Raw genomic sequence first — 121225 nt, forward strand, 5'->3', positions numbered from 1 at the left:
CTGCGAGCCTGCAGCTTGGTGGAGAAAGGCCAGTTGGAGGCTCAGTGTCCCCGACCGGCACAGCCCGAGTTTCAGGGCCCTGGTGGCAGGTGAGGGCTTCTGGCCACCCTGTGGGCAGCTTTCAACATGCCAAGGAGGGCTCTGCCCCTCCCCAGGAGCTCTAGCTCCAATGAGATGAAATAAATAGAGCCCAGATAGTTCAGAGCTAACGGTGAGAATTGTTCCTCCTTTTTATCATAAACATTTTAAGAGTCAGAGAAATGAAAGGGAGATGCTTCCCCTCCTCCTCAGAAGGCTCCGTGTGTGCACAAGCCGTGCAGAGGGACAGTTTCACTTCTTCCCCTTCTGGGGAGATGGTCCAGAGGGAAGCGCACTTCTGCAAATTGAAGGTCACAGGAGGGAGAGAGCAGGAGAGCTGCCCTGGGCTAGACTGAGGTCCCAGCCTCGGTGCCCTGGACGTCCCGGGCAGGAGGGTCCTTCGTGGTGGCGCTGTGCTGGGCGTCCCAGGATGTCCAGCAGCACCCTGGGCCTCTACCTGCTGGACTCCAGAGACCCCTCAGTCTGACCACCATAAATGCCTCTAGAGTGCAATGCAAAATCGCCCTGGTGAGAGCCCCTCAATCCCCGCGCCGTCGGCCCTCAGTCACGCTGGGCTCTCACGTAGGCACAGAGAGCCGCTGAAATACGTCCATGGACGTCAGTGGACTCTGAGGGCAGAGGGACCCGGGGGGACCTCGGCAGTACCCACTCCCTGGCTGTCTCCAGAGGTGGGGCGGGCAGTGCGTGCCGCCCTCCGGACACCGTGCTCTCCTCCCTGCCCTGGGCAGTGGGTAGCAGATCCCTGCTGGAGCTCGGGGTAATGGCTTTCTTTCTGACATGCTCAGCAGGACTCCCGGGTGTATGAGCCGTGCAGAGAGCTGCAGGAAATGGCAGTGGGTTTCGGGGAACCCTGGGGCCAGAGGACACTCCATTAAAAAAAAAAAAAAAAAAGGAAAACAAGACAAATTTGAAACCAGCTTGATTTAGCTTTCTTTCCACAGGGAGCTTTTAGACCATCTTCCGGAACAGCTGGCTCCGGTAGCGGAGGTCCACCTTCAAAATACTTTTGAGGAACCCGAAAGCAACAGGATTGCTCTCCTCGAAAAAGTTTCCCCAAAACATTACCCGCAACAAACAGGAAGGGATAGTGAATCAGGTGTTCACAGTCAAAATCCATAAACGAAAGAACATTTAACTCGTACTTTTCTATCTGAGCCTAGAAAATTGAAAGGATTCCTGACTTGGGTGGAGGGGTGGTGGATTTCTCGGGGTGCCGATCTTTGCCAGCCATCTTGCAGAACACTTCATAGGAAACACTCCACCTCATCTTGCCCAAAGCTTACAGAGGTAATGGGCATCCTCCTCCCCATTTTCTACTTGAACACATCAAGACCTCGCTGGTTTAAGGAGTGTGTTCAAGGTGCCGGGGATCCCGAGGGGCAGGGACTGGAAATGAGGTGTGTCTCCCTTAGATGACTTAGTGCCTAGCCACCCTGTGCCACCTACATGACTCTCCAACTTTAGCATGAGTCAGAATCCCCCCGAGGACAGGTCTAGCTGGGATGGCTGATCTCGTCCCCATGGTGCCTGACTCTGGGGTGGCCCCAATACTTGTGTCCCTAGCAGGTTCCCAGGCAATGCTGGTGCTGCTGGGCCCAGGACCATGTTCTAAGAACCCCTGTTATCCCACACCCCACAACTGGAAAAGTTGTGCAAGGACTGGTGTGGTAACCGTGATGGAAATAGCTGATGGAACTGACCGCTGACATTAGACCTACGCCCAGATCACTGCCTGCCAAGGTGTTTGTAGAGCATCCCAGGGGATAGTGCCATGGGGCACAGGTAATTGACCTGTTGGAGGTGTTATTCTGGTATTCCCAAGGCTGCCTGACATTTCCGAGAACGCAAACTGCATCATTAACAGAAAAAAAAAAAATTACACACACACACACACACACACACACACACACACACACCACTACCAGTCACTCTTACTAATAGGCCCCTTTTGAAATTCAGAAGTTTTCCATCAGCGTGATGATGCTCCTTTTCCAAGCTATACTTCACTTTTTTCTTTGCACTCTGTATAACCTCGTATATTCAGATTCTGTGTAAACACCACCATGTTATCTTGGAAAATACTGTCAGAATGTTAATAGGTATGCACACAGAGATCTACTGCAAAGAAGATCAGCCAATCTTGGAGCAGGACTTGTGTCCTAATAAGTGATCCAACAAAAAAATGAGGTAGTTTTTTCTTTTCTTTTCTTTTCTTTTTTTTTTTTTTTTACTTTGGAAGAGATGGCATTTAAAAGTGTTCTGATTACAGTTCCTTTGGAAACCACAGGCAATGTGAGGACAGATCTTGAGAACAGATTTTGTGTTCCTCGTCTGTGGACTGATTGAGTTTCGCCTGAATGGAGATTCCAACAGCACATTTGAAACCTGAAATGAAGCTGATTTGCTGGTGGGTAGCTGTTCTGCAGCCTCGCCATCTAGCTAGGGAGAAAGGGAGCCTGAGCTGTCTATACTCTAACAAAAATAAGGAAGGGGTGAACCACCAGTAAAGCCAGGCCACTCCCTGTCCCACAGGTGGGTTTAGGAGAAACCCCACCCCTCCATCTGCCGCAGTGCTGTCCCTGTGAGCAATGGCATGGGATTATCCGGGACTGGAGTTTACAAACCTTCTGAGGGAAAACAGAGACTGGTGGTATGTGGGGTTCTTCTGAATCCCCTTTCCAAATGCCTTAGGCGATATCCATTCCTGAGGGAGTGATTAATTACCTGGTGACTTTGTTTTTTGGCTGAGTGGGAAATAAACTACCCATGGAGGTTTGTGAGAGCCGCTGAAGCTACCTGTGTCCAGAGGCTGAGTTTTCTGGACACAAAAAAGAATCCTTCTTAGGAGCAGCTGTTTTTCAGCAAATGACCCTGCAGTTGTTATTGGAAACCCCCTTGTGTCCCTGTGTCCTTCTGTCCTGCCCAGATCTGCTGGGTGTGAGGGAGCCCGCCCTCCGGCTGACACGCAGGTGGGCCTCTTCCTGGAGACCCTCGGGTTGGAGCGGAGGCCGGCCCTGGAGCGGGGGCCAGCTGTTGCTGCCGCCTTCATCTCCAGGCTCCCGCAGAACCAAGGAAACACTCGGCGATCCCCGGGGCCGAGGTCCACAGGGATGCTTCGGAGGATTTTTTTGCCTCCTGCATCTGTGGCCTCCGCGGAGGTGTTTACGGTGTGGACGAGCGAGATGGCGAGCCGAGACCCGGCGGTGCAGGGGGGAGCTGCCCAGCCCTGCAGGGGCCGGCCCGAGGCGGACGGGAGCGCGTGAGCTCCGTCCTGCAGCCCAGCCCGGGCCTCCTGCGGCCGCGCCCCGGGGGCGTGCCGGGGGCCGTCCTCGCGGGTCAGGGCGCCCGAGCCCCGGGGGCGGCCCGCCCGCCTGGCGGAGCTGAGCGCAGCCGGCTCGGCGCTGCGGGCGGGCGGGGCGCACGCGGGCGGCCGGTGCCAGCCGCGGCCGTTGGCTGGCCGGGGCCCAATCCCGGGGCCCCATCCCGGGGCATGCCGCCCGGAGCCGGCCGGGGCGCGCGCTGCAGACCAGCCGGGCGGCAGGCTTGACCCCGCTGCCCGCGGAGGTGGCGTCGGGACCGCGGCGGGGACCCCGCGCCGGAGCCCGGAGGATGGCCTCGGTGTTCATGTGCGGCGTGGAGGACCTGCTGTTCGCCGGCAGCCGCTTCGTGTGGAACCTGACGGTGACCACGCTGCGGAGATGGTCCTCGGAGCGGCTGCGGACTTGCCACCAGGTGCTGCGGACGTGGTGCGGGCTGCGCGACGTGTACCAGGTGAGCCGCGCCCGGGCCCACCTGTGTGACTTCTTCTCAACTCCCAGCCCGTGGCCTGGCCATGGCGTCCAATGCTCAGCGGCTCTGGGTGACCGCGTCTTGCTGGCCGGGCACGGGGGCACCGGCGAGGCCCTCCAGCATTTGCACACGTGGGTTACAGCGGTGGAGTGGCCTCCAGGGAGCGACTTTGGCATTCAGAGGACCCCTTCCTTTGCATGGCAGAGGGGTGCCTGGCCATTTTAGAAGAGATGGCTTCACACTCTGTCCAGGGCCCCTTCCTGGGTTGGCTGGCCTCCTTTTGAGATTTTATTTCAGTTTTCCATCAGGCAACCCCAACTTGCAAGGCAGAGCCAGGAAAAGCTGATTCTGCCCCTTTCCGGCCTTTGGAAGGGAGGACACCAAATGGTGAACAGTTTGTGGGAAGGCTGGCAGGTGGGGACCGAGGGTGGCCTGGCGGGACCTGGGAGTGCTTGGCGGGGATCACTCCCTGTAACAGCACAGCCTCTTTCTCCCTGTGCTGGGTCCCATCCTGCAAACCAAAAAAATGCAGCAACTTTGTTCAACCAGGAGACCCTCCCTCCGCCCTGGAACCGCATCTTGGCTGGGTGGTTTTAAACAGGGATTTGTGGATTCAAAAGTGCTTCGTGTGCGTTGGTTGTCAGGGTGTCTGATGCTAAGAGCCCTGTGTTGTTGAATTAGGAAGGTTGTACCTGGGTTTATGGGAGGGCAATACCCCATCTTCTTTCATGTGAGGTGGAAGGGCTCTGCTGCCCATTCTCGGGTTCCCCCACCCTGACCCCATTCCTGATAGGGCTGGGATCTGTAGCTCGTTATATCGTGTCCCATCTGTGATGGGGCACTTGGTTTAGAGAAGCCACCGTGTTTCGTCCACCAGGCAGAATGAAAAGGCAGCCTCTGAGGTCAGCCAGTAGACATCTAGAGGGTCCCTGACCCCCGGTCATCTTTGCCTAGACGTGAGGAACATTTTATTTTGTGCTTTCATGGCTCCTGCTTTCCGAAACCTGTCTCTGTTGTCGTGCTGCGTTTTCAAGTGGAATCCCAAAGCCATGCTGAGAACCGGGGCACGTGGGGGTTTGAGCGTATTAGGGAACTCTGGATAGATCCCAGCTGGCCGCGTCAGACGCTCCCCTGGCTTTCGGAGCCAGAAGTGTGTGTCTGTCTTTCAGGGTTTTTTTCCACTCTCTCTTGGGAAATCCCTGTTCAGTTTGGTTTTAGAGGATAAGTTGTCCCGCGTGTAGTTTTGCTTTTTCTTTCTGATGTTGGGGAAATTTTCAAAAAGAGGACCCAAATAGTGTGGCCAACCAGACAGCCTCTGTGCCTCTCTCTCTCAGGGGATTCAGGGGATTTATGGCTTATCTCTAATGCTGTTACTGACCAATTCAAAAATGAAGGTTTCAGCAACCCCGGAGCCTGTGAGTTCTTTATCAGTTTGGTCAATAATGATTTTAAGGCACAACTTTAGTTTGAAAGGTTAAGCTACCGAAATACACATTTTTCTCTTCTGTAAAATGAACACCGATAGAGTCAATACCTTCTTTTGATCAGAACATACGTTTACAATAACCAGGAGGGCTGGGGACATAGCTCAGTTGGTAGAGAGCTTGCCTTGCATGCACAAAGCCCCTGGGTTCAATCCCCAGCACTACAATAAATAAACAAACAAACAAGGACTTTTGTAAGTATTAAGTCACAAGTAGAAGAAAATGAGGCTCAGGTTTAAAGTTTCCTGGGTTTTTGGAGAAATAAGATTTTAAACACTTTTGGTTTTTTTTAGCCTTAGAACAATAGTTTTCTTAATGGCACAATATGCTTGAATCATTTGCAAAGAAAGATCCTTTTTTTTTTAAAAAAAAAGAGAGAGTGAGAGAGGAGAGAGAGTGAGAGAGAGAGAATTTTTAATATTTATTTTTTAGTTCTCGGCGGACACAACATCTTTGTTGGTATGTGGTGCTGAGGATCGAACCCGGGCCGCACGCATGCCAGGCGAGCGCGCTACCGCTTGAGCCACATCCCCAGCCCCACAAAGAAAGATCCTTTTAAAGTTGAAATTTTTAAAATTTTCAAGGGGCTGGGGTTGTGGCTCAGTGGTAGAGCACCTGCCTGGCATGTGTGAGGCACTGGATTCAATCCTCAGCATAAAAATAAATAAGTAAGACAAAGGTATAGTGACCATATTCAACTAAAATAAAAAATGTTAATGCTTTTCAAATATCGAGCAAGAAAGTGGTGAACTGAATTGTCTAGAATGAAAAAGAAGTAAAGTGATTTCTCCCCTTGGCCTCTTATCTATTCCACAGTAGGTAGGTGAGGGCCCCCAGTCTCCGCCCGTGTGTGGCCATGGCCAAGTTAATCTCACTGAGGATCCGTTTCCTCATCTCTGCAGTGGGGGATTAGTGCAGGTAATCACAGAGCTGTGTAAGAGAATTTCCTGACGTGCAGCGCATTCAGCACACGGCTTAGATCTTAGGAAGCACGCGATGCATGTTACCTGTTCTGTCGGATGTTCCAAATTATGATAATAGGAAACCCAACAGAACCCACAGAGTGAAAAGAAGTGACTTCACCTGGGCAAACGTTCCAGCGGTGGAACCAAACTCAGGCCTGGTTCTGATTGGGGCACAATGCTGTGTGCAGAATTCATTCTGACCTGGTCCACTTCATGTGTGGGCTTTGTCCCCAGCTGGCTTCTGCCCTGAGGACAGCAGATAGTCACAGCAGCGCCAGTCCTCAGACCACGCACGCACCAGTATACCCAGAAAGATAATTTTTCTCTTTATTCTTTTCTCTTATTTTCAGAGGACCTCACTAAAGTTGCTGAGGCTGGCCTCCAACTTGCAATCCTCCTGCCTCAGCCATCCAAGCAGCTGGGATTACAGGCATGTGCCATGGTGCCTCACTAGAAAGAGAACTTCCTATATCTCCCAACTATCAAAAGTCCTAGTTGATACTCTGGGTGTGCATGTGGGGCCTGTGCCCAGCTCTAATGCCAGGTACTAATTGGCACAGAGTGTCAGGTTGCAAATCTAGAAATTCTTTTTTTTTTTTTTTTTTTGAGGAATTACCAGAGATTGAACTCAGGGGCATTTAACCACTGAGCCACATCCCCAGCCCTGTTTTTACATTTTATTTAGATACAGGGTCTTGCTGAGTCGATTAGGGCCTCACTACTGAGGCTGACTTGGAACCTGCGATCCCCCTGCCTCAGTCCTGAGCCACTGGGATTACAGGTGTGCGCCACCACACCCGGCACAATTTAGGGCTTCTTAATGGGAGGGATGTGGCCCAGAAGGAGCAAATCTGTGAGGGGTGGAGAACTTCCTGCTCAGGTGTAGAGTGCAGACATATGGTGCCTAAACCCAGCACAGTATATCTGTGGCATTCAAACGGGGAAGGGTGATACTGAAGGCAGTGGCTGGGAACAGTGGCTGGCCCTGCCTGGCTTAGGCTGAAAGGAACAGGCCCATTTGGGCCCACCCAGGTCCCATGTCCTCCAATAAGGAAGCAAGATGCCATCTGAAACTCAGCAGCCGCCATGTCCCTGCACTGTTAGAATCTCAAATCTAGCATTCTCTGCAGGGGGAGGAAAAAAAAAGTTGTTTTTCAAGGTAAGTGCAAAGATTAGCCCAGAAATAGCTTTCCTCGTATTCTGCCAGGGTAATCTGAGGGGAAGGCATGGGGGCTCCCCGTTAGGACGCTGGTAACGCTCCCGTCCTTCTCCGGGTAGACCTCAAGGGGAATTTTCCATGGCACTGCCCAGCTTTTTGGCATGTGAACTGGAAACACCAGCGAGTTCCGTGTTTTACAGGAATTGCTTTTTAAAAAAAAAAAAAAATCGTCTTGTTGATTTTTAAAAAGGTGTCATTTTTCTTCCCATCTGAATGGTCTTGTGGAGAGAAGTCAGGGCAGGGAGACGCCCTTCCCTGGCACCCGCGGGCGGCCGAGGGGGGGCTGTGCACACTCGTGCACCCCGAGTGAAAGCGGATCTCCCGCCTGTTCATTAGAGATCTGACCCCAGCATTATTTGCCCGGCCAGCGAAGCCCGGGGAGGTGACACTTCTCTGGAATTGAACGCTTCCTCCACTTCTGGATATTGGAACTGCGAGTGACTTCATTTGCCAACACACCATGAATAATTAAGGTGCCGGCTATACGGCCCTTCTAGAGTGCAGGGCTGGATGGGAAACGGGGTCCCTTTACCAGAAACGCAGCCTCTGGGCCAAGGCTAGAGGTGGGCTCAAGGGGTGGTCGTGAGAACTCAACCTCTGAGCTCAAATCTACAAAGCGACTCGCCCGCCACAGGCCTTCCCAGCTCATCTCCTCCTTGGGTGGGATGCATTCTAGCAATTAATTAGGTTCAACCCACGAGGGACACGGAAATGACAGGAGAATGCTGTTGGAAAAAAAAGTCCGGCACCTCTCGGTTTTCATTAAGTGTGGCGTGTCCTAACAAAGCCCTCTGTTTATTACTTGGCCTGGGTTTTTCCCTCCTTCGCCCGCGTGTCCCAAAGGTAGGATTCCTTGCAAACCCTGAATGGAGTCATTGCTGCCCAAAGGAGGCAACCTGAACAGAATCTGGGGGATTTAGTGACCAGGAGAGGCTGGGCCAGCTCCCCCGAGGCGGGCAGCCGGCAGCCTGGGGCACAGCAGACAGTGTGGGAGGCAGAGTCTGCAGCTCCCTGGGACAAACTTGACCTTGAGCAAGTTGCTTCTCCTCTCCCGGCCTGGGTAACAGGGCCTGGGTAACAGGGTAGGGCCACCCTAGCTGCAGGGTGAGGTGGGGTGACAAATTCAGGAGGTCACACAGATAAAACTTAGCACCGTGCTGGTGCAAGCCAATGCCCTACAAAGGTTACCCCTCCCTGAAGTCCCGAGGGCTGAGCCCAGACCCGGTTCACCAGACCAGGTTCACCAGACCAGGTAGCCAAGCGTACTGTTTTTATGAGCAAGGTCACTTCTCTGGAAACCAAGTTCCCTTTTGACATGACAGATGTTCCTGTAGAGAGTCACTGGGATTTCCCAAGGCAGACTGTTGCAGGGTAGATCTGGGGTACTCGGGTTCCTTCCCCTCCATAGACCCATATCCTGTTCCGGTTCAGCCCATCTGGCCCTGGGGCTTCCGAGGAATCCTCTCTGGGTCCAAGATGACCTGTGACCTTTGAACCTTCCATCTCACCACTCTGCTTGGGAAGGCCAGGTCCCAGAGGTCGACTGTCCACCCAGCATGGAGTGATCTGGGGGCATCTCCAAGCAGGGACCGGCGCTAGCTGCACCCTCCACCGGGAACTGGCCCACTGGCTGCTTTTGTAAATAAAGTTTTATTGGCACCCACCCAGGCCCATTCACTTGCATGGCTGACTGCTTTCCGGCCTGCCAGGCAGTGGGCAGTGCTTGGGACTCAGGTACCTAGAGTTGAGTAGTTGATCCAAAACCGAACATTTTAACTCTGTCTGTCTCGTTACAGTCAATGTGTGCCAGTCCACGGCATAAGAAGAAAAAAAAAATACAATGTGGGTGGAGAAGGTTACAGGAAGAAAAAGTCCCCAGTCCCATCCTAGATAAGCAGAGCTTCAAAGAATCTAGAACTTTCTCATCCAAAGCCCACCCACTAGGAAATCAGGAGATACACTCAAGTGCCCAGTTTGCTTTCACTCAGTCCTCCTAGTACCGGGGGATGATTGGCGTCATGGGTGGGTCCCTTCACTTGGTTGTCCTTAGCCATCACCAGGAGCAGCAGGACTCTGGGGGCGGTGATAGGCGGGTTCTGTAGAAGCTGGGGAGAGACCGAACATGGCGGATGGTGAAGAGCATAAGTCCTCCGTCAGAGCTGGTCACATGGCCTACCCACCAGGCCAGACAGGAGGAGAGCTGGGCAGACAGAGCTTGGGAGCAGCCCGGAAGTGGGTGAGCAAGCAGGAAGCTGAGGAGCAGCACCCGGGCAGGGGTCGGAAGGCATGGGACTGAGCCCAGGGGGCCCTTGGGCTACTGCTCAGGTCAGCCCAGGTCACAGCTGGCCTCCAGGCACTCTGAGGCCAGAGATATCCTAAGTGGGAACAAGAGGGCTGGGCTTCCCCTAGCCCCTCAGCCCATCATTAGAGGTGGGGTGACCTACAGGGGGACCTTGGAGGAGGCTGGGCTTCCCCTAGCCCCTCAGCCCATCATTAGAGGTGGGGTGACCTATAGGGGGACCTTGGAGGAGGCTGGGCTTCCCCTAGCCCCTCAGCCCATCATTAGAGGTGGGGTGACCTATAGGGGGACCTTGGAGGAGGCTGGGCTTCCCCTAGCCCCTCAGCCCATCATTAGAGGTGGGGTGACCTATAGGGGGACCTTGGAGGAGGCTGGGCTTCCCCTAGCCCCTCAGCCCATCATTAGAGGTGGAGTGACCTATAGGGGGACCTTGGAGGAGGCTGGGCTTCCCCTAGCCCCTCAGCCCATTGTCGGATGTGGCCACTCTTGAGAGGGGGTCTTCAGAGGTGGCAGCTGTCTTTAGAGAGGGCAGTGCCCAGGGGGCCTGAGCGCTGTGAGCCCAGAGCTCTCCTGACAGCTGGGCACCACATCACAGCGTCTTCCACAGATGGCAACCCAGGTGCTGGGCTGAGGCCAGAACCAGGTCACGGCCAGCGGACAGGGAGGGGCGAGTGAGAGAGCAGGAGGGAGGGTGCAGAGTTTGGCTGTTAAATTCAGGCAGGTGACCCTGAGAGCCGTCCCCTGGCTGGGTCCTACCCCCTGCTGAGGAGGTCCAGTGGCCTTGCCCTCAACCATGGGTGCTGAGTGACAGAAAGTGGCTGACCCCCGAGGTAAGGATCCAGCTCTCACTGGGGAAATTCCTCTTCCACTCTTCCTGGCCTTTACAGCAGGGAGCCGAGAGGCTGGGTTCCTTTTCAAACCCCCCAAATGGTACCATCTTGGTGTTTAGCCCACCACTTGACATAACTACGGTGTCATTTAGGGACCCCCAGATCCTGCTCAGGGTCTTTGACAAGTGTGCGAATCTTCGTGGTGCAGCTTGGAAAGCGTCAGGTTAGGAATGGGCTCTGCTGCCCTTCCAAACAGCCCTGATTTCTTAATCCGTCTTTTCTCGGTGGAGCTGAGCACAAAATAGCCTCTGTGCTTGCCCAACTTGGGTTTGTGCGGAACATTGTATTCTGGTGTCCCGGTTGGTTGTGGTGGAAAAGTTTGAATGACTCAAATGAGGAATAAGGTCTGTGGCTCTAAATTTCATAAACAACCTGGAGTGAAGGCAAAGGTCAAGCCCTGGCAGAAAAGAATCAGCGTCCCCGGGAAATGACATGCCTGTTATGTGTGTGTGTTCACGCGTAGCCATGTGGTCATCCTTGAAGTGCACTTACATGAGAGAGGCTGGTGAAGACGCTGGGTTGAATAGGCCCATTTTCTCCTAATGTTCTGACTGTTTTCAGCTTGTGAACTTCGTGTTTGGGGGAAGCTTTTTACTTAAACAGTGTCTTGCTTTTGCTTGTGTGGACCCCTGCCGTCTGACCTCGACTGGTGGTTACTGATGGCCAAGCGGCTCTGTGGGCTGGGCCCTGCACCTGGCTGTGCGTGTCCAGGATTAAGAACACCTTGAGGGATCCAGTAAAACATGCAAAACAACGAATGATGAGCTCCCAGGGTTAAGGGTCAAGGCCTTGCTAACATGTTGCCATGTTTGCTGTGAGTAGTTTCTTATAATGACATTGTGTCCAATATTGGAAACCTCCCGGGTACCTCCTCCCTCTCCCTCGAACTCATCCCACCTGGAGGTTCTCCATCCCAGGCATGTTTTATAATCACCTATTTTATAAGCACATCTGCTTTTGTCTGTAAGCAAGGACACCAGTTTGTGCATCTGTAAAATTGTGTGTGTGTGTGTGTGTGTGTGTGTGAGGGTGAGTCAGTCTGCTTCCTGATTTGAGTCTCCAGTTTTGGGGTTCATCTCTAAATTCATTCTAACCCCCGTATTCCACTGCAAGAATGAACCAAGCTCTCACCGATGGGTGTTCAGATTGTCCCAGGTTTTCAATGTCTGTAAGGATGGTAGTGGGTGAAGACTTATATGCTTATCTCCTTATACGTATGAGACAAGAGTTTCTCTGTCGTAGGAATTAAGGAGAGTTGCAGGTTTTTTGACTTTATTACTATTGGATGTTGTGCCTTCTCTTTTCCCTGTAAGATGCTATCTCACACCCCATCCTGTTGGTTAGTGAACGTATCAGCTGATACGCACACACCCCCTCCCCCGCCCTGCCAGGGCTGGAATGTGACTAGCCAAGCCACACTCAGCCAAGCCCACCAACCTGCTTTATTAGTTAAAAGCTAAATAGTATATAAAGTCAAATCCTATCAGTTATCCTCTTATTCATTCACTCAACTGATATTGGGAAAAACAGCCCAGTGCTTCAGAGCGAAATCTAAAGCCCACACTTTGAGAGTTCAGACCTTGACTTTTGTTAGCCAAGTGAGTTCTCTGAAACTAGATTGTTTTCTGTAAAATGTGAACAATCATTGTACCTACCTTGAGAGTTATTTTTCTGAGATTATTATAGAAATTAAATGTACCAAAATTTAGAAGCACTGAAACGGTGTGTTAAATGTATGTATGGATGGATGGATGAATAGATGGACAGATAGACAGAAGAGTGATGGATGGATGGATGGATGCTTGGTTGGATAAATAGTATGTGGGTGGATGGATGGACAGATGGGTGACAGGGTGAATAGATGCTACGTGGGTAGATGGATGGGTGGTAGGGTGGGTGGATGATAGGTGGGGATATAGATGAATGGATGCTTGCTGGGGTAGATAGTAGGTGGGTGAATGGATGGATAGATGGACAGATGGATGGGTGGTAGGTTGAGTAGATGCTAGGTGGGTGGATTGATGTATGGATGGATGGGTGAACCGAGGGATGGATGTTAGTGTGGGTAGGTGCTAGGTGGGTGGATGGATGGATGGATGGATGGATGAATGATAGGGTAGGTGGATGGATGGATGCTTGGTTACATAGATAGGTGGATGGATGATATAGGGTGGGTAGGTGCTAGGTGGGTGGATGGATGGATGAGTGGTGGATGGATGGATTCTTGGTTGGGTAGATGGATGGTAGAGTGGGTAGATGATAGGTGGGTGTGTGGATGGATGGATGGATGAGTGGATGGATGGATGGATGATAGGGTAGGTGGATGGATGGATGCTTGGTTAGATAGATAGATGGATGGATGATATGGGGTGGGTAGATGCTAGGTGGGTGGATGGATGGATGGATGAGTGGTGGATGGGTGGATTCTTGGTTGGGTAGATGGATGGTAGGGTGGGTAGATGATAGGTGGGTGTGTGGATGGATGGATGGATGGATGGACAGATAGATGAATGGATGTTTACACAGATGCCTACCCAACATTATCTTTGTGAATGCATCAATTCTCAACTCCTTATGCACATGAACCTTTAGAGTGTCTAAAGTCTGCAGGAGACTTGGTTCCTCCTCTCTCCCATCACCAGGTGAAGAATCGTGTCCAGTGGTCTTGGTGGACACCAGCCCTTGCGGCTGGTCTGTATGACAGTACAGTGCTTCCTCACATCTAGTTGCTTTATTTCTGACTCCTCCCGCCAGCTCTGGATTCTTGCTCAGGGACCAGATTCCCAGTTCTCTCTTCCGCTGGCCGAGGCACCCTGGTGGCCCCTCTTTCTCCTCTCTGAGCTGTCCCTGTGATGACCCTAGATGGGCAGCTGCTGAGACCTAGTTACCACAGCCCTGGGTCAAGCCTGGGGAGTGAAGCCAGCGAATGTTTTTACAGAAATTGGTCTGCCTCATTATAATGTGGTCATCTGCTTATTGTGTGAGAGAGAGAGGCTCTTGCAGAGCGGGGCGGCTGAACGGGCTCGTCAGCCGGGTTACAACCAGGTCTCACTGCCCGTTGCCTGGGTGCTGTTTGACCACGCTACTTGTCCTGGGAGCCTGTGATTCATTCTGTTTTGTTGCCAACACAAAAGGTAAAATAAAACCTGTGGTTTATGTTTGGCAGAAGGGTTATGCAGAACATGGATGGATAGGAGAATAGTATCTTTTCAAATGTAAAAACTTAGACCCCTTGTGCCAAGTTGATCCTAAGGCCAAAGCTGACCCCACTAATGTGCAAACTCTGAGCACCGTTTAAGCCCAAAGTCTTTTACTTCATAGCTGAGTGACATGGGCCAGTTGCTTGACCTCTCTGTGCCTCATTTTCTTGAGCACGGAATGGAGATTTAACATCACCAGCCTCCTAGGATTGTTGAAGGGACCAACAAGGTCATGTGAATGTAGATCTCAAAAGGGTGCTTGGCTCACCAAAGGCCTTTTAATAAAATGTTAGCTAGATTTATTTTTATTTAATGAACATTTTCCTAGGTGCCAGACACAGTGCTAATAGTTTATGGACCATTACTTAATTCTCTGAACAAGGACATGAAATAGCTATAAATGGGCCCCATTTGAAAGATGCAGAAACTTTTCTGTAGGGAAGGGGGCTGATGAGATGCTGCTCTATTTCTTTAAAAGGTGACGAAGCCTTTGGTAACAAAGTTCATGTCTAATTACAAACACCCAAGCATCCTCCAGCCCCTGGTGGCCAGGTCCGTCCCCTCCTCCTCCACCTGCTGACCCCTGATTTCTTCGCTGGATCGTGGCCGTAGCTGCAAAGTGAGCTGCTAATGCCCCGGAGTCTTTCTCAGGCTGCACGGCACGGTCCTGGGTCAGAGCCTCTGCCCCTGGCCTCTGGGGTGTCCTCTGCCTCCCCCCACCTCCTGCTGGTCTCTTTTCAGATGCCACTCAACCCGAGGCGCCCCCTGCCCATTCTCTTGGCCGCTGTATCTTCAGCTATCGCCTTATCTCCCAGCTTTATGAGCATCTTTGCTGATGTGCGGATTGGTTTCTCCCAGGCCAGAATGCTAGCGGAGGGGTGTGGGGACCCCACTGTGGGTCACCAGGCCTGGTAAGGAGCTCCTGTAGGCTGGTCGCACAAATGACCCAACGCGTCCACTTTCCATTTTAAGAAACACGCTCTGGTCAGTCTAGGGCATGCGTGGGAGGGGTGAGGCAGACGGGAGGCGGATTCTGGTGCCAGCAGAGACCGCGGGGCCTGGGAGAGGGCAGCGCCCAGCTCAGGGCCCGCTGAGCTTTTGAGGGAGCTGGACGGCAGCCTCCGTGGGACTCTGCCCAGAGGGGACACGTTGGCGTCCTGTAAAGTTTTGGAAACTTTGTACAGGAAAAGGCGGAGCCCATCAAAATAGATGTCTGCCTGTGGGTGGATGCTTTTTTCGTGGTAGAAAATAGCCCCAGGTCAGGGTAAGGTGGTTGAGAACCTCTCTGGGCTGCGCTCACCGGGGAAGCAGCATTTTTAGATGGCAGAGTGGAAAAATTCAAGTCTGTAGAAAGGGGCTCACGAGGACCCCAGGTTTTGTGGCCTTCCGGCTGCAGGAACCCTCCGTGCCCAGCCCCGGGAGGGGAGCTTGGCCGTTTCTGCAGCCCTTGTAAGCTGTGAACGTCAAGTGACTGCTATTTCCTGGCCCAGCCCTGCGGCCGGCTCGGGAAGGTGCCCTGGGTTTCCTGACCAGGATCGACGGACATTTGAGAGCGTTTCTTTCTTCTCGTGGCAGGTTGGGACGTCAGATGGGCATCGTGTATCATTTGGACCTCCTCGTCTCAGGTCTTTCCCACCCTCACAGGACAGGAGGACCCCTTGGGATTCGCCGGAGCCAAAGCCAAAACCAACCCTCTTTTCTTCTGGTCTCGAGGAGTGTTTAATGAACAGCTGCTCCCCCGGCTCTCTGGCTGCAGGCACACTTTGTAAATCCTGCAAGCACAGGCAATATCAGGAGCGTTTGACCCCTCAGGTACTGTGTCTCATCTCCAATAATGACAAGAGTCCCCAGAACAAAACGTCGTGCTAGTCCCACGTAGTTCCTGCAGAGGAAAACGATGCACTTTTAACAATCTGGCCCCGGAGGGCAGGAAGCATCCCAACTGTCAGCTCGGGCTTCTCTTCCAGGGGCTCTTTCCTCCCTAGGATTTTTATAAATTAAGCTTTCTAGGTACGGGTGCCAGACAGAGCTCCAGCCCAGCTCATCCAACTTTGCTTTCCACTCCTTATGAAAATGAATTTGTTCTCGGTGAATGTATTTTTCCCTTACTTCACTGCAGAAGCCAACTCTATTAAAAAAAAAAAAAAAAGTGAGCATCAAGTTCCAGAGTCTGAACAGGGCCCTTTGTCCACCAGCCAGTGACGTCTGTTTTCGTGTTTTTTCAAGCTCACACAGGACACTAGGTTACAAATAGAGCCCCCGTCGGCTCCACCTGGGTAAGGACAGAGTGTGTCTCGGATACCAACACACGCAGGGGTGTTTGTCTTCCTGTTCTCTCTTCTCCTGCGGTTTTGGTCCTTTTTTTCTGTGAGCCGAGTCACTCCTGTTCAAATATAAATCCCATGGATGTCACATAGGAACATGGGAGTGAAGCCTGAAGGCATGTATTGGGAATCTGAGGTTTTTCCAGAAAGCAGCGTTCGCTAAGCATGAGGCTCTCTTTCCCGCCTTCTGCACCACTCCTACATTTACAGGGCGACTCTGAAGTCTCGGGTCAGCTTACCCATAACATGAGAAGACTCCACAGTACGTGCAGGCTCTAGAAAAGCGTCGGATTTTGATGAAGCTCGGCAGGTGCAAAAGTGGGTGAATGGCTTCGTCCATGTCCATCAGTTAAAAAGACGGACCAAGAGGAAGAGGGGGAGAGGAGGACCCAGGAGGGAGCAGAGAGCGGCAGGAGCTGGGGCTCCGGCCCTGGTTGGCCTCACACTGTCTGGACCTCAGCAGCCGCTGGTGGCCGAGGCTCGGGGATGTCAGGTGGAAAGCTCTGTAGCCGCTCACTCAAAATGCAGTGGTGTCCAGGGACAAGGCGGTGGCCCTGGGTGGCTTGAGGGGAGAGAGGAAGCCAGAATCCAGGGGCTCTTCTCAGTGCGGGTGTCGAATGCACGGATTCCAGGATCGGCAGCTCTGTTTCCCTTAAGTGATGGGCACACACCCTGCAGCCGCGCAGGACATTGGGGTCTGTGTGCCTCTGTCCCCAAGCCCCATCCCTTACTGCCTACGTGATCAGGCCAGTGCCCCTGCGCCTCAGCTTCTCACCTAGACAAAGCCACGTGATTCTGAAAGCACTGTCATCGGGTTGCAAGGCAGGACACCAGGATTGCTTTACAGTGACTTGGATCGTGACGAGAGCTCAGGAAAGAGTGGATGAGGGAGGGGTCCTGGGCACCAGGGAGGCAAGGGGCAGGATGCACCTGCTGGGCACGAGCCGGGCAGTAAGAAGGAGCCTGCTGCCCTGTCCCTTCCATCCCAGCCACTCGGGAGGCCACAGCAGGAGGCCGCAGGTCCTCGGCCAGCCTGGGCAACAGTGAAGTGCGGTTTATTTGCAAGAAGAGAGAAGCGGAGGAGTGGACGGAAAGGGGCCGTAGGTGACCAGGGACCGCGGAGAACTGGGAACCAGTCGCCAAGCGTGAACTTTCCCTCCCTTTGGATCGCGGTTCCAACAAACTGGAAAGAGAGACATTAGTCTGACAGTTGGAAATGGGAACTCCTGCTGGATACCTGAAGATACTAAGGAATGATGGTCACTTTTCTTCCTTTGGCCTACTTGGGGTCATGTTTCCAACAGGGACCGGATCTGTTCTACGGAGAGATTTACCAGTGACCTTATTGGAAGCCTCACACCTGCTTCAGGACAACCCAGCAGGACAAAAGGCAGGAGGGACAACGGACGGAGCCACAGAATCAGCCCCGTGAAGGTGGCTGGGCCGTGGTCATTGCCCTGGTCACTCACTTGCTGTGCGTGACTCCGATTTTCCATCATAAAATGCTCGATTTCGTGACTAAAGGAATGCCCAGGGAAAGAGAGAGGGGGAATGAAGCAAAACAGAAAACCGGATTCCCAAAAGACAGGAAGGAAATCCTACAGGGCGCCCGCGTGTGGGCCCCGACGCCCTTCCCCTTGTCTGCGAGGACCGCCGCGGGGAGACCGGCGGCTCTGGGTTCCAGTCCTGCCCCGTGGCCCCCCGAAAGGCTCTGGGTCCTGGCTTCTCTGAGCCTCAGCGCCTCGTGTGAAACAGGGAATTCAGAAATGGACCTCAAAGGATGTTTGTCTTTATTCGGCCCAACACAGGGACGAGGTTGGGTCTGAAGTCGGCGTCCACCACCCCAGGGTTCACGCCTGGGAAACAGAGAGCACGCGCCTCCCTCCGCCTGCCCCCCTGGTTCTCCACTTGTGGTTGAGCAGCCCAGAGTGTCCCCGGTCCACCCCGCGCAGGGAACTCCCCGTCCTCCTGTCCGAGGGCAGCATGAGTAACGGGCTTTTCTGTGGGCTGTTTCTCCTGGACGTGGTGTACCCGGCGGCCGCTGAGCCGCGGGGTCTCAGGGAGACCTGGAGTGAACTGGGCGTCCCGATCCTCCGTCCCTCCCATCTCTGGTGGAGGGGAGGGAGCTCTCTGTATTTGGTGACTTTCCTTTGTGAACACAAGTCCCGCTCCTTCCAAACAGCAGCTGTGAGCCTCCCAGGTGCCGTGTAGAGCGGCCCTGGACGGGGCCATGAGGGCTCAGCCGGGCACCTCCTGGAGCTGGCTCCTTCACCTCCAGCCTGTGCCCAGTCCCCACCGGTGGGCACCTGTGCCACCATGACCCACTTGATCTGCTCCCTAGGCCTTACCCTCATCTGAAACTGCCTCGTGGGAAGTTTTATTTTATTTTTTTTATCTCTTGTTCCCCTCTCGGTCTCTCTCCTGCTTACCACTGTGTCCCCACCATGGAGCCCAGTGCCCCGTGGGGCCCGCCACATGGTTCGCAGGGTCCCGTGCAACGTGAAAACGGGGGCTCCCTGTCCTAAACTGGTAAGAACGGTAACGAGAGCAGAGCGTTTAATCAAGCACCCAAGACCCCTCTGAGCCTGGGGTCCTGGGGGACCACAGGGCTGTGCCCCAGGATGCAGACACCCCGAGAGACCGCTGTCGGAGGGAAGGCCAATCTAAGAAAAGGCACCAGGTGTCCACGGAGCTCGGACGTGGACGGATGAAAGACGAGGAGCGGAAGCCAGGGGTGTGAGGAGGGGAAGCCCCGCTCCCAGGGGCAGAGCCCAGATCCTGGTGACAGACACAGTGACCACCGCCCTTAGGGACCCAGGTCCAGGCTGTAAGTGGTTCTGGGTGGAAACTCGATGTTTGCATCTTCGACGTCCCTGCAGGTGGCTGCGTGTGTTGAACTGGACCAGGTGGGCGTTAGGGGCAGGTAGAGTACAGTGGCTGGGGAGGTCCCTGTGCAGACCTCACCAGGCTTAGGGGGTGACCTCGGGTCCTGAGCTCTCCCTGTTAGGGGACAGTGGACAGCTCAGAGCTGGGTAGGGCCCCTGGTTCTGGGGAGCCACAGCTCGGGGACCAGGTTGGACTCCCCAGGGTCTGGCCTCCGTGTGGCAGGGAAGGAACCGTGACGGAAGGGACAATGTTGGGTGACGGATGCAAAGCTCGCCAAGAGCCCTGGGACTGTCCTCCCACACCGCGGGCCCCTGTGTGCAGTTCCCACCCTGGGGTGCAGTTCCCTCATCCCCCGACCAGAGCCCGAGTCCAGCCCACAGGCCGCCGTCTCCCAGTCCGTAGTCCACAGTCACCGTCCACACCCGCTCACGCCCACTGGACCCCTCCAGGAGGGACCCTGCGGGGCTTCAGGGTTTACCCCCAGGGTTCACGTGCCGGAAACCCGATCTGCTCAGCCAGCGGTGTTGGAGGTGAGTGGGATGGGAGGGTCCCCAGGATGGCATTAGTGGCAGGAGACCACACTGGGACAGTCACTCTGCCTCACCACGTGAGGCCTCCGCCCCGTTATGATGCAGCCTCACCAGGTGCAGTGCCAGGCTCTTGGACTTGATTCTCTATGACATAAACCTTTACTCTTTATAAATCACCTGGTCCCTGGTGGTTCGTGATAGCGACACAAAATGGACCCATGTTTCCTTACTCGGCACTTCCTAAGTCTACGTTGCTGGGTGCCGGGTCAAGTCCTGCCTGGTGCCCAACTGCCGGCAGGGACCGTTTGAAAGTGCCATGGGCTCAAGGTGGTGTTCCCGCTCTGCCCTTTGGCCTGCCTTTCTCTAGGACTGCTTCTGCCCAGGCATGTGAGCTGAGTGTACCTCTTCCTGTCCCCTTAATGCATGTGTGAGAGTCCCCGCAGCGGGCCTGTGTGTGGCCTTTCTCAGTGAGGTCTCGGTCACTCCTCCTTCTGACGTCAGCCCCTCCCCTCGCGGGACACACGGCCACACACAGCCACTGAATCTGGGCTGAATTCTTGGCCACCGTTTCTACCCATCTCGCCCCGAGTGCCCCTTCTCTGTGTGCAAACCTGGCACTGAACGAGGCCGTTTCAGGCTGCGTCTTCCCAGACAGCATCCTGTGGTCCCAGGTAGTCACAGCCTGTGGAGGGACTTGCCATCGACCCCCCTGATTTCTGAGGGATGAACTTCTCCTGTAGCGGGGACCACGGCACCTTGCCTGGGGCTGTTTAGGTATCTGACAGGTACGTGCCGCCACCTTCTTCACCCTGCACGCTGCACGTTATCTCACTTAGTTCCTCCCAAGCCCTTCTGTGTGCGATAGGGACCTTTGTCTCCACTTGACAGAGGAGGGGACAGGCTCCCACAAAGATCAAGTAGCTGTCCCAAGGACCTACAGCCTCGCCCGTGGTGGAGCTCACGGTCCTGGCCCCACCCCTCCTTACACTGAGTTCCAGAAGGTTCTTCTTCTCACCAGGTGGTGAAGCAGGACACCGCGTCCCAAGTCCTTACTCAACTGTTCTCGGGCACAAGGGAATGGGTGACCCTCCCTGGACTCTGGGTATCTTGCTCTCAGCTTCACCTGGAAGCGCGCTGTGTTCCGACGATTTCCACGCCTGGAGCAGTTCCAACAGTGGATGATTCTGTGGCCCACGGACGGCGAAGTCCGTGCTCTCTGGGTCCATGATGGTCCAGCCAGGACTTTCTGTCTGTGGCTGACGGTCACTGCTGGGGGTGTCGGTGGAATGCTGAGTTCCTCTCTGCGGGCAGCAGTGGCTGAAGGGCAGTGTCCACGGTGGCACGGGTGAATTGAGTGTCCTGCTTATATCCATGCATCAGGTTCCCAGCCTCCTGCAGGACAGGCCTGGGGAGAGCTGCTGCTGGGCTTGGGCATGGTGCCTGGTGTGGCCCGTGGCCTGCTCCCGAGGAGCTCCCAGCCCCCTGGTGCCCCGTCGGGGGGTTGGGGAACAGGAAACACTTCCCCTGTGTTTCAGGGTGAGATGAAGAGGGCTTTGGGTGGCCAGCAGGGCCGGGAGACGCTGAAGCGGTTGCCCGCCCCCTCCCCTCGTTCCCCTGACTCACGTCGAGAGCCTTTGTTTCTAATCAAAGCGACAAACCGTAAGGTCATTTCCTTGAGATTATGTGGCAGCGGAAGGCGTCGGAGGCCTCTGGGTCCCCACTCCAGCTGCCCGCTGTGGAGCACACCCAGCCCTCCGGGTCCTTCGTGCCGCGCACACCGCAGTCTGTCCATGAGCCTGGACCATGCTTCGGAGGTAAGGACGTTCCCCCGGTCACCGTCCCGCTGCAGGCCAGGTGGGTGCGGGGCCTCTCCAGCCTCTACCAGCACTTGCTGGCCAGACCTGGGGCAGATGTGCACATTACGGGCAGGTTGGCTCGTCTGGGATACTGCAGGAGGCCACTCTGAGAGCCAGACGTTGCAGGGGACCGTTATTCCACTCTGTCCCAGGAGCCCCACGGCTCAGCAGCCTCCGCTGGGCTCCGGTGGGCCCCCTGGGGACGGTCAGCCCCGATGCCCGACTTGGGTTTTCCTGTGATTGAGACGCGTCTTGGCTCCTTGAAAAGTCGGAGAGGGCAGGTTTGTGGATGTGCTTCAGAGTGTGGGTCACTGGCCATGAACTGCGCTGACCCCCCTCGCCCCCCCCCCCGCCCCTTCCCTTGGTCTTTAATCTTAAAGACTGGCGCTTCCTGAGTGGGGGAGGCCGTCGGCAGCCAGCACAGTCCTCGGGCTCTGTGATGGTCCACGTCTCATCAGCAAGACGTCTGGGGCCTGCTCTGTGTGTCAGTGGGCACTTGGCAGGACGGACCCTGGCGCCCTAGGACTCGGGAGTGGCCGCTCTTAAAGGGCCCTGTGATGCACATCCCCGTTTGGCCTGGGGCCAGCAACAGGGGCGCCGAGTCTGGGCCAGATTTGAGGCGGTGCCCCTGTGTGATCAGAATCTAGCAGCCCTAGGTAGAGAGGGCGGCCGTGTCACTTTGAGGGAGGACGATCCGTCAATCAATAGCCCTTTATGATGGGTCCGAGGAGGTCCTACACCCTCGCTCCCTGCTCTTCCTCCTGGCGAGGTGGTCCTGGCAGACTCCCTAAATCCATTTTTCTTCCCTGATGGGTGGGTGTTGGGGGGGTGGGTGGGAATCTGCGTCCACTTCAGAAAGCAGAGGAAATTATCTCATCCAGTGGACGGCAGAGCCCTTGGGGATGGACGGAAGTCTGCAGAGGAAGTGGGCAGGATGGGGCAGAGAGGAAATGTCCAGGAAATACATACCTCACCGCAGGGACCCGGCCGGTGTGCCCTGATGCTAAGGCAGCAGGACGTCTGGTCTCAGCAGCAGCCTGTCCCCGGGTGTCTCGGGCCTGAGGGGTGGAGAGGAGTCTCAGCCAGCTGCCGTTGGTGACCTGGATTCTCAGAGCAGAATCGCAGCCACCCGGGGGGCTCACGTGACGGGATCTACATGGGGGGACCCTCAGAAGCCAGGCCTTCCTGGGGTCAGAGCCCAGGGCTCTTGGCAGAGGGTCTGGAATAGTCCCAGACCCACCGGCTCCACCCCAAAGTGCGTTCTGGGTATCCCTGCGGGCCATTCGTCGGGCCTGCATTTGAGGGACTGGGGAAGTCCTTCTTGCTAGATGGGGGTTCCTGTCCACAGCTGCTGCTCAGGACTGTCCTGATGCAGGGGTTGGAGGCCAACTGTTAAGCGGGAGGAGAACTGTCCGCCACCTCATCCTGGAACCCAGGAGGTCAAAATTCAGAGGTGCAGGGATTCCCTTAAGACCCCGCATCCCGAGGGGACAGGGCGCAGCCTCGGGTCGGGGTCTCCCGAGTCTGCAGGGTTCTCCGCTGCTGTGCTCCGCCGGACCTCCAGGCTCTCTGTGTTTTGGGCATCAAGAGAGCCTTCTCATGGGCGCCTGCACCTTGGGTGGACATTAGGGAGCAGGGTCCCAAGTGAGGTTCCGCTTCCTGTCGGGCACGGATTCCAACCGCTGGTGGAAGACAGTGGGCAGCCACGCAGGACAGAGAACCCGCAGTCCCGGGTCTCGTCACGAGGGGTGGTTCTTTGGGTGAACACCACAGCTCACAGGCTGGGGGTGCTCCCAGGGGCCTGTCCCGAGCCATTCCTCCAGTGGGATTCTCGGACGCCCCTGTTAAGACGCTGTGGCTGAACGTTGGAAAACTCTGAAGATTTCCTAAGTGACGTCCTTCTCTGTGTGGCAAAGCTAAGGCGGAGGACGGTGAGCCGTGTGTTCCTCTTTGTGAGAGCCATCTGGCCGGGCCAGCGGCCACTTCGTCATTCCCTGACCACAAAGAAAGGGGAGCTCTTGGGCGCTTCTGCAGACGCGGCTGAGAACGGGGTGGGGGGGGTGTCTCTCGGCTTCACCTTCTCTCTGCTGCTCCTCTTTGCTCTTGAGTCAGTGAGCCGCCCGGCAGGCTGGGCTGCGCCTTCCCTTGTTTTACTCCCTTCTTTAGAGAATCGGGGCGACACAGAGTGGCTTCAGTATTTACCGGGGGCACCGTCCGCGCTGGGTGCTGAGCCTGGATCCCGACAGGCACCCCTGGTCTAATTCCACAGCACCCTTACGGAGCTCACGCCGACTTCTGTTTCACATTTGGAGCCCCCTGTTTTGTTATTAGCGAGGAAATATAAATATATATATATCGTCATTCCTGATTGCCACCCTAGCTCAGGTGAAGGGGGGAACCCCGCGAGGTCCCACAGCTGTGCTGAAGCCCACCTCTGTGCCCTTGACCTTCGGGCTGTTTAAATGGTGACTTTAAACATAGCAGGAGCTTCTTCAGAGGTAGAGCTTCTGATGCGTCAGGAAAAGTGACCCCTGTGGCCCAGCGGCCACTCAGAGAGGACGCTGACTTCCCTAAAGTCTCCAGCTGGTCTGAGAGAGGCCGGGATCAGACACCACACCGTGGGACTTCCTCAGAGGTCCTGGGCCCACCGCGACCCTGCACAGAGACGGGGCGAGCCCAGCCTGCACTGTCCCCTACCCCAGGTGAATAGCAGGACTCAGAGGCTGCCCAGGGAGCTCCCCCGTCCAGCCTCTGAGACAGAGGCCCGAGGGCTTATTAAGTGACCCAGCCCCACCCTTCCCCCTGCAGAAACCCAGCTGCAGAGGGCCAGGGTGAGAAGGCCCCGGGGAAAACACGGGGTTCCCTGGAGACCGCCCCACGTGGGGGGAGATTTCCTCTCGGGGACCCTCTCTCAGCCAGGAGGAGCGGAACTGAGAGCAGGCCAGAGGGAGCCTTGCCAGCCCGCGGTGAGCGCCACCTGGGAGGCCGAGGCGGGCCGTCATCCCCCACCCCACCCCCACGGGGGACACGCAGGGACGTCCGCTCCCCGACTCGGTGCTCAGGTGTTCTCCAGCACCCCGAGCTGGGCACCCTCTTAGGGGCTGGGGAAGCTGTAGAAAGTGAGACGCACCCTTCTCCTCATGGAGGGTACGTTCCGTGGGGCAAGGGCCTGCCTGGAAGGGCAGCAGACGCAGCAGTGGACATGAGTCAGCAGAGCCCAGGTGCAGCAGCGTCTCCGTGGTGCCCTTCTGCGCTGGCCTGTGGGCAGCTCTGTCCTGCAGCTTGAGCATGGCCCCCTCGCAGGAGGGTTCCGGGATGCCGACTTTGAGGCTGTGAGACATAAGCCCCTCAGAGGCCACCGAGCTGGGCCTTGAACACGGCCATCTCAGCGAGGCCGCTCATCTTCCCTCCTGTTCTCACAGTCCCTCTGGGGCCTCCACACGGAGTTGGCCGCCTCCTGCAGCACATGGGACGGGGTTCACACCCAGCGCCCCAGCACAGGGCCGCTGACCGGCCGTGCAGCTCATCTTTGTGGTGCAAACGCTCACATCCTGAGATTGAGCCGCTGCCACCCAGGTTCAGTGGACGAGGCGGGCGGCTGGACTTGAAGACCTTGGGGCCGCTACCTTTAAGGGCCATGTGTTTCCCGGTGAGCCGTGTGTGAGCCTGGTTTAGAACGTCCGGTGCCTGATGACCACGTGGAGGCGGATGCAGGGCTCCCGTCAGCTGCCGAGAGCTGGCCCCACCACCCCTCTCTCTCCCGAAGGATCCGTTACCCAGTCACGTTGCCTGCTGCTACTCGACAGGCATCCTTCCAATTTCTGTCTGCTCCCTGACCCGGGCCTCGCAGGTTGTGGGTTTTCCCTCCCTGAGTCCCGCGTTGAGTCTGGAAGCCTCTGAAAGCAGACCGTGCATAGCTCGGTGACTCCGGTGACTCCGTATCAAAGGCCCCGGGGGAGAGGGAGCGGTTCCCCTGTAGTGGGGCCACTCCTGGTCAGCAGGAGGGAGGTCTCCTGGCCGGGATGTCACTCAGTGGCCCAGCACTTGCCGGGCCAGCGTGGGCTCTGGGTACTGTCCCTGCAAGGCCAGTGAACACCAGAGGAGTTGGCCTTCTCTGCCTTCTCGTTTTGGTAATGATTTTCTAAATCTCCTCTCCAACCGGGAGACAGGCAGGACCCTGGGCCCGGTGCTGTCCGTTTTCATCAACTATAAACTCCCTGAGGGCTTCTCCACAGGGGTCATGGGGCACGGAGGCCCTGAGAAGCGTCCATCCAAGCTCCCAACACGGGTGATGCAGAACGGAGACTCTGCCGACAGTCAGGCGCTCCCAAGTCAGAGCCGAGCCGACTTCTGGTTTTGTAATTAGGCTTCCTTAACTTGCAGGCTCTCGGGGCAGCCCGAGTGCTCTTGGCTCTGGGTGGCTTTTGTCCAGGGTTTCCCAATGTGTCCTACAGGAGTTAGTACCCGTGCCCGGGACGTCGGTCGGTGACCAGCACCGCAGTCTATTGTTAAAGTTCCTTCCCGAGCCCTGCGCGCGGGTCTTTAGGGTTCTGAAGAACGCAGCCCCCTGCCCGTTCCCAAGGCTGCTTCTCACGGGCGCAGGCGAAGGTGGGCGGGCGAGAGCCTCCAGACCACAGCGTCTGCCGCTCGCATCGACTCCAAAGCCAGAAGCCCCATTTTCCACCCGCTTTCTTTTCCACAGCCTCATTCCGCTTCGCTTAAGCCTGAACTGCCTCAAAAATCAAAAACCCCACCACCGGCCAGGCATCAGCTTTTCTCGGTGACATTTTTGCGAGTTTTCCTGTCTACAATGTCTGGGTCTCTTTTGTTTTTTTGACTCGTTGATACTGTATCATGTTGTCTGAAAACAGAGCCCAACGACTGGTTTCCAGTAAGGAGGATGCTTCCCTCTGGAGAAGAGCAGAAATATCCTGGGGGTTTGCTAAGACAGTGAGCGCTAAGTCTCTCCGTGCCTGCTGTGGCTGCTGGGTGTCAAGGGCAGCTATCTGAACCCCGGTTTGCACTGCTGCCTCCCCAACATCGTCCCCTTGGTTTCACCGCTCACAATGTGTCACCTGGGGAGCCCTTTATGGAGCTGGGATCAGCCCACCTCGAAACCTAGGGTGCAGGCACCGACTTCCCTAACAAGACCCCAAAGCACAAGAAATAAAACCGAGAGTCAGTAAGTGGGATGCCGTCCGACCAGGAAACTTCAGTAAGCCAAGGAAATGATCAGCAGCGTGGAGACAGAGCCTGCAGGAAGAGAGAGAATCTTCACCAGCTGCGTCTCTGATGGGGGATTAGCATCCAAAGACATAAAGAACTCAAAAAGCTCAACTCCAAAAAAAACAAATAACCCAATCAATAAACGGGCAAAAGAACCAAACAGATACTTCTCCAAACAAGAAGCACAAATGGCCGACAAACATGAAAAGATGCTCAGCATCCCCAGCAATCAGGGAAATGCAGATCAAACCACAGCAAGCCTCCATCCTGTGCCAGTCAGAGTGGCCGTCCTCAAGGACACCCCAACCATCCGTGCTGGTGAGGGTGTCGGGGAGAGGCGCGCTGCTGCGTCGTTGGTGGGACTGCAGGCTGGTGTGGCCACTCTGGGCAGCAGCGGGAGACCCCTCCAAGGACTAGGGATGGAACCACCGTGTGATCCAGCTGTCCCCCTTCTCAGGTCTCCTCCAAAAGAACTAAAGTTATCACAGATGACAGAGCTACCTCAGGGTTCCTAGCAGCACCGTCCACAGGAGCCGAACTGTGGAGTCAGCTCAGATGCCCATCAATAGATGGATGGAGCAAGAAGGTGTGTGTGTGTGTGTGTGTGTGTGTGTGTGTGTGTGTGTGTGTGGTTTCACTCCGTCATAAAGGAGGAAAATGACGGCATTTGCAGGTAAATGGATGACATCATGCTAAGTGAAGTAAGCCAAGGGAGAAAACTTCTCTCGTACGTGGGAGCTAGAATAGAACGTGGGGCAGAGGGTCCGATGTCATAGAGAGAGAGGGAGGATCCGTGGAGTCCAAGGAGGAGACAGGACGGAGGTGGGAAAGAGAGGAAAGTAAGGAAATGCAGAGTCAATGTCTAAAAATCACGCTGTGTGCACATATAAACATATATAGAGGGAATGTCACCTTCTGTATAAGTAGACAGAACCAGTCAAAAATAGACAGATGAACCCGGGTGTGGTGACACATGCCCCTAGTCCCAATGACTCTGGAGGCTGAGGCAGGAGGATTGAAAGTTTGAGGCCAGCCTCAACCACCTAATGAGGCTCTAAGAAACTTAGCGAGACCCTGTCTCAAAATAAAAAATAAAAAGGGCTGGGGGTGTGGTTCAGTGGTTAAGTACCTCTGGGTTCAGTCCCCAGTGCCCCAAGATAAATATGTAGATGAGCAAGAGGGACATCAGTAGTGTCTTAGTCCATTGTTTCTGCTGCTGTGACCCAAAGAGCTGAGAAGAACAATTCGAGGAGGAAAAGTGTGTTTAGGGGCTCACAGTTTCAGAGGCCCCAGTCCCTCCAAGGCCAGATCCAGTGCCCTGGGCCCAGGTGAGGCAGTAGGTCATGGCAGAAGGGAGGAGGACAGCAGCTCAGGACAGGGCACCAGGAAGCAGAGACGCCCACTGTCCAGGGACACCCCTAAGGCACACCCCAGCGCCCCACCTCCTCCAGCCACACCCCACCTGCCTATCGTTACCGCCCCCTTAACCCCTATCAGGATGAGTTCACTGACTGGTTAAGGTTCTCATAAAACCCAGAAATGACCAAGTCAGGTCACCGTCGGCCAGCAAGCGAGAGCCTGTGGTGTCCAGTCTCAGTTTGACGCCTGGGCAGCTCCCAGTGGAGGTTGGAGTCCGTGGGTTGGGTAGCACAGGGTGTCAGTGGTATTGATCCCTGGCCCCTGGCTGACTGCTCTTGGCTCTCTGGGAGGTTGCTTTGGGGACTTAATAATCCAGAACAAGCTTTTTCATGGGAGAAGTAACATTTGCCAACGTCACCCTGCACGGCTGATAGAATAGCTTCCAGTGGCCTCCACTGACAGGGGTCCTCCCGATTCCCGTGCCACGGATCGTACAGGCCAAGGTTTCACTGAGCTGTGCTGGTGCCGTGGTACGCGTGGGCCTCTCTGCTGGGTTCCATCGGACCTGCTTTACTACAAGTGGAAGCTACAGGACGGGGCCGGAGGGACGGTCGTTCCGTAGAGCTCATGCCCAGCACGCCCAAGGCCAGGTCAGTGTCAGCCTCAGAGAGCAAACAGAACGTTGGGTGAGGCTGAGTCTGATCATCTCCACTCACGGGGGCAGAGCAGAAGTTTGAGAGATGCCACAATGTTCGGGCCATACTCCCAGACAAAGGGCAGGCCGGGGTCACACACAGGAGCCTGTCACTCTGAATCCCAGGCTCGTCTCTTGGACACCAGGTTGGTGTCTCCCGGTGGCCTTCAGCCCCAGATGTGTATCAGGTGCAGACACTTGGTAGTGGGGTCCTGGACCCAGAGCCACTGGGTCTCCACCTCCTCCTCGCTCGGTGACCCTGGGGTGAGGGTCTCACCGAGCCTTGGCTGATCCATTGAATGCAGCTGGAAAGGGAAGCCCCCTCGGAGGTGTTGTTTTGATGAAGGCCTTGACAGGGCTGGGAACACGCAGCAGCCTCACCTTGGCTACCCCGTTTCTCGAGCCACGTGACTCGGTGGCTCGGCTTTATCTTTGGTAAATGAGGTCTCACCTTCTCCCCCCTCCACCTCCCATTGTTTCCCTCCCTCCTCTCTGCTGGTGTCCTGTTCCTTCTCCACTCCCCGGGGGCAGGACTGTCCTCCTCTGGTTCTGCTGTCCAGCCGGAGATTGCACCCGCTTCCCAGCAGTGTGACCAGAGACAGCTGGGCCTCTGGGCCTCAGCCCTCCGTCTGTAAGGCCTCCGTAGCCGGTTCCTCCTGGCAGGGCTGCTGGCCGCCAGGAAGAGGAGGCATCTGTGAAGGACACAGCTCCCACGTGACATGAAGCACGTGCCGGTGGCCCGCTGGGGGCAGCAGGCTGCACCGAGCTGGACGGGGAGTCACAGCTGACTGTTGGAGACCCGGGTGTCAGCCCAGGCCATCCTCAGAACGGTGTCACCACCCAGAGCTGGCACAAAAGGGGGTCTGTGCAGCCGGGGCTGACGTCACCGGGGAGAAACATAGCACTGTCCACTCAATAGGCCCCAGAGTGACAGCGTCCTGGGTACAGCGCTCTCCGTCTCCAGGTCCTGCAGGACATCTGGTCCGATGAGGACTTAGTGGCTCACCTTGTCCTGGGGCAGAGGGCTTGTTGGAACGCGTCCCCTTTTCTGGGCCGAGGCAGGGGAGTCGTCTGGGACAGCGGCCCCCTGGACCATGCTCGGCCACCTTGAATCATCTGGGAGTGTGTTTCAGGGTGGAAGTGGCTCAGTGCTGAGCAGTGAAGGCGTTCCTCCCCGTGGAAGGTACCTGCTGCAGACTCTGTCCCTTTCACGAAGCCCAGGATGCCACAGGGAACAGGACAGGAAGGTCCCCGTCCTACAGCAGGGAGCCGGGTCAGGAACACCAGCTGTTAAGGAGACAGGCTGCGTGCCCTGGTGGGCAGTGGCCGCTCCCCACAGATGAGGACAGGAAGGCCCTGGAGGGAGTAACCGCTCCCCAAGGATGTGGACGGGAACAGTCCTTGTTAGGAGGCCACCCCTCTGCTGAGCCTTCAGAAAAGGCCAAAGGGGGGCCCTCGTGGGGAGCTAGCTGCTGCTTCACCAGCCTTTTGCGTTTCCAGCCAGGGACTTGGGTCTTTCTCGCAGTTGTCATTTCCTGTGGCTTCTCGGCTGACTGGTGGCCGTCAGTGGCCCTGCACTGCCCCGTCCTCCACCCTGCCTCAAATTCCCCTTTGGCATCCCACCACCCACTCTGCTCCCTGGCCTCCTAGGGGTGGCGCCCAGGGCCTGCTGGGCCGGCTGCTCCCCGGCCCGGCCACTCTGTCCACCAGAGGTCAGGCCCGGGGCACACTCTCACTTCCCCCTGGGTCTTCTGCACGTGACGCTGGCCAGCTGGACGGTCTCTCCACTGCCCAACAGCACTTGCCCTCAGAGGACCCATCCTACCAGCCGGGGAGCAAGCAGGGCACCACGGAGCCAGGTGGGAGCTGCAGCCCAGCGTGCGGAGTCGAGCCTCCGAGGTCCCGGCGCTGGGTGGGAGGAGGTGGGGAAGCAGCTTGGAGCGTGGCTGGGTGGGAGGAGGTGGGGAAGCAGCTTGGAGCGTGGGTGAGGGGCTCTCCTGGGGCGGGAGGCGGGGGGAGTGCGATATCAAGGCTGGTCTGACGTAGAGGTCAGTTCTGAAATGCCCCCCTGGTCCCTGTGGGGTTCACAAGTGATTCTGTAGCCAGGCGCGGTGTCACACCCCAAAATCCCAGTGACTCGGGAAGCTGGGGAAGAAGGATCACACCTTCAAGGCCAGCCTCTGCAACTGGGCGAGACCCTGTCTCAAAATGAAAAACAAAAAGGGGCGGGAGCGGACTTCGTGCTCGCCCAGCATGTGCAAGGCCCTGGGTTCAATTCCCAGCACCACAAGAAGACAAGCGTGATTCTGTACTCAGAGGTAGGACCACGGTGCTTCACGTACGGGTCCCTGTGGTTGAAATTAGAAGATGGGACTCGGCAAGAGTCATGTTTTAAAATCAATAAGAAATGCCTAGTTGGGTGTTTGTTTTGTCTTCTTGTTTGTTTGTTTGTTTCCATTATTTTTTTTAAGTTTTAAAACAAAAAAGAAAAAACTGACCGGTTGGAAAAAAAGTTTATTTGATTGAGATGGTGATTATAAGCCAGGTGGCCTGTGGACATCACTGGCAGCGTGGCCTGGGGACAGAGTTCTGAGTCTCAGTCCAGCTCTTACATTCTCAGGAGCCCTGCAGCGTCCCTCCACTTCCCCGTGTCTGAAGGCAGCGGCTCCTAACCGATGCTCTCTGACAATGACATGAGTCGACTTCTCCCGCAGTTAGCTTTCTCTGGAAACCGCGTGAGCTTCAGGCTGCCTGAGAGACGGTCGTCCCTCCCCAGCCACGTGGGTAGCCCCTGGGCAGCGGGCCCTGGGTCAGCTGCCGGGTGGCCGAGGTAGTGCCCCGTGTGGCGCTGTGTGCCTAGAGCCTGGCCTCTGCTCTCCATGGAGGTACCTGCTGTTTACACTCCACCTTCAGAGCCACCTGGAACACAGGCCTGGTAACAGACGGTCCTCCGGGAAGATGGTCAGTAAAACGCCTGGCACAGGGCTCGGGGGACCTTATAGACCCAGGGCAGGCCCGCGGGTCCCAGCAGTCCCTTCTGCATTGACTCCTGCCACTTCACCTCTGGGAGGTTTTTCTGCCCCGTGCTGGTTAACTGGCTGAAGTGGACCTGCCACTTGTCCTCTTTATCATGGGTCAGTAATGTTCTTCCCGTTAATAAGCTTTTTATAAAAAAGTAACATGTATCGATTACAAAAAAAGTCTTCCTGTTTGTCAGTTTTCAAACAAATAGGGGCTGTGGTATTACGGACCTCAGATGGGGTTCCGTTCACGCCTACGGTACCGGACCGAAGGCTGCGAGGACATGTCTTACAAGGCAAAGGAAGGCTGAGGCACTTCTAGTAACAGCCCTCGTGATGGACGCTGACCAGTCTGTGTGGCTGGGGGCTCCTGGGCAAGTTACAGCCCCCAGGACCCGGGCTTCCTGGTGCCTGCGAGGACCAGGCGCCCCCCGGGAGCTCCTGCAGAGGCTGGGCATCTATTCAGAACGGTGTTAGGTGGCAGGCACGTGGCTGTCCATCAAGGCCCCTGTTATCACCCTGTCTCTCTCCCCTGGGGCCACGTGAACTTGCTGGCTCAGAGGCAGGACTCCATGGATCCTGGCAGGTGACACACGTGGTGACCAGAGACCACAAACCCAGCCAGGGGGTAGCCGCGGTGCCTGGCCAAATCAGGCCCCTGTTCCAGGCCCTACCATGTGAGGAAGCAGCTCTCCACGGAACTTTTACCAGGGGCATCGCCTGGTTTCTAACGGCATTGACTAAGATTTACTCACCAGCTTGGTTTTGAAGAGCAAAATGCGTGCGTCTACTTTCCCACATCCCCCTTAACAAGCCAGTGAGGCTCAGCTTGTCCCCAGCCTCCCGGGGCCACCAGCCTCCTGCAGAGGAGAGGGCCTGGTGTGGCAGGCTCACCTCTGTGGCTCTCTGCTCTCCTGGTGTGGCCCGACCTGGGGTCTGGGTTCAGCCTACGGTGGCGAGTAGCATGAGGAGGTCATCTGCCGTCCATCCTTAGAGAGCGGAAGCCACGGGTCTGAGGAAGGGACTCCTGCTGGGGGAAGCAGAAGCCAGTAGCTCCAGAGGCAGGGACAGGTGTTTCCTGGCTCAAAGGTGACCCAGCAACTCCCCAGCCGTGGGCAGAGCTACACCTGCACAGCTCATCCTGACCTTGCTCCCGTCAGTCAGCCAGACACCGGAGCAGCCCCGGGGGCTTCTCTGGAGGAGACCCCCTGCATTGCTGAGTGTGCACTTGAGGGTCTGGAAGGCAGAACCTCAAAAAGAGCCAAGTTCCCCTGTGCACACAGCGGGAGGCCAAGAAATGCCGGATTGAAGATACAAGTAGCAGAGCCCCCACTGAACTGAAAAGGGAGATTTTCTTAATGTGCGTGTGTGTACGCATGGATCTGTTCTATGTGCACGTACGACACAGACACACACACTGCATATTGTGAGACACAGAAAGTCTGGTGGCCATTTCCAGGATATCGTATTTAGCCTTAATTGGTTCCTTCCCTTTTTCCCACTCCAATTTTAAAATTAGCCCATCGCATAGGTGGTACCCCTGAGTCCTCCAGCTGGGGCTGAGGGCAGCGCTGCGGTTGCATGTATCAACAGGTGGTCTTTGCCCAGGAGCTTGCTAGCCAGGCCCAGCAGCAGAGTTAAGAGTTGCTTGCCACCCGCTGTCGAGCCCGTGGTTGATTGCTTGGGGGCACCTGGGTATTTCTAGCGGTTTGTATGTATTGCTTTCTGGGTGGTCACACTCATCAGGAAGGTATGGAGGACTTCATTTGCAGAACAGTGTGTGCAGTATGATAATGCTAAAGCACAGCCCTTATATGAACACTCTTAAAATCTGTATCTGTACGTATCTGAAAATATACACAAAAGCAGTCCGTGAGGAGGTGTGATTCCCAAAGACACGGCGGTTCAGAGCAAGAGCTAGTCAAGGACGTGGCTTTCATTCTCTGTGTTATTGAAACATTTTCTGAACACTATCTCCCAGTACTGAAATTTTACAAGATGAAAAATCACATATCGTTGGAAATTTATATGTCACACTGCTTTTAACTATGTATCTTAGCTATAAGTGGAGATATATTAAAAAATATAATAAAAGGGGGGGGGCAAAAAAATTTTTTTTTGATACCAGGGATTGAACCCAAGGTGTTTAATCACTGAGCCACATCCCCATCTTTTTTTTTTTTTTTTTTTTTTTACTTTGAAACAGGGTCTTGCTAAATTGCTGAGGCTGGCTTTGAAATTTTGATCCTCCTGCCTCGGCCTCCTGAGTCACTGAAATGACAGGTGGATGCCACCCTGCCCAGCCAAAGGGGCATGATTTTAAAAATGGAGACTTTCCATTTTATCCTGAGTTTTAAAAATGGAGACTTTCCATTTTATCACGTGTTTCTCCTACTTATGCACATGCTGTATTTATGGGAAATGCCTTCAAATCGGAAGCATGCTCTATCTGAGAAACAAACCATGGATTCAGGGAGTCCGGCACCTTCACCTGGGAAGGACCTGTGCCTTCCGCAGTGTGACCTTGTGGGCATTGTTTGGGCTCCCCATACACTAATGCCATTTATTTTGACATTTTGAGTAGTCTTTGCTTTCCGTACTCTAATTTAAATCCAAGGTCAGGCTGGTGATAGATCTATTTCTGGCCCCGCCCACTGAGGGACAGAACACAGCCCCTCTCAGGCTGAGCACATCTCCTAAGCAGGAAGTGAGCAGCCAGTTTGAGGGTTTGCTGGCCAGCCCCACCTAACGCCACGCTGCCGTCTTGTCCCCACAGATGACCGAGGGCAGGCACTGCCAGGTGCACCTCCTGGATGACAGAAGGCTGGAGCTGCTGGTTCAGGTAGGCGCCTCCCCGCCCGGCGGTCCATCCCGACTCTGTCCTGAGCCTTGTTGTCTGCGTCCAGGTGGCTGGCTTATGTGTGCGGCCGAGCCAGGGACTGTGGGCTGACAGAGGGGCGGGGGGACGTGGCCTATAAAGCCATGGCCACCAGGGACAGAGGCTTGGAGACTCCTGGGCTCCAACGAGGTCTCTGGCACTCGGTGGCTGTGTGCCCTGAGCCAGTGTCTCGGCCTCTCTCAACTTCGGGCTGGTAAGTGGGAGCCACCGCACTCCCCTGAGGGCTGTCACGTGGTAAGGCCACGTCCTGCTGCTTGGCTTGGCACACCTTCCACGCGCAGCTGGGAACCAGGGTGAGGATGGCCCGGGCTGGCTCATGGACTCACAGCCAAACCAAGATAGACAACGTCAGCACTCCGTCAGTGACAGTGCTGTGACCATGCTGTCACAGCCCATGCCTGACTTCCTAGTCACCTGAGGCCCTGTCCACTTTCCTTCTCCAATAGCAATCGTCCAACCTCCACACCACGCTAGTGGCTCCACCCAGAATCTATCAAGTGCCACCTGTCCTGCCCCTTTCCTGTCCCACGCCCTTCGAGTCCAGCACCAGTCATGATGTGGACGTGGGTGGAGTCCACACCGCGCTGCCCTCCAGCAGAGCTAGAGCTACCCCCCAAGCCCATGGATCAGATCCGGCTTCTGGCGGGGTCTCCCTCTGTACACTCTGGTGATGATACTGAGTAGGAAGGGAGCGGTCACTCCATCCTCAAAAATAACAGCTCAGGCTTCAGGAACAGGCAGAACTGGATCAAATCCCCGTCCTTCCCAAGAGAGCGACACTCTGCCTCCGCTCGCTCACCTAAGGGGTGAAAATACAAAGCCCACCTCCTAGGCTGATGGTAAGGGTTGAAAGAGAAAAGGGATATTGTCAGAAATACCCAGGTGCTGCAAGAAATCAAACGCATGCTGGGAAGTGGGTCGGCCAGGGCAGGATATACTTCTGCAGAAGGGGGCGCCCCCAGAGGGGATCCAGCCAGCAAGCACATCTGGGAAGGCAGTCAGTCCATCAGCAGTTATCTCTAACAAAGCACTGCCCCTGCTCCTCGTGGGTGGAGTTCAGGAGATACAGTCTACTCGATTAGCTAATATAAAATTGGGGCGGGCACAGGAAAGAGCGACAGTTGTGATTGGATACCCGTTAGGGAATTTAAAAAGGGCTCCATTCTGACCTCATGGTTCCCTAAGTTAAGATGGCTCCATTCTGGCCTCATGGTTCCCTGACTTAAGATGGCTCCATTATAGATGTGGAACTCAAGTTCCAGTAAACGTGTTTAGCTTTGATAGAAAAGACAACGCAAATCTTACAACGGATGTGAGCTCAGCATAATGAGTGGTAATTGGCATTGTTGTTATTATTTGTTATTAGCCAATGCCAGCAGATATTTAAGAACCCAGAGGCTGAAGCTGCCCAGGACTATCCAGGGCTGAAGAGGATGGTACCAATGAGAGGGAGAAACTAACCAAACAGCTTCTGATCCGCTTTTTTTCTCGACAGCCCAAACTTCTGTCCAGAGAGCTGCTGGACCTGGTGGCTTCCCACTTCAACCTGAAGGAGAAGGAGTACTTTGGAATAACGTTCACAGACGACACGTAAGCCTCTCCGGGTTTTGTTTCTGACCTTTGCCCGGGCTGCCTGCTCGCGGTCAGTCGGGATGAAGGGCAGGGGAGAGAACCCAAGCCTTTGAGCATGTCCTACTTGGTTGAAGGACTCCTCGTGCAGGATTTCTTCCTAGACAAGGAATCATGGCCATTTCAAGAATTCAAAGCATCCTTCTGAGGGATTTGGGAATTCGTAGTCAAGTGTTGGTGGATTTTAATTGCTGTCTGCCTCTTCCCATCTCTGAGTACAGATGTACTTGTTCATGGAGGGAGAGAGAGGCACTAGATTGTCTTCCCTTGTATCATGGAAGTGAATTGGTTTTCTGGTATTGGTGGCAAGGAAGTTAAAAGGCGAAATAACAGTCACCTCAAAACTAGGTATATAGGCTGGGTGAGGTGGTGCGTGCCTGTGACCCCACGGCTGGGGAGGCTGAGGCAGGAGGACCGCAGGTTCACAACCAGCCTCCGAAACTGAGGAGACAGAAGAGGCTGTCTCAAAAGGAAATTAAAGGGGCCAGGGGTGTAGCTTAGTGGGCTCAATGGAACCCAAGTACCCCTGGGCTCAATCCCCGGTACCAGACGGCAGGCAGGCAGGCAGACGTGGGTCAATGTGGAACAGACTTTAACTGCAGCCTAGGTCCATTTTATGTTCCCTTTTCACTTTCGATCTTCTTTTTCCCTTGACTTCCCATTTTTTATACTAAGTTATCACATTACGGTGTGTGTGGGGGGGGACACTTTAAATCCCCTCTGAAATGAGGCAGGCACTGTAGGTAGAGTACACTGGTGGGAATCCCAGACTGTGTAAGCAAATGAACTTGGAATTACCAGTCCCTCTGTGTGTGTGTGTGTGTGTGTGTGTGTGTGTGTGCGCGTGTGTGCATGCACTGGGGCAACCTAGTTTGGCCCCGTCAGTGCTTCAGTGTTTTATTCACAAGGGAACGGTCTCAAAGAGCTACTTTGAACACCTTGAGGCCTCCACGGACTTCCTGCAGGGTCGGCTGGTGGCCTGGGACCTCCCACTCGGGGTTCAGCCAAGTCTAGGGAGAGCTGCTGGGCCTCCCCACCTCCGGGAGCCCGGGAAGAACTTGTTCAGCCTGTGTGCTCCCTCTGCTGGGCAAAGTAGGAAGTGCAGAGGTCCCTGGGCCTCGCACCCACTGGAAACCCAGAGCCGCTCACGGGAAGCAGAGGTGACAGATGGATGCAGGCACATAGGTGGCATCTGGATGTGACAGAGCAGCCGGCAGCCCCAGACCGAGCCACAGTACATAATGATGGAGTTACGCGGCACAGGCTGTGGTTGCCCCACGCACTGCCATTTAGGTGGGGGTCACGTAGAGGCGAGGCCGAAGGGCTGGAGGGCTTCATTGGCTTTGAGTGCCCCCCAGCCCCCAGCTGACCCCTTCTGGATCCCAAGGGGTCAGCTGCGAGCCACAGGACAAGGCCCTGTCCTGGGGAGTTCCTGTTGCCGTGGTGCTGTCTGGCAGGACCAGCACCCAGGTGGATGATGAGGAAGCTCCAGCAACTTCAAGCGCCGAGGAACATAGTGTGAGAGGTGGTGGCAGGAGAGGCAGGGGGCAGGGGGCCTGGATGGCTTCTAGGAGGGGACGGGGGCTGGAAAGTCAGAACCAGCTCTGCAAAGGCATTCCCAAAACAGCCAGTGCATAGGTCCTGGGGCAGCTCATTTTGTGGCTTATTTACTTATTTTTCTGGTTAGCTTTTTGAGAAAGAAAAAAGGTAGTATGGCAGGAGCAGAGATCTCAATGAGATGAGGCGTGTGAGGGCAGCTGTTTGGCTTTGGGGCCAAGGTCTCTCGTCTGTACCAGGAACCTCATCATCCTCTCTGTAGGGGGAGCGCCACAGGAGGCCCCGTGATAGGCTGCCGGCATGGGATCCTGTAGCACATCAAGGAGGCTGTGCACAGCCCGAGGCTCAGGCTCTGAAGGGCTACCGTCCTACCCTCAGCCATCACAGAGGGACTCTGCGCAGAGGCTGCAGGACGTCCTGGCCTCTCCAGGGAGGCACGCTGGGCGGTGCACTGTGTTTTTTTTCCTTCCTTCTTTTTATTCACCAGGCTGTGGACTGGACCTAGGGACACTCTGCTGCCAGGCTACATCCCTACTTTTTTAATTTTTTAAATTTTGAGACAGGGTCTCGCCCAGGCTGGCCTCCAACTTGCGATCCCCCCGAGTGCTGAGTTGCTGGGATTGCAGACCCCTCCCACAGCACCTGGGGCAGGTTGATGAGATGGAGGGGGAGGCCGGACCATCCCAGGCAAGAGTCGTCTGGGGGTGAACGCAGGGACATGGTCCCGAGCAGGGTGCACTTGCCCAGCGTGCAGACAGGGAGAGGAGCAGCCCGCAGCTGCACCCAGGGAGCACCCCAGGGTGCTGAGGATGCCTCACAGGGCGGGAACAGGATCTGTGACTGCAGTGTGGGGTTCCTCGGGCCCCAGGCTCACAGGGTGCTGGAGAAGAGGGACCCGGCCACTTGGAAGCTCAGCTGAACACCAGCCGGACAGAGACCAAGCAGCCTTCACACGTTAGAGCTTCCTAGACAGAAAAGCAGGCCCCAGGGCCGGCCCCGGCCTCGCCCTCTGTCCCCGCGTCCTATCTGCAGCCACTCCTGGGGAAGCATGGTCTGCGGGCCCCCTTCCTGTGCGGCCTGGGCTCCGGCAGTGGAGGCTCAGGCCTCTCAGGCCCTGGCTCCAGCGTGTCCTCCGGGTCCCGCTGCAGCACCGTGGGCTGGTGAATCACGCTGGGCAGGGGCCTGCCGGCTCTGGGGCTGCTTGTTTTCAGAGCTGGGCTTTGTGGTGGGCAGGGAAGAGCTGGCCACTTCCACCTTCCGGGGGAACACGCCCAGAAACCCGCTTCTGTCTGAGGGTGTCTCCTGGAGCGTCCTGGTCACAGGCCTGGCCCTGCAGCTTTGGTAAATATTTTTGGAAAGCGTTTTCTTTCTGCCCTCCCTGTCGCCCCCATAAACCGCTGCGTGGGGCCCCTCCCAGGACCGTCTGAGCCCATTTGCCAGCCCAGATGCCACATCAGCGGTGCCTTTGGTGAACGTCTTTAAATAGAATCGAAGGAGCATTTTGTCAGTAAACTGGCTGCTGTGTGCACCCAGTGCTCTGGCTCAGGGGAGATGGGCAGGCCGACTGCCCTGCGTGGTGGAAGGGTCCTGAGCCCAGACAGGCAAACACAGACCCTCAGAGGGAGGCCCCGTCCCCAGAGCCGGCCATGCAGGGCCGACTCCGCCACTAGAGGGCAGCCTGGCCCTCCGCACCCAGGGCAGTCCTTCCTCACCCTGGGAAAGGCTGAGTGAAGAGATGGCAGATGGACACAACCATGGCTTCTGGTCACTGTCCCTCAGCCATGCCTGAGACTGAAGGGATTCGGGTCAGAAGGACAGCACTGGGCTAGGGTTGCCCACCCACGAGGACTGGACGCACCTGTCTTTTTAAGTTGACTCGATTTCTTCTATTTGCTGATGGAAACTCTTGAAAAGGCAGGTTAGAAGCTGCACGTGACCCTACTGATAACCTCGGGGGGTGGAACTGGGGGTGCTCTTCATCTGTTCATTCTTCAAGATGTTTTCCAGTTGTTAGGATTACAAGGACACCTTAAAAATCTGATTTCTGACGTGCACTTTTAATTTTTTATTTTACATGACGTACACGTGACTTTTCATGGGAAAATGCCCGATGCCCTGGTGCTGGCCAGGCCCTGCGGACCCCCCACCGCAGCCCTCCCGCAGGGCGACAGCACCAGCCGTGGGCTCTGTCTCCCGGGCTGTGGCTTCCTCTGGACGTTGCGTGGCCTTCCACCTGTGCCTCCGTGGCTGGCCGGCTGGCCGTGTGTTGGTGGCACTATCCACCTGCGTCCCGCCCCCTGGCACGTAACTCCTGCAGGTTTGTGAGAACAGCGCTGCGTGTGAGCTGCTGCCCACAGGGAGGGGACCCAGGGCAACCCAGAGCCTGCTGCATCTGCCCTGAGAAAGGCGTTCAGACGTGATCTCACACGGCGTCGCGTGGGTTTTAGGAGGACACGAGATCAGCTCTGAAATTCGAGCGGGTCTTCCAATCACGGCATCCTCAACATGACAGGAGACAGTGTCAGAATCCCTGAGCCTCGGGCCTCTGTTTTGTTTTATTTCATTTCCTTACTCACAAAAGCTGTGGCTTACATTCTGCCTCTCACCTTATTTACCCACGGAAGGTTCTTCCAAGGAGATCTCGGACAGCTGTCGGCAGCCTTGGGGGTTGATCAAGGAAACAGTCACACTTTTGAAATGATGGTGTTTGCAGATGAATGGATGGAGCGGGAGAATGTCATGCTAAGCAACATGAGCCCGTCTCACAGAACCAAAGTCCGAGTGTTCTGTCTGACGCGCGCACACAGATGCGGATTCGCAGTCGGGGTGGGGTAGGGAAGAACAGAGGTGCTTTGCATTAGACAGGGAGGACTGGAGGGAGGGGAGGGGAGGGGAAGAAGGATGGGGGAATGAAGGGGACATCACTACGCTGTGTGCACATGACTACACGACAGGCGAGATTCTGCATCACGTACCACCAGAGGAATGAGAAGTTCTACTCCGTCTGTGTGGGAGGCGTCCAAGTGCATTCTGCTGTCGTGTGTAATTTTCCTACCTACTTAAAATGAACACAGCTTAGAAGTTTCTGGTTTTGTATTTTAGTTAGTTGCGATGCCCCCCAAGAAGGCCCATTATAGATTTTGCGGCAGTTCGACACCCTCCTGCACCATCAGCGTGTTCTTAAAAATTGGGTTTTGTGGGAACAACTGGAAAGGTCCCCAAATGGGAGGACTTAAACAGGCAATCCTCAGCCCCGGGCTCCCTGCGAGGTCACAATAGAGACCACTGTTATACCCTCTTGCTCTCTGTTTAGTATCGTGTCTTGCGGTTTCTTCTCAGTGCGTGAGTAACCGGGCTCCGCACCCCACCCGGCTCCTTTGTGCTGGGTTGTATTTCACTACGGTTCTAGATGCCCACTGTAGCCATCCCCTGTATGATATTTGAGCTATTTCTGGTCTTTTGCTATTAGCAATAACGCTACAGGGAGCGACTTTACACCTGGTCCACTTTTCAAATGCACAAGTTGACCCTGATCAGCTCCCTGGGCCAGAGCAGAGGGGTCCATGGTTTTCCAGCGCCGGCCCTTCACAGGGTGCCAGGGCTGCCCTCTGCCTTCAGTGCCCGCAGCTCCCCGTCAGCTTCCCAGCGCCCCATGTTGCCGAGACTTCCACTGACCCTTCTCCTCACTCTGCCCTCACAGGGGTCAGCAGAACTGGCTGCAGTTGGACCACCGAGTCCTGGACCATGATCTGCCCAAGAAGCCGGGCCCAGCCGCCTTGCAGTTTGCCGTCAGGTACGTACATGCCGCTGTGGCCAGCGGTTCCTGTCTTCTCTGCGTCTGTGTTTTGCTTTTGAACACTTCTGGTGGCCAGAGATGGTGAATAAAAAGAGGAGAGACCTATCAAGACACCTTCCAGAGGGGGTGTCCAAGGTGGAGGTCTCTCGGAGCTAGCAGGGCTACTTCCTTTGAAGAGACGGGGAGGCTCGCCTTCCTTCCTTCCCAAAGCTTCTCTGACACTGAGCCTCAGAGACATGAGTGGTGTGTCTGACAGCAGAAGCCTGTCTTCTCTTCAAGATCCTTTAGGATGCTTATCACTTGAAACACGGCAAACATTTGTTGTCACATTGCATGGTGGAGGGATGTGTTCTGAAGACCTGGAGACCACTGGATTTTTTAGTTTCTTGCCTTAATTGGAACAGAAGGTCCAGTGCAGACAAGTGCTCAGGGGAGGAACTGTCCGCAGAGCTCAGAGGTCTGAATTCTGTTTGCAAGCGAGACCTGGGGCTGACTCCCTGAGCTCTGCTCAGACACCGCCCTGGACTGGGCTGGAAATGGATGCACTTAACGAGTCGCGGTTCCTCACAGCCGGTCAGCCTGCAGGTGCTTTACCCTGAATCATTAACAACCCAAGATAAACAGAGTGGGGTAGGAAGTCACCCCCGAGTTCTTCTGTTCAGCTTAGGAAACAGAACGTCATGGTGGTGCCGCTCCCCCAAACCACGTTGGATGATTTGTTTTCCTGGTCTGAAGCCAAGTCTGATAAAATAAGTAAGTGAGTAGTTAGTCAGCGAAGGTGGTCATTTTCTCATCAGTCTAACCTGCTTCAGCTGCATCAACCTGGAGAACGGTCCTCTATCCTGACAGGGTGTTAATTTGGGGGTGGAACAAACGCACTCCATTTCATAATGGTGGAAGCGCTTTTTCCTTATCGTACTTATTTATTTATTCTACTAAATGATTTCACTCTAATGACCTGGGAAAATCACGCTGAACTTTTACAAAGACCTTTTTGTGTTTATTCAGTCTTTTTCCATGAGATCAACAAGTGTGAGAATAATCTATCCTCCCCGCCTTTTTAAAGAATATCTTTTTAAATATGATTTGCTGGTGATTGTCGGGGAGTTGTGGCTCCTCCAGCAGCGGATGCCATTGACAATCCCTAGTTGCTGGGTTTTTTGTTTTTTTTTTTTTCTTTTTCTTCCAAAGTCCAGTTGGGATTTTTCTCCTTACGGGAAGTTCTGTTGTGCTTTGTCTTTTCTTTCCTGTGTTGTGTGTGTGTGTGTGTGTGTGTGTGTGTGTGTGTGTGTGTGGTGCTGGGCAGAACCCAGGGCCTGGTGTGTGTGTGCCGGGCACAGGCTTTACCCCTGAGCCTCACCCAGCCCCTCGGAAGTCATATTTAAAACCCAGGAAGGAGGTGGTGGCATAGCATTGACCTTTGCAGGAACAAATCATCAGAGCAGCGTGAGTTTCCCGGAGAGGGCGTGGGGCGCATGCTCGCTGCCTGGAGGTGGAGGAGAGGGAAGGCCAGCAGCCAGCCAGAGATGACCGCTGCCCCTGGTCATGAAGCAGAGCCAGAGAACAGCCAACTCTCACTCCCGCACTGCGGGGCGAGCACCGTCCAGCACAAGAGGAATACGCTGTTTCGTAAAGAATCCCATGACTGCGCTCAACTTTTGGAACTCTGTGCGTACGCACAGCAGAGGGTCCAAGTTGTCCTTCCCTGGCCCCTCCACTTGGCCCCGCCATGGAGACAAACAGGACGAGTGGTTGGGGACTGTTTTCCTGCAGGAGACCTCTCCCTTGGCTCCCAGACCCCTGGTGTTTGCCCTCCTGTGATTCTGCTCTCCTGTCGCCTACCAGCACAGGGGCTGGTGCCGGTCACAGGTGTCAGGCAGCAGCGGGCACACGGGTGCTGCTTCTGGAGCGTGACATGGGGCGAAGGAAAGCACTATGTCTTTGGAGGACCTCGCGAGCTCCCTGGTTTTGTAGCCGTATTTCTCCCCGAGTTCTCGACAGCCGCTGTCCGGTCCACCTCAGGTCTGACCATCATCCGTGGGGCCGCTGAGTCTCTTCACCGGGGCCCTGGGATTCCAGAGGGGCCTGCGTCTTGTTCCAGAGCTCAGCACGTCCTCGAGTGCTATCTCAGGGGCTCCCACCATCGCCCCGCATGACTTCCCCCTTAATTGCCTGCATGTGGGGACACTGATCTAGATCTTCCCTTTTCACGGAGTGCATCCTCCCAACGAGATAATGAGATCATCATGGTCTGTGTTATTATTCCCATTAAATCGTGGTCGTCACTCCCCATTAAATTCATGATAAAGCAAAAGCCCACACCACAGACGTAGGCAGACCGACCGCAGGCACCGAGGGTCACGGGGTTCTGGGGCTCGCCAAGGTGGCTGTCACACAACCCCGGGAAGCAGGGTCCCCGTGAGGTTCTCCGTCCTCCCAAGCAGAGGAGACAGAAGAGACACCAACGGCCCCCGCAGGCTGCTTGTGGCCCCTGAAGCTAGAGCTGCAGCTGCCACTTGGTTCTGCTTTGAGGACCCTGTGTGAGATGGGTCACCCCGACACACTCTTGCATCAGGAGAGCGCTGTCACCTGCCCAGGAACAGGGAGCACGGAGCCCTCCGACCCAGGCCCAAGTGCCCGGCCACTGGGAAGCTAAGGCACACGAAGGGCTCCCCTCGGTGCCCGCCATCGCAAGGACGCGTGTCACTGCTGCTGTTAGTGCGGACGGTTAGAAATACCCAGGTGTCCACCGTGGAGGTGGACAGTGAGTTAGGGCACGTTCACAGCAAACGAGTCACTCAACCAAAGAGACGGGATGGAGAACGACCTGGTGTTTCAGAGTTCTTCAGAGGGACCGCCAGGGCATATGGAGTCATCGTGGGAAATTCTTCAAGCTGCAGTTACCCCCTCTCAGCCCCAGCCCCCCAGTCACCCAGGACCCTGGCCCACGTTCTGACACAGTGCCTGCTGGGGGGGGGGGCTTGTCCCCGGGACCCTCTCCCCACCCCTCCCCGTGTGAATCGACGACTGATAACATCCTTCACCTCTCTGGGACAACGACGTCTGGAAGACGCAGTCCCAGGCTGGGGGCTTCCCTTCTTCCTGACCCCTTTTGTCACGGGCTCCTGCGAGGCGCCCTGCCCGTGGGCAGGTGGACAGTGAGCCAGGCAGAGGCCCCCGCCTCGTAGTCAGCTCCTGGACACGGCCTTCCTTGGGTCTCTCGCATGAGGGGCTCCTCTGCCGTGTAGCTGCTGAGTTCCTACCACGGAGCTGGCCCTGTGCTTGACGCTGGGGACACAGGCGTGGTGACAAAGAGTGACCAAGCCCTGCTCTCCCTGTAGTCTCCAGGGAAGAGGCCGGCACTCACCCAGGTGTATGTGCAGGCTGTCTGAGGGAAGGGATTCCGGAAAACATACCTCGGGGAGGGGCCAGGGAGCCTCAGGGACGCCCAGGCTGCCACTGGGTCTCCGTGCTCCGACAGGCTTCTCAGAGAAGTTGGCGTTGGACAGAGACTCCGGGGGAGAAGAGGCCGGAGCTGTGCAGATCTCTGGGAGGGTTATTCCAGGCGGGGACGAGCCGGTGTGCAGGCTGCGTGGTAGGAACGTGTCTGCGTGTACAGCCCCTGGGCGTCCAGCGCCTGGAGAGATCCCTAAGAAGGAGGCATGTGCTGCCTGGCATCAGGCCTGTGAGTTGTGACCTGTGGTCAGCAATTCCCATTTCGCACAGCCTCCCGCTGGCTGCAGCCTTAGGGCAGAGTGGAGGGGTCCGGGACACCGTGAGATGAGCTGAGAAGCTTTTGCGACAGTCCAGGCCTGAGATGAGTCTAGAAGGAGTTGGTGCAAGGCCTTCTAGAAACGTAAGAAAACCCTGAGTCGTAGGGTGCACGCACAGAAACCCACCCTACAGCTGGCCCCCGAGACGCGGCCTCTCCCCTGACATGTGGCAGAAGCCCTGTGACAGGCACCGGCTGAGCACTTGACCTAACCGTCTCGTTTACTCCTGACCTGAACACTGAGCTCCTACAGATGCGAGGGGCAAGTCAGTCTCTGGCTCATGTCCCCTTGATGCTGGACACAGCTCTGACAGGGGCAGCTTCTGCAGGGAGAAAAGAAGCCAAGGCAGGATTCAGCCTCCCTCTCTGACTCAGCGCTAGGCCTTTGCCGTTCCTCCAGTTACAGAATCTCAAAGATCCATGCTCCGTGTGTGTGCAAGGGATATGTGCATAGACACCCCGTAATTTATTTATGGGCCTGAATTTATTTAGCCACCTCTCCATTTCCACGTGAGCCCAGACTCCCCCGGGTTCCTGGGGACTTCTCTGGGTGTTGTTATCTTCAGCGGAGAGTTATCTTTGGCAAACACATGGCCTCTTGGGTAATGCAGCCCAGATGTGAGCGTTTAAAAGCTTGATAGTGAATGACAAGCAGGCTTGAAATAGGAGTGCAAGGACTTGGCCTGACCTCATCGGAAACCTCCCGCTGCCCCGGAGCAGGGCAGCCAGGGGCCGCTGGGCTGGTACCACCCAGCTCCATCCCCGCAGGATCTGGGTTAACTCTTCTGAATGCCTCTTGCCTGTTTTCTTTTTGGTCTTCCTTCTCCCGAACTTTCCTCCTCCCCTTTCTAAGTCACCTTTGCTGTGTCCTAGGATGGTAGTGACTTGCCACTTGTCCTCGGTGGCTCAGAGCAGAGAACTCTCCACCGTGGAGGGGAATTTGAGGAGAAAATGTGAGGCAAGAAGTGCTCCTGCCTTGTCAAAAGAAGATTTTTTTTTTCAACTGCCATGTATCTATAACAGGTAGAGACTAGGGTGACAAGAAAAATTCAGTGACGTAGGCAGTCATGCTCCTGATAGGAGCGTGTGCACAGCGACACACACCTGTAGTCTCAGCAGCTCCAGAGGCTGAGGCAGGAGGATCACAAGTTCAAGGCCAGCCTCGCAGCAGCAACTTAGCCAGACCCTGTCTCAAAATTAAAAATAAAAAGGGCTGGGAGTGTAGCTCAGTGGTTAAGTAACCCCTGGGTTCAATCCCAGTGCCAAAAAAAAAAAAATTCTTGGTAGATTCCAGGTGAAGGAAGTGGACCACTGGGTAGTGCTACACGGCTCGATGGCACTTTTGCAAACTCTCTGCACATGTAGAAAGAAGTTTGAGATGTTAGCAAGAATCACTTTTGTTTTTTCTTCTTTGGCTTAATTTTTTTTTCTGCTAGAATAAAACAATTACTCGAGTAAATATTTCTGATTCAGCGTGAAAAGTAATAAAAGAAGAATGAGATGCCACGTTTGTGGCTGGGTAGTCACGAGTTATTCAGAGCTCTCAGGGAGTAGGAAATTTACAGGCACACTCAGACAGGGGAGTTCACCTTTTCAGGGGGAATGTGATTTAAAAGCCCAGAGAAATCCTGGATTCCTCCTGCAGGGGCCCTGGGAACCAGCCGGAGCTCCCCCGCGCTCCATCTGGGGGCTCCATCTGGGGATGCAGTCAGAGCCCCCCCGAATGTCCGTGAGAATGTCCAGGCTGCTGGCGAGCAGCCCCCGCCTGTGAGCGTCCACTCCTGGGGAGCTGGAGAGACACAGAGCCCCCGATCCTGACTCCAATTTCTCCTCACTGTGCTCCTTGGTCAGAAGGCAGAAACCGAGTGTGGAAAGGCGCGTGTGTGTGCCTGGGTGTGTCTCGGGCCATGAGGCAGGAAGCCTCAGGTGACCTAAGGATTCGTAATGGGGGGCAGGAGCAGGTAGAGGACAGGTTCTCCGGCGAGGCCTTCGGGCGGAGTGTCCGTGGCAGCAGGCCCTCCTTTGTGGTGGAGAGCCCTGCTGGGCTGCAGGGATTCCGCAGCACCCTCAGTGCCACCCACCGAGGCCAGGAACGGGCCGCAGCCTGACAGTCAAAGCCACCTTCACGGTGCTAGCCCCAGCCGGCCCCTGAGCCGTGCCTCGGTGCCCTTCTTGGTTGCAAGCCCAGCTCTTCTCAGCCACGTGGCTTTGGGCACCTCTGTACTGGGGCTGTTGGAGGAGCCCATGTGAGCGATGGAGCATTCATCATGAGCCACCAGGCTTGGGTCGGACCCATTCTCCTTTGTCCGGGGGGGAGGCCCTCAGCTCGGACCCCCATTATTCTCCATGCCCAACTGTCCCCTCCCTGAAGGACGGACCCCCCACGCCCATCCCCAGCCCTGCTCTGCTCTGGTGGCTCTGAAGAGGTGGGCCTTGGGATTCCCATGGCCTTGGCACCTCTGGCATGGACACTCCCACTCCTGGCCCTCACACCTGGGCCTGCCCCCTTCTACGGGGCTCAGAAAGCCTCCCAGGGGGAGAGGAGCCAGAGGGAAGGAGAGGTGGGCTTCTACAGGCTACCTGCAGGTGGCCCTTGGCTCTGAAGCCCAGGCAGGGAGAAGGGCTTTGCCGGCAGGGGACACGGAGCAGCAGGTAGTGCAGCTATTAGGAGTTCTCCAGGACTGCTGTCCACCCAGGGATGACAGGAACCGCTGGACTCCCAATGCTGGGGAGGGTGGACCGACCTGAATTGGCCTTCAGCCCCCGGTGTGCATCTGGAGACCCAGGATGGCTCTGGGGTGGAGCCCGATGAGTGATCAGCAGGTCTCCCTGCCCGGAGTGGGGATCAGGCCTGAGGCTGCAGGAGGTCCTGAGATGACCTGCAGGCTGGGGAACCCCAAGGAGGACTTTGTCAGGCCCCACAGACCTAGCAATGCCCCCAGGGCAGAGCATGGGCAGTTCTGCTGGGCTCAAAGGCCCAGAAGACCAAGAAATCCGCTCAGCCGGGGACCAGAGAAGTCCTACCTGGTGAGGAGAGTCCTGTTCTGTGTTGAGACAGATACTTTTGTAGCCTTTGCTTCCTTCAGACAAAGAGCCTAGGAAAGACACTTAGTTTCCATTCTGGATTTTACTGTTCACCTTTTAAAGAGGTTCCCAGCTGGGTCCATGCATTTTATCATAGTCCCACTGGTAGAGGGAGAAGGGTACACTGTCCGTCTCCACCAAGCGCGGGCTGCTCAACCGTGTGCCCCTCTAGGTTCCGCACATCGGAGACCCCGCTCGTTCCTCTGGGGCGTGGACCAGAGTAAGAGGAAGACAGAGCAGAGCAGCTGGCCCCAGCGCGGAGCCTGGGATCCACATGACTCTTCCCAGCTCGGTGGTAGTGACTTTGGCCTCCCGTAGGTACCAGGTGAACCTGTGGGCCACCTAAATCCAAGGACAGCCCGCCACATCAACTCCAGGGCCTGCTCTCTGACCGCCGTGTCCGGTCCTCTGGCTGACAGCCTGTCACCATCATGTCCCACTGATGGGCCGTCAGGTGAGCCATCAGGAAAGAGAGAAGATGCTCACGGGAGGAGCCGGAAAGGTGGCAGCAGAGCTTCTCGGAGCAGCTGCTCTTCCCCAGAAAGCATCCTTTGTGACGCTGTTTGAAGTTCAACTCCAAAACCTACGCCAGTCCAACACCTCTGGGTTCATTCCAAAGCTGAAAATTTAGCCCTGGGCATCAACGGAACGAAATCCTGGAGAAATCCCCTCTCCCCCTCCAGTGCATGTGAAGAAAGCAAACAGTGTGTTTTCAAAAAGGGCTGGAACAGACAGCCTTTATCCTGTGAGTCTGGGATGGTCCGTTGGCTTCCGTGAAGGAGCCCTGGGCACTGATGGGCCGCCGTCCTCGGCCCAGGCAGCCACGGTCCAGGTAGAGCAACCTGCACGGAAGGAGGAGACCCTGGTGACAGCCAGCTCTGCCTGGTGACAGCCACCTTGTGACAGTGCAGCACGTAGGATTGGGACTGTGGCTCAGGGGTAGAGCCCTCGCCTGGCACGTGTGAGGCCCTGGGTTCAGTCCTCAGCACCACATGTAAAGGCACAAAGTGAAAAATCCACTGGCAACTAAAATCTTTTAAAAAGAAAGAAAGTCCAGCACATTGTCCAGAAAAGATACCACTCCTGGCCTCATCCCCCCAGCCTGGACCTGTCTGTGTTCAGCAGACGCTGTGTCCTCCTGGCCTTCAGAGAGGCCAATCCCAGCACCTCCTCTGGTCTTTCTGACAGAAGCAACATCACAGGGTCTCCGTGGTGAGAACCAGCTCAGTTCCTACCTGTCCCAGGTGTCTCGTGGGGCCCCCCAGGTAGGCGTCACTGTCCTCCACCTTACAAGCCAGGGGACTCACTACCCTTCCTCAGTGACACCCAGTTCTAGATCCAGGGGAGAAAAGGCTTTGTGTGCGATTGCTGTTAAGATCCTTGAGCATTTGACACACGTTGTCAAAGCTGATCTTTCCAGAGTCCTATGAGGTCAGTAGGATCCTGACACCTATCTTAGACCAGACCTGGAAGGTGAGTCCTGTGTGCCCCAGGCCACACGCCTGGTAACCGCAGAGGTGGGGTGGGGTGCTCAAGGTCGCCTCGGGGCTTCCCCACCCACTCACCTCATGGGGTGAACCCCGTAAGTAAAGGCAGAGGCTTTATTCTCCTCCCTGTGGAATTTTCCTAATGATTCCACGTCACAGGGTGGCGTTTTCGAATAATTTTACCATCTCGGTGATAAGATCGCCACAGCCCTTCGGCTGGCTGCGTTCCATTACTGCTGAGAGGCGCCCGGAGCCAATCCTCACGCCCCTCCAGCCTGGCGTTATCTGCACTTTCTCCAGCTCCAGAGCAAGCGCCCTTCCAGGCCCCAAGCTGCCCGCTGGCTGGGCACCTGTTTCCCCACGTGGAAAACCTGTGGCCTCAGCTCACGCCCAGGGGTCCCTACCCACAGACTCAGCTGCTCCCCTCCCTCTGAGGAGGGACAGAGCCTGTGACACCGAATGAACAGGCAAGATCCTAGAAACGGGGCTGGAGAGGCCCTCCGTACCCTGATCTGCATGAGAAAAGAGCAGGATTGGCGGCTGCAGAGAGCTGGGCTCCCAGCCAGGGCAAGCCCAGGCCTAGGAGGAGCCTGAGGAGGGGGGGTCTCCGGGTGTCCTGAAGCTCTCTGAGCATGGGTTGAGCAGTGGGGGCCCGGGCCCACCCCAGCCTGACACCTCTGAGCCTCGATGGTCCCCTGTGCAGAGTGTGCTCGGCCTCCTGCCTTCAGCGCTGCACCCCAACCTCCACCCCGGGCTTGGCGTGAAGCTCTCTGGGGTGTTCCAAGCTCCCCGAGGTGTTCCCAGCTCCCCAGAGCACTTGTCAGAGACTCCGCGACACACGCGGGTGTGTGGCAGCTGGGTGCATGTTGAGCCTCCCTTGGTCTCGCCGTCCAGCCCACAGAAGCATGGCCGGGGAGCTTCTATCTGCAGGTACCTGTTGACAGATGGACGGGAAGCACACAGGTTGCCTGGTTCCTCCGAGTTCTGTCTTGCTGCAGGGGCACGATCCATGAGGCCACGCAGTCGTGCCGTGATGACAAGGGAATAAATCTAAGAAACAATCCCTGTGCTGTCTTTCAGGTTTTACATCGAGAGCATATCGTTTCTAAGGGAGAAAACCACCGTGGAGCTGTTTTTCCTGAACGCCAAGGCCTGCGTGCACAAGGTAAGGGCCCTCTGCCTGTTGGCCTCGCTCACCGAATGCCACCGGGGCCAGGTCACATTGAAAGTAAGAAGAGTCCACTGTCCTGTTGTCGGTATTTCCTACCGGCCTCAATCCCCAACCCCGAGTGGCGGCTGGTCCTTCCCAAGTGCCCAGGGGTAGGGACAACCACCCAGAGCCATCACGCTGACACCCAACCTCTGTTCTCCAGAGTGGCCAATGCCACACACAGAATGCCCAGGGAGGCTCTGGTGATTGAACCCTCCCAGGCCAGAACCTCCCTGGACAAGCTGTGCCCTTTGTGTGAGTTTGTGGACAATGGCCTGGAATACATTCGGTCATGGTAGATGGCCCCTGTGCACCGGGAAGATGGGCTTGCTGCTGTCCTTGATGGGATGTCCCATGAAGGTCATCCGGGCCCCTCGGCGGGTTCCAATGCATCGTCTTGATGGTCCCCTGACAGGCTGGTGCATCCATTATGGACAGAGGACTGTCTAACCTCTGCCTGTTCTTGTGAGCTTCCTGTTTCTTTCTCACGTTCTCAGGGCAATGTTCTTGACACTGAAAACTGCTTTGTTGATATCAATGTAGCCACTTTGAGTTTCTTTGGGTTGATTGGTATTAGCAGATATCTTCTCCTCCCCACCCCCAGTACCGGGGATTGAACCCACTGAGCCACATCCCCAGCCTTTCTAATTTTGTACTTTGAGACAGGGTCTCGTTAAGTTGCCCAGACTGGCCTCAAACTTGCAATCCTCCTGCTTCGGCCTCCCAAGTCCCTGGGATGGCAGGTGTGCACCACCACGCCCGGTGTTTCTGTCGTGACCTGTGAGTTTCTGTGTATCGACAGTCTGCTTGTCGGAAGCACACAGCAGTCTGCTTGTCGGAGGCACACAGCGTAGGAGTTGCATCTTGATTTCCTGGGTCCTGTTTAACCATCTGCCTTTCAGCTGGGCTCTGCCCTCTATTGACCCCCAAGTTGATCATTGCACAACCAGGCTCACCTCGCCCACCTTTCTGTTTTGTCTGTTATTCTTTGCCCCCTTTGGGTTGTGTTTTCTTGTCCCCTTGATGGGTCATGGGCTGCAGCTGTCCTGTGACTTCCGTGGTTGCTTTGGGGTCAAATCTGCACATGTCCTGCTCACCAAGTCTGCCTCCACTTGACATCGCACCACCTCCCGTGGAGAGCAGCACCCTGCATGCGTGGGGTAATTTCCCCTCTCTGCTGTTTTACATTGTACATTTCACCCTGGGATGTGTTACAGATGCACGAGACGTTGTTATTTTTGCATAAACTTTTGATCCCCTTTAAAGATTTTTAAAACCCTCGATTTGCCCTGTGGGTACTGTTCCTGGTCTCCACCTTCTGTGTGGTTGGTGCTCCTGGGTTGCAATTCTGCTTCTCCCTGAAGGACTCTGTGGGCACTTCTCCCCTGAACACTTGCTGAGACCCCTCCTCTAGCTTGTGTCTGGGACCATCTCCATTCACCTCTGCTGGGACAGCTGCTTCACAGGGCAGAGACCCCTGCATCCAGACTTCTTCCTGCAGCTCTGTGGAGGTCCTGGCTCACGTCTTTTGCTTGCTAACGAGAAGTCCCTGCTGTCCCTGACCCAGTGTGTCTCGTGACCCAGTGTGTCTCATGATCGGCATTTACTGTCTCAGAATTTGGGGTTTACCCTTTACATCAAACGGGGAAATGTTTCAGACACGGTGACTTTAAATGTCTTTTCCACACCTGCCCTGCTTGTGGGGCCTCGGGGCACCTGTTCTTGGCCTCTGGAGTTGCTGCCAGGCAGGGCTCGGATTTTATTGAGTTGCTCTTGTTGGGGTTTCTGTTTGCTTTTGGTTTTCTGCGTGTGTGTTGTAGAGTTTCTCTGCGGTGACTGATTTCACTCATTTTTCTTTTGCGTTCTGATCTGCATTCATCTCAGCGGGTCCCCTGGAGTCCCTGACCGTAGAGGTGCTACCTGAATGCTCTTTACCCCTCAGGTGTCTACTGTTGAACATAGGAAACCTAGTTACGGTGACCTTCTCCATGTCCCTGCCTGCCTGTTGTAATGTTTGTGCCCTGGGTGGGGACGATCACCCACAGAGGTGCATCTGCTGGGCAGGGGTGCAGTTGCCCCCAGAGGTGCGTCTCATGGGTGGGGCAGATTCATCCCCAGTGCTGCGTGATCACCCCCAGTGATGCAGCCCCCAGGGACAGTGCTCATCGCATAGTGAGCGCTTGGTGTGGTCCCGTAAAAACCCTCCTTGATGGCGATTGCTCCCTTGCTGATGCGAGGTTGGCTCGCAGGTCTTAGCTGGCGTTATTTCTCTGATCATTGGCCCAGTAAGTTCCGCTCGTCTTGAGAGAGAAATGAAAAGCTGAGCTCTCTTACGTCCCGCCCCCTCTTAGGAATGCCGGTGGCAGGGAGCTCTTTCTAAATGGGTGTTTCTGTGGCTTGTGGAAGAATTTAGAACTCTTAGGAAACATCACAGGTCGTTTGGACTGACATTGATAAGATTTTTTGGAATTCAGCCGCAGGGATTCAGAGTGGGATATTTTGTGTCTAATTACTATTTAGGCAGCCAGTAACAATCCCAAGAGATGTCACAGAATCAGGTAAATGTAACAAATTCACGCTCACCCGGCAACGGGGGCTCTCAAGTCACTTCTTAATGATTTCTTAAGAGCATCCCGCACAGATCTATCATCCAGACCATCGCCGGACAAGTCAGTAAGTTCTATGAGATCACAGCCGCCGCTGTAGGACACGCGTAGGTGGATTCGAGGATTGGTAAAGTGAGTCACCAGGCTGGTAGCAGCTGTTAACTCAGGGCTCACTGCTGGATCCGACGGTGCACAGAGCAGACACCTGCAGCACCTCCAGCAGACCCGACCCACTCTTCCTCCTGCCCACAGAACCGCTCCCCCTACTTCTAGTTCCCTGAAGGCAAATACGCAGGGGAAGAGAGCTCTTACCTGCAAATATTGACAAAGCCACGAGTCCCTTTACACACCTGTTAGGAGGGAATGTGACTTGCCAAGAGGTCTGATACACCTGCAGGAGCTCTGCACAGCTATTTGGTGAATTTGGTTTTTATTCACCAAATTCAGCATCACGTACATGTCTCTGCCCCCCAGGGTGATTCCCCATGGTTTTGTCCATGTCCTCGCTGCTCTACACGGAGAGCACACCACTGGAGACCCTTGTGCAAAGAACTGTCCCTCCTGGTTCTGAGTGTGGGTGTCCAGGAGGGTGTGAAAGGGGAAGGAGGAAGTTTCCCTTTTGTTTTCTCCAAAGCCAACTCCTGTGTGCACCGGGACACACTGGGGCACCCAGGGCATCGCTGGCCGTCCCAGTACATGCGTGGCTGTGGCCCATGAGGAGACGTCCTCGAGGATCAGGCAATAGTCAACAGTCGTATTCCTTAACCAAGGGAAACCCGGCAGTGTGTACACCTAGGGTCAAAGTGGCCACCTGCAGTGGTCAAAAATCCACTTTGTAGTGTTAGTGCTCATCCAAAAACAAGTGAACGGTTCTGTAAAAAGAGAACCTCGCGACCAGTCGAATGCTCCAAAAGAAAGATCAAACACCCCTTTGGTTTTTCTCCAGTCTTTGAGGGGTCAGTTCAAGGTCAGTAGTTGCTGTGTAGAGAGCTAATTCCTAAGGCACCCGCTGTGAGGCTCTGTGTCGGGCATGTTCAGCCACAACTCGGAGAAGCACACACGGAGCCCCGGCCCTGCAGTCATCCTGGGTGCCACCCGCCAGTCTAGAAATACACAGAGCATTTCTGGATTGTCGTCTGGTATTTTTAAGTCACAAATTGAACATCAGTGTGTATTAAATTCATTCTGTAGGGGAAAAAAAAACAACCTACCTTAGTAGTAATTTTTTGCATGTGGTAAATCATGCTAAAGTCATTTATTTCTTCTGAACTTCAAAGAAGTACTCAATAGGCTACATATTTAACGAAAATATTCCGTGCACCTCTGTCCTGGAAGCCTTGTCATAGGTAAGAATGTTCACTGTATTAAGGTTTGTATTAATGAAAGATCTGAAGGACCCGAATGCCGGTCGATAACCGGAGCCCGGCTTGGTGACACCTGTCCGTGTAGAACCGTGCAGATGATGGCTGCTCTGTTTCTGTCCCCCGTGCCCTGCTGTAGTCTGCAAGGAGAAAGTGTTGTCACAGATCATATCAGCTGTTGATCTTGATGAAGAAAAAGTAATTCTAAGGAAGGTCTCAGGGCTGGGGCTACAACCGGCTGAGCTAGCTGTGTGACCTTGGGGAAGGTTTTTGACCTCCCTGAGCCTGTTTCTCCTGTTTCAGAAAGACAGACACGTGAGATGGGGCCTCGTTTCTCACCTGTGACTTGTGGCTGATTTTATCACATTTACAGAAAATGCTCGTCTTCCTTCCTACGCCGCAGCCAGAGTCGTGGAGACAGTGAAAACCAGCCAGTCCTCTGGCAGGAGTCACAGAGATTCTTCAGCACACTGAAGCTGGAGGGATGCTGGGCTTTGGGTATTTAAACCCACAGAATGTTTAGAACATACTAAAACGTGGTTTAAAAAAAACATGAATCATGGACCAGAGACAGGACTCTAGAAAGAAATCTTTTCAATTCTCGTTTTCACTACCAGCTTAAAAGGGGGTAGGGTAGATCTTTTTCCCTGAAGAAGGTGAGCAATCACTCCCAGCTCTGAGCGCCTCCCGTGCACCCGCTGTGGCCGGCCCTGCAGAGAGCAGACCCCGAGGAGGCAGACCCTTCTTACAAGAGAGCAGCCACAGGGGTCCAGAAGTGGCTTGGTACTCAGAAGGAGTGTGTGGACAGTGACCTCGGCCAGGTAAACCAGCAGGAGACTCTGCCCTGAGCGGCGTTCCACGTTGGACCTAGCTTCCAGTCGGCCCTGGCCCTCCGGAGACGGAGTGAGATGAGATCTCAGTACAGTTCTGGTTTGCGTTTCCCTGAGGCCTAGAGGTGTGGAGCATTCTTTCACGTATTGGTTGGCCATTTGTGATGCTCCTTTTGAGAAGTGTCTGTTGAGTTCTTTTGCCCTTTTGTTGATTGGGTGATTTGGATTTGGGGTGTTCCGTGGTTTGAGTTCTTTATCTTCTGGATATTAATCCCCTGCAGAGCTGCCGCTGGCAAAGATTCCCCTCTCCCGTTCCGTGGATCCTCTCCTCACTTCCTTTGCTGCGCACCAGCTTTGTATTTTGATGGCATCTTGCTTAATGAGGCTTGGCTTTATTTCTTGTGCACCTCTGCGATGGATGTTGACCCCAGTTTTCTTCCAGCCGTCGCAAGACTCCAGGTCTGATTCCCTGCGTGTGGAACTCTTCTCTCTAGCTGTACCGATGAGCGTACTTCTGTCCACCGTGTTAGATCCGGGCCCAGGACAAAACCTAGGTCCCTTCTGATCTTGAAATAAAACATCTTGGGGTCATCAGCAGATGTCCACCTGCGTTGACCAGGTCAGGACCCCGGCCGTGGCTCAGCAGGAGATGTTGGCAGGACAAGGTCCAAGCAGCCAGGCCCACCGGGTCTCACTGAGCACCCTGTTCGGCTGTCAGCTGTCTCTGGTACTTGGAATCGACGTGGAAAGGCAAGGGAGCCAAACATTACGACCGTGTGGGAAACAGAGTCACCGCGAGGCTGAGCAGCCCTGTTGGTTCTCACAGCCCTCTCACCCCGTTCTTGACCGGGACTTGCCAGGTCTGCCCTTCATCAGCAGGCTCCGTGACAGTCATCCTGAAACACGGGGGCAGCAGGCGGGCTGCACAAGGTCCTACAGACCTTCTGTCATCTGCATCTGAGCGTGTGGATCTGGAGGCAGGTTGGGGGGCAGTTTGGCCATTCCCCTCTTCTGCTCCCCCTGAAGGAATCCCGCTACGGAAGATTTTATGGACGTAGGAAAAGATGTGCACAAAATACTCTGCAAAAGAGAAAAAAAAAAAAAGAACCTTCACATCATCGTTTCTAATAGTGGGAAACTGGAAGCTGCTTCAATAGTCTTGAACACGGATTCAATAAATGGCGGACCACTCCCAGGAGAGGATATGAAAAAGCATAGGCTGTCCTCCTTGGCCGATGCGCAGCCGTGTCTAAATGATTATGTCGTTGCACTGGAAAAGAGCCGAGTTACAGAACGGCGAACCTGGTATGGTGGGTTCCGTGTCTTTATTTATTTACGTATTTCCAACGTACTCATAGGAAAAACTAGAAAATGCACGGCGGAGTAGAAATGATCTCAGAGAGGGAGATGTGGAGGAGCTTTTGCTGTCTGCGTCATGCTTTTCCGACTGTCTTCCACCTGCAGGGCTGGGGAGGCCACCCAGGGTTGTCACATGCTGGGCAAGCGCTGTACCGCTGAGACGCACCCCCGCCCACTTTTCAGTGTCTTCAACGGGAAGCCTGAGTTAGTTTTAAATCAGAAAGATAAAGACAAAAATAATCAGGGTGTTCATTAAACGTCACCTTTCCAAGTGTGTGTCAAGACAATGCGGACGGACTTGGGTGGAGTGTAGTAGCTCAGGGGTAGGGTGCTTGCCTAGCATGGGGGGGGGGCGGGAAGGGGCCCTGTCTACTATGAAGGAAAAATGCAGAAAAGCACAGCGAATCCAGGATGGGTGGACGAGTGCCCGCATCACACTACGGGAACACGCTTCTCTCTGTTGAGCCTGTTTCCTGGCTGAGTTGGGGTGGTTTGGCTTTTAACTTCTGACCATTTCAGCTGCCCCGACCCGACCTCGGCCTCTCTTCCTCCTACACCCTGTGTGCCCTTGTGGTGTGGAGCAGGGGACGGAGCACAGGATGCCTTGGAAATTCACGTCCTCGTGTCCCTGGATGGTCACCAGCCCCACGAGGGCAGGCCCCAGGTTTCCTGAGGCTGGACTCCTTGGCCTCTGGTGTTAGGCGAAGGGTTGCTGAGTGGGTGACCGACCCCATGAGTGGCGAGGAGTGGACGCACAGATGGAGGGCAGCGTGGAGCCAGCAGACCTGGGGCTGGGGAGGGGCTCCCCGGGAGAGCGCTGGCCTCGCATGCTCGGGGCCCCGGGCTCCGTCCCCAGCACCACACACTCACACACACACAAAACCCAACAAGACAGATTCAGAGAAACTCAGCGCCTCGGCCTCCCTTGCTCTCCATCGTAGGCAGCCCCCAAAACTGCAGGAGGCTGTGTGATGTGGGGAGTCTGCACTCTGCACCCGGGGAGCCTGGGTCCAACCAGTCACCTGTCCCCAACCTGGATGTCATCGTGTTAAGCCTGTTTCATCACCATGAGGAGGGGACGGTGGCACTGCCTGCCTCCAGGGATGAGTTAACACATGTGCCAAGGTGTAGAACAGTGTCTGGCACCGTTATTGTGCTGTTGTTACTACTGGGGTCCCCTTTATGCACAGGGGAGGTTTCAGCATCTCCAGTAGATGCCTGAAGCCAGGGACAGATCCAGCCCTATATACCCCATGTTTTCTCCTGTACGTACAAAACTGTGATCAAGTTCAGTTTATCAGTTAGGCCCAGTAAGAGATGAACAACAGTAACAAATAATGAAACAGTACAATTGTGAAATGTGCCGTAATGAAAGTCATGTGACCGCGATACGCATGTGTGTCTATCTCTTTCTCTTCCGATCCGATACCAGGAACCTCTACTAAGTACACACTGGTGGGTAGCCTATACAGCATGGATACACTGGACAGGAATGACTCGTGTCCAGAATCTACATGAGATTTCACCATGCTGCTCAGAACGGCCCACCGTTTAAAACATGTGAACTATCTCTGGGATCTTCCATTTAACATTTTTGGACTCTGATTGATCCCAGGTGCCTGAAACCATGGATGGGGAGCCCTCAGATGAGAGGAAATGACCCTGAACAGGACGTGTCCACCCGGCTCACCTCTGCAGCGTCTCCCCACACTCGCCCTATGCTCCCTCCAAAATGGCCTGGTGTGCCAGGCTGGCTCCGCATCTTGAACCTGCTTGTCCCTTGCTGAGAGTCCGGCTCTGCTCTCTGTCCTTGTCCCCTGCTGAGGGTCTCCCAGCCCCTTCTTTTCCTTCTCGCACTCCTCCACTCATCCCACCCCTTACGCAATTCTGTCCTTTCTCTGCCTCCCACCACCCTTTCCTGCAGGGGCCAGACCTCCCAGCACCCAGAGCACACCCTTTGAATACGTCCAGCTGTGTTGAATCATTCCTTCAAGCGCCGGCATTGGCCTTGTGTTTTGTTTCAATACATTTTAATTGACACATGGTAATTGTTCATATTCACGGGTACAGTGTGACATTTCAGTACCTGCATGCCGTGTGTGAGGACCAGACCAGGTTAAGTGCTCAGCTGTCACCAAAGTCTCTTCTGTGTGCTGGGGACACTTGACATCCTCCCTACTAGTCATTTTCAAATAGTCCATGAATTGTCCTCAGCTGTGGTCATGGTACTGTGTGAGGGCAGTTGAGGTCATTCCCGATGCCCACCTGCCCTCCTGGACCGACTCACATCTCTCTCCCTGCCCACCCCGCCACTCTTCTGGGCTCTGGTGACCGCCGTTCTGCTCTCGACTTCATTAATTTTTGACACTAGGGTTCGTCTTTATCTCCCTGTGCTGGCCCAGAGCCTGGCACACACGATAGGCCCTCGGTGAATACCGGTCAAGAGATGCGTGGTTTCCACTAGCAACGAAACGGATCGGAGTTTGCAAGATGGGCTTGCGAAAAGATCAAGCCAAACTGAAAACCCACTTTGAGTAACCACCATCGAAATTAGTCATTTTCAGCTTTCGGTCTTATTTTATTTTCACTGCCTAAGACGGAACGGCCGTTTCTAAACTCAATTTTCCAGAATTGAGGTTGTACTTGTCACCTTGAAATTTAATACACTGAACCTATCAGAATACCTTGTGAGCGCTGCGTGATCCAATGGCAGAGTGCAGGAGGGTCGGCTCGGCAGCCCCGCCTCCCTCTGCACTTCTTTTAGGCACGTTTTGGAGACATTTAGGAGAATCCCTGAAAACTCAGCTGCAAGGATAGGCTGACACCCTTCTCAGCGCTAAGATGGAAACTTTTCTTTTCTTAGAATTCCAAGGAAATAAGCCATCGACTTTTGATTGCCTCTGGGGTGGGGGGCACTGGGCATGTGCCCGGGGGATCCTGTTAATCTTGAAGTCTCATTTTAGACAGGTCTTCTCAAAGGCTCTCCCACTCCAGCCATCCAGCCAAATGTGACCGACTGGCTTTTCCCCTTCTTTTAAGAGCTAAAATGAGCACGCAGATAGCCATGGGCAGGGAGGGGCAGGGGAGATGGAGAAATGAATCAACCAAAAGTCAGTAGCCAGCTCCTGACAAATCAAAATGTGCTGCTTCACAAACTAGAGAGACATCGGGATACAGTTCCAGATACCTGTTCATGGCAAAGGGACTTTCTTTTATTTTTTTAAAGAGAGAGAGAGAGAGAATTTTTTAATATTTATTTTTTTTAGTTTTCGGCAGACACAACATCTTTGTTTGTATGTGGCACTGAGGATCGAACCCGGGCCGCACGCATGCCAGGCGAGCGCGCTACCACTTGAGCCATATCCCCAGCCCGCAAAGGGACTTTCTTTTATTTTTGTTTTTCTTCTTCTTTCTTGGTACTAGGGATTGAACCCCGGACGATTCACCCCTGAGCCCCATCCCCAGCCCATTTTCTATTTTATTTAGAGACAGGGTCTCACTGAGTTGCTTAGGGCCTCACTGTTGCTGAGGCTGGCTGTGAGCTTGCCATCCTCCTCTCTCAGCCTCCCGAGCTGCTGGGATGGCAGCAGGCACCACCGAGCCCGGCACTAAGAGGCTTTCTTAAAGTTCACACTCATGGCGAGTGCTGTGACCGTCCCTTTTTATAGTGCTTGAAGACAGAGGACTTAGCTCAACACAACCTAAAAGAACATGAAGCTAACAGCACAATGGTGCATGCCAGTGAGTCCATCGACCCTGGAGGCTGAGGCAGGAGGATCCCAGATTCAAGGTGAACTTCAGCAACTTGGCAAGACCCTGTCTCAAAATAATAGAAAGAGCTGGGGATATAACTCCCAGATAAAATGCCCCGGGTTCAATCACTAGAACTGAAACACACACACACACACACACACACACACAGAGAACATGAAGGAAATTCCTCTGTCTTGGAGCCATTCCATGTATCTCAGCAAACATAGCTGCACTAAAATATGCTCAGCCCATCTCATAACCTGGCTGAGCCCTAGCGTGTGAGATTTGAGAGTGTTTGCACGTGTGAGCTTGTATGTATACGTGTGTGATCATGTGTGTGTATGTTAATCCTCAGCTTATTTCAAGATTCCGAAATAATTTTAAGAATCAGTAGCAGAAGTAGAATTCTGCAGGCTTGAGTTTGTGTGCAGATGTGTGAACCGGCCTTCTCGTAATACGCCATCGTCCCAAGACCGGTGTTTGTGAGACCAAGTCACTGCACTAAAGCTCAGAGCGGATTTGGAGGCCAGCCAGGCCACCAGGAACAAAGCATCTCACTCTGTATTTCAGAGGGCTGCTGAAAGTTTTGCAGTGAGTGTTTCACCTGCCCTGGGTCGTGTGGTCTTCCCTGTGTACTTTCCTGACATTGAGCTGGTATGTTTGAATGGCAGACACCAGCTAGATGCCACCGCGTGCCCTCGTGGGAACTGAAGCTTGCACCGTGGTGGCTTTTAAGATCTGCTGTCCTCAGTCCCATGTCCTTAGAGCCTGGGCAGCTCTGCTGTGGCCTGGCCTCTGCCCAGAGGGTGCAGGGAAACAGAATTGTTCCCCTTTTCACTGATTAAAGACTGAAGCCCAGCAGCAAAAAAAAACCCACAGTGACCTGAAGGAGGACAAGGAGACTGCCCTCCAGCTGTCGCCAGCCAGAGCAGATTTGCCAGGAATGAATTCTTTGTTCACTGGTCTGTCCCCAGCACCAGGAGACGCGTAAATATTTGCTGAACGCATTGAGAAGGGCTTCTGCATCTCCAGACCTGAATTTCTAAGCAGCGTGGTTGAACATGGAGTATCCTGAGATACTGCAGCCGGTGCTCATATTACGGGGACACCACTATCTCAGGAGTGAGCTCTAAGAATTGTGTCAGAGCCTTAATTGGGGCCAGAAATACAGTCATATAAAAATACTAGGATGCATCCTGGAGAGAGGAGGAGGCAGATGGCCCATTCAGATGAAAATATGAAATCTTTCAGTCTTGGAACTTGGATTATCGACAGATGAAAGAGTCTCTAGGATATTCTATAATTATTTTAGAAGTCAAGTTCTTTTGTACCTTTTCTGCTTTTGAAACTAGGAGGCCAATATCTCTGAGGACATATTTTGTATTTTGAAAGAAACATGGCCAAGAAACTTCCAAAACCAGACTTACCGTCACCCGCTCTGTCCCTGTCCATCCATCTGTCTGTTCCCTGCCCATCTGTCACCCGTTTTTCTAAGCCCGACTGGAAGCAGACGTCCTTTGCCTTTCCACGGTGCTCCCCCATGGAAGACATTTGAAGGGTTGTCTTTCTGTTTTTCAGAAAGAAGAAATTAAATTCCAGGCTTCCGTGTCATAATTAACGAGGCCTAAGAGATACAGGGGATCCTGAGAAATGGGAATTGGTCAGAAAGGAGCTAAGGGGTCGTTCAGGTGCACCCGTTGAATAGGCCAAAATGGTACCCGTCAGGTCTACCAAGGACACTCTGGGCTAGGAAGAAGTCAGCAGTTCTGGGTAGTGGCCACTAGCCAAGACTGTGCCCTCACTGGGGAGACAGACAACAGAGGAGGGGACGGGAGCCCCAGCTGCCCGTTCACAGGGGGAGGACTTGCCTGCCCTAAGCTCGGCCTCCATGCCCACGTGGCAGAACAAGAACATCACTTCCTCACGGGCTGCCCCTGGGGTTCAGTGAGTGATACGTGTCATGCTCTCAGGACAGATCTAAGCGCTGATGAAGGGTCTCTTGCTTTTGTAGCTATTGATGCTTTACCCCAAGTCCCCAGAGGACGGTTATAAATGGGCTCTTGTGTTAGAAGTACTTGAGCCAACCCCACCACGAGGGTGACGTAAAGATCGCTGCAGAAACAAGAAGTGATGAAAGGAAGCCCCAATCAGAGGTGCGCGTCAGTCCTGAAGTAAAGGACCCTGTGTGTCTACACGCAGGACACGGGCATGGACGCCCTGCGGGCCCTGAGGCCAAAGCCTGATGCCAGCACTCTGACGGCATCTGGCTTTGCCCAGATTTGTCCTTTCTCCCTCTCATGGCACCTGATTACCTCGTCAGCACCTTGCACTTTGTCTTTTATGACTGGTTCTCCAGCAGAACCCTCTGATCCCCGTGAATAGTGCAGGGAGGGTTGGCAATGGGGCCTGCACAGGGGTTTATCACAAGGGTCCAGACGCTGGCAGGGTGGCGGAGCCTGTCTCTGACATTTGACCGTGTGAGGTTCCTTCTGCCTGGGTTGACGGGGAAGGAGGGAGCTTCCTGGCAGGAATGGAGGAAAAGAGGACTGGCCAGCTCCCCGGAGGACCTGCAGCACCTCCTGGTAGGATGTCATCATCAAAGGCTTAGCTAACTGGGCCCGGTGGCCACGACCGTGCCTCGGGAGGCTGAGGCAGGAGGATCACAAGTTTGAGGCCAGCCTGGGCAACTTAGAGAGAACTGTCTCCAAATAAAATAGAAACAGGGCTGAGGGTGGAGCTCGGTGGTAGAGCAGCCCTGGGTTCCGTTCCCAGTACTGCAAGGAAAAAGAGAAAAAAAGGCTTAAGTTTCTTTAAAAAGTATATATAGATCAAGTCATTTAAAAATAAGCAGCCTCTGAGGTGTCAGGCGCTCCGTAGGCACAGGGCGAGTAAGTGGCCCTGGGTGAGGCGAGTGGTTCCGAGCTCCCGAGGCTGGGCGGTGGTCGACGACGACTGTGCCTGTGTGGTGTGCACCCTTATCTGCATGCTGATAGCTCCTGCTTTAATAGCTTCTGTGGCTTTCCCCTTCCCTGACCTGGGGTCCAGTCCAGGGTCTCGGTTTGCGTTTAGCCGTCACGACTTTCAACACCGTAGCACACGCCACAGACTGGCAGCCCCTCTCTCCTTTGGCCCAGACTCTTCCATACACTGGCGCGTCTCGGGACCACCTGGGACCCTGGTGGAGAACAAAGCCCCACCCCATCCCACCCTGTCCCCCTCCTGTGAGCTCAGCCTCTGTCCCCTCCACGAGCTTCTGCACCAGGTTTGAGAACCATGGGTCAAACCATGTCCTGGCCCCAGGGCTGCCTCTGTGCCTGGGTGTCCTCAGGGGGCCAGGAGGCATGTGTGGGGTCAGCTGGGCAGCAGGACTTCCCTCCACAGCAAACCCTGGTTCCTTTCCTCCCACCCCCCAGTCATTCTTTTGGTTGAAAAACTTAAAGCCAACTTCTTTGGTAATAGATTTAAGAGCATCATGATTCTACGTGGGGATCCAGAGACAAGGACTGTCTGGATGACTGTGGAATCCCCGCATTCGCCCATATCTACCGCTCATGACCCCGATGTTTCTTTCTAAAGAATTGACCATTGGTTTCCAAAGTTCTGAAATGGGCAACCGGCCACGGAGAGACGTTTCTGCAGGCTTTTGCTTAAAACCAACAGCTTCAGCTTTGATCTGGGCCAATCTGTTCCCTCTTATGGAGCAGGTGCGTGGAGTGGACACGGAGGCCATCCCACCATCCCCTTTCCCGGCCGTCTTGGGCCTGACCATCTTGGCCCCTGAAGGTGACCTGGCCAAGCATGGTACTTGCCTGATTCCATCACCTTCAACATTTTTTTTTAAGGAAATAAATAACTTTCCTTTCTCCTCCATCCCTGGCCTTTAAAAATATTGTTCAGTGATCAGCATGAACTCGTGGGTTCATTTTTACCTGACGTTGTATAATCGATTCCTGTCGTTCAATTCTTTTCTCCTTCCCCATTTCCTGGGGGGTGCATGACAGTCGTCTATACTGATGGGACCTGTTGTTCCATTTTGGTGCACGCACGCGGTACAGCCATACAGCCCTCCCCCTCTCGTCCCCCTCCCCCACCCCACCCCACTCCTTTCCTCTACTGGTTTTGATGCTCAGATTGCGCCCACCCAGGCCAGTGGGGGCCCCTTTAAGTGGATGCCGTGCCAGTGGCTCGTCCCTGTCACTTTTGAGCACCTCCTTATTTTGTGACCAACTGGTCAAGTCCCGGCTCTCCTTTGGTGCCTTAGATTCCTTTAGGGAAGGATGGTCTCTGGAGACGAACATGCAATTTCTTTTTAAATTAGTTGGCACTGCATCCCAGGAACAAAGCTCTGGGCCATCTATCCACCCCAAAAATAAAAGTACCTTGCACACCCGGAGCCCGAGCTGGACCTGGGCCAGGGTGGCCGCTCGCCCCTCGCTCTCGTTCCCATGCTGGTGTGTTCCTCGGTGCTGTTCTCCCACAGCCAAGCCCTGATGCCGATGCCCGTGCTCCCAATTCCCTCTCCCTCTCCCTCTCCCTCTCGGGTCAAGTGTCTGAGAAGCGGTCAGGCCGGATGGTTTGGTATGTGGGACTCCTCCTTTGGAACACACCCACCAAAACACAGGCACTTCTTAAAACACAGGCACTTGTTTGTTTTTCTTGTAATACTGTTTGCTCTTCCACAGAATCTTTTTTCTTTTTGTTCTCAAAAGTCCGTGAGGTGTGCGGTAGATGGTATCAATTCTGTGTTACATTTGTATCCAGTGCAGCCCGAGTCCCTGGCTTTCTGACACCTGACACCTTTTTGTGCACCATGTTTCAAGTTGGCATTCCCAGAGTTGCATTGTATGCTCTCCATCCCTGTATCCTCAGGGCTCAAAAGACTGCAGGGTTTTTGTTTTACTTAGTGTTGAAAATCAAGGCAAACCAACTGTACGGGGAATCAAAACCACCAGGAGCATCCCTGTAAGAAAAGAAAGCTGTCAGCATCCACCAGCTGTATACTTCATTCCTCCTTCACTCGATATTCTACATGTGATCAAGCACCTCTGTGTTTTGCCAGGCAGTGTCTCCGCTCTGGAGACCCAGCTGTGGCCAAAATGCCTCCAGATTCACACCCTCATGACTGTTACGAGTGGGCAGGTAACAGCAGGTGGAGCAGCAGACAATAAAGGAAAGACATAAGTTGTATAAGGTGTTGGACATAAATAGAGGCACCAAACAGTGGTGCAGGTTGCTTACTGCCCAACTCCAAGCCCAGCGGTGCTAAGGATGGAGTTATCATGAACTAAAAGGGAAGAAGGGCCCCGGTGCCATCAGGAGTCTGTTTCTTAACCTCATATTGAAGTGAAATGTACATAGTGAGGATTGCCGAGCATGCAGCTCAGGGGCTTTCAGAACAGAACAGCACATCAGTGTACCCAGCGTGGATCTCGAGGGAAAGACATCGTTGGTGCCTGGAAGCCCCTCGCATGTTCTCCTGCAGCCGTTGACCCCCACTACCATCCCCTCACCAGCAGTTACCAGCGCTGGCAGACTCAGCCCCCCTGTGCCGGGAGTCACACCATCTGCGTCTTTTCATGCCTGGCGTCTGGCTCAGGCTGCTGTGAGACTCTCCCTTCTGCTGTGCGAGGTTGCTGGGGAACGTTCACTTCCCTGCTGCGTCCTGGCCCACGGTGCCCCGTGCCCGTCTGTTCACCCAGCCACGGGCATGTGGGTTGCTTGCAGCGATTGCCTGCTTTAGTGGCACTGCCACACAGGTCCTCGTGGGCACAGGCACACCTGTCTGGGAGGTCGACACCTAGGAGCAGGATTGCTGAGCCGTAGGCACAGTTATGTTAAGTTTTGGTAGAGCCTGCCAAAAAGGTGGCCCCAAACCAATGTACAGTCCCCAACAGTGTCCCCAGCAGGGAGCACGGTTGACATGTGTTAAGGAAAATATCTCTGCCGAGCCGCGCCGTCAGACCCACCTCGTGCATTGCAAAGAACTGCACCAGAATATTATTTGGAGATGATTTTACCTTGTCCACAGAAAGTGGAAATGAACTAGCTGGGCATGGGGGTGCACTCCTGGTGTGGCAGTGACTGTGGAGGCTGAGGCAGGAGGATCACAAGTTCAAGGCCAACCTCAGCAACTTGGCTCAAAATAGAAAAAAAAAAAAAAAATATATATATATATATATATATATATATATATATATATATATATATGACTGGGGATATGGCTCCGTGGAGGAATGCCCCTGGGTTCAATCCAAGTACAAGAAAGAAAAAGAAAACGGAAACAACTTGTCTAACACTTATTCCACTGTTATCCTTAGTGAAGAAATTAAATGCAACGTCATATGCTACAAATAATAATAATCCCACAGAATGATAACAACAGAAAAATAATAGAATAAAAAAGAGGCCCTTCATCAAGGGCGATATTGTAAAGTCCTGAGTGTTGGTGCTGATGTAGGTGTCTGCTCTCTCCAGGTCTCTTTATGGTCCTGGTTAAGCAGGTTCAACACGGGCGTGCTGTGGTCCCAATCACCCTATCTGGTTGGAAAACTTGACAAGATCATTCTAAAATTCATTTGACAATAACTGAAAGGAGTGTCAGATATTCGTATGGAAGATTAAAGGACTTGTCCTATTAGACATCAAGATGAACAGTGGACAAATGTTAGGGAATCACATGACACTTGAGCCGAGTCGTCAGTCTGGAGAGAGGTTGACAGTTCTTCGTCAGAGTTCAGAGCGACCTCGCCAGCAGGACTGCAGAAAATAGCGCACGAGACTTTGCCAGGCCCGTGGTGAGTGCCCTGCATCTGTCACCGTGCAGTCCACTTTATCGCCTCCCATTCTGCACATGAGGGATGGCCTTTAGAAAGACGGCCTGTCCCCAGGCCCCACAGCGTCCTCCGGTGGAGAGGACACATCTGTGTCCTTCGTGGATTTTACTTCTGATGACTGGCATGGATGGGAAGGGGCAGCGCTGGCCCTTGTAGCTGACGGGTGTGGCCGCAGGGCTGCAGGTGTGAGGGCCATGGCCCAGCCTTCCCAGGGCTTAGTGGTCCCAGGGAACAGGAGGCCGTGAGGGAGGAGGCTTCCGTTGCCCAGGAAGGCCACATGCTCCTGCAGCAGAGTGACCTCGGGAAGGCTCAGTGCATGTCAGGCAGCTAGCTGTGTCCACTCACTCAGTGCACCCTGACCGTGTCTGTGCCTCGCCTGGGTGCTGGGTCTTGGAAACTCACGGGGGGATCCTAGACAGCACCCGGCCTCCATCCTTGTCCAGTTTGACATTTCAACCAGACTCTTCACTGTCCCCATCCAGCCGTGGTAGAGCAGCCCTGGGCTCAAGCCCTAGTACTGGGGACAAAGAAAGACATGCTCAGAGAGCTGTCCCCAGCGCTGGTGGCTGAATCCGTGGTGCAGCTGGGCTGGCCGAGCAGCCAGAGCGGGTCTTGACGCGGTCTCCGAGGTCTCCGCTCACCGTGGTGCATTCACCTGGCCACGTGACTCACCTCTCTGGGTCCTTTGTCAACCCTGACCGTCATGGAAACCCACTGAAGGATCTGGTTTCCCTTCGCTCCGAGGAGACGCTGCTCTCGGTGTTAGCTTGCCCGGGACCTATAAGGTTACCTCCGTCACCACGGCTGGAGGTGAAAGATCTCTCCCGTCCTGGCAGGTCTGCAGTCCCAAGTGCTGTCACCCTCAGGCAGGGGCTTCCTGAGCGCTTTAAAGTCTTAGTTAAATTGCTCCCAACCAGGGCTGCCCAGGTCCACCCAAATTGCCTTCTTCTTGATGGTCACCAAGGACCAGTCAAGTGACGCTGGCGATGGGTGTTAGGACTTGGAATGTGTGGCCTGGACGTCCAGGCAGGGTTGGAACAGAGGGTGAGGCCAGGCTGAGGACCACGGAGACTGGGGGGTTGACCAAACCACGCTTTCTCTTCTCTTCCCGGAACAAGGACTGGAGAGGCCACAGCCCTGCCCACCCTCCTCCCCTGCCCACCCTCACCCCCTGCCCACCCTCCTCCCCCTGCACCAGGCTGCCCGGGCCTCCTGAGTAGGTGGGGAAGCCGCCCACCAGCTGGGTATTCGCCTCCTGCGCCTCTGGAGCTGTCTGAGCCTGGTACCTTCCACGTTTGGCTCTCTGTTTCAGCTTTAAATAGTTAACAACCCTTCCAAGGTGGACAGAGGTTTGGCAGCCTCCAAGGAGTATCTGCCTCAGAACTTTTTATCTGTCTGATGAGCTAGATGGTGTCCAGACGGCTCCTCTAAGGCTCGGAGAGGGCCCAGGGGTCCCAGGTGCAAAGCAGTGGTCAGTCCTTTTCAATTTATTAGATTCCTCTTCAGTTTTTTTTAACACCCCAACGATGCACTTTTTCTTGTCTCTCAGACATTCGGGCTGATGAGACCTGAGCTTTGGGTTCCAGCCTCGTTTTGAGTCCCCTCCTTAGCCGCCTCCTTCTTCAGTCCTTGAACGGAAGGAATCTGACCTCTGTCCACTTTCATCTCATCAGCACCCACCTCACCTGTTGGATCAGCCACTCCTTGTCTTTCACAGACTAGAAAACCCGCTGTCTCTGGCTTGAAAGGTAGAGAGCCATCAGTCCTAGGATCGATCAATCGGTCGATCGATCGTCTGGCTTCTCTTTGATTTTATGGTCTGTTTCTAGAGATTATAGGTGCGCTTTGAATTCCAAGGCTGAGGCTCTGTCAGCTTTTGAAGAACTTTGAAACACCTCTCCTGCCTCCTGGCTTGGGAAGGCAGGCCCCCAGGTGGAGGGGAAGTTCATTTGTTCTCATTTTGTAAACGGAGGGAAACTCAGGTGATGGCCACTCTGGTCGCTGTGGTGCCTGGGGGTTCTTGTCTGATCCAGTGGTTCTTATAGGAAGTTTCACTGGTTTGCTGGGTGGACATCCTCAGCACATCACTTGGAGCCCTGAGCATGGATCGCCCGACCTCTGCTCCCCCACCGCCTGGTTATTCCCAGGGGTGACCTGGGATAACTAGCGGCAATTCCCACTCAGATCCAACAGGTAGGGGGAAGGGAGCAAGAGAGCAAGGCCACACGGGTCCCGGTTCCACGTTGCTGAGCACTACACATTTCCAATACCAAGTATGCCCGACTTAGGCAAAGAGGGGCTTGGGGTGTGTGTGCATGAGTTACATGTGTTTTTGTGCTTAAAAGCCCACATACCACCCCAAACTGGGGATGGAACCCAGGGACCCCCTACCACTGAACTACCTTTCTTACTTCTGGTCTTGAGACAGGATCTCACTAAGTTGCCCAGACTGACCTTGAATTTGTGATCCTCCTGCCTCAGCTTCCTGAGTAGCTGGGATCACAGGGGTGCACCAGCACACCTGGCCAGAAAAGACCTTTAAAACAGAAGCTCCTCTCTGCCAGTTCATTGCTGCAATCTTACCGGATGCGGTAATCGTCTGTACACATGTTGCAACATTTAAAGATACAGATAAAGGTAAATCTGTTATTCCTAGAGAAAACATTCTTTCAGACACACTGAGATACTCCCAAGCTCCTGGGGTTGGGGGGGACACTTTTTACCCATGGCCCAGAATTTCATTCATCTTGGGGTTCATGAGGTATGAAAAAATAAAAAAGATGGAGCCCGGCAGAGTGGCCACCCCGTCGTCCCTGGAGCTGGGTGCGGTAGCCACACTTGTGATCCCAGTGACTCGGGAGGCCCAGGCAGATGGATCCCAGGTTCAAGGCCAATCTGAGCAGTTTAGCAAGACCCTGTTTCAAAATTAAAAATAAATAAATAAGAAAGATCTCGGGACATAGCTCAGTGGTAAAGCGACCCCTGGATGAAATCCTCAGTACCCTCAAAAATAAATAGAATAAAATGATGGGAAAAATGACAGAGTTCATCAGACTTCAATATAATGCAACCGAGTTTTAGTCTCCCCTGCATTTGCTGTAGGTGATCTTTAAGCATTTCCCTTTTACCCAGGATGGATCAGATATCAACTGGCTAACGTGCCCCTTGACGCAGAACTGAGTCCATGCTTTAGTAATTTTGTGTTGTGTGTATCTATACTGAAATAATCATGCTGTGAGAGAAAGGGAGAAAACACACCTCAGGAGAACCCACCACAAACAACCTGGGAAAATCTGCAGAGCTTAAAAGTAACTCTGCAGAGGTTAAAAAAAAAAAAAAAAAAGAAAGAAAAGAAAAGAAAAAACTATTCATTTACAAGTGGAGTGGATTTCCATCCTCAAAACCATTGTTTCTTCCCAATTACTGCTGTTAACTAAATTCCCTGCAGCTAGTAAAAACACAGGGAGCCTCCCCCTTCCCGCCAGTGTCCTTGCACCCCCGCCTCCCCCGCCTGCTGGCGATGGTAGGCTCCGTCTGGGGTCCCAGGCTGGAGGTGCTGAGCTGTGACAGCCTCCCCAGCCGCACAGCACTTCCTCCCACCCGGGGTGGCCTCTGCTCACTGATGCTCCCTCTTGGACCCACAGGGGCAGATCGAAGTGGACAGCGAGACCCTCTTCAAGTTAGCAGCCCTGGTTTTGCAGGTAAGAATGACGGCCGCCCCCTGCCAGCTGCGTGAACTGTCTGCAGCTCTGGAACTTTTGCACGGGGCCAGGGTCCAGTGGCTTTTTCATCCGGTTAGTTTTTTGCTAATGAAAACTGTGAGCCGGGGCCTCGTGCATTACAAGAGTTTGCATGAGCTGTGGTGCGTGCGGTTCTGTGCATCTCAAGGAAAAATGAAGAGGAAGCCTCTCTGCTGGAAGAGAGTTCTGAGCTGCTTGGACCTGGGAGGCAGCAGCTGTGGGAACAGCTGCGATCTCCATCTAAATTTGGTAACTTTGGCACATTTTCTTGTGGCCCTGTAAAAGAGCCCTTTAATTCTTAAAGGCACTCGCCGAAAAGCAAAGGCCTGTTTACGGCTGGCTTAAAAAGTTCAGAGAAAACAAAGAGCACCCGTGGATTTACCTGTGCGAGAGGCTTGCACGTCTCATGCCTGGATGTGTGCCTTGGCCACGAGGAGACCTTAGGAAGGAGAAATAACTGTGGGCTTCCTCCTAGGGACTTGTCCCTTCTGCTCTGAACCAGGGATCTCCTGGACGCTGGTGCCCTTCTCAGTGCCGCCTTCTTTCTGGGGCCATGAGGAAAGGGTTCCGTGTGTTCGTTCTTCTACACGGAACTCGGGGGCTTTACGGGAAAATGACCTGTAGCTTAAAATACACACTGATGGGGGCTGGGGTTGAGGCTCAGCGGTAGAGCGCTTGCCTGGCAGGCGCAAGACCCTGGGTTCGATCCTCAGCAATAAAGGTATTGTGTCCAACTAAAAAATAAATATTAAAAAAAATACACATTTAAGGCCTCTGTTTTTTTTCTTTTTTCCAGGAAGCCAAGGGAGACTACACCAGGTAAGGACCTCTCCTGCTCTTTCCCTGTGAACCACGTGTTATTTTAAATAACAATGGATGCCAAATCAAAAGCAGCCCTGAGGCCAGACGGGGCCCTCAGTCCCTCCTCCGCCGGCCGAGAGCCTTTCTTTTTGTGAATGAGTCTGACAGTGGAGGGTGAGTTTTAATGAGAAGGTCTCCAGATCTGTTTCCTGTCAACCCTTAAGAGACGAAGAAGTCCGTAAAAACCTCCCGTAGCTTGTGCTGTGCTTTTCTTTTTTTTTTTTTAATTTATAACGATCCTGTGTAATGAACGTACCCGAAGATCAAGTGCGTCAGCTGCGTGGTGAGGGGATTAATGGGGGCTTTCTTCTGCAGCTGCTCCGGGCCTCTGCAGTCCGCTGACCTGACAGCTGTATTGTGCTCTGGTTGTAACCGCCTAACGGGCCAGACTTCCCAGGGTTTGTGTGTGAGGCCCCTCCCTACCTGCCCTGCTCTGTTGCTCCTCCTGCACTGTTGGAGGCGGGGTAGGAAGGGTGAAAGTGGAGGCAGGCCTCTGGTCCGAAGAAGCAGCACCCGGACCAGTGACCACTGAAAGCCTGGCCTCCCGGGGAGGTTAGTGTTCCACTCTGGTAAACTTTACCCAAGGATTATTTACAAATCACCTCCTACTCCTTCCCAGCTGAGCCTTGAATAATGTGCTCCTGAAGTCACTGAGCAGCACCACTGGCAGGCACCTTCCCTGTGCACTCAGTAGTGGAGTCACGTTCCCCTAACACACCGTGTGTGTGTGTGTGTGTGTGTGTGTGTGTGTGTGTAACTTTTTTACTTTAAGAAATGCTTTGAGCCGGGCACCGTGTCACATAATCCCAGCGACTCCAGGCAGGAGGATCCCAAGTCGCGGACTCCAGCCTACAGCAACGTCGTCGTGAGACCCTGCCACAAAATAAAATCCTAAAAGGGCCAGGTGTGTAGCCCAGTGGTAAAGTCCCTGGTATCACCAGAGAAAGGAAAAAGAAAAGAAAGAAATTCTTTCAAAATAACCATGAAAACCAGACCCCAATTTTCTTTAAAAGGGAAACCCAGCGGCTACTCTGTGTCAGGGAAGTGTTGCCTGAGGCTAGAGTTGGAAGTAAAGTCCCTGAAGATCTGCCAGAGGAAAAAGAGGAAGGAGCAGTCCCAGGTGGGCTGCCTGTCCCCACTGGCTCCTCCCTGGGGGCAGCTTTCCCAGGAGTGTGTGGCCAGCCCTCTCAGGACACTTTGGAGACTGGAGAGTCTGAAGGAGCCTTGGTAGGAGGGAGGGAGGGAGAAGGTGAGCTTCACACACTGCCTTGGGAAGATCCTTGCCAGGGGCAGAGGAGGCAGAGGAGGCCGGGGACCCTCCCTGACTGATCCAGGAGGCCGGGGACCCTCCCTGACTAATCTTAGAGGCCGGGGACCCTCCCTGACTGATCCAGGAGGCTGAGGACCCTCCCTGACTGATCCAGGAGGCTGGGGACCCTCCCTGACTAATCTTAGAGGCTAGGTTCCCACTTCCAACTCGGCCAGTTAATTGTGGCCAAGCCCAGTCCATCTTCAGCCGGTTCTGGTCATTTGCTGAGGCCCTGAGGCTCAAGGAGTCTCAGACTCCTCTGAAGCCGTCCACAGAGCGTGGAGCTGGGTCTTAGCAAATGAGCACATCACCCTGTCGGAGCCAGGCATCCTTCCTGCGCCTCAGTCTCCTCTCTGCAAATTGGGGTCAATCCACATGGTGACTTCAGCCAGGCACGGTGGCACACTCCTGAAATCCCAGTGACTCTGGAGGCCCAGGCAGGAGGATAGTAAATTTGAGGCCAGCCCGGGCAATTTAGTGAGGCCCTGTCTCAAAATAAAAATTAAAAAGACTGGGGATGCGTCTCGGGGGACGAGGGCCCTGGGTTTCATCCCCAGTGCTGGGAAACAAACCCAGATACCGACTTCTTCTTCGCAGGGTGTTTAGGGAGATGAGTGAGGTGGAAGAACTTTGTAAGTCACGGATTGTTTCACAAACATGAAACACGCTGCCAATCAGGGCGAGAGACGTGGTTCTGAAGTGTGACCGTTTGTCCTCGGTCTTGCAGTGGATCAGAACTTGGGCTCATTGCCGACACCTCCTGCCTCCCCCACCCCCCATCTCCTCCTGGATTGAAGGGAGAAGTCGTATTTTTCCTCCCAATTTCTGTTATAAAAGTAATTTAAGAAAATGAGCCATTTTTTCCTTAAATCAGAGAATTGGGCAAAATAGAATACGTTGGTCAGTGTGACACTGGTCAGAGCAGGGACTTGAGGGGCCAGCCTCCTGCGGACCCCAGGCCTGCCACTCACCCCTACCGGAACAAGCTGCCTGCCCCTCCAGGCCTCGGCTTCCTCTCTGTGAGGGGCACTTAGGGTACCCGCCCCGCAGCCTTGCTCTCAGGACTGTCAAGAGCTTAGAACAGTCCCCACAGCGTCCCCAGAGTGTCCCTTGGGCTTGGTGGGCGGGATTTGCACTCACCCGGGGTGTGAGTTGCTGCCCACCTTTTGCTCATACAAAGGAGGCCTGGGGAACGGGTTTGGGGAAGGGGGAGCCCCCACCCCACCCCACCCCCCGCCATGTGCAGGGCCTCCCTCCTGAGCTGCTCCATCCAGGTGCACCTCCTGTTGGCCTGCATGCTGAGAGCTGTGCTCTTAGTTTACAGCCACTGTGTCATCTCGTGGAGGTGTAAACGCACCAGAATATGTCCCCAAACGCCTTCATAGGCAGGGGCAATGTGGTTTTTTTGATTCAACCAACGTTAGAAGCCAGGTACCATGGTGGCCCATGCCTGTCACCCTAGTGACCTGGGAGGCTGAACCAGGAGGATCACAAGTTTGAGGCCGGCCTCAGCAACGTAGCAAGGACATAAGCCACCTAGCGAGGCCCTGTGTTTAGATAAGATATAGAAAGGGCTGGGGAAGTGGCTCCGTGGTTAAGCGCCCCCGGTTCAATCCCCAGTGCCCAAAATAAATTAAAAGTGAACTGAGACGGTGAATAGACCCCTCGTTCCCGAGGCAGCGCTGGTCTGCTCCTTGTGAACGTTCCTCCTCCTCAGGTCTGGCGTTTCCCTGCCGTCTCCCCTGGACTGTGTCCCCTGCTCTGAGTTCTAAGGGTCCCCCCGCCCGCCTGAGCTCACCCCTGTCCTCTGCCTCCCTCCGAGCCTGGCTCTCAGCCTGCCTTCTCTGGACCTGTGTGAACCTCTGTGTGTGCACCCGAGAGCCTCCTTGCCCTGTGCTACTTTGTCCTCGTGACCTTGCTCTGAGCATGTCTACTGTCTTACTGAGCCTTGAACCAGGGGTGCGCTTCCACGGAGCTACGTCCCCGGCCCCTTTGATTGGATTCTGAGACCTTCTCACTAAGTGGACCTCTACTTCGGGACCCTCCTGCCTCAGCCTCCCGAGTCCCTGGGATGACAGGCCTGCACCACGCAGCGGCCTAGCTGCCCTTCAGGGCCACAACCCTCTGCTCCTGTTTTGCTTCCTGGATGTTTCCTTCGAGTATCTTAAGTCGACTTCACCATAACTAGGAGCCGTGGCCTCTCTGAGTCAGTTAACAGAGCCCAGCGAGGACTCTTCCATCTTCTTTAAATAACTGACAGCTGGGTCTCCCAGTCAGCCCCGGGCCCTCCAGAGATAACACGGTCCTCCGCTGACAGGTCGCAGGCAAACACAGAATTCCTGAACGCTGACCGGGCAAGGAGGCCAGCCGTGGAGAGTGGCCAAAGCCCGGGGTTCTGTCTCCCCCTTTAAGATCCTGGGAGTCCTCAATAACTGCCTCCTTGGGGTGCTTCTGTTTATAGGAGAAAGCGGTGGCCACGGATGCATGACCATCACCCTCGCAAGGGGAAGGGGACATCCCCAGTTTACAGCTGGGTCATAAAAAGGAGCAGGTCCCCTGGGACAGGACCCCTTGAGATGCTCTGAGAAGAGTTGAGGAAAACCAGTCAAAGCCTGCGAGGAGTCTGCCCCTGAGTCCTTCCCCTCTGGAGCACGCACAGCTATAAAATGTCCTTATTCCCTTCGGGCTGCAGCTCCAGGGCAGAGGTGCTGGGCTCAGTCCTCACGGGAATGGGGAGGTGCTAGGGGGTGGGAGCTCTGGGGTCAGACCCAGGCCCAGCCACAGTGGATGACAGGGAGGGTTAGCTGTCCTCCCCGGGGCACAGTTACTGTGGTGACAGTTATCATTGTGGCCCTGGCAACAGCCCAGGAAGAAAGGTGCCACCACCTACCGTGTTTTTACAGGTAGGAAACGTGAGCTTTGGGGGCCTCAGAAGCCTGCCGTCCTGGCCACGTGGCCGGAGAGTGGCCACTGGCTGGAGGGTGGCCCCTTGGGTGGAACAAGCATCATGCACTTTGCCACTGATTTGTAAAAATCACTACCTTCCTGACCAGCAAAATCACAAAAGCTGAAACCAGGCGTTGCCTGGCCGCCCAGGAACTGAGACAGGAGGGTCACAAGTTCAAGGTCAGCCTGGACAACGGAGGGAGACCCTGTCTCCAAAGAAAAACTAGAAAGGGCTGGGGATTTGGCTCAGTGTCAAAGGAGGCACATCCCCAGAACAATCAATCATTCATAGCTTCAATCCCCGGAACAAAAAAAAAAAAAACAGGTCAGTGGTCTACAGCACATTCACCTTGTGGTGCACCCAACCTCTAAAACTTACTTATTTTGCAAAATTGAAACTCTGAACGTATTCAATGGTTCCTTATTCCCAGCTCGCAGTCCTCCTGCCTCAGCCTCCCAAGTGGCTGGGATCACGGGTGCCCAGCTGAATTTTTCTTTGTCGTGTCTTCGTACATGTACTTGGGATAGGATGATCAGAGATTTTCCTACATCATCCTACAGGTTCTGCTTCTTCTAGCAGACAGTAGAAGGACTGCAGGTTCCCGGGAGGCTGATCAGAGTCGTCAGCAACTTGGCTGACGGGTGGCAGAGTCTCTCATCGCCTCTCCATTCTGAGCTGAATTCCTGAACAGCGTGACCGTTGATCCCCATCCAGGTGCAGAGGGGCCGTAGGTTGTCCTCAGTCACGAGGGACACCAGGCAAAGGGATTTCAGGGGACAGGACACTGAACTTTCCAGAAGGCTGGCAGGTCCCCTGCTTCAGACAGAGCAGCGTGCTGAGACCAGGTGTGACGTACGCTCGGAGGCTGCCCGGCAGCTGGGGAGAAGGTTTCCACTGAGACCCCTCCAGCCCGTCCTGAAGCGGCTGACCACTTGGAACCTGGCCGGCGCCTCCCCAGGCCCTCTCCCCTGTGGTTCACTCTGAGCCCTTAGGGTCGCCAGGTTTAGCAAAGGAAAAGACACAATGCCAAGCTAAACCAGGATTTTAGATAAAGGACGACAATTCTGTGTAAGCACACCCTGAATGTTGACTGGCACGTCTCACCTCCATCACCCACAGGTGGTCCTTCTGGGGGTCATAACCCACCGCCCCCTGGCAAAGGGGGTGACTGGGGGGAAGAGCTGTTTGGTAAGACCCTTGGTGTCCTGCGCTGTGATGGGAAAGGGACCCGGCTCCCTGAACCCAGCAGGTGTCTTCTCGGTGGTGCATCATAATGTGCCCACCAGCCTAGGAGATGGGCCACCAGCCTGCTGCCATGAGGAACCCCGGGTGGTAAAGGTCTGTCCATCTAAGACCCCAGAAGTGACAGCCAGGGACGGGGACTGAACCCACGTGAGCCTTGTTACTGCAGACTAGTGGCTGCCCATGTCCTGGGCTGCAGGGCAGGTGGGGGCCTCCTTACACCTCGGGCTCCTTATCTGCACCTTAGGAATAGTTAGAAGTAGCTCCTGGCTCTGTGGGGTGCAGCTGAGGACCCTGAGAGTTCACCGAGTGCAGGACAGGGCCTTCGCCTCACCTGGCGGGTGCCCAGGACGGTCTCCTGAGAAGCCCAAAGGTTTTCGTTTATTTATTTATTTTTAAATTTTCTGTGAGGATGGAGCTGAAGGTCTGGGTCTGGGGAGGGGGCGGGGAACCCCAGTCTGGCAGGATGCACACACCTGAGCCTAGACCTGAACTTCTGTTGTGGGGATGAAAGGGACCCCCCCTTCCCCACTTTGCAGGAAGTAGCCGTGGGGAGGGGGCTGCATCCCTCCCTGCTCACCCTGCCAGGAGAATGGCTGACGCTCTGGAAACAGCTTCGAGCTGAGTGGATTTAAGGTGTGATCCAGAAATGTTTAGGTGGGGCGGGGAGGGTTCCAGGAATGGGAAGACCCTGCGGCCAGGGGAGGTGTGGTCAGGGGCGGTGCGGCCCCAGGCTGTGCTTGGGCTCCTCCCCACCGCTCCACTATCTCCCCTTCCCCCTCCTGCGGGGTCCGGAGACATCTCCAGGTCTAACGTCTGCTGGATCTACCCGCAGCTCCCAGCCGGCTTCGGTGAGTCTCGGGACCCCCAGGGCCGGGTTCCCGTCTGTGAACGCGGCAGGGTGCATTCCGTAAGCTCTCCTCACTACCCCACCGACCGGCTGGAGCTGCTGTCTTTGAAATTTGGTCTGGATGGGCGGAGGATGAGGAGGGTGCTCTGTTTTAGCTATTTTGAAGTTAGCTCTGTTTGTAGTTTTTCTAAATTTTCTAAATTAGCTGAGATAATCAGGAGTGGCCTTGGCTGTCGGAGGACTGTGACTGGTGGTCCCCGGGTGACTGTGACTGGTGGTCCCCGCTCCTCGGGGCTGCTCTCCCCGAGCAGGGAGCGCTCACAGGGTGGAGCTCCTACCCTGAGCTTTTGGTCAGTGTGGAAGGCTGCCCCATGGACCCCTGTGTGGGTTGGAGAGTTTTGTGCAGTGCTGGGCTTCAGAAGAGTTTGGACTCCCCATTTTCAGATGCTGCTGCCAATAACTGCAGTCTGCTCTGGTTGTAGAGTACATTTTAAAAGCCCCTCAGTGCTGGCGGTGAAACCCAGGGGGGGCTCTACCACAGAGGAGCCACGTCCCCAGCTCTGTTTTTGTTCTGAGACGGGGTCTGATTGCTGAGGCTGGCTTAGATCCTCCTGCCGCAGCCTCCTGGGTCTCTGGGAATCTCGGGCCTGGCCACTGAGCCTGGTTAAAACTGTCGTTTTAAAGGTGAACTAGAGCTTTGCTCCTAGAGCCCAGCTACGTGCCGCTGGATGCGGACTTGGTCAGGGAAGATACCGCTTGAAGCCTTGTTAGCGCTCCAAGTCTTTGGGCAGTTAATCCAGTTGGAGTTAATCCCTTTTGATCTGGTTGAAAGGCAGCCTGTCCTCACCCAAGTCACACACATTCTCCTGGAGTTAGTCAGAGGCCAGCAGAACAGGACCCTCTGAGTCCTCCAGCAAGACCCGAGGGTCTTGCTGCCTCTTCCTCACTGCGGAGTCTGAGTGACTTTGTCTCTGGAAGCTGTAGTTACTTCCCAGGAAGAGGAATTCCGACAGTGAGAAGCCCAAGGCCCTGTGCCGAGAGGTGTGGCCAGTCTCTGCCACCTCGTAACCCCGTGAGCTCTGGTCCACACAATCCTCCTGGGGGTGGGTGACAGCCTCAGGTCACCTAGAGTGTCCTAAACCCACATCTGGCTCCCCACCCACCCAGAGAGCCGGGCTTAGCCTCCCTGACCGACTCTCCATCTTCAGTGATGGGTTTGATGGTGGCTTCCCGGCTCCGTCTTGGAATTCTGTTTGTGTCACGTGCACCCCGATGGCATGGCGGTGGCTCCCAGACCTTTGTTAGTACGTGCTGCTGGGCTCCACCCTCGGCGCCCTGACTCAGTGGGTCTGGGGGTTCTGGTGCGTTCTCCCCGGTGCTAGCTGGAGGAGGGTGGGCACGTCCTGATGAACCCTTGTCGGTTCATAGTGTAAGTCAAACTGCGTGAATCCAGCTCTCCTGCCCAACCTGCCGCTCAGCAGCTGGCCCACTGCCAGGGGCTCAGGTGACATGTCCCCATCCCCACCCCCAGCCCCGGAAAAGAGCACAACCCACAGCGGGGTTTCTGCTGAATGGGTCTCACTTTTACGCCACATCACCCTGAAAAACTGTTAAGTCGCCAGGTGCGGTGGGGGTTACACCTGTGACCTCAGCGACCGACTTGGGAGGCTGAGGCAGGAGGATCTCAAGGTCATTGCCAGCCTCTGCGAGACTTTCTCCAAGTAAAACATAAAAAGGGCTGGGGATATAGCTCAGTGGCACAGCACCCCTGGGTTAGACCCCCGGTGCCAAAGATTTTTTAAAAATGCAAGTTGAGCCAACAAAAGGTGAACCATCGGCGGTCAGATGTTGGTGCTTCTAGTAGTAACTGAGATCCTTTTAGTAATTGCACGTTTAGGCCAGTTGTCACCCTTAAATACGGGGTCCGGCTCAGACGGCTTAGAAGGCGGCACTTCTCGCCCCTGTTCAGGGGACATTAAATATGCTTCCCTGGCTGTCGGAATCCTCAGCCCTGTCCACTCCTTCATGGTGGTGGGAATCCTGGGCAGGTCAGCACGGTCCTTGGAGGTGGAGCTGCCTCCTGCAGCCTGCACGGGGCAAGGGGACGCTGGCTGTGTGGGGTCAGCTCTGCTCTCTAAGAAGAGTAACTCTGTGGTCTGCGAGTCCCCCGAGGGCTGACCTGCCCAGGGGCAGGTTTGGGGGGTGTGGCTGAGGTCTCTGTAGGGGAGAGGTTCCTGCAGAGGTCTCCACGCGGTCAGCGGAGTGGACGTGGCTCCTTGTGCACCTTCGCTGGGGCTTCGGGGAGGAAGAGCGAGGGTGTTGGTAAGGGAGGTGGAGTGCGGGGCCTGGTCTTTCTGCTGTGCTGTGTTTTCGTCCACGGTTCTACCAATGGAGAGATGCCCCAGCCCAGGCGTGGACAGCAGCGTCTGCTCTCCCTGGGAAGCCTCAGCAGGCTCGGCTTGCTAATGGCCCTCCGCCCTGGTGGCAGGTGGCCGGCGGCTGCTGTGGGGGAGCCCAGCAGGCGCACACATGTGCCGCGGGCGGCTCTTTCCACACGTGCCCCCCACACAAGGGTGGCCTTGGCTTCTCCAGCCGTGAGTGGGGTGGGTACATTCCAGCAGGGCTTTTGAGGTCAGTCAAGAAAAACAGCAGCCCGTGGGAGGGTGGGCTCGGAAGGCCCACAGGATCCACCCCCTGAGAACAGTCGCTGGCCGTGCCAGCAGAGGGTCCAGGTGGCGTCCTTCTGGAAGGCCTTGGAAGCAGGAGTCCGGCGTGCCTCGGGATGGCCAGCCTGGGTGATCAGATCAGGTCTCTCCGGGGGCCTCGGGTTCTTGCCGCGATGACAGGGAAAGCGGTGGCTGGTTTGGTCCCTGAGGAGTGGCAAGTGGTGTCGATTTATGGGCACTCTCTCCAGCGAGGACCCGGAGAGACCAGTCCCTCAAGACCCCTGGGGTCAAGCGCGTCTTTAAAACAACCTGAGCATTGCCGTGAAGGTCGGGAACGTCCGGACGGGCGCGGGTTTACTGCCCGTGCAAGGCAGAGACGTCCCCGCGGGGCCGACGCGCCTCCCCAGCTGCTCGGGGGTGATCCTGGTTTATAGGAGCCATGTTGCCCAGCCAGCCAGCCAGGGGGGCGGCCTCCTGCTGCTGCAGCCAGACCCAGCTGCCCCCGCAGGCCGGGACGCAGGGGCTCAGACGCCCAGGCAGGCTCCCAGGAGGGTGGACAAATAAGCCCTCAGCTCCCGTCTGTCCACTCAGACGTGAAATCCCAGTGGGTCCTAAATTCCAAAGGTCAGTCGACCCTCCCTAGCAGCAGGCCCAGCCATCCCAGCACCCCGTGGTTCCTGTCCCGGGCAGTAAGTTCTCTCCCCTGGATAGCGGCATGGTCCTCCTCTGAGGGTCATCGGCCGCTCTTCGGCCCCCACGTCCCCTCATGGGCTGTGTTTGATTTGGATTCGTTGTGCGTTATCACACACAGGAAGGCACAAAACACACTGGGGTGAGGGGGCACTGCCCACAGCCCCACGCCTGAGGCGCGACCGTGTGGGGACTCACAGCCTGCTGAGCACCTCCCCCCAGCACCCCCACCCAGGTCAACAAAGCTCCCCGCAGAGGGGCTCTGGCTACAGCACCCATTGTCTTCTCCTGCTTTGTGGACACCCAAGAAAGATTGTCTCTATTCCATTTGGCCCTCCATGTCCATGAAGTCATACATTTCCTACGCAGGGTCTCTCGGGTCTTCGGGTGTGTGTGAGATTGACCCAGGTTGTGTGTGGCTGCGGTCTTTTTCTTTGCTGCATGCTATTCCACTGTAGGAGTGCACTGTGGTTAGATCATTACTGTCTTCTTTTTTCTTGGGATACAAAGGATTGAACCCAGGGGTGTTCTAACACTGAGCCATATCTGCCCAATCCTCCCCATTTTTTTTTTGTTTTTAATTTTTATTTTGGACAGAATCTCACTAAATTGCACAGGCTGGCCTCCGACTGGCAATCCTCCTGCCTCCACCTCCTGAGTAGCTAGGATTACATGGGCATGCCACCATTCCTGGTGCCAAGTGGGACTGAGGATGTGGCTCTGTCCAGCAGGCACAGGGCCCTGGGTTCAATCTCTAGCACTTCAAAACAGAGAGAGAGGGAGAATGGTCTTCAAGCTCAGAACACAAAAGATATTATTAAGAAAAATAAATATTAATCCTGGGAGTTGACAGCTGACCTTTAATATGAATCAATTGGATTGTGGTATATTTTGACTTTCCGGAAGCCCAAACCAGTTTCCCAAGGTTGTCAGTGTGATTAAGCCGAGCTGCTCGGATTTCAAAAGGACAGGAGACTTGTTCTTATGTAAGAGCGGGGCCCAGCGACTCTCCGCTTCCTGTAGTAACTCAGAAAGCCGACTTGGCCTCCAGGAAGGGCCCGGACCCTGGTTTGGAAGCTCAGCGTTGACGGGTGTGGAGCACAGTGTCTCGCAGTGAGGTGGCGGGTGCTCTGCTCTGTCCTCACGGGAGGCGGGCAGCGAAGGGGTCTGCCCAGAGGGTCCACTCTGCTGCCTGCGGAGCCCTCCTGAGGCTTTGGAGGAGGAGCACGTGACCCAGCCCATCGCGCCCCAGAGGGGCTGCCGGTGCCCAGCCTGGCAGCCTGCTGCCTGGACAGAGCCCACCTGGGTGTTTGATCCCAGGCCGCCGTGGGTCTGGGTGCTGCGCGGACGCAGGTGCTGGAAGCTCCTTTGCCCGGGTTCAGGGTTTGGTCCTCCATGTGGGGTTCACCCCGCTGGGCACCCGGGGAGCGCGGGTAAAACCCCCTCACAGTGATGCAGTGCACCTGTCCTGGGGTGTAGGTGGTGAGGGGCTGCGCCTTCCCAGAGTCGAATGTCCACCGTCCGTCCAGGGTCTGTCTGTCTGGGGGTCCAGCTGCAGCATGCCGCTGGAGCCAACCAGACCGGCCCCTCCTGGTCCCGCACAGTGAGACCCAGGGAGACGCTGGGTGCGGTCCCAGAAAGGCACGGGGGCCAGCGGTGCCCTCTGCCTGGGAAAGCTCGCCACCCGCCCTCCTCAGGACAATGAGGGTGTGCCGGTTGGCGCCTGGCCCTTGGACCCGCTCACCCACTCTGTCCTTGGAGAGTCGCCTGCTCCCGTGTGGACGCCCCTGAAATGCTCGGCCTGTCGGAGGGTCTCCTCTCCCGTCCAGAGTCGCTCTCTTGGCCAACCTCCACAGAGACCATCCCTGTCTAGACAGCTCACGTTCTCCCTCCTGTGAATGCAGCACCTGGCACGGGGGACATTTGTAGTTCACTCGATGCCACTCGAGGGACACCGTGGGTTTCCCTCCCAGAGATCTCCACAGAGACGAAGTTTCCAGAGATGGCTGAGCCGTCCGTTGTAGCTCGAGGGTGGTAGGGAGCCAACAGAGGTGTATCGGAAAGGTCTGCGTAAACCGTCTCCTGGCAACGTCGAGGGTGGAAAGCGGTTCTGTCACGGGTGTTCCCGCGCGGTGAATATGACGTAGCCCTGAAGAGGAGTAGGAGGAGGCCGAGGGACAGGGGGAGGTGTGAAGGGCGGGTGGACAGCGCTGCGTACCGTACAGCACGGGACCGCACAACTCTCTTCGCCTCACACGATGATGTCGACGCACATGAGCCTCAACGTCCCGTCCTGTGACGTGGTGTCAGGTCCAAGGCTGATTCTGCTTGAGCATGAAGCCCGTCTCTGGACGTCCCCGCAGACCCAACGTGTGCCTAGTGGTCACTTCTCGGGTCTGGTTCCTCGGGCGACCACGTGGACGACCTCTTAGGTACGGTGTCTGATGTCACCCCACTGTGTTTCTTTCTAGTGACGAAAGTGCCCGGAAGGACCTGAAGGCCCTGGCGGCCTTTCCCACCCGGACTCTGCAGGAGCACCCGTCTCTCGCTTACTGGTGAGCCAGAGCGGCGGACGCCCGCCCGCTACCCACCCCGCCAGCACTCGGGTGAGAGAAGGAGCAAACTGTGCGTCCAACGCGTCCGACCGAAGGCAGAGCCGGGTCCTGGAGGGGAGGAGCCCTGGCCCAGGACCCTGAGGTCACTGTGCCAAGACGTGGGGGCAGCCGTGGGCAGCCGCGGGTAGAGGGGGGCTGTGCGCCTGTGCTCAAGGTGAGTGGGGTGCTGAGCACGTGCAGGGGAGCGCACACCCTGCATGTGTGGCCTCCGCATGGCCCAGCCTCCGCCTGGCAGGGCGCAGTGTCAGTTAGGGATTCCAGAACTCGGGTGGCCCTGCCCAGCGGCCTCCCTGGCGGCCAGTGGTCTTCTCTCCAGCTGGACAGCATCCGACGGTTTTAGCCATCTTGGTAGTTAGTTTGTAATTTAAATGAATCCCTAGAACTCATTTTCCATCCCACAGTTTTCCTGGAAAATTATTTTTCTCTTCCAAACCACAGAGTCCATTAAACAGAGTGTCCACAGCTTCTGCCTAGAAATGCTGAAGACAGATTTGCTTTCCTCTAAATCTTGAGAAAGCAAAGATGATAAAATCTTCAACCTCACCCGGTGCAGTGGTGCACACCTGTCATCTGAGCAGCTCTGGAGGCTGAGGCAGGAGGATCACGAGTTCAAAGCCAGCCTCAGCAACAGCCAGGCCCTGTCTCTAAATAAAATACAGAACAGGGCTGGGGATGGGGCTCAGTGGCCAAGTGCCAAATAAAATAAAATAAAATAAAATATTCAACCTCTACAGCCTCAATTTGAAAGTTGGAATATTTCTCAAATTCATACCAAGGTTGAGGCTGCACTGCATGTTGACTCTGGAACCTTCTGAACAAACCATCATGCAATGATATCTTCTTTAAAAAAAAAATCAATAACTAAAGGCTGATTGTTGGTCATCCAGGGCTGGAGGAGGGGCATGGTGGCTGGTGCTGCTGCAGCCTCCTGGGCCGCCCGGCTGCTGGCCAGGAGGGCCGTGCAGGCCTTTATCCTGCCGTAGCGGGTGCACGGCACTGGCTGTGAGTGGCTGGTGGCTAGACCACACGCGGACTCTGCGCAGTTTTGTTCCTGTTGCTGGTCTCCCGTTTTAAACCAAGAAGAGGCAGGGAGGCCTTGGGCTCTGAGTCTCGGGCAGGATTCTCCACCTGCCCTGGGGCCTCCCTGTGCCCTGTGCACCCTGACTTCCCACTGGGGGAACGGGCTGTGTCCTTCCCCAGCAGTGGTGTTTTAAGAATCACCCTTCATGCCGCGTGCGCATATTCAATGGCCGAGGGCGCGACGGTGCTCGTCAGTTGGACGGTCAGGGATCCGTGTCCTCTGGCCAGGGCCTTCCCGCCAGCGTCCAGAGGCCGTGCACCTGGGGGTGGGGGGTGGGCCCGCGAGGCCGCGTGTCGAGCCGCTTCCTTCCTGTTTTGCAGTGAGGACCGGGCCATCGAGCACTATCTGAAGTTCAGAGGACTGACCCGGGGCCAGGCTGTGGTCCAGTAAGTGCTGCTTCTGCTCAGACTCGCTGTCACGTCGCCCCGCCCGGTCGTCACCGGGCACGGTTTCTGAGGTCTCGTGTGGGGTGAGCAGGCGTCCTAGCGTGTCACCAGCTCAGGCGCCCACCAGTGTCCAGCAGGGGACAAAAGGGACAAGCGTGGCCAGGTAGAGGGTGACGGGCAGAGGGGGACCTCGTGAAGGGAGGGCACAGCGAGGTCACTGCGCGGCCGGCCGCGCTCAACGCTGCCAGACCCTGTGACGCTGGAGACGGGGTTGGGGCCGCTGCTTCCGGGGGAGCTCAGAGCGTGTTGGTGCTGGGCGGTCCAGAGTGGTCACTCCTGCGATTCAGGACCCACAGGACCATCATGGACCATCAGCCCTGTTCTCCTGACGCGACACTCTCACGAGACTGTCCCACCCGGTGACTTTTAAGTGCGCTTCTGCCGTGAGACTCGGAGGAGGACTTTGAAGGCCGTAGGACTGTGAATCAAGGCAGCCGCTGCCCAGTGGGCAGTGTGGAGCAGGGGCATCTCCCGGGGGGCCCGGGTCCCTCCTCACCTCCCGCTCCTTGGCCCTGATCTGGGTCTGATCCTGGAGGCAGAAATGAGAACCCACAGTCCTGACCCTGAGTCCTTGACCTCTGACCTCTGACCTGCTTTCTGACCTGGGGAGCCAGCGGGAAGAGGAAGGAGGGAGTCAGACAGGACCCCTGATGGGTTTTAGTCCAGTCCAACGTGGGCTCCCATGGCCTGAATCATCGGGTGCTTACCTTAAAGCAGACTTGCCCTCTGAGTCTGCGGTGCAGCCTTTCCACGGGTCTCAAAGTCCGTGGAACACCGTCTGGTGTGGTTCTGCCATTCCGTCAGACGCTCTGGAACCGTGGGTAAGGGGTGAGCTGTGTCCCCCCCGTGATGGTCTGATGTGCCTCTACCGCAGCAGAAGACCCTGGTCGCGGTTACAATGACGAACACCAAGACCCACGTGTTTCTGAAATCGCTCGTCCCTGCGGGGCCGGGTGACGGTCTCAGGGACTGCTTCATGACGCGGGTTCATCTTCCACAGGTACATGAAGATCGTGGAGGCCCTGCCCACCTACGGGGTCCATTACTACGCAGTAAAGGTGAGCCCTTCCCCCGGGAGAAGGCCCTCTGGGCGCCTGGGATGTCTAGGAGTTACAGAATGACACCCTCTTTCCAAAACCACGTCCGGCTTGCGCCTGTGTGAATCCGTCTCTGGGACAATCATGGCGTTTCAGAGAGGGTGGATCCTCTTCTTTTTTTCTAGATTTTTTTATTTGTCCTTTTCAGTTACACGGGACACTAGAGTGCAAGGAGTCTGACTTCCCGTTCTCGGGGTGCTCCATGACGTGGAGTCCCACCGGGCGTGTGTTCATACATGGACCTAGGGAAGCCACGTCGGATCATGCCACAGTCTTTCCTATTCCCATCCCTATCCCTTCCCGTCAGCATCCACGTAGCACAGAGAACATTCAGCCTGTGGTTTTGGGGGGGACTGGCTTATTGCACTTAGCAGGACAGTCTCCAGGTCCATCCATTTACTGACACATGCCACAATTTCATTCTTCTTTATAGCTGAGTAATATTCCGTTGTGTCTCTGTACCGCAGGATGGATTTTCTTAACGTTCCAAAGCCTGATTCTATCTTGCCATCTTTACAAAGCACATTATTGGCAAGATATTTGCCACATCCAGATGCTTCCCTGTGGCCTCTTTTAGTCTGAAAATATTCAGGTCTTCCTATTCTCTCTCTTTCCCTTCCTCTCTCATTTTGGGGATTGAAGCCGGGGCCATTTTGGGCATACCATCAGCGTGTTTTGTATGTACATAGTATTTTCAATGTCTATAAGCAGGGAGGGGTGGAATAAGAAATGTTTTTTAAGGCCGGGCATGGTGACACAGCCGATTAATCCCAGCTGCAGGAGAGGCTGAGGCAGGGGGATGGCAGGTTTGAAGCCAGCCTGACCGCTGAGTGATACCAAGCCTCAGAATAAAAATAAAAAGTGCTGGGGGCGTGGCTCGGCGTCCAGTGCCTGCCTGGTGGGCGGGAGCCCCGGTCCTCCCCTCCCAGCACCACAAAGAGATAAAACAAAGTGAAAATCAAGATGATAAGGGCCCGAGGGTGCCCAAGAAGGGGGGCTGGGCAGAACGAGGAGTCTCCGGTTGATTATAGGTTTGTATTTTGTGGTTCTGGAACCCAGGGCCTCAGGCCACTGGGCGAGTGCTCCCCCACTATACCCCACCCCAGGGACAGGCTTGGAGTGACTTGATGTCGGGACACGTTGTCACCTCTGCCCCTCAAGGTGTCGGGGAACTAGGTGACGGACACTTGCACACTTAGCTGAGAGCCAGCCTCTGCCTCCGAGTTCTGCTGAGACTGAGCCGCTGGCCAGCATGAGGGAGCCTGGACCTCTGTCCCTGTGTCCGCACGCCTGTCCCTCTGAGGCAACGAGAGCACACGTTTGTGAACAAAGCTCGTGTCCCCTCCTCCCTGTGTGGCTGCACGTGAGGGTGTGTGGACAAATGTCCCAAACGCCGGGTCCGCAGCCTCGTGCCTGTGGTCTGCGGGCTCCCGGCCCTCGCAGCTGCCCGCTCGCTGGGAACAGAGGCCTCTTGTTCTAGTTCAGGGCCGAGCAGGGGACCCGCTCCCGGTGGAGTGGCCTCACCTCCCATCTGCTGTCCGGCCCTCGGACAGGAGGTCACTGTGTATTCACAGCTCACTCAGGGCCTCATGGATGTACACGTCTCGCTGGAGAGACCCTCAGAGCATCTGAGTCACGCGTTCCCCGCAGGGGGGCTGTTGTGACGCGTGGACACTTGCTGAGGGCGGGAGAGGGTGGCCCGCCTCTCCCCGACCTAATGAGGCCTCTTCTCCTCCGTCCCCAGGATAAACAGGGACTTCCTTGGTGGCTTGGCATCAGCTACAAGGGCATCGGGCAGTATGACTTACAGGACAAGGTGAAGCCGCGGAAGGTGAGTGTGGGTCCCCCGGGCGCCTACGGGGACCTGGAGCCCTTGAGCTGGCAGTGTCCCCGCGAGGGGCACCTGCAGCGTCTCAGGCCAGGATTCTGCGTAGTGGAGTCCCTGGTTGGGAGGAGGCTGAAGCTAAGTGTGAAATCCGTTTCGTAACTCGCTGATGCACCCTTTACACCATTGCACACCATCGCACGCCGGTCACCCACCTGAGCTATGCACCAGGATTGAGCCGTGAGGATGTGGGCCATGGTCAGTCCACGGCAGCCGTATGGAGGTTTCTGCTGGGGTTAGTGTGAGCAGGAGGCCGCCCTGTGTTACTCTGTGTGTGTATGAGTGTACACATACCTGCACGCACACGTATCGGCATTGGATTGTCCCAGGATCATGAAGACAGAAGCCAAAATCCTGGGTTCTCGCTGTTTCCCACTGGTACGGTCCACATGATCCTCTTCCTAAGGTGCCGCTGTTTCTAACTGACCTTCACTTAGAGTTCTCTGCAGGAAACACTTTTGCTTTTTGTAAAGAAACATAGGTCGCGGGCGGTTTCTTAGGCTCATCGCCGGTCGGCTCTGGGGCTTCTGAGGCCAAGTCGGTGACGCTCTGTTCCACGTCAGGCTTTAGGGAGCAGCTGCTTCTCTTGACTGGAGCAGACGCCTGCCGTCCACTCTGGCCTGTGTAAGGGTGGACGAGTCCGCGTGGTTCACCCTTCAGCCACCCTTGGCCTCCTAAGACCCACCCTGCTGACCTCCTGGGTTTGCCACCTCCCGGGGCCCTGCTGCCATCCCTGGAGGCTGCAGGAGTGACACGGTGACATCTAATAACAGACCGTGGTCACCCTGCCTGTTATCGCCACCCGACATCGCGGCCTCCGGTGACTCCCATCACACCTGTCTGTGTCTCGCGGGAGTGTTCCTCAAGCAGCCCTGTAATCAGGCCCAGCCCTCAGCTCCCAAGTGGCCACGGCCCATGGTCACCGTCTCCTCGTGTTATGCAAATCGAGCTCCTGCCTTGTCCCCATTTATGTTGTGACACTCACATGGATTGCACAGAAGAGTGTCCTGAGGCTGCCATGGCCCTTCCCATGCCACCCAGCCTTCCCGGACCAGACCATCTGGCCATGGAGGCCGCTCACCAGAAGTTTCCCAGGAAAGCAAGACGGCCTCATTCCCCAGCCACCCCACCCGTGTCAGGGACGGGGGACAGCTGCAGGCTGCCGCGCCCTCGGCACTGTGTCCGCAGCCCCGTGAGCGCGATCTGTTTGACGTAAGGAATGAGCCCGTAGTTTCCGGGGGACATCGCGTGACATCGTCCCTGTCTGCGTTTGAAGATTTACTTCTAGTTCCAAATTCCTAAGTAATAGCCTTAGAAATGAAGGGCACCCACCCTCCAGAAGCCACTTCCTGTCACCCCAGCGCCTCGGGAGGATGAGGCAGGAGGATCACGAGTTCAAAGCCAGCCTCAGCAGCAACGTAGTGAGGCACTAAGCAACTCAGCGAGACCCTGTCTCTAGATAAATACAAACTAGGGCTGGGGAGGGGGCTCAGGGGTTAAGCACCCCTGGGTTCCATCCCTGGTAGCAAAAAAGGAGAAGAAATGAAGGGCACCCAATTTTCTCAAAGATTCCCATATCACTCTCATTGATTGTTGCCTATTTACAACAAGTCGTACGTCTTTAATGTTTTTTTAAAAAGTAGCAAACACCCCCAAGTTGGGGCAGGAAGCCTCTCTGCAGTCTCCCTCCTGCCTCCGTGGAAATGGCTGCTGAGAACACGACACGGCTTCCCTCAGACCTGGTTGGTGAATATTCCGAGTCTTTACCAAGAGAGAAATCCCGCTGCCCCTCCTCCCGGCCTGGCCGTCTTCCCCAGCTCCCTGGGAAACCACTTTCTTCCTGGTCTCTGGAAGGCCACCTGGTGTCCCCTTACGGGGACATACATGATTTATGAGACCACTCCCCTTTGGATGAGCAGCACGGTGTGCACCCTGGGGTGGGCGGCAGGAGGGCGTGCAGAGCCTGATCAGCCCTGCCAAGGCCAACGGTCAGTGTCTTGGATTCACAAATCACTGCCTGTCGAGATTTCTTTGGGCACAACTCGCCATGTTAACTCCTTTTTTTTTTTTTTTTTTTTTTTGGCTAATTTTCTCCTGAATTGTGCTTTACGAAGGACCCTTCAGAGGTCTTGCGGGGTTTTCTGATCTTGTGCATTGACGGTGACTTAACTCCTAAGTGATTTCTCAGCCCCCGTGCCCGGATAATACCAGATCCCCACCGAACGCGATAGTGCGTCCCCAACAGCGGTCAGGCTCTCTCCTGGGGTCATGGAGCAGAGTCTGCCCAGTGTCTCTCGGGCTGTCCACTCCCGTGCCGGTGACTCAGGACACTCTCCACGGTGGAGAACGCTGGGCACCCCCCGGTCAGGTTGGCTGTTTAGTCCCGCCCAGGTCAGGGTTGGAGGTCACTTCCCTTTTCCATTTGCAGTTGTCCACGTGGGCCACTCACTTCAGGTGGGGCCCTGCGCCAGGCGGCTTGTCTTTTCCCGTGTTTCAGAAGCTGCCCCTCCACCTTCTCCTTTCTTCTCCCGTGAAAATCCGACTCTGGGTCTTGGCTCTGTGCACTTAGGGTCTTCTGTGCCCAAACAGCTCAGGGTTCAGCAGGACGGAGCAGGTTCTGCAGGTCCCTCTCCCAGCCCAGTTTGCACAAGGCCGGAATGCATGCAGGGCTGTGAGCGTGGACAGAAAGGAAGGACGGGGCCGCAGCTGTTGGCCCGGCCGGCCGGGCAGCCAGTGGCTGGGCAGGAATCAAGGTCAAATTGGCACACTACGGTGGGAGGCCCAGAGGCTCAGCCTCTGGAGCCACACGCTGCCCTGTTATGACAGTGGCTTAAATCAGGAGGTGGACCAAGAACAGAGACAGGGAGGGCAGGGCCTGGTCTGAAAAGGGCCCATCCAAGACCCTCCAGCAGGGCCCACAAGCCTTCCTGGGCAGTGTCACCTTCTCGTCACCCTGCACGCTGGGGACGCTTCTGTTCCCCTTACCAGAGCACCCGGCCAGGGCTCTGCATGCATTTTAGATTTAACCGTATTCTGCAGCCTGGGGAGGCCCCGGAGGGGACAGTTCATCTGTGCAGGGCAGGAGCTCGGGACACCCACGCACTGTCTCTGGCGTGGCTTTGCCCCATGGCCTGGGGCGTGTTGTTGTTTGGTCTCTCTCTGTCACTGACTCCTTCCTCTGCCTGTGGAGATGCCACCAGCTCTGGAGAGTGTGTGTGTAAGAGCTAAAGGAGGTCATTTACCACCAGGACTGGTACCCAGTCCTCACTAGGCGATGGGTTCCTTGGCAGGGAGGGGTCAGACAGTAAGGAGGCTTTGAGAGACGGGATGGATCACTGGCTACAGAGGCACCCAGCATCACCCCGAGTCCACAGTCCTAGTGAGGGAGGGAGCCCATATTTTGAGGGCCCTACAAGCCCTTCTTCTCCCAACTCTCTCACCATAATGCCTAAAGGTATGCGGCCCACGAAGAGAAAGACTTTTCTCTGGTACTAGGGATGGATTTTAGGGGTGCCCCACCACCGTGCCGCACCCCTAGCCCTTGCTATCTTTTATTTGGAGACAGGGTCTGGCTAAGTCGCTGAGGCTGCCCTAGAACCTGCAGTCCTCCCGCCTCGGCCTCCCGAGTCACCGGGATGACAGGTGTGAGCCTCCACTCCCTCAGCAGGTGGAGAGAAGACCTCAATCCTGAGTCTTAAAGATCCAGATCAGACACAGTTTACTTTCTAACCCTCTCTCTGTGCGTGAAATGAGCACCACAAACTCTTGTAGGAGGTGGAGATACACTAGAACTCGGGTCGGAACAGATGCGAGTCCGTGTTCCTTGCGGGTGTTCATTATTTATTTGGAGTCCAGGGAAGAATGTCTCGTCTCTTACCAAGCAGCAGACCATCGGCAGGTCGTGGCTGAGAGCCAGGACTGACTTCTACCCCTGTGGCAAGCAGTCACGGGGCCCACCAGAGCCTGTCGGAGACGGGCAGGGAATGAGGTGGCACGTAGGAGTGCCCCGGGCCGACCACGCTGGCATGCATGTCCTTCCAGATCAACGTCCCCTGGCCTGGTAACAGGCGAAGGACGGCTGTCAGGAGCCCCAGCGCCCAGGGCCTTTGCGGTGGGAAAGGTTCTTGGCCTTCAATAAACTGATCTTTTTTATAAACTGCTGGAATTCCCTGCCACCTGGAGCCAGGTGAGTTCAGGAGCACGCACAAAAGCCTTCCTGTTCCCTTGGCTTGGAGGGACGGGCTCCTGTGACTGAAAGGCAGGGACGTGCCTCGTTTTTTCAAGCAGCGCCACCTTGACCTACCACCTTGACCGTCCGTCTGACCCTCTCCTCGCTCCTTCCACCACCGACCGACGACCATGGGCCTCCACCAGAAACCTCTTCACACTTCCCACATCAATGAACAATAAAATACGATACAGGGGGGGAAAAAATTGGATTACAAAATGCCACCGGGAGACCAGTCCGTCCTGTTTGCGGGCGTATAATTAAGCTTGAGCCACCCCGACAATCAATGTGACGGTTCAGCCCTGCGCAGTCCGTGGGAGGAGATCTGCAGCCCTGAGTGGATCTAAGAGAGAACCTGTTCTGCACTCCTGCTGGCCACCTGACTGACCCGGGCTGCCCCTCTGTCTCTCTGGGAGGACCCCGTGGTCCGGGGGGGCTTTCGCTCTGCAGATCCCCCTCCATGGGAGTGTCCAGGGAAGGACCTCTGAGAAAGGTGCATGTGAGCTGAGACCCGAGGGACGCCCTGCTGGAGCTCCAGGGGCAAGAGGCTGTCCCTCAGTGTGGGCTTGTCTCCGGGTCCTCCTGCTGAGATCCAGGAGGGGTTGGGTTTGGTTTTGAAACTAGGGATTGGACCCAGGGTGCTCCACCACTGAGCTACACCCCCCAACTCTTTTTATTTTTTTATTTCAAGACAAGGTCTCGCTCAGTTGCCGAGTTTGGCCTCTAACTCTGGATCCTCCTGCTTCAGCCTCCCAAGCCCCTGGGGTTGCCGGGCATGTGCCGTCATGCCCCAGTGGTTGGGGACTTGGTGTGGTTTGACAGCAGGGTTTCCTGTGATCAGCTAAAGATAGCCAGTTCATCTACTAGTACAAACCGCTTTCTAACAATAGAGCTGAAGAGACTCGATTTTGTGTTTTTCCAAGAAAAGCATTGACGAAGCCGGTTGATTGCTTTTCCACGGGCCCCTCCACTAGCACTTTCCTTTCCTTATCTCATCTAACAAAAAAGTCACAGCCCTTGCGGTCAAGGACCTGGCAGTTCATCTGGGAAGAAAGAATACATCCGAAACAGAGATCTCACTGAAGATACTTAATAAACAGGCTGCACAGCAAGGCGTGGGCAGGGACGTGGGTGGTGGAGCGCCACCACGGCAGCCACCAGCCCTAACCCCAGCAGCTCACACCTGCAGGGAGCGGCCCGCTGCCCTGCAGGGGGCCACAGGAAGTGGGAGATTTGGCCGCAGAGGAAACGTGGGTGAGAAGCTTCCTTTCAGAAGTCAGATCTTAGGCTGCACATTTCCTATCGCCCAGAACCTCTCGTCGGCATGCAGCTGGGGCCGAGGCGCTGCTTCGGGGACCCTGCCTGGACGGGATGAGGCGGGGGTCAGGGTGGTGGTGGCCCCTGCTCGCTAGGTGCATGTCAGACGCACCACGGGTGTGAGCCCTGCGTGTCTGACTCCCTGCCGAGCCCGCCACCCTGTACCCTCCTGGAGGGCGGGGGCCTGGACGGTCACCGTCACATCCGATGGACAGGGCAGAGGGTTGGAAGGAAGCTAGGTCCACGGGGCTCTGACAGCCAGAGTCCTGCCAGAGTCCTCCTTTGTCACACTGAGAAGGTCCTCAGGGGGCACTTTTTTCCATGACTTTGTTTTGCTTCAGGTCATAGCAGGGGTTGGCCCCGGGTGACTCATTGTTTGATGTACTGTGGCTGCTGCTCTGTGCCACGTCCCAAATCTCCATTTCCAGGTGAATTTGCAGGTAAATGATTAACCTGGAATGTTGGCTGCCATTCAGAAGCCCAGCCTCTGTGACACCTTCCCTGTCCCTGCCCAGGGCATTAAAGAGTCAGCCCGTCCCTCTGCCCTGGCGCAGATTTCCTACCTCCTGGGTGGGTCAGGAAGCCTCCCATGAAACCCGCCAGGGTCGCGGCCTGAGTGACACAGCTCTGTCAACAGAGCCACTCAGCTGTTCCTGGTGGAGACACAGATGTGGGGGCCAGATAGCTGCTGCCGGTCTGATAAGGGGAGAGAGCCGGGGACCGAGAGTCACTGTCAACACCCCACCAGCCCAGCTGCCCGCTGTGGGTGCTGAGCAGGCTCCGGCCTCCCGGGTCTCGGGTGCCACCGGGTCTCAGGTGCCACCGGCTCCATCACACAGGAAGCTGAGGCTCCGGAGAGTTTAGCGCCACTGACTACAAGTAGTGGAGCCAGAGGTCACCTGGGCCACCTGCAGGGTCCTCCTCACCAGGGAAGGGACTCTTCAGAGGGGGCTCAGAAAATACCGGTGGATGGGAAAGGAGGGTCCCACAGGCTGCGGAAGTTCACGCTCCCATCTCCCGCTCCCCAGCCCGGGTTGGATGGTGGCCTCTGATATTTAGGAACCAAGACATTTCAGAGGAAAAACAAACAGAACCAGCGTCTACGCAGCAGCCCAGAGAGATTAAAAAGCGGATCAGGATCACGGTGGTCAAGTCCAGGGGGACTCCCCACGGTCCGGGAGCCGGGCTCACTCCTGTGTGATATACTCTCGTTCGTCCGACATGACGTCCATCGTTTGAATTTGGAGAAATAAGTACAGAGGAAGGCCAAGAAGACCTCAGGACCTGCCGAACCGCTCGAGTGGACAATCAGAAACCATCAGAGATACCATGTCACTTTCCCTCCCTCTTATCTTTATTCACAAAAGACAAGGACTAGAGATGATGCGATAGAGGTGGCCCTACCCTCCTGCCCAGAGGCAGCCACTGTTAGCAATCTGGTCTGGGTCCTTCCGGTCCTCTGGTGCCACTGCAGGAACCGGGCACCCATCTGAAGTCACACTGCATAAACTTTATAAAGGTTCCCGCTGCGGAGGTGCCTGGCGGTCTCAGGGACTCGCCACCGGTCTCCTCCCGGCTGCTTCCTCTGCAGACCCGGCTGCCGGCTAATTATTTCATCTCTCTAAGCCCGGCCCCTCACCCCTGGCCCCTCCGCGGGCTGGGCGGAGGGAGTGCAAAGCTGCCAGCCTTTCCCTTTTGTAAGCGATAAGAGGGGGGAGGTTTCGGCTTCCCGAGATCGGGTTTCAAGTGCAGCCCGGGCTTTCCTGTGTGTGGGAATGGAGGCCGGGGAAAACACAGCTGGGCCGCTCTGCCCCTTCCTGTCCAACCTGTTCCTGCCCCGGTGAGCGACGGCCGAAGCTGCTGCCCGAGGCCTCCCGGTCCACTTCCCACCCGATCCAAAGCAACGCGCTTCCCCAGCCGGCGTCCTCCGAGTCCAAGGTGCCCAGATTTAGGAAAGTCTGTCTTCTGGGAGAATCTGCAGCCAGCACTCTGCCTGCCGTCCACCCTGTGGGAGGAAGGAGGGGACTGCAGGCCGGGGAGTGTCCCGGGCAGAGCTGCTGATGTCACGTCAGAGCCGTGGGAGGCCCGGCTTGTGAAACCCAGTTACACCTTGGGTCTTAGGGAACTGGCTTCAGAATCGCGAGCGGCCGGCGGGAGGGGACCAGGGGAGGACGCTGGCCCTCCCTCACGCTTCTCTCCCACTTTCTGGACTTCTGGATCGAAAGAAAGGAAAGCCTGGCCCGGGGGGTGTTGTCGAAGCTGGTAGGTAGCTCTGCACGAGTGCTGGAGGGAGTGGGCATGCTCCCCGGGTCCAGCTGGCCTTCCCGCCCCAGGCTGCCCCTGCGGGGCGCTTGCGGCTCCTTCTGCCCCTTTGCTGAAAGGTTGGCGTGTTTGTGCAAAGTCTCGGTTTCTGTGCTTCAGGAAATGGTTTCGCTGCCAGTGCACGACAACGGGGGAGTGCTTATCAAGGAGCCAGTTGGAATGCTCTTTAAAGAGTCTTGAGCACAATGTCCAAGTGCTGCCCTTGCCCTCCTCCTGGACAGCCGGCCGGGTGGGGGGGTGGCGGGGGGGGGGCAGGGGGAGGAGGAATTACACACTGGAGTCCCAGCTGGGAGGCTGGGGAAGTGCAGGCTGGTACGGGACCTCGATGGAAGGGCTGGGGAACGGCCCAGAAAACCCAGCGAGACAGGCTCTTCTGCCCTGACCTGCCCTGGCCAGGTTACTTGGTCTTCCTGTGCGAATTTCTGTGAGAGTTTTCTTTGCCCTGCCGAGTGGCAAATCCGGGAGCCCAGCCCCAGAGCGCCAGGAGTGGGAGAGCAGAGGTGGGAGGCCGATCCCACCACCCGAGGCTCAGCCAGCACCGGGGGCAGCCTTTGGCAACCCCACCCCACCCTGCCCTGCGCCCCACGCACCTGGTGGCCTTGGGGGGACTGGCCAGGTGAGAGGCTGGCCGTGGGGACTTCTTTTTTACTTTCACTTTGCTCGAGCTGGTCATCTCACCTCAGAAACCGCCTGTGAGCGTCTTTCCATTGAAACACAAATGAGCGCTGGAGGGGCTTAGCACTTACTGGAAGCTGCGCAGGCCTCCTGCGCAGGAAGCTGAGTCAGAGGAAGGACACCAGGCGCTTCCCATGGCCGGCCGCCAGCCGCCTGGTTTTATGGTTCAGGGCACCCTTACCCACCCGTGAGGTGAGGCTGAACGGGCGACCTTTACCACCACCAGGGTTTCAGGTGCTTTGTGAGAAGGTGAATCACCCGCCCAGCCTTGCCCGCGAGTCTTCATAGGAATGTGAGATCGGTCGCTTGCCAAGCGACGTCGTAGGGAAAGATGACTGCAGCCGCGTGGCTCTTTTCTTAACTGTTTCAGCTGTTCCAGTGGAAGCAGCTGGAGAACTTGTATTTCCGTGAGAAGAAGTTTGCCGTGGAGGTCCACGATCCACGAAGGTGAGCCCACGAGATAGTTCCGTGGCCCTAGTCACCCAGCAAAATGGGGGCCTGGGGCCCTCTGGGCGCAGGTGTGTGCATGCGTGAGTCCAGCCTTCACGGACTGTTGGAGGTGGGCCTTGGAGGGGGCTCTCCCAGAGCTGCGGGCCACCCAGCATCCCCACCGCAGTGTGGGTCCGGTCTCCGTGGGTCCCCACTAGCCCCCCGTGAGGTCTCCTTGTGTGTGTGCACGTGGGCATGGGTGTGCCGCACGTCCTGTCTCCTCCTGATGACGGCCGCCCGGGTCTCCGTGGGCTTACTGGTGGTCTGTGTAACTGCTTGAGAGATGGAGCCCTTGGCTCATTTTTAATTCTGTGATTTATGGTCATTTAAAAAAGAAAACCACTGTGCAGTTATGAAGGTGAGTGGAGGTCAGGATGCAGGTCCTCCACGCTTCAAGAGAACTTCTTCGTCAGTCCTCAGTGGTGGATGTTTTGGGTCAGAGGGATAGGAGGAAATGGCTGTGACCACATTCCTACAAAGAGCATTAGCCCCCCCCCCCCCCACCCAGCCTCCGCCCGCCTCCTTCCGTCCTTCTCCCTCCTCGAAGCCCCCTGCGCCCTGCTGGCCAGCCCTCCTCCCCCACCTACTTTCCTCTTTTCCTCCGCTGTGCCAACAGCACTCTGGACCAGCCTCAGGCTTGCCGATCCTCAGTGGACGGTGTCCACCCTCAGGTTACATCAGTCCACCTCCTCCTCCTCCTCCGAGGCTTTCTCTCCACCTGGAGACAGGTGCTGACCCCACACGGGTGGGTTGCTATGTCCTTAATGAAACACCACCTTTAATACCAGACAAGGTGCTTCTACACCTGCAATCCCAGCTGTTCCTGAGGCCGAAGGAGGAGGAGGATCGCAAGTTCAAGGCCAGCCTCGGCAACTTAGTGAGACACTATTTAAAAAAAAAAAAAAATCATTTTTACCCTGTACCAGTTGAGATGGCCACACATCTTTATGGTTTCTGGTCTGCTAATTCCTTATGCACTTCTGAGTGTGTGCACCAAGATGTCGCCCAGGTCTGGGTAGTTTAGCCGTAGGAGAAAGTCAGAAGCTTGGCCCCGTCGCCCGGGTGTGCATCAGGGCTACTCAGGGGAGGGCGTTGGTTCCGGGAGCCCTTGGTGTGGTGCTGCCCAGAGGCAAATAGCTCGAGTGCTTTCTTTAATCCTCCAGGATTTCGGTGTCTAGAAGGACCTTTGGGCAGAGCGGCCTCTTTGTGCAAACCTGGTATGCGAGCTCTTCTCTCATCAAGTCCATCTGGGTCATGGCCATCAGTCAGCACCAGTTCTACCTGGACCGCAAGCAGAGCAAAGTAAGTGGTGAGCGCGGGTCTCGGGGGGCATGTCCACCCGTCTTGCTGGGTTTCAGAAAGGAAGCTGTCCCGGGAAACGTGCACGCACACGCGTCCGTGTTCTTCTGGCTGGCTCTTAACCTCGCTCCTGTTTTAGCTCTCCACGCGTTTCCTAAAGGGTGGGAGATACGGACACCCCTAGATATGTGGAGATGTGCTTTGGAAGTCACGAGGTCACGGGCCCCCATGCCTGTGTGTGTGTGTGTGCGCGCGCGCATTGGTGAGGTTGCTCACGACGTCTTTCAGTCGGCACTAAACGGTGCCTTGAGCGTCATGTATATTCATGAAAACATTGTTATCGTATGGTTGCTTAATCATTTTATTAATTCAAGATACGCTTGATTGCATTAATTCTGTGTTTGTGTGGTTTACCTCGTAGGCAAAAATTCCTACAGCCAGGAGTTTAGACGACATCGCCATGGATCTGACAGACACTGGAACACAAAGGGTGTCCAAACTGGTGACCCTGGAGGCGAAGGGTCAGTTCATCATGGCCAGCAATGGCAGCCTAATATCCTCAGGTAAGATTTGGGATCAGAAAACACACAGCGCCATCTTTTGTTTTTTGAAACTGTTATAAGCCATTTTTAAATGTATGTTTCCATCCATTGTTTTGGAAACAAAGTATATCAGAACCTTCAATGTGTAACAGTTTTGAATGTGACTCCACAACTGATATTTAGGAGAGTATAATGAAAACTAAATTAAAAATAGGCTGTGTAAGTAATATCAGATGCAAAGAAAGGGATTATCCAGGGGTGGCTTGAAAGGAGATTTCTTCCCATCAATTCCATCATCACCTTCTCCCATTGTTTAGTTTTCGTTGGAGATCATTGACTGATTCTTCTTTAATAATAAAATGCAAGGCAAACATGATCCCAGGCAGAACGTAATGGCTGCCCCTCGGCCCTCCCTGGGTGGACAGTCTGGGATCTCGTAGCACTGAGGGCGCGTGATGATTTCCCCACAGAAATCCCATTGGGGCTTTGAGCCCAAAGTCAGCCTTCCTCTGCAAAGAGCGTTTCCAAAGGAGCTTCAGAAGTGCCCCTCGGCGGGAAGGCCCTCCCTTAGCGCCTCTTAGGAAAGGGTTCTGGGTGGGTCTGAAACACAAGCCTTTTTATCGTTGCTTCCGAAATGACTGAGCCTATGCGCGAGGCTCTGACACCCAGAGGACTGGTCTCACGTCCTACAGTTTGCCTTTTCGATGTTGTGAACTAGGAGAAAAGACCCAAGCCCCCCACTTGCTGGCCAGCCGGGCTCCCCGCCCTTTGCCCTTCAGCCTGGGGAGGTCAGTGCCTGAGGCCAACCTCCCTGCCTCCTCCGCCAGGTTCTCAAGACTCGGAAGCCAGCGAGGAGCAGAAGCGAGAGAAGATCCTGGAGCTCAGGAGGAAGGAGAAGCAGCTGCAGGAGAAGCTCCTGAAGAAGGTGGAGGAGCTGAGGAAGATCTGCCTGCGCGAGGCCGTGAGTGCGCCTGCTCCAGGGCCTGTGGCTAGGGCGGGCGGGCGCGCGCTCGGGGGCCTGTGCCCGCGGCCAGCTCTGGACCCTGTCCCGTTTTGCAGGAGCTCACGGGCAAAGTGCCCAAGGAGTATCCCCTGAACGCAGGTGAGAAGCCTCCCCAGGTCCGGAGGCGTGTGGGGACCGCCTTCAAGCTGGAGGACAGCCTGCTGCCCAGCGAGGAGGTAGGCACAGCCAGGAGTGAGGGGCGGGGGTGGCTCCTGCGGTTCCGGGGCCCGTGCTCCCCGCCTTCTGTTTTGTTTCTCTGGGGTTCTGGGGTGAACCCTGGGCAGCGGGTCCACCGCCGAGCCAGGTCCCAGCCGTCCTGTGGTTTCTGAGCCACTGCTGCGCGTTTTCATCTCCGCTGTGGAAGTGGGCAGCGCACTTCCGCGTCCTCCCGTTAAAACTGGGCTGTTTCTCAGTGTCTCCCTCCCGCGTCGCACCCCACGGACGCCAAATGTTTATAAGTTGACAAATCGTTTTATAAGAATTAAGATTCATTCTTTGGCTTAAAACGAAGCTTGGGCACACAGTCTGATCTCTCTGAAGTCTCACTTCTCGGGACTCTGTCTCTTCCTCTGAAAAACGGAAGTAACAGTGGCTCTTCCCTCCGAGGGATGCAGTGAGCATTATAAATGAGGTGACCCATGCACGGCACTCGGTGCAATTAAAAGATGCTGTGAGTTAATTCAGAGTGCAGGTCATCAACCAATGTGTCCCCACCCGTGTTTCTTATAGAAATTCAACCATCTTCGCCTTAGAAACCAGTCGCTGTTTCTGTCAATCGCAGGGAGAGCTTTGCTATTGAATGAGTGCTCACCTGTGTACCCAGCCCTGAGCTAAGCAGTACACATACATTACGTCATTGACTCTTGAGTACATTAAGGTATTCAAGCTGAGCACGGTGGCGCACACCTGTAATCCCAGCAGCTCGGGAGGCTGAGGCAGGAGGATCGTGAGCTCAAAGCCAGCCTCAGCAACAGTGAGGCCCTAAGCAACTCCTTGAGACCCTGTCTCTAAATAAAATACAAAACAGGGCTGGGGATGGGGCTCAGTGCTTGTGTACCCCTGGTACCAAAAAAATAAACAATGAAGTATTCAAGTCATACCACCAGGAATCAAACCCAAATTTGTTGTCTCTTCGGCTTTGCATATTCAAAGTTCGCCTCCCTCCTGACAACAGGAAGAGGTTGGACTAATGGGAAGTTCAAGTTAAGATGTGTGTGTGTGGTGAGGCGTCTCTTGTCTTCTCGGAAGGTATCCGAGGGTGTCAATGAATTAAAACTTCAAAAGATCCTGCTCCCAGAAAGCACGTGATTCAGGAAGGCACGTGATTCAGGAAGGCACAAGAAGTCTTCTTTATTATCCAGCTTGAGAGAGCGAGGAGGGTGTGTGTGTGCAAAGATAAAAGTGCTGTTGTGTGTCTACAGGACCCGGCGCTGCAAGGCCTGGAGAGCAACTTCCTGATACAGCAAAAGCTGGTCGAAGCCGCGAAGAAGCTTGCCAACGAGCCCGACCTGTGCAAGACGGTGAGGAAAAGACGGAAGCAGGACTACACCGAGGCGGTGAGGAAGCTGCAGGAGATCGAAAACGCCATCAACGAGTACCGCATCCGAGGCGGGAAGAAGGCGAGTCCGAGAGCCTCGGGCGCTGTGGCCGGTGAGTGAGGCGCGAGGTTTCCTGAGCCCCGCAGGCAGTGAGCGAGCGCCCTGGTATGTGGAACTCGTTTCCACACCTGCTCCTTTGGTAAGAGAGTGAAGAAAGAAAAAAGGGTCAAAAGCAAGTTTCTCAGGAGTCTCGGTGCTGGAGTCTGCCGACTTGATGTGCCATGGCTCTCTGGCTGGGTAACACGAGACCATGGTGTGACTCTCGTTTTCAGGATGAAAGGGCTTTTGCGGCATGATCGGTTCATTATAAGACACGGTCGTCCCCTTTAACTGGGCTAAGGTCATTGCCAGAAATACTTTGGCAACAGGGTCTCAAGAGAGCAGGGGCCTCACCCACCCCAGAGTTTCTGAGAGGTTTTCGGTGCCGCAGACCCCATCTCCTGAGGGACCGTCCCCTCCCTATGTGTGGCTGGAGAAGAGGGCTCGGTGACTGCCCTTGGTGGAGGCTGTTTAATGAGGGGGACCAACGGGGACGGTGTAAATGGAGTGCAGAAAGGACAGAGGCAGGGGCGTGACCGCCGGGCACACGGAACCCACTTGGGGTAATAGCCGTGGAATTTCAATTACAATCCGCTTGTACAGTCCAGCTTCTCAGCATCACGCATCTGTGACTTTTCTATTCACAAAAAAAAAGCCGACCAAGAAATCCCACGCAGGTAGACTTCAAGTCTAACTGGCCTTGCCTGTATATGCCGGGGTTTTTAGTCTTGATAACTCTTTGTATCTCTTTGATTCCAAGAATTCTTTTTTCCCTTCACGTTTGGATGTCTGAAAGTGAGAAAATGGCTCGGGATCTAGCCGGTGTGCTCCCATCATGATTGGCAGGATTTTCTTTTTCACGGAGACACAACAGGTTGAGTGAACTGTGGTGACTGGGTGGAGAATGTGCTGGGGTTTAGGGCCTGTGACTGACGCCGCAGAGACACCACGGCGTTTGGAGAGCACACGTGCAGGCGTCCACGCAAGTGTCGGCCGACTACAGCTGGGAATTCCGGGCGGCTTGGCTGGGAATGTGCAGGCGGGTCGGCCGTGGCAGTTGGCACAGGCTGGCTCACAGAGATGGTGCTTGAGAGGCCCTTAGCTGCCGTGCCATTTGTCACCGCCCATTCATCCTCAGACCACAGGGTGCAAGCGCTCTCCTCCATCAGGACTGGTGTTGAGGGCAGATGGTGCCAATGGTGAAGCTTCCATTAGACAGAAACTTTTGTTAAATGTGCCCACCAGCTGACAGTCCTGGCACCACACCCTCAAGTTCCACGGCTGGCCAATGAAGAGGCTCTGCCTTAGAAATCGGCTTCCGTGGCCGGATGGAACGATCCCTCCATGATGGCTTTGAAGCTGTGTTGAGGTGTAGCATCTGCCTTGAACCATTTTTGCCAAAGCATTCGAGACTGACGGCAGTAGGATTCGCAGGAGTACATGAACACGTGTGCGCTGTCCCTCTTCACCCAACACAGTCTTTAACATTCGAGCCAGACACGGTGGCACACGCCTGTCATCCCAGTGACTCGGGAGGCCGAGGCAGGAGGATTGCAAGTTGGAGATTGGCCTCAGCAACTTAGCGAGACCCTGTCTCGAAGTAGAAATGGCTGGGGATGTGGCTTAGTGGTAAAGTGCCCCTGGATTAAATCCCCAGTACCAAAAAAAACCCAAAAATATCAGATGCTAATGTTACCAGTGATGCTCGGAGCATTTGGGTTGTCATTTCTAACCAGCTCGGAGCAGTAGGTGACAAAAACGGAGCATCGCTGATACTTTTTGAGGATTTGCTACATGCCAGGAGCTGGGCTTAGCTCTTTATGTCAGCATGTCATTCAGGGTGCCACTTGGGCACTGTGTCATGGACAGTGTCCTCGTCCCCAGTTTAGGTGTGAGCCGGATGATGCCCAGAGGGACTGGGTGATCTGCCTCAGGTCTTCCTGCAGAGAGTGGCAGAAACCAGGATTTAACCAGGTCTGTCTGACTCAGGGCTGTGAACCAGGGGCGGGTTCCTCCAGAAGTTAGCAGTGCTTGCAGACACTCTCAGTTATCAAAATTGAGGCTGGGGTTCTTTTGACACCCGGCCGGAGGCTGGAGCCTGCTGCCTGCAGGGCGCCCAAGTAGTGTGTCCAGCCTGGAGCCAGCAGCACGGCCCGGGGGACCCCTCTCGACTCAGAGAGCTCCCCACACCACGTGAGCAAAAGGCCCCTTTCTCTGTCCAGGGCCCCAGACCGAGTTCCCCTGGCAGAGCGTCCTGAAGTGAGGTCCACGCGGCTCACGGATGGCGCACACCTATGACAAGAAGGTCCAGCTCTTCTTTCTGGTTGTCACGCACTAACGTAGGGATGGAGAGGAAACAGTGAAAACGAGGAAAACCCCAACCCCCTGGACCTCTGTCCCCAATTTAGAATCCGGCCTGCGGCTCCCCCCAGCCCCAGGGGGAAGACCCTTGGGGAGGACCCTGGCCTCTGTGCTGAGCGCGGGCAGGCTCTCCTCCCGCCACTGCTCCCTACCAGTGTCACAACTGCTCCCAAAGCAAGCTCCCGGGCGGCGTGACGGGTACTGGAAAGTGCAAACCCTGGGCCACTTCATCGTGGGAACGTGAGCATCCCTGGGTTTGGGTGCCCTTGGGGTCCTGGGACCAATCTCCCGCCAGTCCGTTGTGCCGTCTGTAGGATACGCAGATGTTTCTACCTCCAGTGGTGCAGGGACCAAGTCATACAGCCGTTCAGTGTCCCTAATGCGCTTTACCCAGTCCTATTGATCCTAATGAAAATCAAACGCACGCCGTTGGAAACTCCTTTTCGGAACTTCCCCCTGCTGTGATGCCCAGGATCCTAAAGACCGGTGTCTCTGTTCACAGATGACATCATCCCCTCGGAGAGCAGCTCCTTGTCGGACACCACCACCTATGACGATCGTAAGTGGCTCTTCCTGCTTGTTTTTAAGATATGGCCTATTCTAAAATATCAAGGTGACTTTTTTTTTTAATTTAAGAAAGCCTACTTGGTTTTTATTTGGGGAAAATTATAATACACTAACTCATTTAAGCGAAACGGTGGGGAAAGGAGGCACAGGGTTACTGATCTACTTGGGTTGATTCCACATTTAACACAGAGCCCTCCAGATCCCAGGCCCTCAGGGAAACAGGAAACCACCGCAGGAAGGCGTTGGTGCTCGATAAGGATTTGAGGGCCCAGGGAATGTTTTTTTAACTTCTCATTTTAGTGTAGACCGGCAGAGAACTGTCATGCAGAGTTCCTTACCAGGTTTCCTCACTGCGGACATTTGATTTCTTTTTTTTCTGGAACCAGGGATTGAACCCAGGGGTGCTTAGCCCCTGAGCCACGTCCCCAGCCCTTTCTATGTTTTATTTGGAGACAGGGTCTCCTGTTGAACTGTTCTCAGCAGCCCCGAGAAGGTGACGATACCGTGTGGCAGCATGAGCTCCGGCCACAGAGTCCTAAGGGCTTTGAAGCTGATCACAGTGAGCAGCCAGATCCTCCCTGGCCTTTGGCACATGGGGATTGTCTTCAGAAGACTTTTTAGAAGATATAATATGACGATATTATGCAAAAGTTGCTGCAGGCCTAAGGGGAGTGCTCAGTAATTCCTTTTTTCTAGCGTATAAGATTTGGGGGGAAAAAATCACCTTCTGAACGGTCCTGTATGCCTAGAAACCCCATCTTGGCAGAGCGCCTAATGAATCGGGCCTTCGGTTCTTGTCTCACGGTTCGGGCAGGGTGCTAATGCACTGGTCTGTCTCCCTCCGGGTTATTGATTCTTTCATGCATTTATTTTAGCCAATGATGCCTTCACGCTTTCTGGGCAGCGACCAAGTTCAGTACCTCACTCTCCAAGGATCCATCCCCCCAAGTCTCTGGGCATTGAGCGAGCCCACTTCAGAAAGTCATCCTTGGGCGAGCAGTTTGTGGACACCAGGCAGTCCAGGTGAGAGGCCCTTGACCCTGGGCTCCAGAATGGGGCCCCCTTTGCTGGTTTTTATTGATCCTTCCGAAAGGTGTTCTCTCGTAAAACCGAGGCACAGAAACTAACCCAGAGATTCCCTGCTGGTAACAAGTGCAAGTGTTTTTAAGAGATCTTTTCAAAAAAGCATTGAACTATTCACTTACAGTCTGTTTGATTTATATTAAGTTATGGGGACATTGATCATCATCTGGATCTGGGTTCGGTATTGTTGACTTTTGTGTTACTGTGGCAAAATGCCTCAATTCGGCAACTTATCAAGAGGAAAGGTTTGTTTGGGCCCACGGTTTCAGAGTTTTAGTCCATGGTCTGTTGGCTCCGCAGCTGGGGTGATAGAACATCAGGTGGCAGCATGTGGCAGAACAAGTCCGCTGCCCTCACAGGGACCAGAAAGCCAAGAGAAAGAGGGGTGAGGAGAGTCCAGGATCCCTCCAAGGGCACATGCCCGGGCCCCACCTCCTTTCATCTCCAGGCTTCCCAGGGGTACCCATTGGGACCAGCGCAAGCCTTCAAGACCCAAGGTAGAGCAGGGACTGTGTCCAGCTCCACGACCCATGCTCAGAGAGAGTGGTCATTCAGTACTGCTCTGCCAAGCCCAGTGACCAGACCAGCTTGTGGCCCTGCAAGGAAACCTGGCACTTAAACTCAGTGTTCAGTCTGTGAGGCAGAGTGTAGCTTTGTTCCCAAAGGTCTCCGTAAATGTTACAGGGCAATGAGGCCAGGATTGTAAAAAGTGACCCGTCAGGGTGGTTCCCAGAATCTGGTTACCTGGATCAATGCTCTTTCTTTCTTTTTTTTTTTTTTTCTAATTAAGACCAGGGCTGGGGGGGCTGGGTAGTGGCTCAGTGGCAGAGGACTTGCCTAGCGTGGGTGAGGCCCCGGGTTCGATCCTCAGCACCACATAAGAAAATACATAAAATAAAGGCGTTCTGTACATTTACAATTATTTAAAAAAAAAAAAAGAATTAAAAGAAAAAGAGACCAGGGTTGGGGGCATCCCTCGGTGGTAGGGCCACCCCTAGGTTCCATCTCCTATGGCAGGAGGAAGGAAAAGAGGGGGGGGGGGAGAAGGAAAGAAGAAAGAGAAGAAGGAAGCTTAGTAAGATGTCATTTTTGTTGTTGAAAACTGCAGATGCTTCTTTGTGTATATCGTTACGAAAAAACACGAAATCATCGACTGCCGTATTTCCTGCTGTGCTCGGGTGTCCGATTATGGGCATCTAAAATTCTCTTTTTTTATTCGTACGCTTGAACTTTCCTATAATGAATGTAACCTACCTTCATAATAAGAAAGATTTGACTCAGAAAGTGTTTTGGGGCGAGGGGTCCCCAGGTGCTGGAGGAGATCAAACCCAGAGCCTCCCTCAACCCCTGAGCTACCCTCCACCCCTTTGAGAGCTTGTTGGTTGGTTTGCCATCTTAGGAGTTGAACGCAGGGTCCTGTACAGACCAGGCCAGTGCTCTGCCCCTGGGCTGTGTCTCCAGCCCCTTTTATTTGATTTTGAGACAGGGTCTCTCTAAATCGCCCCGGCTGACCTTGAACTTGCCATCCTCCTGCCTCAGCCTCCTGGGTTGCTCAGTCATGTGCCACTGTGCCCAGCTTGAAAGCTATTTTTAATTTCAGGAAATTAACCTCAAAGTGTGTCCTTGCAGTGCTGGAAAGCGGACATAGTGATTCAAGGTTGTGCCCGTCTCCTCCAAGGGCCAGTGTACAACAGCCTATGGGCCATCCGTCCTGCAGCCCAGGAGCTAAGCCTGGGTTTCATATTTCTAAGTAACTGGGGGAAGAGAATCACGCGTTCATGTTGGTGAGATGAGGAAATTACATGAAATTGATATCTCCGTGTCCGTGAATAAAATGTTGGTTGGAATAAAGTTTTATTCGAACACACACGTGGTTCTTTTTGTACCGGGGAGCTGGCCTGGCCCGTTCTCTGGTTGCTCTTGGTCTGCAGGTGGTCCCAGGGAGGCTCGGCCACTGAGCCACACCCCTGCCCTTTAACTTTGGGACAGGGTGTTGTGAAGTTGGCCAGGCTGGCTGGAACTTGCCATCTCGGTATCCCTGACCCAGAGAGTCAGGCTGTGTGTGCTCCCCCCGCAGCTCACCGGGGAGTCCCCCAGGGTGCTGGCTGTAGACACCCCTCCCTTCCCGCCAGCTTCCAGGAAGTGTCCCTTCAGTTCGGGATGAGTTGGTGGTGGGGGTTGCAAGGCTCATGGTTTCTTCAATTCTCTTTCAATCATCACAGAGAAATGCTGTCCACACAGAGCAGCCCCTACAAGACCCTGGAGAGGCGGCCCCCGGGAGGACGCAGCATGCCCACCACACCCGTGCTCACCCGCAATGCCTACAGCAGCACCCACTTGGAGTAAGTGCCTTGCTCGCTGGCTCTGCCGGTGACGGCCGCCTTGCTGTGTTTGGGGTTTTCTGATCACTCCGAGGACTTTCTGCCGTCGGGCCTCGTCCGTTCCTCCGCGTTTTCTGCTGATGTGCGGTCTCTACTGGGTCCGCCGAGAGCATGCACATCATTTCCCCAGCAGACAAGGCCCTTCATTTTTCAAGGGTGAGGAGACGGATCACAATAGGGGCCGCGTGTTGAAGCGTCTGCTGGGTGCATACGGAGTGTCTCACGTGGGCTATTTGATCAGCTACACTCCACCACGAGCCTGTTGTGCAGTGGTGTTAGGTTCGGCTTTCATCTCCTTTTACAGACAGAAGCAGGACGGGGGGCCAAGTGTCATGCCCCAGCTCATGTGGCTTGGAGGCAGCAGCTCCGATGTCTCTGCCTTCGGGGACCCTGCTGCCCGGCCTGTGTGTCCCCGGCTGGTCTAACCCACCCCCGATGTCCTGTTGGAAGGGAGCCCCCTTTGACTGTGGACACGCGCCGGGGTGTGGCCCCGTGGACTAGGCACCCGGGGAGACTCTGTTGTGCGGTCAGCCAGGGCCTCAGAGCCCCTTTTCTCTGACCCATTCTCCTGCTTCTCTTCCAGACCGGAATCTTCCTCTCAGCACTGCCGCCTGCGAAGTGGGAGCCTCGAGTCGCGATCCCACCTGCTGTCCGAGACGGACGACGACAAGCCGTTTCTCTCCCTCTCCAAATCCCAAAGAAGCAGCAGCACCGAGGTGCTGGACGACGGGTCCTCGCACACCAGCCAGTCCAGCACCGAGTATTACTGCGTGACGCCCACGGCGGGCCCCTACTACACCACCCAGACCCTGGACACGCGCACGCGGGGCCGGAGAAGGTCCAAGAAGCAGCACGTGTGCACCTCGAGTTCGGGAAGCATGCCCAACCTGGCCCAAAAGGACAACTCGCGGACCGGCCTCTACGGCAGGAGCCAGGAGCTGCCCTCGGGCTACTACGTGGCCGGGTCCGCGCCCTACGCCGAGTGTGACCTCTATTACACGGGCTGTGTCTACGAGAACGACACGGAGGGACACTACAGCGTCAACCCTTCCTACCGCTCCTCGGCGCACTATGGCTACGACCGCCAGAGGGACTACTGCAGGTCCTTCCACGAGGACGAGGTGGACCGCGCGCCCCACAACCCCTACGCCACCCTGCGGCTGCCCAGGAAGGCTGCCGTGAAGTCCGAGCACATCACCAAGAACATCCACAAGGCCCTGGTCGCCGAGCACCTGCGCGGCTGGTACCAGCGGGCCTCGGGGCAGAAGGATCCGGGGCACAGCCCGCAGACCAACTTCGACTCGGACAGGGGCTCGCAGCGATGCCTGGGCTTCGCCGGGCTGCAGGTGCCCTGCTCCCCGAGCAGCCGAGCGTCGTCCTACACCTCAGGTAAGAGCCCGCGGGAGCTCGGGCCACCTGGGTCAAGGCCGCCAGGCTCCCCACCACCCTGACCCACTCCTTTCCAGGAAACCCACCATCCCGGGGGTCACACCATGGTGACCACTCCGAGCAACCACTGTTAGAAGTGCCCCCTTGGAATGTCCCCCCCTGAGCCTTGCACCTGCGTCCCTCCTGGGTCTTTTGTTGATACCCATATCTCTAAATGTGTTGGGTTGTTGACGTTGGACACTTTTAAAGGAACAGAGGGAACCTTTTAGGTGAGCAGAAAACACTAGGAGTTCAGATCCGTCCCCGTTCACCACTAAGACTGGGTCAGGACTATCTCAGGGCTAGCTCTGCCAGAGGACAAGTTCCCTTCAGACCCCAGAGCTGTGGGACCTAGCTGCTTCTTATGCTAATGTTGCTGAAGGACCCACCGCATGGACCTCCTGGGTGCAGGGCTCCCTCAGCAATGAGCAGGCACCTGCCGTGTGCTCAGGGCTCCTGGCCTTGGGGTGCTCGGAGCCTACTCAGCAGAGTGTGGGAGAATCAAGCATGTTTTAAACTTAAGGGATGAATGCATTCTCAAACTACACGAAAAACCAAGGTCGTGAGTTCTGCCTTTTCCCCTAAGTTGACACCTACCTGCGAGCGTCACGGTGTGGGGATTCTCGAGCCGATGACTAGTCAGTCTGAACTGCACCTTTGAAAGTTTCCCAGGTGTGTTGACAAGAGGTGTTGCCATGGAGATGTCTGCAGGAGTTTGGACTTCTGCTAAGGCTGTCCCATCCTGACTGCACCTCACACATCAAAGGGCTCCTCTCCTGTCTCTTGGTATTTATGGCTCGGCCTGAGAAAACCGTTCAGGGTGTTACATGGGTTCCCAGACCAAACCTAGGCAGAGTCCCACAGGCCGAAAGCCAGCAAGGAAGGAGAGATACTTGGGACGGGTCACGGGGCTGCCCGGGGAGACGCAGGTGTACCTCCAGGCCCCTCGAAGTTCCCTGGGCACTTCACATACTCTCGCCTCCGTGGGTGCAGCAGAGGTAGGCTTGGTCTGATTTTGCAGGGTCGGCAGCTCCGTCTAGAGAGTTTCAATGACCTGCCCAAGACTCAAAGCTGGTGCGTGGCAGACCAGGGGTTCTCCCCAGCCTGACAGCGTAAACACCAACCTCAGAGCCTCCACTCAGAGTTTGGAATCCTCTTTGCAAGTTCAAACCGAGAGTCTTCCATCTGTCGGTCAAAACCACGTGGCCCCAAGGGCCACAGAGGAGGTCCCAGAGGTGCCTCTCTCAGGTGCTTCATGGGTGTGAAAGAAGAGGGTAGGTCAGTTGCAGGAACCAAAGCAAAAGCAAGCAGGCTGTGCTGGACTTCTGAGTCTTGGGCGACCACAGGCACTGTGGCCAGGGCATACGTCCCAGGGAGGGAGCAGGACTGGTTTCTTGGGGCCCCATCGCCCAGTGACAAGGCTTCCAAATTGCATCCTGTCCTATTCCAGCTCCGCCCTCTGAGAAGCCAACCCTCCTCTTTCTGAGTGCCAGGCCTCCACTTTTTAAGACAAAGAAAGTACCTTGATGTTGCTGGCATCCAGCGTCACCTCAGGCTAAGGAACAGTCAGGTTCCAACAGGTCAACTGGCAGAAGGCTGTTCCCCAAAGGCCTCCCGCAGATTCAAACTCGCCCTCCTACTTACACCCGAAGCCTGTGTTGAACCAGCGCAGGCTGCCAACGGAAGATTCTCTCCATATCTGAGAGGCCTTTATCCCTTACTTTTGGGTTAATTTTTTTTAAATATTTTAATTGAAAATCTTTTCCATGTTTTTTATGGGTGCGCTGTAGCTGTATGAGATGGTGGGACTTGTGGTCTCACGTGCCCACGGCGTATCCATGTGATTTGCTCGGTATCAGTCCCCTGCCCTCCCCTCGTCCCTCCACTGACCCACCTTTGGTTTTCATGGACTCTCCGCTTTCTTTTCCTTGCCTTGATACAGTGTCCACACACGGGAGGAAAACATCTGAGCCTCACTTTTCGAGTTCAGCTTATTTCACTTAACATGATGTTCTCAAGATCCATTTTCCTGAAAAACGACATGATTCCATTTTTCTTTATGGCTGAACAAAACTCCGTTGGTTATCTGTACCACATTTTCTTTATCCATTCATCCATTGGTGGACACCTCGGCTGGTTCTGTGGTTTGGCTCTTATGAATGGTGCTGCTGTGAACGTGGGTGTGCGTATATGTGTATCACTGTGGTGAGATGCCCTTAATTCTTCAGGGTAAATACTCAGGAGTGGTACAGCTGGGTCATCTGGTGGGTTCCACGACTAGCCTTTTGAGGAGCCTCCATACCGACATCCATAGTGGTTGTACTACCTTATAATTCCACCAACAGTGTAAATGTGTTCCTTTTTCTCCACATCCTCTCCAGCACTTACTATGATCTGTACTCTTGATGAAAGACATTCTGACTGGTGTGAGATGAAATCTCAGTGTGGTTTTGATTTGCATGTCTCTAATTATAATGATGTGGAGGTTTTTTAAATATATTTGTTGGCCGTCAGTATTTCTTCTTTTGGGAAGCATCTGTTTAGCTCATTTGCCCATTTGCCTGAGAAAACCTACCTGTTGTTCACAGACATGTATTGAAATCATCTAATATTAATTTAACTTTTTTTATTTTCCTATTTTTTTCCTTTTTATTTCCTTCTCTTGTTTAATTGCTTTGGCTACAGTTTCTAGTTCTATATCAAGTAGGAGTAGTGAGAGTGGACATCTTTGTCTTGTTCCCGATTTTAAAGAAAACGATTTCCGTTTTTCTCCATTCACTATGATGTTGGCTTTGGGTTTGTTGTGTATAGTCTTTATGCTGTTGAGGTAGGTTCCTTCTATCCCTAGTTTCTTCCATGTTTTTATCATGAATGAATGGGTGCTAAGTTTTGTCAAGGGCTTTCTCGCATCTATTGAGATAACTGTGGTTTTTGTCCTTGATCCTACTTATGTGGTGAGTTACATTTATCAATGTGTGAATGCTACCATACTCGCACCCTTACATCCCTGAGATAAAACCAACTTGGTCATGATGTACAATCCTCTTAATATGTTGTTGAATGTGACTTGCTAGTATTTTATTAAAGATGTTTGCTTCTAAGTTCACCAGGGATATTGGTCTGTAGTTTTCCTCGATATGTCCCTTATCTGGTTTTGGTATGAATTCATACCATTTTCTACTCTTTCCTATTTCATGCAGTGATTTGAAGAACATTAGATCTTCTTTAAAGGTCAGGTCGAATCCAGCTGAGAATCTACCTGGCTGTGGACTTTCCTTTCTTGACAGGCCTTTTGTTATTGATTTTATCTCATTGCTGGTTATTGCTCTGTTTAGGATTTTATTGACAGCTATCATTTGTGCATGTGTGTGAGTATGGGTGTATGTGTAGGGATGGCACCTGGGATAAGCAAGTACTATACCACTGAGCTCCATTCCTAGCCCTTTTTATTTTTTTATTTTGAGATAGGGTCTTGCTAAGTTGCCCAAGCTGACCTTGAACTTGTGACCCTCCTGCCTCAGCCTCCTAAATTGCTGGGATTATAGGCATGCACTACTGTGCCTCAAAATAGTTATCATTTCTTGAGTGCTTACCCTGCAGCAATCAGCGCATTAAAGATGTTCATAATTATCTTATTTAATCATGTTGTTATAGGTATACTGAATATATGTTATTAACCTCACTCCACAGATGAGAAAACTAAGGCTTAAAGAGGGTAGGCTATTTGCCCAGTGTCACTTGGTCATTTCATCCTCAAATTAGAAAAGGAGCTCTCTGGATTCCAAGTTCTGGCTTGGCTGCAACTGTGGCTCAGTGGTAGAGCACGTGCTCAGCCCAGGCAAAGTCCTGGGGTCAGTCCCCTCGTGGACAATGTCTACTCTCCACCCAGCTGGTTATCACAAGCTTCTAAGTGACCCAAACAGTTTTCACTGTGAATGTTTCAATTAATTTTATCCCCTTTCCATTCTGATTTCCAGTGTCTTCTACAAACACTTCTGGGAACTGGAGGACCCAGTTAACTATAGGGCTATCGGAATATGAGACTCCCGCCCATCCGTACACCAGCTGCTACGGCACGGTGTACCATCCTTTGCCCTCGCCCAGCAGGTAAGGAGAAGCTGTGCTTAAAAGCCTGGTCCCGTTCAAAAGAAGCCAGGGATCCTACCCCACTTCGTGAATGTTAAACCACCTAACTCAGGGGTGGCTAAACTGCAGCCTGCCGGCCAAACCCAGTTTTGGTAAGAGGGCATTTTTATTGGAAAGTATCCTTGCTCACTCATTTCTATGTTAGCTATGGCCATTCTTGCATTGCAAGGACAGAGCTGAAAAGCCCGGAAAGACAGCATATGACCAGCAAAGCCAAGATATCTGGCCCCTTCAAGGAAAAGTATCTTGAGCACCAAATGGTTGATTCAGACGCTGCCCTGGTCTTAGAGTCTGTATGCAAAATGCTGAGGCTGAGGGGGTTTTGCGGTGGTGGTTTTTGGTTTGGTTTGGTTTGGTTTTGTTAAGGCAGTACCTGAAACTGTATTAGTGACAACGTCCACCTGTCTCTTCTATAACTCTGCCGGAATTGTAAGTCCACTCCAGAAGGCTGCTTATCCCAAGGTCCCCACAGATAGTCAGCCGGATGTCAGCCATTCACTCCTGTGTGTGTCTGACCCGATGTTCCACGAAGCCACGGACCCTGTCCTCTTGGTCTTCCAAAGCAGTTCTTGGTAAATGTTAGAGGAAGCACCCAAGAACCATGGGTTTCAAGAACTGCACACTCTGAATCCCATGGTTTTCCATTCTTACTATGTGCAAGGGACGAATTCCATTGGGAGAGGTCATTTCTCCTTCTTTGTCACAAATTATAACCCACACCCAGGTGCCAAGAAGTGCTGAGCCCCTTGGGGGTTTTTCAGAAACTTTGGTTCATCTTCTTTCAGACTGCTTCAGGCAGAAGAGACTCGCACGGACCCTTAACATCTGCAGGGCTCTGTCCTGGGGAATTGGAGAGGTTACTTCTTATTAAGGCCCGTAGGGTGGCAAGCGAACGGCAGATATTCAACCCCCAAACCTTGTTTGTGTTCTCCGCATTCAGGGAGAGTTTTTCTTGGCTTGAGATGTTGAGCCAATTGTCTCAGCTTAAACAAAGGGTGCGCTCAAAATAGACTGCTAATGAAAATATACTTCAGAGGACAGTCTCGTGGCTCGGGCTTGTCTGAACATTACTTGATCAGGAGTTAGGAGCAAGAACCCCGATACCTGGCCCATGTTGGGGCTGGACCTTCCCAGGGCAGGTCTAAGCACTGTTGCGGCACAGTTGCAGACAGTCTCCTCGTTTCTCTAATTTCACTATCTTCTCTCTTGACCCAGTGTGTAAGACAGCCCCACGGTCTTTCATGTCTCTTTTACTGGACTCAGGAAGTGCTCAGCATTTTTAGAGAAAAGCCTGTTTTTCCCAAGTCTGCCTGTGTGTCTCAGGCAGCTGTGTGGAGGAGTCCCTGTTTTCAGAGTTCATAATGTACAGGAAGCTCGGAGCTATTTAAAGTTTCTATTGTATGTGTGTATGCATACATGAGCTCAGGGTGGGAGCTCGGCACATAATAAAGGGATTGATAATCGTCCATCCATCATTCCGACACCCAGAGACAGCAGCTGTTTGGCATATTTTTCCCATTTTTCTGTACCAGTTCTAACAGGGTATTAAATGATTTTGTAGGTGCATTTTTCACATGTCCTAGGAAACTCCATATCCCATTTTTTTAAACTTAACATCATAACATAACTTTTTTTTTTAAATTCTTTAAATCTTCTTTTATATACTGATATGATGTTCTGCTTAATGAATATAGCCTTCTTTCTTTAAAAGCTCCCAAATTTTTGAACAGTGGGATATTGCTTAGTTCTTTCTTCCCTTTTCAATCATCAGTAATGCTGCTATTAACGTCTCTGTGCAAAATATTTGTATGAATTCCAGATTATTTCCTTAGCATTTCAAATGCAGAGCTAATGGGTTAAACTGGAAAGTGTATTTTTTTTTTCTTTACTTGTCATTGGGCCTTTATTTCATTTATTTATATGTGGTGCTGAGAATTGGACCCAGTGCCTCACACATGCTAGGCAAGTGCTCCACCACTGAGCTACAGCCCCAGCCCTGGAAAGTATATTTTGTAAGCTCCAGATTCACAGAAAGTTTGGCCCACTTCCCCTCCCACCTGCAGAGAGGTAGAAGTCCCTACGTCAACCTGCAAGTTTATGGAGGATTTTTAATCAGGATGCAATCCAATCAGTTTAATTGACTAACAAAGCAGGTGTGATTGTATGTGTTGTTTTTATGAAAATGTGATTTTTAAAATAAGAGACGTAATAAGTTCCAAGAGCCTGATGAGAGACTTTAGATTTTCCTTTTAGCTAACGATGTGAAATACTTTGCAAATATCAGTTTTGTTTTTTTAAAATAAATCAGGAGTGCATTATTTAGAGAATCTTCCCCCAAAGTATCCACGTCTTAGTCCTATGGAAAGCTATGAAGCTTTACCAATACACCCTTTCTGCCCAGTAGGACTTGGTATAGGGGTCGCCGGTATAAACCTTCGCAAGCAGGAATGCTAGAAGCTCTTGTGTGAAAGAGTATGTAATAGTCACTTCCTCGGCTCTGCGACTTCACTGCACCCTGTGTTTGGGAATAACTTCTGTTCTTTCCCTTCCTGTTTCCCTCTCCCTCTCCCCGCCCTGTCTAACTGCCCACCACTAGGCAGAACCCAGGGCCTCTGTCCCGGAGCTTGGTTGTGTCTCCAGAGATGAGATCAGTTTTGCATTCCCTCTTGCTAAGCGCAGCCAGCGGTAGTAAGTACAGCCCCTGACGGGGTGTGTGGCTGCTTGCATAGCTGGTGTTGTGCTTGCTCTGATGTGTACGGTTACGGAACCCATTTGTCTCCCCAGCCGTTCTTCCAGACTTTACCACCCGTACTAAAGGATGTTGAGATTCCCAGTAGAAGCCTGCTAACCCTCTAACCTGTTTTAACCTTCCGTGACAGTCACGTGGTTTGGCTTATCAGAATGGTTTGTGTAATGGGGTGTGCTTATGTGACTCTATACCATCCACAGGGGCCCACGGTTTTTCCACGGGATGTGGTTTCCTGGGTCACCGCCATGTCGTGCTGGACCCATAAACCCCTGGGAGGTAGAGAGGAGGGTCCCGAGGTGCCTCTGCTGCCTTTAGACACATTCCCCCGTTTTTTAAAAATGTTAAAAAATATGACTCTTGAAGTTTTAAAGGAGCATGCGTCCAAGATTCATTTCACCTATCATCAGTCATGGAGCTAGCACATGGTTCATGCTGGTTCAAAGAGAATTCTAGACCATGAAAGAAACATCGCTGGAATAAGGTTACTAAAGTTACCCCAAACTAGTTAAAATCCCAGGGGGTGATAAAACTGTCACCCATAGTCTTCCCTACCACTTCTTCCTGACACACACCTGCAAGTGAGTGTGTGATCCATGCCCTCGGGGTCTAGGTCAGTGGTGGACATGAGCCCAGCAATGGCACCTGTCCCAGGCATGGAAAGCCCCCCTTTGTGGGCTCGACAGACCCTGGTCCCAGTATGACGGAGATGGCTGCAGTCCCCCTCAGTCTCAGTCTCCCAGGACTGGAAACCCTGGCTCAGTGGTGCGCCCTACTAACAACTTTGAGTAACTCCGTCCTGTGCCCACAAGTCCTAACTGTTTGGTTCTTCTACAGACAGTACCCAGAGGCCCACCAACTGGACGGTGCAGCTGGGCCCGGGCTGGAGGGCGGCCTGGAGAGCGGGGAGCAGAGGCTGTACTGGCACGAAGACTCAAAGCCTGGGACATTAGTCTGACCTGCCGTCGGAGCTCTCTGCCGAGCCTGCGTCTCACCCTGGTGTGCCTTGCAAGATGTGCGTGTGTCTCCCCGGAAGGCTGTGGGCTCCAGAGACCCGAGGGTGCCCAGGGCGGAGGGCCCAGGCTGCCTGCAAAGCAAATCTCTGCAGCCCAGGCGCCCTGCTCCGGGTCCAGGCCCACCCAGGGCCCCTGCAGGACAGGACTCCGCCGGACGCCCTCCCACGGCATGCTCTTCCGGAGGGAGTAAATCGTCGAAGGCAGACCTCAAAAACCATGACTGTGTTCAGGGAGGGCGACCCCTGGGCGGGCAGGCCGGGGGTTTTAGAGCACAATGGAGAATGCAGAAGGAAGGGAAACCGGGGGTCCCGGGCCGCGCGCGGCTCATCGGCAGCGTGACCTTGTGAGCCTCGGAGAGGAGCCTGCCGTGGGGACACGGACATGAACCATGTAGACAGTATTGGAAAATTACTTGAAGAGAAGCTGGGTTTCCATGAAGTTCCGAGTGCGTGTAAATGTGTTTAGGCTGTTGTGAAGAGTGACCTTTTTCAAAGCACCATGGCGTGGGTTCTAGACAGACACTGCCGTCGCGTCCTGCGAGATGACTTCTGGTAGCCACGGGGGGGATGAAGCAGGCCCCTGAGCACCAGAGTTGGCCTCGAGGGCTTTCTAAGGTACCGCGTCCCGGAGCACCTGTTTTCTTCCCCCTCCTCGGGCATGATGAGCGCTTCTTGTCCAGGCGGGGGACTCCCCATCTTGCCTGTCGTGTGAAAGAGTAGACTCCGTGCGGAGCGTTTTCGAGATCAAGAGATTGAAAAAGTATTCTCAATGACACAGAAAGGGCCCCAGACAGTCACAAAACAAAACAAAAAGCCACATCATCATAGGTGAACCGTGTGCCTTAAGATGGTGAACCTTAGCCGGGCGCGGTGGCCCACGCCTGTCATCCCAGCGGCTCAGGAGGCTGAGGCAGGAGGATCTCGAGTTCAAAGCCAGCCTCCGCAAAAAGCGAGGTTCTAAGCAACTCCTTGAGACCCTGTCTCTAAATAAAATACAAAATAGGGCTAGGGATGTGGCTCTGGGGTCCAGTGCTCCTGAGTTCAATCCCCGGTACCCAACCCCCAAAAGAAAAAAAAAAGATGGTGTACCTGAGGGAATTCAACATTGTCCACATCCCACCCACAGTTCTGTATCCCCCAGTGTCACAGACAAGGTTGACATTGAAAGAAAAAATTCCTGGCCGCTGCCGTAGATTGAACTATGAGGCTAGATCTACCTCCTACCTTCCCAGGAAGAACCGATTGGCTGTGTTTTATTGTAGGGTTGGCTGGTTTGTTGAACACATGATTTCCGTCTTCCAGAGTGATCATCGTCAGTCACCCTTACTGTGCTTCACAATCCCATCCACGGTGCTCCTGGACCCTCCCCTTTTCTACAAGTCTCTTGTTCATATTGTGAATAGAAACGTTTCTGAACAACTTTTTTTGGAACAATTTTCTATCCATATTCCCAAAGCATGTAATATATACATAAAACACTGATTTGTTAAACCGGTCCTTAGTCATTTGTATCGTTAGAAATGAAGTTTGGGGGGAAAATTTTGGAGGAAAAAAAAAAAACCGACGAGCACAAAGATAATAATAATAACTTATTCCTTTTTTCATATTTGTAGAGCCTTCTAGATGCAGAAATGCCCTTTTGCATATTCTTTTACTGTTCTGACTTTTTAAGACCTATTATTTTTTTACGTAGGTCAATAAACTCAAGGTGTGCTACTGAACATGTCTGCGCATCCTTCCGTGAATGTCGGGGCTCCTCCGAGGCAGTTTCACGCACCCCGCTTCAACGCTGGGCAGGATTTCTGGGTTTTTAGTATTTACCTCTGAAAGCAGGGTTCCCCTGGTTGGTGGCACGTCCTGGCTCGGCAGCAAGGTATTTCCTTCTCGGTGATTCAGAGCAGCTCTGTGGGTGACATAAAGCCGTCTCCGCCTGCGTGAGATACACTAAGTGGGCGGAGGCTTCCCAACCTTGGCCATGTGCAGTCACATCATAACAAGTGACTCACACTCCGTTCAGAGACTGGCAAACGAGCCTCATCAACTCAAGAGACCACTGCATTTGACATCTTTTTATCCTGCTCAGTGGAGAGGATAGTCGGAACGGGAAATGGATTGTAGGAAGAGCTTGATATTTCTGATATGTCTATTTCTCATGTGTCTTACATGAAAATAACCTTTTCCTGTCCACACAGTGGTATGGTCAGAATTGCAAGCCCAACTGGCAAGAGCACCGGAACTTGGGTCCCAAAGGGGGACCCAGAGGGTGTAGCGTTGGAAGCGTGGCAGGCTGCTGGGGGATCCCCTCTCTGTTCTAAAAGACGAGTGTCCACCACGTTGATGAGTTTATTAAGAGCAAGAAGTGACAAATGCCAAGTTCTCCAACACAGACCTCCCAATTCATTGCAGAACGTCCTGTACACATGGTGTAAATCTCAAACACAAACCTGAAAGCAAATACACAAAAGAAAAAGGCAATTGTGCGGTGTGGGCCTCACAAAAAGAGCAACGGCTCGTTTGTCATATATCAAATTGAATTCTTTC

General features: G+C 54.6%; 1 protein-coding gene and 1 pseudogene across 1 annotated transcript; one reads left to right on the forward strand and one right to left on the reverse strand.

The window, feature by feature from the left end:
• Window positions 1-34616: 34616 nt before the first annotated feature.
• On the forward strand, window positions 34617-120386 carry Frmd4b (FERM domain containing 4B). Its single transcript, XM_026392698.2, has 22 exons — window positions 34617-34682; window positions 36235-36329; window positions 41626-41718; window positions 51145-51229; window positions 71661-71717; window positions 72553-72575; window positions 84793-84876; window positions 86338-86403; window positions 87464-87521; window positions 89305-89391; window positions 98358-98434; window positions 99640-99778; window positions 100197-100338; window positions 101145-101278; window positions 101377-101496; window positions 102742-102970; window positions 105821-105877; window positions 106761-106908; window positions 109191-109310; window positions 109933-110738; window positions 114755-114884; window positions 118507-120386. Exons 1-22 carry the CDS (start codon window positions 34617-34619, stop codon window positions 118625-118627), a joined length of 2937 nt encoding a protein of 978 aa, XP_026248483.2. The 3' UTR covers window positions 118628-120386.
• Window positions 64742-64865, reverse strand: LOC113185518 (small nucleolar RNA SNORA2/SNORA34 family; annotated as a pseudogene).
• Window positions 120387-121225: the final 839 nt, after the last annotated feature.

This window comes from Urocitellus parryii, chromosome 16, assembly GCF_045843805.1.
Source record: "Urocitellus parryii isolate mUroPar1 chromosome 16, mUroPar1.hap1, whole genome shotgun sequence".
NCBI lineage: Eukaryota > Metazoa > Chordata > Mammalia > Rodentia > Sciuridae > Urocitellus > Urocitellus parryii.

Excerpts from the sequence above, each read along its gene's own strand:
- Frmd4b (XM_026392698.2), top strand. The coding sequence starts at position 34,617 with ATGACCGAGGGCAGGCACTGCCAGGTGCACCTCCTGGATGACAGAAGG. Across the intron at positions 89,392-98,357 it reads ACAAGGTGAAGCCGCGGAAG|CTGTTCCAGTGGAAGCAGCT; the intron begins GTGAGTGTGGGT and ends TAACTGTTTCAG. Across the intron at positions 98,435-99,639 it reads GAGGTCCACGATCCACGAAG|GATTTCGGTGTCTAGAAGGA; the intron begins GTGAGCCCACGA and ends TTAATCCTCCAG.